General features: G+C 42.7%; 2 protein-coding genes and 1 long non-coding RNA gene across 10 annotated transcripts; 1 reads left to right on the top strand and 2 right to left on the bottom strand.

The window, feature by feature from the left end:
- Positions 1-16,190: 16,190 nt before the first annotated feature.
- On the bottom strand, positions 16,191-22,009 carry si:ch1073-303d10.1 (protein LBH). 3 transcript variants are annotated; one of them, XM_013266908.1, is made up of 4 exons: positions 21,747-22,009; positions 20,419-20,479; positions 19,208-19,455; positions 16,191-16,582 (listed from the first exon to the last, which is right to left on the bottom strand). In XM_013266908.1, the coding sequence occupies exons 1-4, from the start codon at positions 21,770-21,772 to the stop codon at positions 16,465-16,467; spliced, it is 453 nt and encodes a 150-aa protein (XP_013122362.1). In that variant the 5' UTR covers positions 21,773-22,009; the 3' UTR covers positions 16,191-16,464. The 3 variants fall into 3 exon arrangements, with proteins under 3 accessions (XP_013122362.1, XP_005464744.1, XP_019210895.1); XM_005464687.4 differs by having other exon boundaries at positions 20,419-20,474; positions 21,747-21,990; XM_019355350.2 differs by lacking the exon at positions 20,419-20,479 and having other exon boundaries at positions 21,747-21,989.
- Positions 22,010-41,550: 19,541 nt separating this feature from the next.
- Positions 41,551-139,004, top strand: dmpk (DM1 protein kinase). Of its 6 annotated transcripts, none has more exons than XM_019355353.1 (15): positions 41,551-42,262; positions 101,694-101,785; positions 116,510-116,593; positions 118,376-118,471; positions 118,597-118,745; positions 119,006-119,099; positions 120,245-120,442; positions 121,821-122,069; positions 122,303-122,382; positions 123,547-123,643; positions 123,779-123,927; positions 126,152-126,249; positions 128,945-129,006; positions 129,196-129,270; positions 136,925-139,004. In XM_019355353.1, exons 1-15 carry the CDS (start codon positions 42,097-42,099, stop codon positions 137,012-137,014), a joined length of 1,779 nt encoding a protein of 592 aa, XP_019210898.1. In that variant the 5' UTR covers positions 41,551-42,096; the 3' UTR covers positions 137,015-139,004. The 6 variants fall into 6 exon arrangements, 5 of the variants coding, with proteins under 5 accessions (XP_019210898.1, XP_019210897.1, XP_025766746.1 ...); XM_019355352.1 differs by having other exon boundaries at positions 118,355-118,471; XM_025910963.1 differs by lacking the exon at positions 41,551-42,262 and adding an exon at positions 114,665-114,801 and having other exon boundaries at positions 118,355-118,471.
- LOC109199980 (uncharacterized) lies at positions 129,471-130,524 on the bottom strand. The gene is made up of 3 exons (XR_002060214.2): positions 130,326-130,524; positions 130,164-130,253; positions 129,471-130,085 (listed from the first exon to the last, which is right to left on the bottom strand). It is a non-coding gene; the product is annotated as an uncharacterized LOC109199980 (long non-coding RNA).
- Positions 139,005-144,179: the final 5,175 nt, after the last annotated feature.

The raw sequence follows: 144,179 nt of genomic DNA, 5'->3' as shown, positions 1-144,179 counted from the left end.
GTGTTGTTGCTGTGTTTTGGAGGGAAAAGTATTCTGTTCTGTGGTGATGAGCAATAAACCAGGAGTGTTGATCGAGATTTCTCATGTCGTCTGTGTTTACCTCCACATTGGTGACCCCTGACTCAAACATGCTACAGCCCGATGGTGTCACCAGCTCTGCTCTGGATGCATCAGCGGCCACCACCCCTCTGCCTCCTGCTGCGTTTGCTGTGGCGCTTGAGCTGCCGGACTTTTGGCTCCTCGCTCAACCCGCTAGCCACCCGTCGTGTGTTGACTCTCCTCCAGGACCCACCCGCCCAAAGGAAATGCGCTGCCCTTAAGGAGCTGCTTCTTCGGCGCTATGCCCTCTCCGACGCAGAGTGAGCCGAAAAGCTCCTCTCCCTCTCAGGCCTGGGTGGCTGTACGGCTCTGGAACTGATGGAGCACATGCTATCCTTGCTCGGGATAGCATGTTCTCCATCAGTATCCTAACTCAGATTCCTCTTCACCCACATCTTCCTCCGACAGCTGCCGGCGGCCGTGAGAGCCGTCCTCGTCAGCTCTCCGCTTCTGGCAGCGAAGGATTATCGCTCCCTGGCTGAGGAAGCGCATCGCATTCTCCTGGCTACCTGCATTTTCCACGATCGCGACCTAGCTCCAGCCTCCCTGGCGGCACCTTCCACGCTGGCCTGCACCAGAGTCTCCGACCCTTCACTGATGGCAGAGATCGCTGCACAGCTGCACCACGGACAGGACCTCTGTTACTACCATCAGCGTTTTGGCGCCGGAGGGCGCCGCTGCTTGCTGCCTTGTGCTTTTCCGGCCTGGGGACACAGGCCCTGCCAGCGCGCCGTAGCGGCCACGACCGTTAAGGACAAAGAAAAACTGCTCTTCATAGAAGACCCGCGTTCCAGGAGACGTTTCCTGGTCGACTCCGGCTCCCAGAAGAGCCTCCTTCCCCCGACCGGTGCAGACAGTTTAGCAGCAGTCTGCGGGCCGCAGCTTGTCACAGCTAATGGCTCTCCCATCACGACGTTCGGGGAAAGGTTGGTGACTGTTTTCATAGTCGGGAATTCCAGTGGAACTTTGTTGTTTCCGCTGTGCCTATTTTGGGCGCTGATTTTCTTTGTGCCCATGGACTACTGGTCGATGTCGCCAACAGATGCTTAATCGATGCCCTGTCCTTTTCTTCAATACCCTGTTTCATTCAGGCCGTCGAGCCCCTGAATTGGGCTAATTTAGTGATTTAAGGGAATGTTTTTGTCACGGTTCTGGGTCATTTTGACCCAGCATTTTCTGTTTCTGTTTTGGTGTTTTTCTAAATTATGATTTGTTCAGATTTTTGAGTTGTGCTGGTTTGATTTTGTATTAAGGGTTATTCTTGGTTTTGTTCTCTTGATGTTATTTGTTGTTCTGGACTCTAGTTTAAGTCACTGTCTTCTCTGTTTCATGTGTTATATTCTTTCAGTCTATCTCTCAGTGTCAAGTTTGCGTTTTTGTGATTTGTTTCTTATTTCCTGTTTTATTTTAATAGTCCCAGTCCTATGTCAGTGTATTCAGTTTTACCTGCCCCTGTCTCGTTAGCCCTAACCTCTCCCAGCTGTGTCTCCCTCCTGTTTCCCATTCCCTGGGTATATAAGCCCTGTGTTTTCCTTTGCTCTCTGTCGTGTCGTACCCTCAACATGCTGTGTGTTTGTTATGTCTTCCAGTGCCTCTGTTCCGAGTCTTGTTTTGTTTTTTCTTTGCTTTTGTGAGTTTTATTTTATGAGGAAGTTTTGCCAGCAATAAAGCTGCGTTTTGAGTTCCAGTCCCGTTTTGAGAGTCCTGCATTTTGGGTCCTTTTTCCTGCCTGCCTGCCTGCCACACAGCCCACCATGACAGAACGACGTGACCACTACATGGACCCAGCAGAACACGCCCCATCTGATGAACTTAAGGAGGATATAATTTATTCTGTGAATAAGTTATATGACCTGTGGCTGAATCATCCAGAGGAGGAGTTTCAGTGTGCTGTAGCCAACCGGCTACAACGACTGGTTTCATTAACGAGCTTCATTTTCATTCCCCAACTGCTACCGCTTACCTAGGTAGGAAGGATGCGCTGCCTGGCCCACCAGACTTGGAGTTGCCCGGCCCGTCGGAGCTGTCACCGAGGAGGAAGCGACGGCCGCGCCACCAGCGCGTCACCCCACAGCCGGACTTCAGGAGGTCAAAGCAGCCGGCAGTGGTAAGTGAAAAGGACACTTTTTCTGTTTCTTTGGACATTGGGACTATATATTCTGGGGCTAAGTTTTTTGTATTAGCTGCCCAGCCAGAAGCTCAGTCAGCTGCCCAGCCAGAAGCTCAGTCATCAACTCCTCCACCAGCTCCATTTTCATCACAACCACCACTCCAGACCTCAGTTCAGTCTCCTGCAGCTCAGTCGACCTCAGTTCAGTCTCCTGTGTTGCCAGTACCTCAGCCTTTAGCACGGCCTGCACCGCAGCCATTTCGTTTGTTATCAGTTCAGTCCATCGCTCAGCAGCCATTAGCAGTGTCTCCAGTGTCCCCGCTACCTGTAGCTCAGTCTCCAGTGTCTCCACTACTTGTAGCTCAGTCTTCAGTTCTGTCGGCCACTCAGCCATCCATTATCTCTATGCAGGGAGAAAATCTCATTTCCACCCAGGGTGTTTCTCACAACAACTAACCCTAACCCTTCACAAGCGTATGGCACAACATAGAAGAGCCACCTCCACGGGACAAGACTCAGCAGTCCATCTGCATCTTAAGGATAAAGGTCACTCTTTCGAGGATGCCAATGTTCACATTTTGGACAGAGAGGACAGATGGTTTGAAAGAGGAGTAAAAGAGGTCATCTATGTCCACTGTGAGCGACCATCTTTGAATAGAGGCAGTGGTTTACGACACCAACTGTCTGCCATCTATAATCCAGTTTTGAGTTCCCTCCCCAGACGCCTTAATGCCCACTCACATCCTGGGCCATCTGACCTCAGGAATTCACATGACAAGGTGGGGCCAGGTTTCACAGTGAGCTCACCCGAAACCCTGGCTGATTAGGTCCCACACCCGCTTTCACACCTTGGCTCATGTGATTAGAGGATCACCAGGGGGTCCTTTGTCCCTCTTTGGGGGGATACTCCCACTGGGTTTAAATCTGGGACTCTCGGCCATTTGACCTTAGAACTGAAGAAGCTTCTCGGATGAGAGGTGAAACGTCTTCAAGCAACATAAAGAAGTCCAGACGCTTTTCTTTGCAAACTCCTTTGACTACGATGACCTGAATGACTGAGAACCTTCACAGACGTAGCTGAATATGTTTCCAAACCAACTTCATTCTAAGCCAAAGACTAGAAAATATGGTGAAGCATGTCTTTCCTTTGGTTTCACCTGCACAAGTGCCAAGGTAGGTCCCCCCTGCAGAATTGGTTTTCCCTTCGTCGGGAGCACGCGTTGGGCTCTTCAAATCACGGGCATACAGGATCCCACATTCTTGATTTTTAGTTCACAAACACTTCTTGTAATAACTAACTACTCCTGACATTTTGGAGATGTTAGCTCTTTATACAGTAAAGTTACAGTGGGATACAAATAATATCAGGCTGATCCTGCCACAATTTGTTCCCTCAGTTCAAATCACGGACAAACAGTATCCCACAGCTGTTTATGTGTTTAAACCCATTTTGCACAGAGAGGCATTTTTTGAAAAATGTATTGATAGCAATGTTGAATATTATTACACAGGGAAAAAAACAACTACACGTAAAATAATTACATCGTGACGCCTCTGCCTTTCTAAATGGAGGGACAGTAACTGCGTGTTTATAAGTAAGCGTGTAAAACCTGCAGATAGTCAGATTAACAGTATTTTGTCTCTATCTGCCATTCTGCAATTCATCTCATGTAAACAATAACGTGGCGCACAGCATGATGCGAAAAAAGGCACATACCTTTGACGTTGCGTGACGAACTCTGTATTCCTCGTCTACACGTAAACACAAACAAGGAGTTTTAAAAAATCTCCGTTTTCGGTGATTCAAAACGCTGTTTACGTGTGGACGAAAGGTCCAAATGCACAGAAACAGCTGCGTTTTCAAAAATATAACCTTGTAGGTGTGGATGTAGCGTAAAAGAGTTAGTAGTTTATTTTATTATGTGTGCCTATGCCAAGAGGCACACATATTACTATTCCTCGGATTTATTATTATGTGTGCCTATGACAAGAGGCACACATATTACTATTCCTCGGATTTATTATTATGTGTGCCTATGCCAAGAGGCACACATATTACTATTCCTCGGATTTATTATGTGTGCCTATGACAAGAGGCACACATATTACTATTCGTCGGATTTATTATTCTTATTATTATGTGTGCCTATGCCAAGAGGCACACATATTACTATTCGTCGGATTTATTATTATTATTATTATTATTATTATTATTATTCTCCAGTTTCCGCCTGAAATTTTGCAGCGAATCTCGCCCCGCATTTTTGAGACAAGCTTCATATATGTTACCTCATTTTGTGCGGCCGGATCTGGAATGGTGTGCTATGACTTTTGGTCTTTATGAATTTTATAGTTTTTTAAATATTAATATTTTAGTGAAAATTTTCCCGCGCTCCTCTGCCGAACAGTTTTGACATTAGGGTTACATATGTTAGATCATTTTGTGCGGCTGGAGCTGGACTATTATGTCATGACTTTTGGTGTTCATAACTTTTATAGTTTTTTAAATATTAATATTTTAGTGCAAATTTAGGCCAATTCATCTTTTGGCGCCAAATAAACAGACTTCATTTGTGGTGTGTTGGCTCTCTCTAGTGGTATGCCGGGAGTGGTACAGCCTGTCTACCCTTATTTGGATTACCGTAATGATGACAATTTCAACGGTGCGCACAGCGTCGCTGCTTTCAGGAGCCATTGGAATTTTTAAGGTTGCGCAAATCATTCAAAAGTTACGGTAATGCTTGGTGGAAAACTCAATATCCCACAATTCATAGCACGCCTCTACAGAGTGAACAATGGCGGCCACCACTTCGTTTTATATGTCTTTTATTCGTGTTTCTAGGTCACAAAATAAGCTTTTAAGATATTTTCAGGCGAGAATGTAGGTGTGTAAACTTCAAATATCTGCTTGTTTTATCAAGACATCCCATATTTAGCGACAGTGCTCTGACTACGTCGGTCCTGCCTGACAGCTAGCCGGCTACCTAGCTAGCTGCCGCACTTGGCTGCAAATGGATAGCGAGGGGACTCTCTGTCGTTTCACCTCCCCGGTCTCTCGCAAATGCTCGCATAGAATCGGAGTTACAGCTGGATGTGGAAAAAATAACTGAGTTGTTTGGTGGTGGAGCTACAACAGAGGGCAGCTACCCACCGGTGTGTGACAGAAAGGACATGCCGCCAACGAGACATATGAGGCCGGGCAGGCGATTGCTAACGCGGTGGTCAATCATGGATCAGGGAAAGCGAAGGCAGGAGCGTGAGGTGAACTGAATTTCAGGTAAGAAGTTATGAACTGCACTCTATTTGGGTCAGATATAAACCGAGTTTAGGTGTAGTTTATTTAGCAGCAGTTCTCTTATGTGTTGCTGATAGCCGGCTAGCTAGCTAGCGCCGCTAGCATAGTTAGCTCGCGCCGCTAGCAACCCTTCGTGAAAAAGCACCCAGGCTTGGCTTATATTGAGGCGGGTGAAACTCGTGTCAGCACCCGGTCGCTCTCTATTTGGGTCAGATATAAACCGAGTTTTGGTGTAGTTTATTTAGCAGCAGTTCTCTTATGTGTTGCTGATAGCCGGCTAGCTAGCTAGCGCCGCTAGCATAGTTAGCTCGCGCCGCTAGCAACCCTTCGTGAAAAAGCACCCAGGCTTGGCTTATATTGAGGCGGGTGAAACTCGTGTCAGCACCCGGTCGCTCTCTATTTGGGTCAGATATAAACCGAGTTTAGGTGTAATTTATTTTCGTTGACCTTTTACAATCGTAATGCCACGGGAGTTTATATACAGCTGTGTGCGCACTAAGTTACTGACGTTGGACTTTATTTTATTCATTAGGGTTAGTTCATAGAGTTGCCGTGCCGTACAAACGGAATCATCCCACATTCAGAGAAAACATTATGATTTATTCTGTCGTTACGAAGCCTCCCCTGTCATTCTCTCGCGTGTTGAAACGTCAATCATGAAACTGATCAATGATCGGCTGTTCGCTCTTATTTATCGCGCTAAACAACAGCAGCACGTTTAAGCTTGATCAGCTGTTGTTAGAATTCTTTTGATTTTAATTTCTAGTATCAGCTGATGTTTGCTGGAGCATGAAGATGAAATCAGGAGATGTCCTCACTGAATCATCAGAGCTGAACTGGTGATGGAGAAACAGGTTTACACTTTAGGTGACATGAATGAGTTGAAGGGAAGTTATGAGTTGTTTCTGAGAGACAAAGACCAAGCTCCTTTTTTGTGTAGCTGACAGCTGGTAACTGTGCAGGGGCGGATCTAGCAAAGCTTTTAGGGGGGGGGGGGGGGAGCTAGGGCATTAACAGAGAAAGGTGGACACAAAGATATACTTTTCTTTCTTACTCTCATATAAAATATTTAGCTTTTATTAAATAGTTATCTGAATCTCACAACCAAAGTTTGTATAATAATACACAGGATTGGCTGTAGACCATTGTTCATAATTCAGAACACTGTGTAAAAATAACAAAAAACAAAAAGTGAATGCATGTGTGAAAAGTGGTCTATAATGTAATGCTTCAAAGTGTGTTCATGCAAACATTGTCGGGTCTGCCGTGGTACAATGGGACTTCTGCTCATGAACCTGTGTGCACAGCGTCTGCAAATCGGCGCTGTACAAAGTAACTTCATCTTTACACAAAACTGTAAGCTGTCATCTGTGAAGCGTGAGCGGTGTTTGTTTTTACCATAGTTCATGGTGGAGAATGGCTGCTCTTCTGAGTTTTGCTCTCTGTAGCCGTATGAATGGCAAACTACAGTGATTAGCAGCGGCATAGGCACACATAAAATTTCTTCTGAAATTTTCGCTTTCTAGTTATTATTATTATTTTCCTTTTTCCGCCTGAAATTTTGCAGTGTATCTCGACCCGCAGTTTTTGGACAAGCTTCATATATGTTACCTCATTTTGTGCGGCTGGATCTGGAATGGTGTGCTATGACTTTTGGTGTTTATGAATATTATAGTTTTTTAAATATTAATATTTTAGTGAAAATTTTCCCGCGCTCCTCTGCCAAACAGTTTTGACAATAGGGGTACATATGTTACATCATTTTGTGCGGCTGGCGCTGGGCTAGTATGGTGTGACTTTTGGTGTTTATAACTTTTATAGTTTTTGAAATATTTAGATTTTAGTGCAAATTTAGGCCAATTTCTAGGCTCCTGAGAAAGATTCTGCTTTTGGCACCATAGAAACAGACTTCATTTGTGGTGTCTTGGCTCTCTCTAGTGGTATACCGGGAGTAGTACAGCCGAAAAGATTTTATCCTTGTGTTGAAAACTCCATATCCCACAATTCATAGCACGCCTCTACAGAGTGAACAATGGCGGCCACCACTTCGTTTTATATGTCTTTTATTCGTGTTTCTAGGTCACAAAATAAACTTTTAAGATATTTTCAGGCGAGAATGTAGGTGTGTAAACTTCAAATATCTGCTTGTTTTATCAAGACATCCCATATTTAGCGACAGTGCTCTGACGACGTAGGTCCTGCCTGACAGCTAGCCGGCTACCTAGCTAGCTGCCGCACTTGGCTGCAAATGGATAGCGAGGGGACTCTCTCTGTCGTTTCACCTCCCCGGTCTCTCGCAAATGCTCGCACAGAATCGGAGTTACAGCTGGATGTGGAAAAAATAACTGAGTTGTTTGGTGGTGCTATAACGCGGAGCTACAACAGTGGGCAGCTATCCACCGGTGTATGACAGAAAGGACATGCCGCGACCGCCGATCGACCGGTGTTTGCTAACGCGGAGGTCAATCGTGGATCAGGGAAAGCGAAGGCAGGAGCGTGAGGTGAACTGAATTTCAGGTAAGAAGTTATGACCTGCACTCTATTTGGGTCAGATATAAACCGAGTTTAGGTGTAGTTTATTTAGCAGCAGTTCTCTTATGTGTTGCTGATAGCCGGCTAGCTAGCTAGCGCCGCTAGCATAGTTAGCTAGCACCGCTAGCGACCCTTCGTGAAAAAGCACCCAGGCTTGGCTTATATTGAGGCGGGTGAAACTCGTGTCAGCACCCGGTCGCTCGCCGACAGTATGTGTTTTAGCTGGACTTATTTTTCGTTTATATGGACCGATGATTTATTTATTTATTCATTTTAGTAACGGTATAAACAGTGAAAGGTGGTGGATTGGCCAGATGTAAACTTCAAATATCTGCTCGTGTTACCAAGACATCCCATATTAGCTCTGATGTTTTCGGTGCCTGCAAAGAGCTAGACAGGTAGCTAGCTAACCGAGCTGGCTGTCTTTTTGACTCAGGGTCATAGCTGGACTTATTTTTCGTTTTTATGAGCCGATGAGGGTTTTTTTTTAGTAACGGTACAAACAGTGAAAGGCGGTGGATTGTCTAGATGCTGGTCGATGTGGAAAAAATAACTGAGTTGTTTGGTAGTCGCTGACGCGGAGCTACAACCGAGGGCAGCTATCCACCGGTGTGTGTCAGAAAGAACATGCGGGGAACGAGGCGGCGAGGCGACCGCCGATCGACCGGTGGTAGATCGTGGATCAGGGAAACCGAAGGCAGGAGAAGCAGGCGGCTGCCGGTCGGAGCGTGAGGTGAACTGAATTTCAGGTAAGAAGTTATGACCTGCACTCTATTTGGGTCAGATATAAACCGAGTTTATTTTCGTTGTGCTGACTTTTTACAATCAGTTATAATAACTCGTACTGCGTGGTAGCTAGCACGATGGAGTTTATGACAGCCTCCCCTGTCATTCTCTCGCCTGTTCAAACTTCAGTCATGAAACTGATCAATGATCGGCTTTTCTCTCTTGTTTGTTTATCGCGCTAAACAACAGCAGCACGTTTAAGCTTGATCAGCTGTTGTTAGAATTCATTTGATTTAATTTCTAGTATCAGCTGATGTTTGCTGGAGCCACAGCTGTAGAAGCGGCTGGTCGAAACCAGGAGATGACCTTACTGAATCATCACAGCTGAACTGGTGATGGAGAAACAGGTTTACCTTTTTTTTAGGTGACATGAATGAGTTGAAGGGAAGTTATGAACTGTTTCTGAGAGAAATAAACACCAAGCTCCTTTTTTTTATTTAGCTGACAGCTGGTAACTGTGCAGGGGCGGATCTAGCAAAGCTTTTGCCAGGGGGCCAGGTAGGGCATTAACAGAGAAAGGTGGACACAAAGATATACTTTTCTTTCTTACTCTCATACAGGGAGTGCAGAATTATTAGGCAAGTTGTATTTTGAGGAATAATTTTATTATTGAACAACAACCATGTTCTCAATGAACCCAAAAAACACATTAATATCAAAGCTGAATGTTTTCGGAAGTAGTTTTTAGTTTGTGTTTAGTTTTAGCTATTTTAGGGGGATATCTGTGTGTGCAGGTGACTATTACTGTGCATAATTATTAGGTAACTTAACAAAAAACAAATATATACCCATTTCAATTATTTATTTTTACCAGTGAAACCAATATAACATCTCCACATTCACAAATATACATTTCTGACATTCAAAAACAAAACAAAAACAAATCAGCGACCAATATAGCCACCTTTCTTTGCAAGGACACTCAAAAGCCTGCCATCCATGGATTCTGTCAGTGTTTTGATCTGTTCACCATCAACATTGCGTGCAGCAGCAACCACAGCCTCCCAGACACTGTTCAGAGAGGTGTACTGTTTTCCCTCCTTGTAAATCTCACATTTGATGATGGACCACAGGTTCTCAATGGGGTTCAGATCAGGTGAACAAGGAGGCCATGTCATTAGTTTTTCTTCTTTTAAACCCTTTCTTGCCAGCCACGCTGTGGAGTACTTGGACGCGTGTGATGGAGCATTGTCCTGCATGAAAATCATGTTTTTCTTGAAGGATGCAGACTTTTTCCTGTACCACTGCTTGAGGAAGGTGTCTTCCAGAAACTTGCAGTAGGACTGGGAGTTGAGCTTGACTCCATCCTCAACCCGAAAAGGCCCCACAAGCTCACCTTTGATGATACCAGCCCAAACCAGTACTCCACCTCCACCTTGCTGGCGTCTGAGTGGGACTGGAGCTCTCTGCCCTTTACCAATCCAGCCACGGGCCCATCCATCTGGCCCATCAAGACTCACTCTCATTTCATCAGTCCATAAAACCTTAGAAAAATCAGTCTTGAGATATTTCTTGGCCCAGTCTTGACGTTTCAGCTTGTGTGTCTTGTTCAGTGGTGGTCGTCTTTCAGCCTTTCTTACCTTGGCCATGTCTCTGAGTATTGCACACCTTGTGCTTTTGGGCACTCCAGTGATGTTGCAGCTCTGAAATATGGCCAAACTGGTGGCAAGTGGCATCTTGGCAGCTGCACGCTTGACTTTTCTCAGTTCATGGGCAGTTATTTTGCGCCTTGGTTTTTCCACACGCTTCTTGCGACCCTGTTGACTATTTTGAATGAAACGCTTGATTGTTCGATGATCACGCTTCACAAGCTTTGCAATTTTAAGACTGCTGCATCCCTCTGCAAGATATCTCACTATTTTTGACTTTTCTGAGCCTGTCAAGTCCTTCTTTTGACCCATTTTGCCAAAGGAAAGGAGGTTGCCTAATAATTATGCACACCTGATATAGGGTGTTGATGTCATTAGACCACACCCCTTCTCATTACAGAGATGCACATCACCTAATATGCTTAATTGGTAGTAGGCTTTCGAGCCTATACAGCTTGGAGTAAGACAACATGCATGAAGAGGATGATGTGGACAAAATACTGATTTGCCTAATAATTCTGCACTCCCTGTAAACACCAAGCTCCTTTTTTTGTGTAGCTGACAGCTGGTAACTGTGCAGGGGCGGATCTAGCAAAGCTTTGCCAGGGGGCCAGGTAGGGCATTAACAGAGAAAGGTGGACATAAAGATATACTTTTCTTTCTTACTCTCATATAAAATATTTAGCTTTTATTAAATAGTTATCTGAATCTCACAACCAAAGTTTGTATAATAATACACAAGATTGGCTGTAGACCATTGTTCATCATTCAGAACACTGTGTAAAAATAACAAAAAACAAAAAGTGAATGCATGTGTGAAAAGTGGTCTATAATGTAATGCTTCAAAGCGTGTTCATGCAAACATTGTTGGGTCTGCCGTGGTACAATGGGACTTCTGCTCATGAACCTGTGTGCACAGCGTCTGCAAATCGGCGCTGTACGAAGTAACTTCATCTTTACACAAAACTGTAAGCTGTCATCTGTGAAGCGTGAGCGGTGTTTGTTTTTACCATAGTTCATGGTGGAGAATGGCTGCTCTTCTGAGTTTTGCTGTCTGTAGCCGTATGAATGGCAACTACAGTGATTAGCAGCGGCATAGGCACACATAAAATTTCTTCTGAAATTTTCGCTTTCTAGTTACTACCTGTGATTTATTGCAGTGTACTTGTATTTGCTTAATTGTTTACTAAATGTTTAAGGTGTGAAATAAACCGCAATGGAGCAAAAGTTTGTTTCAGCGCTTTCGTCTGCCATGGCTGACGGCCTAGGGGTCAAGGTCCACCGAGCCCCTGCGTACCGCCCCCAGTTTAATGGGATGTGCGAGCGGTTCCACTGGTCACTTAAGGCCACGCTCCAGGCCTCTCTTATAGATGGCAACTGGGTTGACCACCTTCCGTGGGTTTTACTGGGGTTGCGCTGCGTGGCTAAAGAAGACCTCAGGGTTTCTCCGGCTGGGGGGGGAGGAATGTTTGTCTGTAGGTAAACAATTAGTATTGCACACTCAGAAAAATCAAGTTATTCTTAGTACTGTGCATTTGCAATGACTATGTTGTACTAACATAGTTATCTTTCCGTAAGCTTTACATTTTTTGAGGCAACAAGTTTGCATACATTGTTTAAGTTCAGAGAAATAACTGAGAGTAAATAAGTTGCCCTAACTTATTTATCTTAAGTCATTTTTACTTTTACTTTTGTTAAATTTTTTAAAAGCTGTGGGAACTAATTTGATTTTACAGTGGCTCTGAATGAGGGCCTTAGGTTACACACAGCACAGCAGGACACTCGGGAATCTTTCATTGTTTTTCTTGGAACGTAGCTGCCACAAGAAAGCAGGATTTTTAGCACCTGAAGAACAGCTGAAAGTGCAGTTATAGGAGTGCCTAGTGTTGAAAGGGAAAATTTAAAGTGATGTGCAAAACATGGTGAGTGTACAACTGTAAGGAAAACAAATTGCAGTTGCCCTAATTAAGGTAATCTAAATCCATAATAAACCAAAACAATAGGTGTACTTTTTTGTGAGTGACCATAGCTGGACTGGCCATCAGGTATACCGGGCATTTGCCCGGTGGGCCGATGGTGATTTTTCGTTTTTATGGGCCGATGTTTTTTTTTTTTGTTTGTTTGTTTGGTTTTTTTGTCGTTTTTTTCCATAACGGTATAAACACTGAAAGGTGGTGGATTGGCCAGATGCTGAGAGATGTGTAGAGAGGTGGTGGCTATTGCGGAGCTTCCACAGATTCAGTAACATTAGCAAGTGGTGGAGGCCAGCAGATGCAACACGCTGGCAGGCGGATGACGGAAAGGCAGGAGGAGCAGAGACCCGAGGCGGTGAACTGAACTTCAGGTAAGAAGTTATGACCTGCAGTCTATCTGGGTCAGATATAAACCAAGTTTAGGTGGAGTTTATTTTTGTTATGCTGACTTTTTACAGTCAGTTACAATAACTCGTACTGCATACTAGCTAGCATGACGGAGTTTATATACTGCTGGGCGGGTGCTATGATGTTATTGATGTTGAACTTGTTTTATCTTATTTTATTTATAAGGTTAGTCATTAGAGTTTCCAACCATCCCGTAAAAAACGGAATCGTCTCGTATTCAGAGAAAATATTACGTGTTTCGTATTGAGGTGAAAAGAAACAGTTTGTCCCGGACTTCAGCTACAATGAAAAAGACACAAAGCTGAAGCTGCACAGCTGCCTCTTCTTCTCTCAGTCTCTCCCCTCCCTCTCCTGTTTCTACTTCAATCATGAAACTGATCAAAAGCTGATCAGCTGATCGGCTTTTCTCTCTTGTTTGTTTATCGCCCACTTTGCGCCAGAAAGAGGAAACCAGCGGATGTCGCGCTTCTAGTATCAGCTGATGTTTGCTGGAGCCACAGCTGTAAAAGCTGCTGGTCATGATATCGGTTTGGTTTTCTGGTGAGAGGGAAGCATGAAGATGAAACCAGGAGATGTCCTTACTGAATCATCAGAGCTGAACAGGTGATGGAGAAACAGGTTTACCTTTTAGGTGACATGAATGAGTTGAAGGGAAGTTATGAACTGTTTCTGAGAGACAAATAACACCAGGATCCTTTTTTTATGTAGCTGACAGCTGGTAACTGTGCAGGGCGGGTCTAGCAAAGTTTTGCCAGGGCCCAGGTAGGGCATTAACAGGGAAAGGGGGGGACAAGGAAATACTTTTCTTTATTATTCTCATTTAAAATGTCTCACTTTTAACAAATAATTATCTGAATCTTACAACAAACGTTTTCATCTGATGTAAAATGTATAGAAATTCATTATTGTACATAGTAATTTTTTTTTTAGCGTCCCATCACAATTTCTTCAGAAGTAGCTAAGTACTGTATATGATGCCAGTATTTCCCACATTTTCTAGATTCTGTACCAGTACTGTGTGTAAAATGCCATCAAAAAGTCAATTAAGTTTTATTCTTTCTCACCTGTCTTTCTATCTCCTTTCACTTTTTAAAGGTTGCCATGTTAGAAAAAATATTTTGCCCTGCCATGCTGTTTATTGATGTGGCAAATGAATGGTTTATGAAAATATATCTAAATCTGTCATCAGTAATCAGTAATGATCATGTCTCACCTCTAGTCTTCTCTGTCTTAATTTCAGGTTTTCACCATGTGTTGTAGATAGTTCAGGAGGTTAACTCGACCAGGCAGTCTACTTTTGGGTACTGTTTAGAATACCAGAATAGGGAGGATGGTGTAGATTTAAGTTTATTAGACTGATACATATATACCAACAAGAAAGTGTACTTCACTGTGACAACAGCGTTTGTTTTCATTCAAAGGCTTTATGGTTTTTCCTATAATACCTGGTGGGCCGGTCTCTAGTCAAAATGCCCGGGCTGATTTTTTGTCCCAGTCCAGCCCTGTGAGTGACTGACAGACTTTTAATCTTCGACACTAGGCACTGCTGGAAACTTTCTATTTCATCCCTCGATAACGACAAAGAAGAAGTTGACTTTAATTAGCTTACCCTTATTACTGTAAATATAGACAGAGAATATATGTGGTTAGTTATACTGATATGATATGGCTAATGTTATTTAGAGTATTCACCCCAAAAAATACACACTCCATTTTCAACAGTTTAGGTGAGGGGTTGGAGGCGCCGTACTCAGACTATACTATCCACCCCCAGTGAATTATTTCTTTATTTCTAATCATAAAGATTAAACATTCAAATGTGTTCCAATATGTTTAATTGTTTTACTTTATACACAAATTTAAATTAATCTTGTTTCCCCATTCAGGTGATTGCTGCTCTGCATGTCTTGTTTTTAGTTTTACTTCCCTTGTTTTCTCTCCCCTCATTTGAAGTATTTATTTGATGGAGTCAAACCTCATCTGGTTTGGCCATGAAAGGTCATTCATTTGTTTATGAAAGCTATTTCAATCCACCTTTCCCCTACATCTAAAAAAAAAAAGAAAAAGAAAAAGATCATTAAGGCACTGGTAATGGAAGAATAATAGTGAAAACAGCTGGAAATCATCATGAAATATCTGAACCAACCTACTTGGTGGTCAGTGGTTAAGGGTCCTGTCCTTGTTTCACTTGAGAATTTGACAACAAGATACAGGAGTTGGGGTCCATTCAATAAAGCTGTTGTTGCTCAGCAGTACAGTTTCCAGTATATTTGTTTTGTGTACCTTGCTGTTGTAACACAACCACAGAAACAGAGAGAGAGAAAGGGGGAGGTGAAGAGAGGTAAAATGCACAGAAAAGGGACCGAATAAAATGTAGTGGAAAAGAACAGAGAAGCTTCTCTAATAGTCTTTGGGTTCACTTACACAGAGGGTCGATCTTTTTGATTGCACTAAGGTAACTGAGTAGATATAAAAATATTAAACACAATTTCATAACTTAAATTATTTAATCTTGTAGTAAATTAAGTCAGTGGGCTTTGATCAGTGGTTGTTTATCAATGGTCATGACAGTTTGCATATTAATGATCATAAACTGACCTCCCAGCCATTGTTCATTCAGTGGTGCTAGTTTCAGTCATTGTGCAAATGTGCTGTTTATAAGTTTGGAAACCTGCAGTCAGCTGAGACTGAAGAAGTCACCTGGATGATGATGAAACATTTCTCCCACTGAAATCGTCCGGATGAACAGAATCAACTTTTTGGGATTTACTTACCTGGATGATTGAGCATGCATCAAGACACTGTTACACAAGCTGTACACCGACTACTTTACATTGCATCAAAGTCATATCTTCAGTGTTGTCCCATGAAACGATACCAGTTATGCGTGTTCCTTTGCTTCCCTCTAGAGGACAGCTACTATAACAACATGGCAAGTGCAGTAACTTGCTAGGCTCTGTAAATATGAGCGACAGAGTAAAAGTTAAAACTCTAGGATGAGACTAGTGGATATGAACTTGACTTGTTAAACTGTCATTGCACACAGCCAGAAAAGTTGAAGGGGAAATATGTCTGTATCTTTTAGGTAAATGTTTAGCATCTGAAAGTCTTAAAATAGTTTTTCATAAACCTTCAATTTAAATTTGTGAATTTAAAAGGTGGACTTGACTTTATGATTACCATCATTTGTCAGCACAGGATTTAGTCAGTGCACTTCCTGCCATAAATGTCCAGTTTATGGATACATGTAAAAACATTTAAAAACAAAAAACAAAAAACCCCCACCTTTATTGTTATACCGTAATCATCCTTACTGACCTGGCAATGCAAAACAGGAAGGTGCACACAACTACAGAACTATTACAGAAGGAAGCAAATTATTAAAAGAAAAAATCTACATTCAATTATTTTATTTTTTAGTAGCAAAGGACTCGTCGTAACAGCATATACTTTAATAATGAAATTTTGAATTTTGAATTCTGACCAAAATCAGACAATGTATGTGAAAATTTGGCATTTCTTCGCAATCCAAGAAGGATAAAAGTACTGTGGTTATAAAATAATTTTTTATAATTTTCTTAATTTATTTAACAAGGTAGTAAAATATTACTCAACAATAACAGAAATCCATGAAAAACGTTACACACAGTATATTTTAATGCTTGTACTGCTTCAGTTCCTCAGGCATGGTGGGGCAGCATCAGGGGTGGTGGGCGAGGTGGGCGGAGTGAGCCGGATGAGAGACAGTTGAGTCTGGGATGGGCCAATAGAAGACTTCCTGGCAACGGAGCTACGAAATAAAAATTGGAAATGGTTAACTGACTTGATACAGGAACTAAAAATCTTCACATTCATTTCCTCCACATAGCTAAATTCTAACTGTATTTTTTATTCAGGTTTACAAATTTACTTTGTGATCCACCTGTGCCTTAAAGACGTTGCATAGTAAAAAAAATTATATTATAAAAAGACATGCTAAAATCAAAAGTGTCTTTTCCCCTCTGGTCTAACTCACAAAGATGGAACTTAAAGCGGATTACCCATAAGCTGGAGAGGAAATAGAAAACCTTATAGAAAAATATAAAAAAATATAATATATATAAAAATATAGAAAACCTTCATTTAGCCTTGGAAATTAGTTTGTTTGTTTGTTTGTTTTAAAAAAAAGCAGCTCTCCGTAAACCTAGGAAATATTACAATTCATCATTCATTCATTTAACCTTAATTAGTGATGATTTCATTAATTTCTTCACAAATACAATTTTAACCATTAGAGGAAAATATTCATAACCATCCCACAGACCTATAGCTATTTACAGCTAACACTATTTACATTTATTAAGAGTCTTTTTCTCCAATTGATCTTTTTGAGTTAACTTCAATAATTACTTCCTCCAAACCATCAACGTGTCTGTTAGACCCCATTCCTGCTCAAAGAAGTCCTGCTATTAATTAATGCTTCAGTCTTAAATCTGATCAACCTATCTCTAATAATCGGCTATGTACCACAGGCCTTCAAGCTGGCTGTAGTTAAACCTTTACTTAAAAAGCATCTCTAGACCCAGCAGTCTTAGCTAATTATAGGCCAATCTCCAACCTTCCTTTCATATCAAACATCCTTGAAAGAGTAGTTGTCAAACAGCTAACAGATCATCTGCAGAGGAATGGCTTATTTGAAGAGTTTCAGTCAGGTTTCAGAGCTCATCACAGCACAGAAACAGCTTTAGTGAAGGTTACAAATGATCTTCTTATGGCCTCTGACAGTGGACTCATCTCTGTGCTTGTCCTGCTAGACCTCAGTGCAGCGTTCAATACTGTTGATCATAATATCCTATTAGAGCGATTAGAACATGCTGTAGGTATTACAGGTACTGCACTGCAGTGGTTTGTATCATATCTATCTAATAGACTCCAGTTTGTTCATGTAAATGGAGAGTCCTCTTCACCCACTAAGGTCAATTATGGTGTTCCACAGGGTTCGGTGCTAGGACCAATTCTATTTACATTATACATGCTTCCCTTAGGCAGCATCATTAGAAGACATAGCATACATTTTCACTGCTACGCAGGTGACACGCAGCTCTATCTATCCATGAAGCCAGGTAACACACATCAATTAGTTAAACTGCAGGAATGTCTTAAAGACATAAAGACCTGGATGGCCGCTAACTTTCTGCTTCTAAAGTGAGATCAAACTAAAATGATTGTACTTCACCTTAAAAATCTTATAAACAGGGTGTCTAACCAGACTGTGAGGAAAGTTGTTCTTGACCAGGATATGTCCCTAAATATGCATATTAAACAAATATTTGCTTTCTTCCATTTGCGAATTATCTCTTAAATTCTATCCCAGTGATTAAAAAGGGAAGAACAACAACAACATACATTATTATCAGGTTGTGCTAAAAACTGTGAAAAGCCTGTAGTTTTATCCAAAATGTTGCAGCGCAGAGAGAGCCAACACCAAGTGAGAGCACCTCGCTTTTTCAGGGAGCGGTTCTTGTTTGGGGTGGCTGTACGTCAGGAGTTAGAGGCGGTCATCTACTAGTTAGAATGCTAGTGGTTTGATTCCTGGCTGCTCCAATCTGCATGTCAAATATCGTTGGACAAGATACTAACCCCAAGCTGCACTACAGTGCGTCCATTAGAGCAGTGGTTCCCAAAGTGTGGGCGCACAGCCATTGCAAGGGCGGCATGGTATGAACAAAAAAAAGAATGCTTGGACATTGATAGCATAATAGACGGGGCAAAGTGGAAGATGAAGCATCACCAAATATTCTTCCAAACCAACTTCCTTCCAAGCCAAAGACTGGAAAATATGATGAAGGATATCTTGCTTTTGGCTTCACCTGCAACTTTGGCAGAAATTGTTTCCCCTGCGTTGGGAGCACACGCTGGGCTGTCCCCATCATGGACCAACAGATTCCAACAGTTGTTTATGTTTTTAAACCCATTTTGCACTGAGAGGCATTTTTTGAAAAATGTATATTGCATCACTTGATAGCAGTATTGAATATTAGTACATGGTAAGAAAAAAAACAACCACATGCAAAATAATGGCACCATAAAGATGGTTTGTTTTTCTGTTATTTAAAAGAGGTAGTAGTTTATTTTACTCCAACCTGTAATTTGTTGCAGTTTACTTTTATTAGTTTCATTGTTTACAAAAGGTGTGAGGTGTGAAATAAACCGCAGTGGGATTTTCTTGTAAAACAGAGACCTAGCAAAAACTGTTTGGAAACCACTGCAATAGAGAATAAATGTTAGATAGTAAGTACTTATGAAAAAAGTGCTTGGGTTAAAGAGGCAAGTTGTATGAAGCGCCTTGATTTCTCAGGGAGCAGATTCCTCTGCTTCCATGGCTGTTCCCAGGACCCAGACTCAGTGCTGGAAATTATAATTATCTGCTCTTTACCTTTCTTCCTTGTCCTCCTGCTGCTGTCCATCCACAGAGCTCTCTGTCATTTGATCAGCACTTCTGTTGTCATCAAGTTCTTCCTCCACATTGCTGCCCATAGGACATCCCAAAGGCCAGCGCAGTTCCCCACTCTCCTGTTCACTGTGGTCTGTGGGCTCCACAACAATAGAGGGAAGACGCTCCCTCCTATAAACAAAGTCTTCAGGATAATCTGACTCTTCATTCATGTTGGCTTCAGGGAAGATCTGATCAGGGAACAAATTCATAATGCTCTTAGAAAATGTACATTGAAAATAAGTAACTGTAAGGACTGAAAGTCATGTGCTCATAAACAATACAATCTTATTTCAGTAGATGACGTTCTCAGCCTCCTTAGTTTTTTCAGGTACTGGAATAAATGCCAACTGGTTGCAAATTAACAGAATTATTATTATTATTATTATTATTATTATTGTAAAAAGGAATGAAATGAAAACCACAGTGAACTAAGATGCTACTCGGACAAGCTCTGCAGCATCAATTACAAGGCTGATATTCTGACAAGTTGAAATTGTGAAAAAAAAATAAAGAGAGAAACATACCTAAATGACTTTGAAGAAGGTTTCATTACATGTGATAGCAATATCAGTGAACGACTGCTCAACGTGTGTTTCAGTAGGCACAGTGACATAAATGGCTGTAACTGTTAAATGGTTTACTTTTGTTAAACCCACTGAATTAAAATGAAAGTCTGGGCTTTAATCACATCTCATGTGGTGGTGTTAACTGTAAAAACTGTCATTAGATCAGGCCTAAAATGTTCCTCTTTGGCAAAGTATATACTTAGGGCTGGATCAGGTGAGTCCTGAGTCCTGCAATAAGCTGCTGTTTCTTCTTCACTCATGTGTTTATACACCACTCTGCATTTAACCATTAATTATTATTAATCTGCTCTTTTCAACAGGGTGTCCTTTGTCCCATCTTCCTCCCCTCACCCCCAGCCATTTGGGGCAGTTGGCTGCCGCTCCCTGAGCCTGGTTGTCCAGGAGGTTTCTTCTTGTTACGAGGGAGTTTTTCCTTCCCACTGTTGCCAAAGTGCTTGTTTACAGGGGTTCATATGATTGTTGGGATTTTCTCTGCTTTTCTCTTTAGTGTTGAATGTGCCTTAAGGTAACTGTTGTTGTGAATTGGCACTATAAAAATAAAACTGAACTGAATAAAATACCTACCTGATAGGCTCTGCTTCCTCTCCTCTGAACTGGACACTCCTCCATCTGAGATTCAACTTGACTGAGAATGGTGTTCTCACACACACACACACACACACACACACACACAGGGGTGTGATTGCCATTGTTTTGCTTCTTTTAGCAACACACTCTGTATTTGGCTTCTAGTAATCTCCTCAGTTCCCGTTCACTTGATAAAGATTTTGTGTTAGTCATCTGAATGCCATCCTCACATTTTGTGCAGGACACAGCCTCCACAGTGGTGAAACACTCTTCGTGGATAGGGCTCAATCAGGTTACCCTGAACCCTCAGTTAGAGAAAACCTGTTTACTCTTTGTGTTTATACATCACTCTGCATTTAATCATTAGTTATTAATAATCTCTGGTTCTCTTCCATAATGTGTCTGTTTTCCTGTCTTCCTCCCCTCACCCCCAACTGCTTGAGGCACATGACTGCCTCTTCCTGAGCCTGGTTCAGCCAGAGACTTCTTGGTGTTAAATGGTTTTTCCTTCGCACTGTTGCCAAGTCCTTGCCCAAAGGCGGACCAAGCAGGGACTCGTTGGGGTTTTCTTCATAGTATTGTAGGGTCTTTACCTTACAGTATAAAGCACCTTGAGGCAACTTTTTCTGTGGTTTAGCACTCTATAAATAAAACTGAATGGAAATGAATTACTTTCCAGAGTGTGCCTCTCTGAGATATTCTCACATGCGCAGCCTCATTGGATGTGAGACATTCCATCATTTCCTTTATCCTGTCACAAATATTTTTGAAACACTTTGGCGACATAAGGTTCAAAATTTCTAAATCGGATTTGAAAGAATATCTAACTCAAGGTATGAAAATCAAAGATAAGATATGCGTAAATGCGTAAGGATGAAATCTGCATGTCAACTATCAGAGACTTCACACTCTCAAAGTTTAGAGATTTCCAACAGGGTTTTAGGAATGTCCAGCTTAGCTCAAGTTTACAGGAAGCAGTGGACTGAGGAATGACTTACTGGGTTTTTGCAGTAGAGAAAAATGTCAAGTGTTGGTATATGGTATACTGTAGGTATACGGAGGGAGACAGCTTCTCCTGCTGAGTTAATCTGCAGCTAATTACTAAGTACAAGCTTGATTAATGCCTCAACCTCATGGAGGGGGGAAGGGTACAAGAATGTAAAACCAAGAACATTTGTTTTCACTACTACTACTAGTTCAGACAGTAGTCACCACAAGGCATTTTCTATTATCATTAAGGTAAAGACCATAATACACAATTCAAATCCTCAAACCTATAGAAAGTGGGTAGGTGGAAGGTAGAGTAGTTAAATCTTGTAACTTACCTATGTGAGGCAGGAATGCAGCTCATGTCAGGCCCAAAGACTTTGAGCACAAAACTAAAAAGGTATTCCAAGGAAAATGGAAAAACCTAGACTAGTTTCGTTAAAAGTTAGTTACTGGGTGCTATCAGTCACTTTCCTGTCCTTCCTGCTAATCACAGGTTCAGTTTCCTCCTCTGGTTCTCTTCCCTTCATTGTCCAACAGTGTCATGTTTAGTGACGCACGCAGCACTTGGCATACACACTGGTGTGCAAACCTACTTTCCAATCTGACCGGCTCAGTGTCACCTTTAATTACAAACAAAACCTTGATGTAACATGTGCAGCAACACGTGACTTGGCATGTGCTGATTAACAGGTGAGCTGTCCTGGCAGCACACATTCATCCAGTTTGGGAGATTATTTTACATCATAATTAATGCTACAAGCTTTCCTCCATATAGCTTCAAATATGTATTAGTCAGCAGAGTTGTTGATGTCATAGTAATAAAATTCCCAGCTAAGGCTGTGGGAACTACTATTATGAGAACACAATTTAGTTTAAAATCATAAGAACATGTTTCATGTAATTAAACACATGAAACATGTTGGAATTCATTTGAGATAAAGTTTTACTAACACCTTAGTAAATATTAATAAATTATGTTAAGCTCAATCATATCACAGGTGTTTTCAGCACCTGTCCACCCAGGAGGTAGTGCTATTCCATCTGTAACAGTGCTATTGTCTATTTAGTGACTTGCCACAGATTATTATGTGTGCCTATGCCAAGAGGCACACATATTACTATTCGTCGGATTTATTATGTGTGCCTATGCCAAGAGGCACACATATTACTATTCGTCGGATTTATTATTCTTCTTCTTATTATTATTATTCTCCATCTTCCGCCTAAATTTCGGCACGTATCACGCCCCGCAGTTTTGAGAAAAGCTTCATATATGTTATCTCATTTTGTGCGGCTGGATCTGGAATGGTGTGCTATGACTTTTGGTGTTTATGACTATTATAGTTTTTTAAATATTAATATTTTAGTGAAAATCGCTCGCCAACAGTCTGTTTTAGCTGGACTTATTTTTCGTTTATATGGGCCGATGATGCTGGTCAATATGGAAAAATTAACTGAGTTGTTAGATGGTGGAGCTACAACCGAGGGCAGCAGTGTGTGACAGAAAGGACATGCCGCGAACGAGACATAAGAGGCGGCGAGGCGACCGCCGATCGACCGGTGGTTGCTAACAGGCAGGAGCGTGAGTTGAACTGAATTTCAGGTAAGAAGTTATGAACTGCACTCTATTTGGGTCAGATCCCACATTCAGAGAAAATATTACGATTTATTCTGTCTTTATGAAGCCTCCCCTGTCATTCTCTGGCCTGTTGCAACTTCAATCATGAAACTGATCAACGATCGGCTTTTCGCTCTTGTTTATCGCGCTAAACACAGCAGCACGTTTAAGCTTGATCAGCTGTTGTTAGAATTCATTTGCTTTTAATTTCTAGTATCAGCTGATGTTTGCTGGGGCACAGCTGTAGAAGCAGCTGGTCGAAACCAGGAGATGACCTTACTGAATCATCAGAGCTGAACTGGTGATGGAGAAACAGGTTTACCTTTTTTTTAGGTGACATGAATGAGTTGAAGGGAAGTTATGAACTGTTTCTGAGAGAAATAAACACCAAGCTCCTTTTTTTATTTAGCTGACAGCTGGTAACTGTGCAGGGGCGGATCTAGCAAAGCTTTTGCCAGGGGGCCAGGTACGGCATCTTACAACCAAAGTTTGTATAATAATACACAAGATTGGCTGTAGACCATTGTTAATCATTCAGAACACTGTGTAAAAATAACAAAAAACAAAAAGTGAATGCAAAAGTGCATAAATATTTATTTTACGTGGTTGATGTGTGTGGCGGGGCGTGGTCTGCAGTGCCGCTGCAGGGGAAGTGGACCCACCTGAGCGGCATCTGCAATCACGCCTCTCTGGCGTAGTCTGTGCTCTCTCGGCTGTTTTTTTGGTGTGTGTCGGGCTGTGAGTTGAAAAGCTACAGCCGGCTGTGTGGGTACACCAACCATGTGTGAAAAGTGGTCCATAACATAATGCTTCAAAGCGTGTTCATGCAAACATTGTCGGGTCTGCCGTGGTACAATGGGACTTCTGCTCATGAACCTGTGTGCACAGCGTCTGCAAATCGGGGCTGTACAAAGTCACTTCATCTTTACCCAAAACTGTAAGCTGTCATCTGTGAGGCGCGAGCGGTGTTTGTTTTTACCATAGTTCATGGTGGAGAATGGCTGCTCTGCTGAGTTTTGCTCTCTGTAGCCGTATGAATGGCAAACTACACTGATTACCAGCGGCATAGGCACACATAAAATTTCTTCTGAAATTTTCCCTTTCTAGTTCTAATTGAAATCCTCCTGGTACTTAACAGCGTACACTATTTTACTCTGTTTGTGTTGGGGGACCCGATCCTTGGGGTGGACCAATTTTTGATGCAGCGTGTTTTGGGGTTTAAAAGCCACAGAGACCCGGGGTCCGTTCTTCGTACCTCGCTAAGTAAGTTAGCTGGATTTGATTGTTGACGATTTCGCGTGATCTTGGATCGTTCGGTTCTCTGAAGCTCATCCGGGACTTGCTGTCATAGCAACAGATCCGTAAGCGTAAACCTGCTTGGGAGCAGGCTTACTTTATTTAAACAGGATTAGATCGCGGCCACTCAGGTATGTCCGCTTCATTTATACGAAAGCAACAGCGATATTTCTCCACTGTTTTTCCATAAATAAATATTATCAATGTAACTAAAGATAATGCAGTATTTGATTCTTTTATTGATTTCATACAGATACATACAGGTCATTTCCTAAAAAAAGGGAAATGTACTATTAATCATTCTATTTCATGTATTTGATTATTTCAGATGTAATTCATATTTTAGAGTAGTAATAGTAAATTACTTCGTGTAATCAAGATGAGAGACCACGGCTATAAAAGCGATAAATAATAAAAAAAAAAAAATATATATATATATATATATGTATATATATATATATATATATATATATATATATGTATATGTATATCCCAACTTACTGTGCATGCTTCAGTCACCCCTTGCATGGGAACAGGTAGAAGTGATGGAGTGTTATGTGAAACTACACACAAAAAAACCCACAATGTCAATAAATGTCACAGTACAAAAAGCATTTTAATTAAGGCAACAACCAAATATTTTACATTGTACAAATAGAATTATGAGCTCATTTACCAGTTATGAAGGTGCTGCTGCTACTGCACCCCGGCTGCTCGTCTAAGGAAGAGCTGCCCCCAGGGATGCCCTCAACAATGGGTCTGGTGGCATTCGACCCTAGGGCCAGCTCCTCTGCCGGGGTGTGACGAGGGGGTGCAGGACCACCACCTGTCTTTATTTGCTCTGCCCTTTTCTTGGTTGCTGTTATAAACAAACAAACAGATTATTTCAGGGTCTCTTTTCAAGAGACTAAAAGCAATATAAGTGATAAATATTACCATTCTGTAGAATATTCTTATATTTCACTTTTACTTGTTCCCATGTTCTAGTGGGTCCTGTTGTGGCTCTAATGTGAAAGAGGATATAATGTAATATAATATAATAAATTACTTACGAGTTTAATTTGGCAACTTAATTCAGCAACTTTCTGCCAGCCCTCTCTCCTTGCTTTTGCAGCCTTTGCAGTGTTCCCTTGCGTTTTAATTAAACTCTGAAACTCCTGAAATCCCTCAATCAAGAGTTCTTGCTCTGCTGCCGAAAAATACTGAGCGCGCTCCTTCGACGTTTTCGCCGACCAATCAAAGGGTTGCCGATCAATGTTTCTACTATCGATGCGTAGCCCCTTTTAAGCCACCCAGTGATCTCACATTACTTCATCCAGCTATACTAATCGTCAACAACAGGTGTGTTCGGAGAACCGGAATAGCGAGCTCAAAGTTGGCGCGATGATTTGATCTTGGATGTAGTAAGCAAGGTACGAAGAACGGACCCCCAGTGTTTAGAAAAAAATCAATTTTAGCTGTTCCGATACTCCTGACACACAGGATCACTACAGGTTTTGACTTCAGCGGTTGTCCTTCTCTCCTGGATCGGCTAGAGCTTTCTTTTGGTGCCTTATCAGTTTTGACAAATGTCCAGCTGGGATAACGACATTTACTCAGGGCCTTCTTGATGTGCTGTTCTTCTGCTTCCCTGGCTGCTGTGTCTGTGGGGATGATGTTCGCTGTTCAATGTTGTAGCGTCCTGATGACACCCAGTTTGTGCTCCAGTGGATGATGAGAGTCAAACCTTAAATACTGATCTGTCACCTTGACCTTGTAGTACCATATCACCCCATTAGAGCACTTCGCTCTCGCTCTGCAGGCTTACTTGTTGTTCCTAGAGTATTTAAAAGTAGAATGGGAGGCAGAGCCTTCAGTTTTCAGGCCCCTCTTCTGTGGAACCAGCTTCCAGTTTGGATTCGGGAGACAGACACTATCTCTACTTTCAAGATTAGGCTTAAAACTTTCCTTTTTGCTAAAGCATATAGTTAGGGCTGGACCAGGTGACCCTGAATCCTCCCTTAGTTATGCTGCAATAGACGTAGGCTGCCGGGGATTCCCATGATGCATTGAGTTTTTCCCTTCCACTCACCTTTCTCACTCACTATGTGTTAATAGACCTCTCTGCATCGAATCATATCTGTTATTAATCTCTGTCTCTCTTCCACAGCATGTCTTTATCCTGTTTTCCTTCTTCACCCCAACCGGTCGCAGCAGATGGCCGCCCCTCCCTGAGCCTGGTTCTGCCGGAGGTTTCTTCCTGTTAAAAGGGAGTTTTTCCTTCCCACTGTCGCCAAAGTGCTTGCTCATAGGGGGTCATATGATTGTTGGGCTTTTCTCTGTATTTATTATTGTGCTATCTACTGTACAATATAAAGCGCCTTGAGGCGACTTTTGTTGTGATTTGGCGCTATATAAATAAAATTGAATTGAATTGAATTGAATTGAATTGATCCGTATGCGTAGGTTTCCACTACACATCAGCTTTTAGATATCTCCCATTACTGATGGAAATCTCACAGTCTAAGAAGGCTAACCTGCCCCTTTTCATATCCTCCCTGGTGAATTTGATGTGTCGGTCCATCGAGTTAATGTGATCAGTGAAATGTGGAACGTCCTGAGATTTGATTGTCACCCAGGTGTCATCCACATACCTGAACCAATGACTTGGTGGTGTTCCAGGGTAGGATGACAAAGCCCTCTTTTCCACTTCCATGTACAAATTGGCCACAATGGGTGAAACTGGGGAACCCATGGCACACCCATGTTTCTGCCTGTAGAACTGACCCTTGTATGTGAAATAGGTGGAATGAAGACACAGTTCCAAAAGCAAACACACGCTTCCGTGATTGGGATGCAAGTGAAGAAAAATGTAACATCATACGAGACATGGGTTCACCTGCCTCCATAATGACATCTCTCACCTTCTTAACAAAATCCAAGGTGCTCTGGATGTGATGTTCAGAGCTGCCTGCCTACCAGCGGGTTGAGAATCGAAGCCAGAAACTTAGAGATGTTATAGGTGACCGAGTTGATCATACAGACAATCGGTCTTCAAGGTGCATTCTGTTTATGTATCTTTGGTAAACCATACAGACTTGGTGTAGATTCCCCTGGGTATAGCCTGAAGTATAAGGTATGGTCAATAGCATTGTGTTCTAACTGCTTCAGACAATCTTTCACCCTCTTCCTGTAGCCGCTTCCTGGGTCTTGTTTCAGGGGCTCATAACCTGGGTAAAATGTAGAGTACCACCACAGTTTGACCCTGGTGACCCTCTAGTGTTGTTCGAACCTGAGGAAAATTGCCCACAGTTACAACAGCTAGATGTGGGTGAGGGCCTCTTAGAAGTTCAGATGGGCAGAACTCCACATGTGAATTTGCCTTTAGGGAACCAGACAGAGATGGCAAGATGGCGGCGCGCACAGACGCAGGGGCTCTATGCTCTCCACTTAGGTGCCTTTCTTTTTTGTTTCTCCTCTTTTTCTTCTTCTTTTGTTTTCCTTATTGTGAAGCCAAATTTTCCTACAACCATCTGGAATTATGCAAGATCGGATATAACAGCCAGATCCCCATTATCAGTGATTATCAGAGGGTGCACAACATCCCCCCGGAGATAGCGAGAACATCGGGTGCTCCATGGATTGTTATCGGCTCTTCCAAGAAACGCAGTCGGCGGAAGGAACGCAAACAACAGCGGGGATGCCGGTCGGGCCTGCTAGCCAGGCTAAAGAGGCAGCCTTTTAAACCACCGCTCCCGAGCATCTTTCTGACATACGCACGGTCGGTCGTCAACAAAATAGACGAACTGAACCTACTTCTCACCGCACAGCCAATCGTCCGCGACTGCTGTGTCCTGGTCGTCACGGAGACATGGCTACGAGAGGGAATTCCCGATGCCTCCGTGCGGCTAGCGGGCCACACAATGCACCACAGTGACAGAAAGTCTACAGCGGGGAAAAGCTTAGAGGCAATGTCTGTCATGTGCAGACCTTTCTACTTGCCCAGAGAACTGCCTGCAGTGCTAATAACAGCAGTCTACATACCACCAGACGCTAATGCTAGCTCAGCCCTTGCATACCTGCATGACATGATCTCCAAACAGCAACGGACATACCCAGAGGGAGTACACATCATTGCAGGGGATTTCAACAGAGCATGCTTAAGAACTGTGCTGCCTAAATTTGTACAACATGTGAAATGCCCTAAGAGAGGAAATAACATCTTGGATCATGTTTACTCAAATATTAAGCAAGCCTATAGATCTGTTCCCCTCCCCCACCTGAGCATGTCCGACCACCTCTCCATACTCCTTGTCCCGGCATACACACCACTCAGGAAGAGGACAAAGCCCACCATCAGAACCATTAACACCATTTCTGAGGAAGCTCTCGCTCAATTGCAGGACTGTTTTGCTCTCACAGAGTGGAGTGTCTTTGAACAGGATGACCTAGAGACTCGCACAACTGCAGTGCTGGATTACATCAAACACTGCATGGACACTGTCACCACGGAAAAGCGGGTCCGGGTCTACCCCAACTGTAAACCCTGGATGACAAGCAAGGTTCCGGCACTGTTAAAGGCAAGCAACTCTGCATACAAATCTGGGGACCAGGACATGTACAGCAGAGCAAGAGCAGACCTTAAAAAAGACATCAGAGCAGCAAAACTGGACAATTCAAACAAGCTATCAGATCACCTCTCTGATAACAACTCCAGAAAGGTATGGGAGGGCCTGAAACACATCACCAATTACAAAGCCAATGGGACAAATATAGATAATATGGACATCTCATTAGCGGAGGAACTTAACCACTTTTTTGCCCGCTTCGAGAAAACTGCAGTCACCCCCACCATGCACACCACCCTGCCCACAGCGTCCTCTGAGCACAGCCCCCACACATTTAGCCTCCAACAACATCAGGTCCGCAGTGTGTTCAGAGCAGTGAATCAGAGGAAAGCTGCTGGCCCCGACGGAATACCTGGTAGAGTGCTCAAAGCCTGCGCCGACCAGCTGGCTCCTGTGTTCACCAGACTATTCAACCTCTCCCTGACACATGCCACTGTCCCTCACTGCCTGAAATCATCAACAATAGTCCCAGTCCCCAAGTCCACCACCATCAGTAGCCTCAGTGACTACAGACCCATTGCACTGACTCCAGTGGTTGCAAAGTGCTTTGAGAAGCTGGTCCTAAAACACATAAAGAACTGCCTCCCACCCAGCTTTGACCCCCACCAGTTTGCCTACAAGGCAAATAGGTCCACAGAGGATGCAATTTCCACTGCTCTTCACTCCGCTCTGCATCACCTGGAGAATCCTGGGACATCAGTAAGGATGCTCTTCATTGATTTCAGCTCGGCCTTCAATACTATCATCCCAGACATTCTTATAGACAAGCTGGTAAACTTGGACTTCCCCCCCCCTCCACATGTGCATGGATCAAAAACTTCCTCACAGACCGATCACAATCAGTCAAGGTTGGCAACCAGCGATCATCCACCCTGTCACTCAGCACTGGCTCACCACAGGGATGTGTGCTGAGTCCACTATTATACACCATCTACACCAGTGACTGCACCCCTACGCATCCCTGCAACATCATCATCAAATTTGCAGACGACACCACTCTGATGGGGCTCATCACCAACGATGATGACACCGCCTACAGGGATGAGGTCCAGCGACTGTCAGAATGGTGTAACTACAATAACCTCACCCTAAACACCAAGAAAACAAAGGAAGTGGTCATGGACTTCCGCAAAACAAGAACTGATCCCCCTCCCCTATCCATAAAAGGTGACTATGTGGAGAGGGTGTCCTCCTTTAAGTTCCTCGGCACCCACATATCCGAGGACCTATCCTGGTCCACAAACACATCAGCCCTAGTAAAGAAAGCCCAGCAGCGCCTCTATTTCTTGAGGGTTCTGAGATGGAACAGGCTGCAGACTGAACTCCTAGTGTCCTTCTACCGTGCCACTATCGAGAGTGTGCTGGTGCACGCCATCCCTGTGTGGTACGTTGGTTGCACAACAGCTGACAAGAAGAGACTACAGAGGGTCATCAGAACTGCAGAGAAGGTGATCGGCTGTCCACTCCCCTCCCTGGACTTAATTGCCAGCTCAAGATGTCTCTCCAGAGCCAGGGCAATTATAAAGGACCACCTCCATCCTAACCACCACCTCTTCAACATCCTGCCCTCTGGAAAAAGGCTCAGATCCATCAGGTGCAAAACCAACAGACTAAAGAACAGCTTCTTCCCGTGGGCTGTCAGAACTCTTAATGCAAACTAAGAGTGTGTACAGACTTCCCCAACACATCCACTCTGACACTGCTGTTGATCATCTATGTGCAATATCTCAGTCTTTCCATGTTCTGTGCAATATTTTTGGCTCATGTGCAATTATTTTGGTCCCAGTCTGTTTCAATGTTTTCTACACATACACCATGTATATAGTTCCACACACATATGTATACATATACACTGCTTTTTATTCTATTCTATTCTATTTATTATTTATTTTTAATTTTTCAGCCTTATTGTATATTGGTTTCTCTTCTTCTTATTTTAGCACCTTTGTGGTTCAGGTACCCAATTTCGCTGTGCAAGAAACTGCACAATGACAATAAAAAGCTCTAAGTCTCTAAGTCTCTAAAAAACATGACATTATTCTACCTTGAAAAGCTTTGATTGGTAGTATCCAGCCTATCAAAAAAAATTGTTGAGACTGACTCTCCCAAACAGAGACCTAGAGATTCAGAGTCCTACCACTGCACCACCTACTCCAAGTTGTTCCACTCTATTGTGGCATCCACCGGTTGATGTACATCACCTCACAGAGGAGTAGCAGGGAGTTGTAAGAAAAATGCTGTTTGAGGAGTCAGCTGCTTTTGCAAAGGATGCTAATGATATAGGCTGTATTACAAGTCTAGAGCTGTCACTAAATCTTAAAGATGACATCCCTGTGCAAAAAGCCTACAGCTCAGTTCCAAAGCCATTATTCAATGAAGTAAAGGAGTACATCCAGGACCTTTTAGCAAAAGGCTGGATAATCAGGGTCATTGCTGGTTCAGTATTCTTGACCAAGGGAAGGCGTACCACCAGGGATTTATGGCAGAGGGCTCAAGGCATCTCACAGCCTTTGTAACTTCCTGGGGGTTGTATGAGTGGGTCAGAATACCCTTTGGCCTCTTCAATGCGCCTGCAGCCTTTAAGAGGAGTATGGAGGAGATGCTGAATGCATTTAGGGATGAATGTTGCATTCCCTACCTAGATGACATCCTCTGCTATGCCAAAATCTTTGAGGAGCATGTTGAGGGCGTCTGCAAAGTTTTGAAAGCACTTCAGCATCACGGTGTGAAGCTAAGGCCTGAAAAGTGTGAACTTTTTCGCAGACAAGTAAGATATTTGGGTCGCCTTGTATCAGCAGAGGGTGTGCAAATTAACCCAAAGGATCTAGAGGCTGTGCAGTCACTCAGGGCCAAAACACCACAGACCGTTGGTGATGTGAAACAGCTCCTGGGCTTCCTCAGCTATTACCATAGCTATATTCAGGACTTCTCACGTATTGCAAAGCCTGTGTATGAGCTTCTCCAAGCCAAGTTTGACATGTCACGAGCACCATCTCACCAAGGGAAACCAGAAGGCATTCAGCTGTGTTCCAATACTCCTGTGATGTGGACTGGTGAACACCAGGAGGCACTGGAGCGACTCATTGACATGCTCACCCACCCTCCAGTCCTGGCCTACCCAGACTTCCACTTACCTTTCTTGCTACACACAGATGCCTCAGAACAAGGCCTTGGCGCTATACTCTATCAGTAGCAAGATGGTAAGCTAAGGGTTATTGGGTATGGCTCCAGAACGCTGTCTCCAGCCGAGAAAAACTATTGCCTGCACAGTGGGAAATTAGAATTTCTGGTGCTTAAATGGGCGGTGTGTGAAAAGTTTAGAGACTACCTTTATTATGCCCCACACTTCACCATCTACACTGACAACAACCCTCTGACTTACATAATGAGCACTGCTAAGCTTAATGCTGTTGGGCATCGCTGGGTTGGGGAGTTGTCAGATTTCCGATTTGAGATAAAATACAGGCCAGGAAAGGTAAATATAGATGCTGACACTTTGTCCCGCATGCCCCTTGACATTGAGAAGTACGTGACAGCATGTACTGAGGGGCTCTCTCATGAAGTTGTGCAAACCACATGGGGTGGGGCCAAAGCAGCCCAGGAACAGGATGTAGCTTGGGTCGCCATCCTGGCTCTTACTGCTAACACGAACCAAGACCCCCCAACTTCACTTCCAACCATAAGCAGTGAGGAGTTGGTGAAGGCTCAAAGGGAAGACCCAGCAGTGGGAGAAATCATTCGGCTAAAAGAGACAAATGCTGTAATGACAAACGAGATACGACAAACAGTAGGTAAAGCTGCAACGAGATTGCTTCATGAATGGAGCAAATTGTGCCTTGATAATGGACTTTTGTATCGACGTACCACTGAAAGGCAGCAACTTGTCCTCCCAGCAGTTTACAAGGCCAAGGTACTAAAATACCTCCATGACGACGTGGGACACATTGGTACTGACCGAGTACTGGCCCTAGCTAGAGAGAGGTTCTACTGGCCATTTATGAAACAGGAAGTTGAAAACTATGTCACAAAGAAATGTCCCTGCATGAAACAAACAAACAAACAAAAAAAAACGGTTGGACATGCCTGTGCCCCAATGGGTACAATCACTTCAAACTCACCTTTGGATCTTGTATGCATAGATTATCTGCACCTAGAGCCCAGCTGAGGTGGATATGAATATATCCTGGTCGTAGTAGATCATTTTACAAGGTTTGCTCAAGCATACCCAACCAAAAATAAGTCAGGTAAGACAGCAGCTGAGCGCATCTTTGGTGACTTCATCCAGCGTTTTGAATATCCCAGCAGGCTGCATCACGATCAGGGTCGTGAGTTTGAAAACGAGCTCTTTAGGACTTTAAGAGAGAAAGCTGGAATTGGACACTCAAGGACCACACTGTATCACCCCCAATGTAATCCCGCCGAGAGATTTAATCTGACTCTCTTGCAGATGCTTAGGACACTTGGTGACAAAGAAAAGCAATGCTGGAAAGATGGTAAAATGGCCTGTATTTATATAGCGCTTTACTAGTCCCTAGGGACCCCAAAGCGCTTTACATATTGTGAGGAATTGAAGTGTTATTTTTCTGCCATTTTTATTATTTTATTTTATTAATTCTATTTTTATTATTTTGTTATTGCTATTGCATCATAATTATATAACAAGCATTTGCATTGACGCATTTATTAATAGTGATATTGCATTTAGATGTTTAAACACATTGGCACCCAATTTAGCTTTATTACAGGTGCAGTTATAACCACTTTAAACTGTTGAGTTGGATTTATAATCTTAAATGTTTATATGCAGACTGCAGTGTGAAAGAGTAACTCTGTGCCAAAATAAGACAGGAAGTTACATGTTTTTGAAGTTACATGCTTTGCAGGAAGTGAAACCAAAACCAGAGTCTGAGCGAAAGTTATTCTGAGGAGCTAGTCGGCAGGTGAAATGGGGTGCGATTGTGGTTAGCACATAGACATACACGTAATCACACACACACACACACACACACACACACACACACACACACTTAGAGGGATCATTTATAGGGGAGAGTTTAAATTGTTTTGCTTGGGGTTGCTTTTAGACTATATTAGGAGGAGCGAACATATTGGCAACTTTTGAAACTGTTGGAACTTCTGTTATGAAAATGATTATAATCATTTATACATAATTGCATTTTGTGCTTATTAAAGAGCTGTCGCTCCTTGGTCAAGTGAGAGTCAAAAACTTTTGGTTGGCGTTATGATCAGCCAATCTACTGTGAGTTTGACTGGAGCTGTGGAAGGACCGCAACACACGCTTACAAGACATGTATATCAGGTTATTTTTATGATCTTTTCTATTTGTTTACATTCTTTGATTAAGTTTTAAGTAGTACCATTTAAGTAAGACATTTATTCAATATATTACACATCAGTTTCAGTTGTGTATGTGCTGGCCTTTGTCTGGGGAGAAGGTGAGAGGTGAGACAAAGTGCAGCTGCGGTGATGACATAACCACATACATACACATAGTAGTAGGCCGATTTTGTGGTAAAGAGTTCAGATTTAATTCTGCTATAACTGTAAGAGTGCCGGCGGACGCGACCAAGCTGTTTCAGGAAACCGATCTGCTGGTTCCAGCGATAAGCGACAGCGGTGTGGGGGAAAACATCTGCATGGAGGCGAAGACGCGATGTTCTTTTAATTGAGTCTCAAGTTGTCAAATAGAACATTTGTGGTTTTGTGATGACGCAACGAGGGGGCGTCACAAAATATACTCTGATGCATATAAAACTGTAGTTTGATGTTAGGAGGATGAGAGTGTGGGGCTCTCTGCTCACGGAGTCAGCTCATTCTCCCACGCGTGTCTTTTCATTAAAAATCATCGTCTTTACCTTTTGGACCAGGGTGGTTACTTGCATTCCGCCTGTGTTTACTTCCCTATATTTTTTAACCTTAACAATATCCAGTCATTCACCCATTCACACACACATTCACACACTGGTGATGGCAAGCTACATTGTAGCCACAGCCACCCTGGGGCGCACTGACAGAGGCGATCCAGATCACCTTCAGCAAACAGTGCACACTTACAATTGTACGCAGCATGAGTCAACAGGGTATTCCCCTTACTTTCTGTTGTATGGGCATCACCCCCGTCTCCCAATAGACTTGTTGTTTGGCCTGGTTGGGGAGACAAAAACTGTCTCACAAACATTATGCTGAGAAGTGGGCAGAAAAGATGACTGAGGCATACAAGATAGCCAGTGACAATAGTAAACTGTCCAGCGCACGGGGCAAATCCTACTATGACAAAAAACTCAGGGGTGTCGTCTTGCATCCTGGGGACAGGGTACTCGTTAGAAATCTTGGTGAAAGAGGTGGGCCTGGAAAACTCAAGTCATACTGGGAAAAGAGTATCTACGTAGTGAAAGCACAGGTAGCCGACAATCCCGTGTATGTAGTCTACCGAGAAGCAGGAGATAAGGATAAGACTAGAGTGCTTCACCGTAACTTGTTACTACTTGTGAATGACTTGCCAGTTGAGACTCCACAGCACATTCCTGGACCTACACCAAAGAGACAAACAGAATCAAACAACCTGCCAGGGGACAGAGGCAGTAGAAGGCAACAGACTGAAACAAGTGACTCAGACTCTGAAGAGAGTAATGGAACATTCTGGTTGAGGCTTCCTGTAAAAGAAAGAGAGCCCATCAAAGAAAAGACTTACCATAGAATATCTACTGCAGAACAGCCCGACCCAGTCTCCGCTGAAGAAAACAGTCATGCAAAAGTACCTGTCAGGGAAGAAACAACAACAACAACAACAATCTTTATTTATAGAGCACATTTAAAAACCAACGGTATGCCAAAGTGTTTAACATAAAACAAGGAAATAACACAAATATAATCAGGGTCATAAAAATGTAAAGTTATGTTCACAGGAAAATGCCACCAATACACAACGACGATATGACATACACAGCGCAAATAAAAGCATAATAGGAAAATTAATAGGATAAATCTATGCAAACAAGGCCAGCATTAACCGGTAGAAAAAGCAAGATTAAACAAATACGTTTTAAGCCGTGATTTAAAAGATTGAATAGAGTCAGACGCCCGGATGCCAATCAGAAGGTTGTTCCACAACTCTGGTGCAGCCAGGGCAAACGCTCGGTCACCTCTAGACTTCAGCCGAGATCTAGGCTGCACCAACAGTAACTGTGAAGATGATCTTAGAGCCCTAGCAGGAACATATGAGTTTAGGAGTTCCTTAAGATAGCTCGGTGCTGTGTTATTAGTGATTTTAAAAGTAATCAGCAGAATTTTAAATTGGATGCGGTATTTCACAGGCAGCCAGTGCAAATCAGCTAGGACGGGAGTGATGTGGGCAAACTTCCTAGTTTTGGTTAGAATGCGTGCTGCAGCATTTTGGACTGTCTGTAATCTATGAAGAAGGGCAGAGTGGAGACCAAAATAGAGTGAATTGCAATAATCCAGCCTCGAAGTTACAAAGACATGGATGAGCCTTTCCAGGTCTTTATGCGGGATATACTGCCTGGCCTTAGAAATAAGGCGGAGTTGGTAAAAACTGGATCTAACAACAGCAGACACTTGTTTATCAAGTTTAAACAAGCTGTCAAGTAACACACCCAGATTCCTAGCAGTGTCAGAAAAGGAACTAGTGAGAAAACCAAAAGCATCACGAAGTTGGGCACGAAGAACGTTACTGCCAAAGACCACAATTTCAGTTTTCTTATCATTAAGGATAAGAGTATTTGCCAGGAGCCATTGCTTGACCTCGCACATGCACTCTCGAAAACGATTCAAGGACAAAGCTAGGTCATCGCTTAACTCAAAGTAGATCTGAATGTCATCAGCATAACAATGAAAAGCGATGTGATATTTCTCAAAGATAGCACTTAAAGGAAGCATGTACAATGAGAACAGAGTAGGGCCTAACACAGATCCCTGAGGGACACCACAGCAGACAGGTACAGCGGAGGAAGAGCAAGTGCCCAGGTGAACCGAGGAGAGCCGATTGGAGAGGTATGATTTAAACCAATCCAGGGCAACACCCTTGATGCCTACAGTATGCTCAAGTCTCGCTAATAAGATGTTATGATCAACCATGTCGAATGCCGAAGATAAATCCAATAGCACTAGGACCGCGGAGCGTCCATTATCAGCCATTAGTAGAAGGTCATTAAGGACTCGGAGCAGCGCAGTCTCAGTGCTATGATGTGGTTTGAAGGCCGATTGGAATTTATCATTAATGTTATTCTCATCCAGGTACGCCTGGAGTTGAAGCAAAACTATCTTCTCAAGAATTTTGGCCAGGAACGGAGGCTTGGAGATCGGCCTATAGTTCGCATAATCATTATAATCGAGGTTCCTTTTTTTAAGAACAGGTTGAATTATAGCATGTTTAAAGGCTGATGGTACGCAGCCAGAGAGCAAGGAAGAGTTCAATAGCGACAATATACTGGGTCCAATTAAACTGAAACAGTCCTTAACTATACGAGATGGGAGAACATCATATACGGGATTAGTATTGTTCAGTTGTTCAACTAGACGCTTAAGAGTAGGGAGTGAAACGGGTTCAAACTGATGGAAAGTAGACAAACAGTCAGGGATAAACGCAGGGCCTGTCATTAAAGGAAGAGCGGATTTAAGAGATGAAACTTTATCTAAAAAATGATTTAAAAATTGTTCACAAAGAACCGGGGAGCAAGGCAGCGGCATAGTAGGGCAGGGGTTGACCACAGAATTAAAAATTTTAAATAAAATTCGTGGGTTGTGACCTTTGGCTGAGATAATTTTTGAAAGGAAAGCTGCTTTAGCCATTTTGGCAGCAGTTTGAAACTTCAAGCGGCTGACACGTAGGATATCGTAAGATGCCTGGAGTTTATCTTTCCTCCACCTCCTCTCATCACGCCGACAGACACGTCGTAGGGCGCGAACAGAGTCGCTTAACCAACATTGTGAATAAGTTCTGGGGCGCTTCATTTTAATAGGTGCAACAATGTTGAGGATGGAGGAACATGTAGCTAACAGGGTGTTGGCAAAATTCTTAACCATATGAGGGGTAAAACAATCTAACGTAGTAAATGCAGAATTCAGAAAAGAAGCAGAAAAATTCACCACAGTATCAGCATTAACTGTACGCATAGGGCAAAGAAGGGCCTCAGGGTGCAATTCGGTATTACCTAGGTCAACATCAAAGATAACCGGGGAGTGGTCGGAAAGACCAGTATTTCTAATATCCTTAATGCATATATCCACGCCATATGTAAAGACCAAATCAAGGGTATGGCCTTTAACATGGGTTGGTTCATTCACCCACTGAGTAAGATTAAAAGAGTCAGTCAATGCAAGAAAATCTTTGACCAATTGGTCATTCATACAACAGACATGTATATTAAAATCACCAGTAATAATAGCACAGCCATATTTAAAAAGAATGGATCCCAAAAAATCAGCAAATTCAGAAATAAACATCTTGTGGTATTTAGGCGGACGATAGACCACAACACACAGAGTAGACCGAGAGCCAGTCAGCTCCAATAACTGAGCTTCAAAGCTAGGGTAGATGCGGGAGGATAGCAGCCGAGCCTCATGTTTGTTTTTAAAAACCGAGGCTAAGCCGCCACCTCTGCCAGTGAGCCTTGGTGAGCTAAAAAAGGCACAGTCAGGAGGGAGAAGCTCAGAGAAGGGGATGAACTCACCCGGAGAAGTCCACGTCTCCGTCAGAAATAGAACGTCCAGTCCCATGGTGAGGAAAAAGTCGTTTAAAAGAAAAGCCTTATTCGACAGAGACATGACGTTAAATAGAGCCATCCGAGTCCGAGGAACTAGGTCATCAGCGGTGGCACGTCGCAGGATGCTGAGGTTGTTATGTTGGACACCACGACCGAGCGACGTTATCCAGGACCGAACAGGGAGGCACGCCACTGGGAGGGCAGGGTAGGTTTGAAGACCAGCAGGGCAGATCCAACGATGACTCAACAGTTTAGCCACAGGGCGGCTCCTGGGATAGTGGATGAAGCGTGAAAATTCACGGCTAGCAGAAGGATAGTCCGTAGCCATGGCTTTAAGGTAAGCCTTGAAGCGGACGCGAACGCCACTCCTTTTACCCCGTTTCCTGAAGCGTTTCCTGCGCAGAGTGGGAAAAGGTAAGTAGGTCGCACTGGTGAGGGAATCAGGCATTAAGGGGATTGCATCGCCCAGGGTCCCACAAAGGTCCGGTCGTTGGGAATAAGAAAATCGAAGATTCAGGAGCGTGTCTCTGTCATAAGTAATTAGCGTACAGTCACCTAGTGAACATAAAACCAAGGATAAAACAACAAGGAGTGCTACGCCAAGGCGCAGTCGAAGATGGCCTGCCATGCACACCGGCGCCATCTTACATTGGAAGAAAGCTGTATTGGCCGGCCAGTCATCCAAGATCAAGACAGTCTAGGAGACAACTTTCCAGAGGTACTTTCACTACATGACCCAGTCCCATCAGAAAGCGCAGATGATGAACTATCAGTTCCAAATGAGGAAGAACTGTCTGCACGCACCCCTCCACTATGTTCTACTAGCGACATGAGAAGGTCGACTAGGGAGAGGAAACCAAGGCAGATGCTGACATACCAAACACTGGGTGAACCATCGTACCAGCCTCATCCTACAGTTGCAATGCTCTCCTCACCCTATATGCCACCATGGACAGTTCCTTATCATATTCCAACACCCACAGGCTTTACACCTCACCTTCCATATGCTTACACACCTTACATATACACCCCTTTGCTATACTGAATAAGTGTATGTGTCAATGTTTTTGAGAAAAATTGAGGTTTGAATGCCAGGAGCCATTCTTATTTTGTCAGGGAGCGTGTGACACACTGTAATGTGTGGTCACATTATGTGATTTAATTTTTGTATATTGTATAAGCTTTTAGGTGTAGTTTTGTTAAGGAAGGGCCTTAATTTTGTGATTTTTGTTGGAGACCCAACATGTGGTGTGATCCCTAGTTACGCCACAAGGGGGCACTTCCCCCCTAGTGAGATGGTTTAGTGTGACGCTACTGCTCGTCTTCAGATCTGGCGGAAGCGAGAGAGGAAACACACTACCTGTCGTCCGTCTCATGATTTATCTGTTTTCTTTCAGAACCAGACATAATCTGTCAGCCGCCCTCTTGCTTGGGGCGTGTTACATTTTCTTCATTTGGCAACAAAAGGAGAACCCTTCAACCCAAAGAACACCATCCCAATTGTCAAACATGGTGGTGGGAACCTAATGCTTTGGGGGTGTTTTCCAGCCAATGGACCAGGGAACCTAATCACAGTAAATGGGACCATGAAGAGAGCAATACATGAAGATTCTCAATGACAACATCAGGCAGTCTGCAGAGGAACTTGGCCCAGTGGATATTTCAGCACGACAATGACCCAAAACACACAGCAAAAGTAGTGAAGAAATGGTTAGGAGACAAAAACATTAACATTTTGCAGTGGCCCAGCCAGAGTCCTGACTTGAATCCAACTGAGAATCTGTGGAGGGAGCTATAGATCAGGGTGATGGCAAGAAGACCCTCCAACCTGAAAGATTTGGAGCTCATTGCTAAAGACTAGTGGGCAAAAATTCCTGTGGAGACATGCAAAAAGCTGGTCTGTAATTATAGGAAGCGTTTGATTGCTTTAATAGCCAATAAAGGCTTATCTATAGATTACTGTGAAGGGTATGAATAATTCTGGACATAAAACGTTTTGCTCAAATGTCAATAAAAGCTGAGAATTTTTTTTTTTCCCACAATGATGCCTCTTCTACATCGTCTTATTATCTTTTGGGAATTGCCTGTGTCATTTCTGGTCAAAAAAAAAAAAAAACCAAAACCACTTGCTGGTTGAATAAAAGTAACTTTAAGTCAAAATATGCCAGGGGTATGAATAATTATGGGCTTGACTGTCTCTCTCTCTTTCGCTCTCTCACTACGATAGATAGATAGATAGATAGATAGATAGATAGATAGATAGATAGATAGATAGATAGACACACACACATATATAATGTATGTGGTGTTCAGTGTAAGGTGGGTGTGTTTATAAATAAGGAGGAGAAATGGAAGAGAGAGAGAGGAAAAGAGGCAGGTTGTTTGGAATGTCAAAGAATGAAAAGTTGGGGACAAGAAAAAAAATCTTGTTAAAGAGAGTACAGACAGATCACTACAGCTAAGGCAGCCAAGGACAAAAGAGGGATACAAACAGTAGTAACAGATGAACAAACAATTTTAACCCTAACAATACAATTTTTCAAAACCATTGAACTAGATGAGAGGAAACGGCTTCGACTGCATTCCTGAGAGAATGAGTGACAAAAATATCACATGATGAGAACTGAGAAGGATAATAGAGAGGCAAGAAGGGTGGGACAGGAGAAAAAATGAAGAGAACTAAAAAAAGATTTTGGACAGTTGACAAAATAAGAGATTTGCATTTTCAAAACAAAAGCAAAATCTAGAACTGATTCAGGTCAGCAGTTCCTCTTTGCTCTATCACAAGAGGAAGGACAGGGAATAAAAGCAAACAAGGGGTGGTAATAAAAAGAGCTACTAATGCACAAAATGAAAAGAGGAATTGTTTCTGAACAGTTCAGTGCTTTGCTATTACCTTAAACTGTTGCAGTAGGAACTTTGGATTACTTTGAAAAGGGGCAGCTGAAAGACAGCGAGAGGGAGATCCAGACCAAAAAAGGTGTTGAGTCAGAGTTGGAGAAACTGCAGGCTTAACAGACGCACGGCTATGGGAAGAGAAGAAAAAGGAGAGACCCAGACAGACATTCAGGCATCTGACAGACATACAAGCGAGGGAGAGTGTAAGTGACAGTAAACTGAGGGAGGGATAGAGAACATGATGAAAAAGAGGATGTCTGTATGAAAACCTTTGCTCATGTTCTGTGATCAAGCAGAACAGCTAGAAAGGAAAGGCAATTGAGGAGGGCTTTGGAGTAGAATTAGGTCGTGATCTGGAGAAAGTCGACTGTTACTATAGACATAATTTTAAAGAGTCAAACGGGAGAAACTGCAAACTCTGAAGATTTAAAGTGATTTAAAGTTGCTTTAAATCCAAGTCATGGAAATCAGGGCTTCACTACAGCACTAAAACAAACAACCAAGCCCTCACCCCCTGGGAAAAATGTCAGCAGGGCCTGACCTAGGTGCATCTGATCTGGCAGAGGGCTACCGGACCACAGGACCTGTTGGACTCCAGACACTGTTGGATCTACTGGTTGGCGTCTATCAGGAATTCTACTCTTCACCCTTCGCAAGGGAGAAGTATGTCTCTGGTTTTCTCCAGTGGGGTGAGTTCTTGCCTCTTGTTTTAGGTGTGTGTGATTAGGTATTTTATTTTGTATATAAAAGAATGTAATTAGTCAACTCCTCACAATTGCACCTTTATAATATCTCTAAATATTACCCTGCTGGACATTATATGCTACTTGGCAACCATTTTGTTTTGCTCTCAGTCTCTCATTCAGTTGTATTTGTGCTGTTTAAGAGCTACATTTCAGAACAGAAAACCAGAACTTTCCTTTTTATTCAATAATAGATGGACATACAAGTATGACTCACGTCCACTGGTGTAAATATGTGTAAGTTATAGAATCCACATTCTTCCCCTCTTAAACAGTTAAGCTTCATTTGAATATAATTCACTGGTGATATAATCTGTAGTTTAGATGTAGCAGCAGGCTGTGGAATTGAAGTATAAAGAAACTGCCAATGATTTTTACTAGATATGGGATATAAGTATTTACAGAACACGGCTCATGCATGGAGAACCTTCAAACATAGCAGCAAAGTGAGCCATAATCTATGGAATTTTTCATTATCCATGTAAATAAGTTTGATGGAATCATACTTATATACATTATGATTCAATCATACTGGCAAGTGAGTGCCACAAAAACAGCAACTGACCTCAGTTGGGTGAAAGGCCTGGCAGGGGACCTCAAAGGACGAAATACAACATCTGATGAAGTCTACACTTCAGGCAGTCATTGACTTGAAATTAATTTCATCCAAGTATTAAATGCAGTCCTCATGTTTAAAATTGTTTGTTTGTCCAGTTACTTCAGAGCCTCTAAAATTATTGAAAAGCAGCTACAGTGAACCTTGAATTCAAGCTAAAGGTCTATACAAAAGTTGGTTTATTGTGCAAGTATATATGGCTCTATCTATGTGATTTAGCTATTGTGATAAAACAGAGCAAATGTTCTAATATAGACACTAAAATAACCACCAACTGACTGCTGTGGGAAATAAATGTAGGAGAGGCTACAATAAAAAAAAAAAAAATAGATTTTGTCTTTAACAACTTTCTCACCTGCCACTTCAACATGCTCATGTTTATTCCTGGCAGATTTGATTTACATTTTCCAGGGATTGATGCTATGAAAGCACTGGGCAAAACTGCTCTAAAAGTAGCTGTGCAGGTTATGTGCACAGAATGTTAGAAGTAACTGAGGGCTACATGACTGAAGAGGACTAACTGTAACTGTAAATTTTGGGTTGTGACACCCTTTGTAGTTAAAAGCAACAAAGGGTGTCACGAAGACAAACTTCTCTGCTGACTTTTGGTAATCCCTTATGAATTCACTGTCACCCCAAGGATGGTTGAACAGGCAATAGGTCGCCAAGAATACAGTGATTTAATACCAGATATAATGATATAATCCCTAGGAGAGAATCACAGCTTACATATAAAAGCTGCTTTTTGTGTTCATCTTTTGATTTTGTATCCCCGCTTTCTTCCTCATTATTGACAGAATTGATCCATACATGTGACTGGCTATAAGTATACCAACTGTATTTTCCAGTAGGGTGGAGAAGCTATCATCTCTTCAGTGACGTGACATTCCAAATTTAACAAAACATGTGTTCAAGAATGAGGATCTGGTTTCAGGAAACCGCCTGATCAACAATCAAGCAGATTTCTGTTTTTAGCTGGACTTAAGAGTGTGAACGTCACAAGAAATAATCTTGCTTCAGACAGGCGGAAGACTCATGGGCATCACAGCTAAGGGGAAAATATTCAGTTATTTTATGCTGAGATGGTAGAGCATTATCAAGTATCTCTTTCAATAAAACAATTTTAATAGAAAACTAACATAGTTAAGTACAATAACAGTTACTGTAGGCAGGAAGAAGTGTAAAAAAGCACTAAAATATTACAGTAAAAATAACTCCTGCAATTAAATAATTAACTAACAAAAATTTGCAAGTATATTTAGAAATTACTTAAAATATTCAAAGTTACACCACTGACTGTGAGAAAATAGTCCGTTTGAATTTTATGTAATTAAGTAATTAGACAAGAATTAATACAGAATCAGTGTTTTAATTAGCTAAGCACTTCAGCTCTAATTCTACATACACAAATTATAATTTGTAATTTATTTTAGATTTTTTGTTGCACTTTTCTGATTCTACATAACTAAACTGTAAATCAGGCATTCTCACAGCACAGATAATGATCTGATGGATAAATGACTCATTTATTGCTCTCCCTTCTGCTTAGTCTGCTGTACATTAGAGGTGCAAAAATGCAATAGGGGAGATGTCTGTGGAAGAGCAGCACAAAATGCAATTTAACTTGACCTCAGTCACACAGGTCTAGAGACCGGTCAGTATTGTATACACACACACACATTAACAAACCACATCAAACCAAGTTCTACAAAAGGAAAGTGTGTTTTCATAGTCCTCTTGTTCCATCTCTTTTTCTGTCTGGTTTGCTTATGGTGTCTTACCTCCCTACATGGCTACCTAAACAGAAGATGTCATTGATGGGTACCAAGCCAGTGTCAATATTTACAGGAACGAGCAATGACTCCATTACTGCTTTTTCTTTTCTTTTCTCTTTGTTGTATACTCTTAAAATGTTATCTTAACAGCACTGGTCAACAGAAGTTTTAGTAGCAAAAACCATTTTAGTAGCAAATGCAAAATCCAATATAAAAATAAAGACATATTTTGGTGGCACTCTCTATTACAGCTCCAAAAAATAGAAAAAGCTTGGTGTCAACCATGGTGGCCAAGCTGTCATCCCTGTTACAGAACACCTTCCACCCCATGCAGGTCTTTTTGACAACACTGAGCAACTCCTTCAGCGACAGGCTGTGGCAACCAGTGTGTCAAGGAGGGATTTAGGAGCTTGTTCCTTCCAATTGCTTCTTTACAATGACCCACAGCAGTACAATTACTGTATCTTTGTATCTCTCACACACATACACATGATATTCTAATAACATCAGTGTCTGTTATTACTGTAGCGTACTGTCACTTTAATATATTTAACACCTGTTACGTCCCAGTGTAGGGGTACCGGAACGCAACATAAGGGTTAAAAGCAAAGTGACCTGGTTCCCAAAACCATACCCAGAAGCCGATTTACAAGTTAAAGGTGGTTTATTGTGTCTAAACTGAAGCTTAACTCCAGGGAGAACAAACAAAACAAGCTTATTCAAAAATGGAGGTGCTATCTAAACTCTAGGTGAAACAAAAACCAAACAAAAGACAAGTGCTACTCCTAACTGAATAAACAAGAGAAAACAGTACAGACAATAATAAGGCAGTTCACCCCTTCTGCTTCAGCACCTATTTACAAGTGAAAAGTAATCTATTTACAAAGCTCAACAGTCCTTAGGAAGACATGCGCACATAAGTCACAGAGTTTGGAGGCCAAGGACGGGTCTGCTGCTGCTGTCAGTTGCTGTCGCGAGACAACTGCTGGAGAGGGTTTTTCAAAACAGTTACTTGATCAGGAAGCCAATCAGCAGCCGCCAGCTGTCCAATCAGGAATGACCTGTAGACTTTTAAACACAGAACACAGAACAAAAAAACAGCCACCGGGATTCAAATTATGGCCCGGACCGTAACACGCCTTTAACACAAAGTGTGGAAACCAGTGCAGTTAGACACATTCCTCAGGCTAAGGCAGTATGCTGCACAGTTTGGAGCTTGTTGTCAAGTGTATCAACTCTAGTCCAATGGACTGCTTTCAAACATATCCTGTTCAAAACATAATGCGTTTGCATTTATATAGCACTTTCCTAGTCTTAATAATCACTTTGAGTGATTTTAGACCACAAGTCACAAGTTACATCCTTTTCCTTCTGGGTCAATTAAATGTCTTATTCAGTTCGGAGAGAGACATTTTTTCAGAGCCTTGGCGGTTATTAGCCTTGATAGAACTAGGTTATTTATTAGGTCATGTGCAGTGACTGTCCAAGGATCAGTGATGTGGATGACATGAAAATAATCACTGAAAATAACAATCTCATTATATAAAATAAAAAGCATCAAAGCACCACATGACTCTATTTATTACTTTTAGTCTACTAACCCAGAGAATTAGGCTTGTTGTTTTTTAAAATTAAATACATGAGGGTGACTTTTCACACTTTTGTGAAGTAACTTTGCAATAAGGTGTATATCTAAAACTGTTCTTTCTTCATCTAAAAAGTTTACACTGTACGTCTGTGTCACCCATATTCCTCTCTGGACCTGAGAATGAAACAAAAAATAATGGACTGGAAAACTTGCCTCTATTCATAAACGATAGCTGCTATTTTTAGTTGTAAAGACTGAGTCCAAATCTGACAGTTGCTATGCTGAAGAGGAACTCCATTTATGGAAAACAGAACAATGTTATGCTTAACAGCGAGGACACAGAACAGGGAGCAGTATGCATACTCACAGTTTATAAGAGGCATCTGTGTTTTTGGGGAACCAGTTGGCCACATCTAAAAAAGAAAGGAATGCAAATTTCACATTTAGGGATATCTCCATTCACAGATATCTAAAAAGTGTACATACCTGATAGTATTCTGCTTAAGAATATTTGACTTGGGTCCAGCTGGAATGTAATGGAATAGATTGTCAATTATTTAGGAGTTTTCTAGTTCTATTAACTACTCCAAGCCACGTTACAAGCAAACATTCACGCATATTTATGCACCACTTTACTCTATTTACGCAGAGCCTTATCGTGGCACTCAGGTGTGTACCACGCTATGAGTACCATACATGCTAAGAATCAACAAATCAACTCAAGATGCAGATTGTTGAGCTGTGAAAACAAGCCAGAGTATATGCAGGTCACTGTATGCTAGCACAAGGAGAATATGAAAATTTCACACAGAACAGTCTCAGCCAACTTAAACCCAGAGTTGTCTTGCTGTAATAAGACTCCTGAGCCAAACGGCTGACCACATGTCCATCTATAAACTTGTGTTTTTTGTTAGTTTGATTTATAACAGTTAGGTAGGTTTAACTCCATCTTATGCTGTAGAAAGCAATTTGGTGGCATTATTTGTGTCCAGTTGTCCTAGTACTTTGAAAGGTTTTGAAAAGTCAGTGCTGAATTCTATGAATTTTCTTTTCTTTTATGATTTTGGTCTTGAATCACCACATATCATCTCACAAACAGGGACTCCACAAGGGACTGTCCTGGCTCCATTACATTTCACATTGTATATATACAGCAGAATTCAATTACAAATTTGAGACCTACCCCATTCAGAAATACTTGGATGACATTTCCATTGTGGTGTGTGTCTGGAATGGACTGGGGAGCTTGCAAAAACTTTCAGCAACTGAAGTCACAAAAACAACCTCATATCTAAAGCCTCTAAGACGAAGGACATGATAGTAGATTTCTGAAGATTCAGGCCTCCTGCAGTCAAAGTTTGTAGGGTGGGCATAGAGGTGGTAACAAAATATAAATATTTAGGTTTATACCTAGACAACAAACTTGACTGGTCCCTGGATACAGACAAACTATACAAAAAGGGGAAAAATCACCTCTTTTTGTTAAGGAAACTAAGATCACTTGACATCTCTAGTAAACTGCTGCAGGAGTTCTGTCAGCCTGTGGTGACAAGTGTGCTGTTCTATGCCACTTGGAGAGGAAGGATCAGAAAAGGCATGCAAAGAGACTGGACAAACTAGTGAGAAAAGTTGGCTCTGTAATTGGAGTCATACTGGAAACACTGGGGAAGGTGTTGGAGAGATGCAATCTAAATATGTTAGAAGCCATCCTGAATAACTGTAATCACGAATATCTTTATGGAACAAAAACATCCCATCATTACAAGAAGACTCTACTCTCAATAACGTAAAACAGACAGATGCAGAAAATAATTTCCCCCCACATTCATCAGGCTTTTTAACTCAAATAAACATAACAGATGAGCTATGTCAGACATAAATTTCCCATTGGAATCAGTAATTATTGTTATTCAGGTCATTTACAAGAAAAGAAAAGAAAGAAATCCATTCTGGGTTTTTATCAATTAATTAGTTCTCGCCCCACAGTTTTGAGACAAGCTTCATATATGTTATATCATTTTGTGAGGCTGGATCAGGAATGGTGTTCTATGACTTTTGGTGTTTATTACTTCGATAGTTTTTTAAATATTACTATTTTAATACAAGTTTTTGCCCATTGACATGAATGGGAAAGATTTATTTGTGGTGTGTTGGCTCCATCTTTTGGTCCCATTGAAACGGATTTCAAACTTCATTTGTGGTCTGTTGGCTCTCTCTAGTGGTATCCCGGGAGTAGTTGAAAGGGTGTATGCTTGCTGGAAAACTCCACATCCCACAATTTATAGCACGCCTCGGCCGAGTCAAACAACGGCGGCCACCACTTCGTTTTTATATTGCTTTTATTAGTGTTTCTAGGTCACAAAATAAACCTTTAAGATTTTTCCAGGCGAGAATGTAGCTGTGTAAACTTCAAATATCTGCTGGTTTCATCAAGACATCCCATATTAGCAACAGTGCTCTGACGATGTCGGTGCTGCCTGACAGCTAGCCGGCTAGCTACCACAGCTTTGCTGACAAGCGACAGCCGGCCTGGATGACAGTGAGGGTGGCTTACTCTTTCGCAAAGTCGTGGTCGAAGCTGGACTTATTTTTCGTTTATATGGGCCGATGATTTATTTATTCATTTTAGTAACGGTGTAAACAGTGGAAGGTGGTGGATTGTCCAGATGCTGGTCGATGTGAAAAAATAACTCAGTTGGTGTGAGTGGTGGTGGCTAACGCGGAGCTTCAACAGCGGGCAGACGGTGGATGAGGGAAACCGGAGGCATGAGGAGCAGAGACCCGAGGCGGCCACCGGTCCTTGTGTCAGGTGAACTGAATTGCAGGTAAGGAGTTATGACCTGCAGTCTATCTGGGTCAGATATAGACCATGTTTATGTGTAGTTTATTTTCTTTGTGCTGACTTTCTACAATCAGTTAGGTGTGTGTCGGGCTGTGAGTTGAAAAGCTACAGCCGGCTGTGTGGGTACACCAACCATGTGTGAAAAGTGGTCCATAACGTAAGGCTTCAAAGCGTGTTCATGCAAACATTGTCGGGTCTGCCGTGGTACAATGGGACTTCTGCTCATGAACCTCTGTGCACAGCGTCTGCAAATCGGGGCTGTACGAAGTCACCTCATCTTTACACAAAACTGTAAGCTGTCATCTGTGAAGCGCGAGCGGTGTTTGTTTTTACCATAGTTCATGGTGGAGAATGGCTGCTCTGCTGAGTTTTGCTCTCTGTAGCCGTATGAATGGCAAACTACACTGATTAGCAGCGGCATAGGCACACTTAAAATTTCTTCTGAAATTTTCGCTTTCTAGTTACTATTATTATTGTTCATGTAAATGGAGAGTCCTCTTCACAAACTAAGGTCAATTATGGTGTTCCACAGGGTTCGGTGCTAGGACCAATTCTGTTTACATTATACATGCTTCCCTTGGCAGCATCATTAGAAGGCATAACATAAATTTTTACTGCTATGCAGACGACACACAGCTCTATCTATCCATGAAGCCAGGTAACACACACCAATTAGTTAAACTGCAGGAATGTCTTAAAGACATAAAGACCTGGATGGCCGCTAATTTTCTGCTTCTTAATTCAGATCAAACTGAGGTTATTGTACTCGGCCCTGAAAATTTTAGAAATATGGTATCTAACCAGATTCTTACTCTGGATGGCATTACCTTGGCCTCCAGTAATGCCGTGAGGAACCTTGGAGTCATTTTTGACCGGGACATGTCCTTCAATGCACATATTAAACAAATATGTAAGACTCCTTTCTTCCATTTGTGCAACATCTCTAAAATTAGAAATATCCTGTCTCAGAGTGATGCTGAAAAACTAGTTCATGCATTTATTACTTCCAGGCTGGACTACTGTAATTCATTATTATCAGGATGTCCTAAAAACTCTCTGAAAAGCCTTCAGTTAATCCAAAATGCTGCAGCAAGAGTCCTGACAGGGACTAGAAAGAGAGAGCATATTTCTCCTGTTTTTGCTTTCCTTCATTGGCTTCCTGTTAAATCCAGAATTGAATTCAAAATCCTGCTTCTCACATACAACGTCTTAAATAATCAGGCCCCATCTTATCTTAATGACCTTGTAGTGCCATATCACCCTATTACAGCACTTCGCTCTTGCTCTGCAGGCCTACTTGCTGTTCCTAGAGTATTTAAAAGTAGAATGGGAGGCAGAGCCTTCAGTTTTCAGGCCCCTCGTCTGTGGAACCAGCTTCCAGTTTGGATTCGGGAGACACACACTATCTCTACTTTCAAGATTAAGCTTAAAACTTTGCTTTTTGCTAAAGCATATAGTTAGGGCTGGACCAGGTGACCCTGAATCCTCCCTTAGTTATGCTGCAATAGACGTAGGCTGATGGGGATTCCCATGATGCATTGAGTTTTTCCCTTCCAGTCACGTTTCTCACTCACTATGTGTTAATAGACCTCTCTGCATCGAATCATGTCTGTTATTAATCTCTGTCTCTCTTCCACAGCATGTCTTTATCCTGTTTTCCTTCTTTCACCCCAACCGGTCGCAGCAGATGGCCGCCCCTCCCTGAGCCTGGTTCTGCCGGAGGTTTCTTCCTGTTAAAAGGGAGTTTTTCCTTCCCACTGTCGCCAAAGTGCTTGCTCATAGGGGGTCATATGATTGTTGGGTTTTTCTCTGTATTTATTATTGTGTGATCTACTGTACAATATAAAGCACCTTGAGGCGACTGTTGTTGTGACATGTCAAGGCAAGACGAGACATGTCAGCCGTGTGGAACTATTTCAAAGTGAACGAAGACTCGCAAACAAAAGCGGACTGCAAATTGTGCTCAGCGAAATTGTCCAGAGGAGGCTCAAAAGGTAGCGCATTTAACACAAGTAATTTAATCAAGCACCTAAAATCCCAACACGACAACGAGTACAAAGAGTTTACCCACGCTTATTTACCCATGCTTATTAGCACAGAGTAGCATAGCTGATGCTATAGCAGTGGGATGGAAAATAGGTGGGTATTTTGAACATTCCGCCTTAGCCTGCTCCCGCCTCGAGGACGTTCAGGGACAGCTCAACCAGCCAATAAAGAGACTGCAGCAGGACGTACAGATGCACTGGAACAGCACGTATTACATGCTCCAGTCCCTCATTGAGCAAAAGTGAGTGCTGGGGGTGTATGTGTCCGAGCATGAACTCCCTGACTATCTCACCGCTCACCAATGGGCTCTTATGGAGACGACTGTTGCCATCCTCACCCCCTTTGAGGAACTAACTAAAAAAGTGAGCAGCTACGACGCACTAGCCTCTGATGTCATCCCAGCTGTGACTGTGCTAGTGAGACTTCTAAACAGAGAAACAGACGAGGACCACAGCGTCAAGACAATGAAAGCAACCTTACTGGCAGCTGTCAAGAAGCGCTTCAGTGACGTCGAGACCAACCCACTGTACTTCATCTCCACCATACTTTACCCAAGGTAAAGTCTGTGTGCTATAGGTATTCAATGATAAACTACAGTACTAAATGTAAGATTATTTTCCATCTGAAATATTATATATTTGTAACTAAAATACACAAATACAAATGTATGCAATATATATAATATAAAATACATTTCCCTTATTACTACCAGAAAGTCAAATGGCTGGCATTTGTCAATTAGTAAGTACTCGGTATCGGTATCAACGAGTACTGAAATGCAAGTACTCATACTCGTACTCGTTTTCAAAAAAAGTGGTATTGGTGCATCCCTAGCCTAAGGGAAGCATGTATAATGTGAATAGAATTGGTCCTAGCACTGAACCCTGTGGAACACCATAATTGACCTTAGTGGGTGAAGAGGACTCTCCATTTACATGTACAAATTGGAGTCTATTAGATAGATATGATACAAACCACTGCAGTGCAGTACCTGTAATACCTACAGCATGTTCCAATCGCTCTAATAGGATATTATGTTCAACAGTATCGAACGCTGCACTAAGGTCTAGCAGGACAAACACAGAGATGAGTCCACTGTCAGAGGCCATAAGAAGATCATTTGTAATCTTCACTAAAGCTGTTTCTGAGCTGTGATGAGCTCTGAAACCTGACTGAAACTCTTCAAATAAGCCATTCCTCTGCAGATGATCTGTTAGCTGTTTGACAACTACTCTTTCAAGGATGTTTGATATGAAAGGAAGGTTGGAGATTGGCCTATAATTAGCTAAGACTGCTGGGTCTAGAGATGGCTTTTTGAGTAAAGGTTTAACTACAGCCAGCTTGAAGGCCTGTGGTACATAGCCGAATATTAGAGATAGGTTGATCATATTTAAGATTGAAGAATTGATTAATGGCAGGACTTCCACTATACAGCCAAGATTTCACAGCACTGATCTACATATTCCTTTTCCTCTGATTTCCACTCCTTCAGTCAACGCTGTGAGGAGTACTGACGGCTGGTTCAGTCACACTCCCAGGACTACTACTTGACAAAGTTTCATTTTCTGTGTTTTTTACTTAAAAAGGGTCCTGGTGTTATTTGTCTCTCAGAAACAGTTCACAACTTCCCTTCAACTCAATCCATGTCGCCTAAAAGTTAAATCTGTTTCTCCATCACCTGTTCAGTTTTGATGATTCAGTAAGGACATCTCCTGGTTTCATCTTCATGTTTCCCTCTCACCACATATCCAAACCGATATCATGACCAGCAGCTTTTACAGCTGTGGCTCCTGCAAACATCAGCTGATACTAGAAATTAATATTAAATAAATTCTAACAACAGCTGATCACTGTGCTGCTGTTGTTTAGCGTGACATCCCCTGGTTTCCTCTTTTTGGCGCAAAGTGGGCGATAAACAAACGAGAGAAAAGCCGATCAGCTGATCATTGATCAGTTTCATGATTGAAGTAGCAACAGGAGGGGGAGAGAATGAGAGAAGAAGAAGCAGCTGCTGCAGCGTAATGACACGGAATAACTCCAATTTTGTGTCTTTTTCCATTCTAGCTGAAGTACGGGACAAACTGTTTTCCTTTTCACCTCAATACGAAACGCGTAATATTTTCTCTGAATATGGGACGATTCTGTTTTTTACAGGACTGTTGGCAACTCTACTAACTAACCTTGTGAATAAAATAAAGTTCACTATCAGTAGCATCATAGCACCCGCCCAGCATTATAGAAACTCCGTCATGCTAGCTAGTACTGGTACAAGTTATTGTAACTGACTGTAAAAAGTCAGCACAACGAAAATAAACTACACCTAAACTTGGTTTATATCTGACCCAGATAGACTGCAGGTCATAACTTCTTACCTGAAGTTCAGTTCACCTGATACTCGGACCGGCGGCCGCCTCGGGTCTCTCCTCCTGGCTCCCCTTTCCCTCATCTACCCGCTGGCCTCTGTGGAAGCTCCACCATTGCCACCACCAAACAACTGACCTTTTTTTACACATCGGCCAACATCTGGGCAATCCACCTTTCATTGTTTGTACCGTTACAAAAATAAATAACTAAATCATCAGCCCATAAAAACGAAAAATCACCATCAATGGCCAGTCCAGCTATGGTCTTGCCATCAGTTAACCCTGCCCAGGGTTTCGACCCCTGCTCTACGCCAACCAGGAAGCAAAACAAGTATGAATCCCACAGAATACTCTATAATTCTGTCATGGTCTGCAGAAGCAGACTGTGAGGGAGGACCCAAGTGCAGACACAGAAAGAGACAGAAATGAGTTTAAATAAAAGGAGAGCCATTCATTATGGCTGATTAAACATAAAATACAAAATGAGGCAAAACGAGGGAATGTTAGGGTGCCTGGATCATCAACCCAGAATTTTCAGTTTTACATTATTATTGAACTTTGATTTTGTCATTATTTATCATTTCTAGTCTTTTGGTTTCTTTATTAGAGTTCTCTGCCTTCTGGTTTCAGTCTCTGTTTTCAATGGTTGCTCTGTCTCCCCTGTCAGCTGTATCCCCTTGTCAATTCCATGTGTCTGTGTTATGTTTCCTGTTTTACTTTGAAAGTCCGTGTCTCATGTTAATGTGTCTGTGTTTGCTTCCCTTGTCTCGTTAGTCCTGATTTGTCCCAGCTGTGTTTCCCTCTAGTCTCCCATTCCCCGATTGCTCTCTGTGTATTTAAGCCCTGTGTTTTCTTTTGTTTGTGTCACGATCTCCCTCATCCCACACTGCATGCGAGAAACTACAGGGTGGGCCATTTATATGGATACACCGTAATAAAATGGGAATGGTTGGTGATATTAAAGTCCTGTTTGTGGCACATTAGTATATGTGAGGGGGCAAACTCCTCAAGATGGGTGGTGACCATGGTGGCCATTTAGAAGATAGCCATCTTGGATACAACTTTTGTTTTTTCAATATGAAGAGGGCCATGTGACACATCAAACTTATTGGTAATGTCACAAGAAAAGCAATGGTGTGCTTGGTTTCAACGTAACTTTATTCTTTCATGAGTTATTTACAAATTTCTGACCACTTATAAAATGTGTTCAATGTGCTGCCCATTGTGTTGGATTGTCAATGCAACCCTCTTCTCCCACTCTTCACACACTGATAGCAACACCGCAGGAGAAATGCCAGCACAGCCATCCAGTATCCGTAGTTTCAGGTGCTGCACATCTCGTATCTTCACACCATAGACAATTGCCTTCAGATGACCCCAAAGATAAAAGTCTAAGGGGGTCAGATCGGGAGACCTTGGGGGCCATTCAACTGGCCCACGACGACCAATCCACTTTCCAGGAAACTGTTCATCTAGGAATGCTCGGACCTGGCACCCATAATGTGGTGGTGCACCATCTTGCTGGAAAAACTCAGGGAACGTTCCAGCTTCAGTGCATAAAGAGGGAAACACATCATCATGTAGCAATTTAAAATATCCAGTGGCCTTGAAGTTTCCATTGATGAAGAATGGACCCACTATCGTTGTACCCCATATACCACACCAAACCATCACTTTTGTTGTTCCAACAGTCTTGGAGGGATCCATCCAATGTGGGTTAGTGTCAGACCAATAGCGGTGGTTTTGTTTGTTAACTTAACCATTCACATAAAAGTTTGCCTCATCACTGAACAAAATCTTCTGCGTGAACTGAGGGTCCTTTTCCAATTTTGTTTTGCCCATTCTACAAATTCTGTGCGCCAATCTGGGTGATCCTTGTTGAGATGCTGCAGTAGCTGGAGTTTGTAAGGGTGCCATTTGTGAGTAGCTAATATTCGCCGAAGGGATGTTCGACTAATGCCACTCTCCAGTGACATGCGGCGAGTGCTACGCTGTGGGCTCTTGCTGAATGAAGCTAGGACAGCCACTGATGTTTCTTCATTAGTGACAGTTTTCTTGCGTCCACATTTTTGGCAAATCCAACACTGAACCAGTTTCACAAAACTTAGCAAGTTTGCTAACTGTAGCATGGGAGATGGGTGGTCTCGTGAAATGACCCGGTTACTGCGTTCACCAGATATCAACACAATTTCGGTCCGTTCCTCACGTGTTAACCTCTTCGACATGTCAATGGCTGTGAACAAAGAGAAACTTGTAAATAAAGAAAGAAAGAATAAAGTTACGTTGAAACCAAGCACAAAATTGGAGCGTAAGTCTGATAACATCATGGAGAAGCTCACGGCTCTCCAACGGGAGATTGAGTGACCAGTGTTGGACTGTTAGAACAGCTTTGAAATTCATATGAGTTGTTTGCAGTAAAGTTAAAACCACCATCACTTCATGCGGATACCCCTTCGGCGCCAGCTGCGGTCTCAAGGCTGGAGCTGAACAAAACACCCTGATAACGACTGTGTTGAGACTGTTCTTCCCTTTCTATGCAAGGCCACCTGGGTTGGCTGGAAGACTGTTTACTTAGCCTGGCAGGGCGAAGGACACTGTCTCAGCTGAACTCTGGACACATACACACACACGCACACAGACATATATACACATGCAGATGTACACTCATCCCCCCTCCCCCCTCCAAACACCTTCGACGCTTATTCCCTTCCGATGCTGACGGTGGATCAAGGAGACCAGCGCATAGGCTGCAGGCCCGGATGTACTGTCTACATTGGCTGTCTCTCACCCTTTACCCATCCCTGTTGCTTGTCATGTGTTTCTTTGGTGTATTAGAGTTTTTTTCATGTGCTATGTGCAGAGGTGTTTTTTTTCTGTTCTCAAACTGATCTCCCTGTTGGAGCTCAGTCTGGGGGGAGTTATTTTTTTCTCCTTATCTTTCCTCATGTTGTGCTTTTCCATGTTATACCTCTCTGACCTGTCTTCCCCATGTGATGTTTGTGTAATGTATGTATGGTCGGAAGGGTAAGACGGCGCTGGCACGGCTGGCAGCCTTAACCCAATTTCCCTCAGGATGAATAAAGTATAATCAATCAATCAATCAATCAAAATTGTTTTGCTTGTGACATTACCATTTTTATACTCCTGTAAGTTTTGTGCAAGATAGCAAACACAGCTACAGCCAGATTGGCGTCTCAGAATAGGTTGTGTGATTAATTCAAATTAAAGTCAAATATATTTAGCTTGAAACAAAACACAAACAAACAAAAAGGAGAAAATGGCAAAGATGAGAAAAATTGAAGAAGATTTGGAGGAGATCAAGCTGTCGCTTAACTCGTTGTCAACAGACGTCGAAAGAATAGTTAAGCAACAAGGAATGTTAACGACTTTAATGGACCAAATCAAAGAATTAAAAAGCTTGATTAAGGAAAAGGATAAAACAATCCAGCTCTTAGAAAGGAGAGTGGAGGATTTAGAACAGCATGCACGACTGGAGGATGTGATTATTACCGGTTTGGAAACCAAACACAGGAGCTACGCAAGAGTTACTGAGACTGGGAGTGGTGTGAGGTCTGGTGGAGATGAGCCCCCGGTGGAGGAGCAACAAACACTAGAGCGTCAGGTAGTGGAGTTTTTTGCGAGTAAAAAACTTCCCCTGCATAGCAATAACATCGCGGCGTGTTATACCCTCCCCAGAAAGAATGCAAGGGCACCCCCAGCAATAATAGTAAAATTTGTGAATCTAAAACACTAAACTGAGCTACTGAGGCAGTCCACACAACTGAAAGGGAGTGGAGTATATGTGAATGAACATCTCACGAAAAAGAACGCCGATATTGCCAGACAAGCCCGTATCATGCGTAAAGAAAAAAAAAATCCAAGCAACATGGACAAGAAATTGCAAAGTGATGATAAAGCTCAACAGAACATCAGAAGAAGCCAAGGTTGTAATGATCAGGGATCTTCATGATTTGGACAACTACGGGGTATGATTACACTGTTGCGGTCGGACGGCAGAAGGTCTGTTAGTAGGGAAGGGAAAATGGAAAGGTATGAGACAGTCGACTGGAAGAGTATTACTGTGAAGCTGCAGGTGGATATGGAACTGGGATCGACGGTGTCACCATTATGCGCAGAGACGAGATATAGATCTGAGCCGCAGTTATTTATGGATCAGAAAGAACTGTATAGCTATGAGTGGTTTCTCAAAATATGTTGTGAAATACTTGGGTATGTCATAAGGATAACAGACATTTAAAGAATACCCAATCACAATGACTGAAGATTCAGATTACAAATTACATGATTTTGAAAATAATATCGATCCAGAAAGGAATGTGCTTAATGCAATTAATGTTACATGCAAGTATTATACTGAGAATCAATTTAGGGATAATGTTGACTTAGGCAATACAGATCAGGAAACATTGAACAAAATACGCAAAACAAAACTAGAATTAAATGAGATAATTGATAAAAAAAAAAAAAAAAATTCTTAGTACAAAGACTACGCTTACAAAATTATGAACATAGTAATAAATCCGGTCAATTTCTAGCAAACCAGCTAAAAATAAATAAATAAAAAACAACTATATGTGTTGTTCAAGATTCATCTGGGAACACAATATACGAACCGAAACAAATAAACAACATTTTCAGGGATTTCTATAAAAGATTGTATTCACCACAAATAAACCCATCTAAAAAGGAAATTGATCAGTTTTTAGACAACATAACTCTCCCAAAATTATTAGACACTCAAGCAATGGCACTGGATTCGCCACTGACACCAGGTGAACTCCAGGAAGCCCTGATAAGTATGCCCAATAATAAGGCTCCAGGTCCAGACGGCTTTCCTGCAGAATTCTACAAAGAATTCTGGATGATTCTAGCACCAGTTTTTTACAGAACATTGTTGGAAATCAAAGAAAAGGGCAGACTTCCATCAAATATGAATTCTGCAAACATTAATCTCCTGCTAAAACCAGGCAAAGACCCTCTATATCCCTCAAGCTATCGTCCAATATCCCTTATACAGGGAGTGCAGAATTATTAGGCAAATGAGTATTTTGTCCACATCATCCTCTTCATACATGTTGTCTTACTCCAAGCTGTATAGGCTCGAAAGCCTACTACCAATTAAGCATATTAGGTGATGTGCATCTCTGTAATGAGAAGGGGTGTGGTCTAATGACATCAACACCCTATATCAGGTGTGCATAATTATTAGGCAACTTCCTTTCCTTTGGCAAAATGGGTCAAAAGAAGGACTTGACAGGCTCAGAAAAGTCAAAAATAGTGAGATATCTTGCAGAGGGATGCAGCAGTCTTAAAATTGCAAAGCTTCTGAAGCGTGATCATCGAACAATCAAGTGTTTCATTCAAAATAGTCAACAGGGTCGCAAGAAGCGTGTGGAAAAACCAAGGCGCAAAATAACTGCCCATGAACTGAGAAAAATCAAGCGTGCAGCTGCCAAGATGCCACTTGCCACCAGTTTGGCCATATTTCACAGCTGCAACATCACTGGAGTGCCCAAAAGCACAAGGTGTGCAATACTCAGAGACATGGCCAAGGTAAGAAAGGCTGAAAGACGACCACCACTGAACAAGACACACAAGCTGAAACGTCAAGACTGGGCCAAGAAATATCTCAAGACTGATTTTTCTAAGGTTTTATGGACTGATGAAATGAGAGTGAGTCTTGATCGGCCAGATGGATGGGCCCGTGGCTGGATTGGTAAAGGGCAGAGAGCTCCAGTCCGACTCAGACGCCAGCAAGGTGGAGGTGGAGTACTGGTTTGGGCTGGTATCATCAAAGATGAGCTTGTGGGGCCTTTTCGGGTTGAGGATGGAGTCGAGCTCAACTCCCAGTCCTACTGCCAGTTTCTGGAAGACACCTTCTTCAAGCAGTGGTACAGGAAGAAGTCTGCATCCTTCAAGAAAAACATGATTTTCATGCAGGACAATGCTCCATCACACGCGTCCAAGTACTCCACAGCGTGGCTGGCAAGAAAGGGTATAAAAGAAGAAAAACTAATGACATGGCCTCCTTGTTCACCTGATCTGAACCCCATTGAGAACCTGTGGTCCATCATCAAATGTGAGATTTACAAGGAGGGAAAACGGTACACCTCTCTGAACAGTGTCTGGGAGGCTGTGGTTGCTGCTGCACGCAATGTTGATGGTGAACAGATCAAAACACTGACAGAATCCATGGATGGCAGGCTTTTGAGTGTCCTTGCAAAGAAAGGTGGCTATATTGGTCGCTGATTTGTTTTTGTTTTGTTTTTGAATGTCAGAAATGTATATTTGTGAATGTGGAGATGTTATATTGGTTTCACTGGTAAAAATAAATAATTGAAATGGGTATATATTTGTTTTTTGTTAAGTTGCCTAATAATTATGCACAGTAATAGTCACCTGCACACACAGATATCCCCCTAAAATAGCTCAAACTAAAAACAAACTAAAAACTACTTCCAAAAACATTCAGCTTTGATATTAATGAGTTTTTTGGGTTCATTGAGAACATGGTTGTTGGTCAATAATAAAATTATTCCTCAAAAATACAACTTGCCTAATAATTCTGCACTCCCTGTAAATGTAGACCTTAAAATAATCTGCAAAGCTCTCTCGAAGAGACTAGAGAAAATAACCCCCCTCTTAATTCATCCTGACCAAACCGGTTTCATAAAAGGTAGGCACTCATCAACAAATACACGTAGATTACTGAATTTGATAGACTACTCATACAGTAAAAACCTTGAAACTACTTTTCTTTAGATGCAGAAAAAGCGTTTGATTGAGTTAACTGGAAATTTCTATTTGCAACTTTACACAAATTTGGTTTTGGATCTCCTTTCATCAACTGTTTAAAAATATTATATAATTCCCCAACAGCTTGTGTCAGAACAAATGACCAGACATCCTCCAGTTTCTGTCTCCTGAGGGGCACCAGGCAAGGATGCCCACTCTCCGCTTCACTGTTTGCAATTTTTATTGAACCACTAGCAGCAGCAATTAAACAGAATTCAGCAATTAAGGGCATAAAATGCAAGAATGTGGAACATAAAATCAGCCTTTATGCAGATGATGTGTGTACTCTTTCTCCAAAATTCACAAACCAATATCTCTGGGGTGATTGAATTGATAAACTCTTTTGCAAGAATATCAGATTACTCAATTAACTGGTCAAAATCTACAGTCCTTCTGATTAATTGTTCCTTCCATAATTCCTCTTCTACTCCACTGCAGTCGGGAAATATAAATTATTTAGGTATTAATGTTTCTCCCAAACTTGCAGATCTAACTGAATTAAACCATATCCTACTTTTAAAGAAAGTAGAAGGTGATCTGGCTAGGTGGAAATGTCTACCCATATCACTTTATCCGCTATAAAAATGATGGTATTACCAAAAATAAATTATTTATTCTCAATGATCCCAACTAAACCGCCACAAGATTGGTTCAGATCTCTAGATTCATATATGTCCAAATTCCTTTGGAAAAATAAACCCCCACGTATAAGCTTAAAAACACTACAAAAGACCAAGGATAAAGGAGGATTAGAACTACCTAACTTTCAGCACTACTTCTTAGCCAACAGTGTTGGGGAGTAACGGAATACATGTACCGCCGTTACGTATTTAGAATACAAAATATGAGTAACTGTATTCCGTTACAGTTACCGTTTAAAAAGGTGGTATTCAGAATACAGTTACTTTGTTGAAATAAATGGATTACACGGCGGTACTTTCCTGTTTCATATTGTCGCGGGTCAGGATTATTTGGGTTTGTTTGACAGCTATGTTCTGTTGTTCCAGGCGGCAGCGTTACGGTTGCCATGGTTACAGGGTGACGCTCTCTCTCTGCGTGTTTCCTGGGTGAGAGAGCGCTTTTTTGTTGTTGTTGTTGTGCTAAGCTAAAAGGCAGAATGCTACAGGCATGGCCCTAAAGAATGTAGCCTCATGGGCAGTGTAGTCCGTGCTGCAGGGAGAATGGACTACCATACACGTTATGTGTCTGTGAGTGAGGGAGGGAGAGAAAGGAAAAGTCCGAGCTGTCACGGAGCAAAAACGGGAGCTGGAAGCATGTAAATATAATAATAACCACTGCAGCCAAGAAGAGTGCCTGACGAGCCCATTTGTAAGTAAGCTATTAAGACTCAACTGTACACTGTGTTCGTGTTTTCCTCCGGAAAAAATAAGTTCCGTTGGAGCAGCCTTTTAACGCCTCTCTCTGTCTCTGGCAAGCAAAGTTGACCCAGACAACAAAGTAAAGCTATTTTTCGGCTACACGGAACCCACTGTATTAGCCCGAGGTCCCTTTACTACTGTTCGGAGCCGCGGACCTTCAGTAACAGTAATAAATCACAGCAATAGTACATTCACGTAGTTGTAAACAGCATGATAATATATTAAGTAATCCAAAGTATTCAGAATACGTTACTCTCATTGAGTAACGTAACGGAATACGTTACAGAATACATTTTGGGGCATGTATTCAGTATTCTGTAATGGAATACATTTTAAAAGTAACCTTCCCAACACTGTTAGCCAACAGGCTTCAGTTTATCTCAGGATGGCTAAAACATATCCTCTTAGATGAACCTTGGCTAGATGTAGAAAAGGCACTTTGCAATAATCTAGAGCTATCAGATCTACCATTTATCAGCTCAAACATCCAATGACATGAATGCTTCAAAAGCATCAGCATCAGCTCTTCTCTGACAGCATGGTGGGAGTTTCTAGAATTGACGGAGTCTTCATTAATCCCATGCAAACGTACACCTATCTGGAACAACCCTGACATATTACAAAACAATAATATGATAAACTTTCCAGATTGGAGTGGTAAAGGAATCAAATATTTAGAACATATACTAGAAGGAACAGAATTTATTTCATTTGACAGACTAGTTACACAATATGGGATCAACAAGAAAAGTTTTTTAGAATATCAACAAATTAAATCCATAGTAAAGAAGAAATTTAAACCGGGTCAAGTTGAACTACAAACACCAGTGTGGTTCAATTTCTTACTCTTAAAACCCCCAAATTACTATCCAAAATATACAGAATGCTTTCTAAAACAGATGAATCAATATCACTTCCTATTGCAAAATGGGAAGCGGATTTATCAGTTAACTTAGACAAAACTTCTGGTCTCAGATATGCTTAAAAACCTTTTATTTAATTAGAAATCCCAGTCTTCAATTAATTCAATACAAAATACTACATAGAGTGCACTATACAGGTCATCGGATGTTCAAGATGGGCTTTACGTCTACCAACAACTGCTCACACTGCCAAACCAATTCACCGGACAATTATATCCACGCTCTTTGGTTCTGTCCACCAGTTCATAAGTTTTGGCGCGAGATATGTGAAGACTTATCGAAGTGTCTGAAATGTAACATTCCAACTTCCCCTTTAGTGTGTTTGTTGGGCAGCTTAGATAATGTCACTTCAGAAAAGAATATAGCCCATATGGTTTTCACTGCCCTATGCATTGCCAAGAAAACAGTCCTCATGAACTGGAAAAATAAAAATAATCTTAATTCTAACCAATATAGAAATTATCTATTAGATTACATTAGTCTTGATACAGCCTCTGCCACCACATCAGATCAATTGCTCTGGGCTCCTTTGATCAGCTCCATCACCTAGTGGGGGTGGGGGGGGTCATAGTTTGGTCCCACCTTCACTGTTGTGATTGGTGTGGGGGTAGGGACAGGCTTAGGGCGTCGGAGGGTTCCCCAGGAGCATCTTTCTTGGGGGGCTAAATCTGGGGTAGTGGTCATGGCCAATTACGGGCTCTGTTGGCTCTTAGGTGACGGTTTCCTTGTGGCTGCGTGCAGCGGGGCTAGGCGAGGGTCTGTGCTGACGGACGTGGGTTACTGACCTGGTAGCCTGGCTGCCCCTGGGTGGGTCCGGGACGGGCGTGAGGTTCTGGGGGCGCTCCGTCTCTGGGCTGGGGCCCTGGCCGGGCCTCGGGGCTTGGGTCCTGGTTGGTGTGTTGCCGGGGTTGTGGGCGGGTGGGTGTATGGGGGCCCAGCCCTGGTGCAGGGTGCCGCCAGTGCATCGAGCCACCTGGCGGGCTCTTCAACTGGTGGGGGAGGTTGTCACATCTTGCAGGAGCTTTCCTCTCTTCAGGAACTCTCTCTGCAGGAGGGGGAGATACAGGAGAGGTGGAGGAAGATCTCAGCCTGGGCATCTATTGTCTTGTGTAGTCTGGAAGATGAGTGGATGATGGGGTGGGTGCAGTTTTCTCTGTGGTGGGGTTGGGTGGGCTGTCCCGGGCTCTGTGGGGCCGGGCGGTGCTGCTGCACTGGACCCCGGTCCAGATGGGCCTGGGGTCACTTGCCCCTCCCTTCCTTCCCTCCCCATCTCCAGCTGCCTCCCTCTTCCCACTCCACCACAATCACCCACACATGCAGGGCCTTGGGGTAAGGGTGTGTCACCAGGGTGCAGAGGAGGCATCCCCCCCCTCTGTCCACTTCTAACTGCCTGTGCCTTATCCCACAACTTAGACATTCACATTACTCACACTCTCATAACACATACATATAGGATCTTGGGGGCAGGCACGCAACACGGACTCCAAATTACCATCAGGGTGTATACCTCACCCCTGGCGTCGTTGCCCACCTCTCAATTTTAAATACATATAGACATTGAGGGCTATCAGGAGGGGCTATGCGCTTACCTGCTGCTCTCTGGCAGGTAGCTCCATGCCCTCCTGGGTTTTAAATGCACCTTAGAACACACATTCATCAACACTACATACGAGCGGGTGAAGGGAGGTTTGGAGTCTTCCCACACCCCCGTTCTCTGCGGCCTGCTGGAGCGGGGGGGCTCGGAGGAGGAGTTGGCCGTCTGACTGGGGTCTGGAATGTGGGGCCTCCCTGCTGCTGCGGAGTCGGGGGGTCTGCTTCTCCCCACCGCAGGGAAAAGGGTAACACCACCTGGGTCTGGGTGCAGTTTCCCCCTCCAGGGCCTAGGGTATGTTGCGAAATCAGTTTTACCCCGGTTCTTTTTTATTCCTCGGGCCTCCAGAGATGGCACCGGACCCAGTAGTCATTTTTACAAAATCTTTATTCATCTTTATTCATCTTCATTTAAGCATGCACTTCTAGAAGGGAAGACGAGGCCGGTGTTCCTCTGTAACAATCTTCACCCCTTTGTTAGTCACAGCCAGCTTTATAGAGGCGACCCCATCATAAATCCCCCATGGTGTGCTGGAAACTCTGTATGTCTGTGTGTGTATGCACGAGCACGTGAGTGCCTGTGTGTGCGCATACCCGTATGTCTATGTGAGTGCACATGAATGACTGTGCATGTGGATGTGTGAGTGTAACAGTTTAAGCCAGGGCTCTAGAGTGCGACCAATTTGGTCGCAAATGCGACCAAATTTTTCAGTGGTGCGACTAAAAAAAAATATTATTTTTGGGTAACAAAAAAAAAAAAAAAAAAAAAAATCTCTGCAACTCTCTGTGTGGTCAACAACAGACACACATTATGCCCCTATCGTGGACTAAACCAATCAGAGATAGTCAGGGGCGGGACCTCTGTGATTGGCCGTTGAAAGTGCAGGTGGAAGAGAGAGGTGAGTAGCTTGAATAAAGCCATATCAATTCATTAACGGATTACACACAAAGACGTAAACACAGAGCCGACCCGACGCATCAGAATCAGCTTTGTCTTTCTCGGCTTTCTCACCCCACGGCCTGAACACGGACACGCTGTCGGAGCTTAGCGATTCTGATGCGTCGGGTCCGCGCTGTGTTTCCGTCTTTTTTGCGCTAGATTCTGAGCTGCAGGTTTTGTCTCTCCAACCAAAATTCGCCGAGCCAGCAGCAAAAGAAGCAGCAAACTACGCTTCACATTTGATCAATGTCGTCATGAATTCCCTCTGACTTTTGTTGTTTTGCTTCCACCACGATAAAAATCACACTTCATGCACAGCTCTCTCTCTCTCTCTCTCTGTACTTCAAGAACAGTTTCCCGTCTCAAATCTCTGTTTTCTGCATTATTCATTGGCTTATTACCCACCAGTCTACCGTTGTTTACAGCGCTGTCGGCCGCTGTCTTTTTCTTTTCTTTTTCTTTGTTTTCACTTAAATGACCTCGGACAAGAAAGCCTAATTTCTGCTGTTCAATACTGAAGAAATTTAAACTTCTTAAAATTATGCAAAATTGCAGAATATTGCAGAATATTTTTAAGGTTATCTGCTTTAAAACGCCAGACCAGAAAAATCTCCTTCATGTTTTTCTGTGATTTATTCTCAGTTACTTTCACACAAAGGCATCTGCTGTGATGTTCACAATTCTGATGAAGTCTCATGTGTATCAGTACTGATAAATGATCAGAATTATAATATTTCTGACTGTCTGAGGCTAAATTGAATCGAATCAGGACTTTGAGAACTGGAATCGAATGGATTATAGAAATCAGTGATAATACCCAGCCCTAGTGAGCAGCCTAGGCCTGACAGAAGTGGATGTAGCTGTGGGTAATAAGAAAAGATGAAAAGAACTATTGATAACTTTTGTGTTAAGTTAAGGACTGATCCGTCTGAAATTCATAGCCAGCTCTGACACGGTGCCATCAATCTTTGAATGCTGAAAAAACAGCAGTGTATCCAGGAAACACATTATATGCTGCAATAAATGCACTGCCCAAGTGTCCCCTCTCCCCACTGCCTTTCAGCAGCAGGCAGCAGCAAACAGATCATCAGAGGAGGCCAAGATGATGATTAAGTTTAACATTTTCTACAATATTGAAAAAGCAATTTAAGCACAAGTTTGTTAGTTAATAATTTAGAAATGAATATCGTCTGTATGGACTTCCCCCCCAAAGAAAGTGCACATGTAAAACTGCGGTGTTAAGCGATGCGGTTGAAAAATTTGAGTGTGCCTAACTTTTGTGCCGGTACGCCTAAATTTTTAAAGTTAGGCGTACCGGTGCGCCTATGTCAAAAAGTTAGTCTAGAGCCCCGGTTTAAGCACTGTGTGTGTCTCTGGTACGTGACTCCCTAGGGGTCATAAAAAACCCCTCTCTCTTCCAGACCACAATTATCAAGTTACAAATGTTGAGACCCCCACACAGGTATCCTCTGGGGAATTTCCACTCAGCATTAACTCCTCTTTGTCTTACTTTCACAGTTCAACTGGGGAGGGTCTCCTAAGATCTACTCCTAAGTTCATGACACAGTCAGGCCTTTATTTATATCCAGGGCAGTGTCAGTGTCTCTACCATAATTCTACATTCTATCTTAACACATTTCTAAACTCTAAAACAAACTAAACATTCCTACATGTCTAAACTCTAAAATAAGCTAAACATTTCTACAGGTACCTAGACCCGGTTCTTAGAGTACGCTTGGGGAGTGTGATTGTGTGTCCAGTGTCTCTTTATGTCTGTCTCCACGTTGGTTGAGAGTGGAGCAATTGCTCACTCCTTGGTGGCTGCTTATCGGGGCCTAGAGCCTGGGGCTCGCTCTGGCCACTTCGGGGTGGGGTGCCCTCGGCCTCTCGGCCTGGGGCTCGGTCACTCTGGCACAGCTGGCTGCCGGCGGAGCTCCCGGGCACGTCACTGTAACCCCCCTGGCTTCTGCTCCGCAGCTGCTGAGTGACCCCTCATCTGGGGCTCTCCTCAGCTCTTTCTGGGATAGTGGCGCGGCTGCCCCTCTGTTGGTCTTCCTTGGTCTCTTGTGTTCTGGGGGCCTCTGGATGTCTGGAGTTTTGATCTCCTCCATACCTGCGTCATGCCCTGGAGGACGGGGCAGTGGCCCCCCACACCCTCTAGCAGATCATTACATGAAGGAACCTTTTAAAAACAAGCGCGTCCATGCTCACAGGTGTACAGATGGGTGCTCACACACACAATCTACACCCTTTTTGGCTCCTACCTCAAAGCACACTGTGTGCTGTCGATCTTACGTGCTGCACAATAATGTTTAATATTTAGTATTTACCAGAGGTGGGACCAAGTCATTGTTTTGCAAGTCTCAAGTAAGTCTCAAGTCTCTAACCTCAAGTCACAAGTCAAGTCTCAAGTAAAGTCAAGCAAGTCAGAGTCAAGTCGTAAGTCAAGACAGACAACTTTCAAGTCAAGTCCCAAGTCCGAAACTTTGAATTTCAAGTCCTTTCAAGTCTTTTTTTAAAAAAACAATGTTGCAGTTATATGTTAGATGTAAATAATAGACCATGTGTACTTTTTTAAATCTGTATTTATCTCATCACCTGATGAAACAAGTAACTTACAAAATATGCACAAACTAATTCTGAAATTGCACCTTTATAATGTACAGCTCAATTAAACTTTGCTGCAAGAATAGTCTTCCTCTAAATTACAAATTCACAGAATAAACATTCAGTAAAAAATGCAAAAGCAGAACTTCCTGCTGAAACAAAAAGTGCTGAGATTTCCTTATGTACAAAACAATGAACCATCGCAGTAAATTTTGTGCAGTGTGATTAGCTTGTCCTCTCTCTCTCATCTAGTCTCTGTGTGAACAGGTGTGAACATGTGTGTTTGTATGTGTCCATGTGTGAGTGACAGAGGGAAAAAAAACATATATATATATATATATATATATATATATATATATATATATATATATATGAATGAACAATGAACAAGAATGTGCACTTTAAGTTATTTCAGTTAACTATTCTGCATTGCATTTGCAAAAGACCAAATTGGCCAAAAGTCTGTCAGTCATTTGTGCACGATGAGGCCGTAGAATGATGCCACCATAGCTGAAAACTCGCTCCACAGGAGCACTACATGCAGGCACTGCTAAAACTCTGGTGGCCACATGAAACAGAGAAGGAAGAGTCTGCATGTTCATTGCCCAGAACAAGAGGGCGTTCTGTCCATCAGGTAGTGACTTAGCTGTAGAGCTGGACTCTTCCCCACATCCTTCTTCTGCCTCTTACAGTAAGCAGCAAAGAGTCCTCCATCTTCACAGGCCTCTTGGTGTTCCTCACCAGGAGTCACAGGTTGCTCTGACTTTGCAGGATCTGCCGCATCTTGCCGCATCTTCCAAAGCAGCTGCTTTAAGGTACACTGGATCTGAAAAGGGGGCAGTGATCCCATCTTCTGCTCTAGCCATTCGCACACTGATGAAGATTCCAAGAAATCTTTTGTTCAAAGATGCTTGGAGGCTCCTCACCAGACCATTCAGGAAACAGACTTGAGGCTTCAGTTTCTCAAGGTGGTGATTGAGGGACAGCACGGATGGAACAACAGCACTGATCGTGACTATTTTCTCACCTTGTGTCAAATCTGTTGCTTCTCCAAAAGGCTTCAAGATGTCCACCATCTCCTTCAACAGGTTCCACTCTCGTGTTGTGAATAATAACTCCTTGTGCCCAGCCATTTCAAGAACAGCACAGAGTTTTAGATGTTCACATTGGAGAACTGCCTTTACTTGTCTCAGTGTTGAATTCCATCTTGTGATTACAGCAGCAGGGATCCCTTTCTGTTCACCAAATTCAGCTTCAAACACATCTTTGAATGTTGTGCTTGTGTGGAGTAGAGAGCTGAGCTTAGATAACTTTGAAAGTGAAGGAGATGCCACTTTGGTCTCTGACAAACCATCTCTCACCACCAGCTGAAAAAATATAAATAAAAAAATATAAAAATTATTTATTAAAACACTTTTCTCAAAACTCTGCATACAGTTCTAATAAGCAATGTTTAACATCCCTGTTAAGAATAACTGACCTTTGCAAATAAACAACAGCTAATAACATAAGATCAAAGTATTTTATTTGATGTATTGACGTAAATGACAGAAGAAAAAGGCCATGTATAGCAGGACTACTCAATTACACACTAAGGTGGGCCAGATTTTCTAACCAAAAAAAAATTTCCCTGTCTCAGACATGCAAAAGTTAAACACGACCGTACACTAATTGCAAATTAAACACAGTGATTTTGAATTGTGATGTGATGGTAAAATAAATATTTGTCAGTTCAAACTGGGTTAAATCTACGGGGTTAATGATGGGGAGGAGACGGAGAGAAACTCTCTTCCCTGAGTACAGCTACAGAACCCACTTTCTGAAATGGACCGTGCTCACCATTCACCAACAATTCTGAGCTAACAAGTTGCATGTTATTCTTGGATGCGCTTGTAGGACCGGATTTAAAATAGCATGACAAACATATCATACCTGTTAAAGCCAAACAGTATCATCAACGTAGCCCGGAGAACATTTGCTAATAAGATGAAGTTAGCTAAGTCAACTATCTCATCGTAGGAAAAAAAAAAAGCACCACCTACCATTCTTAATGCAACTTCAAATGTCGGACAAAGTTGGAAGTTGTTCCATCTCCGTCTGTGATTCTCTTCTTGCATGTTTTGCATATTGCATTTCGTTTTTTGTTGACTACTTCGTAGTTTATGTACCTTTATGTACATTATGCATAATGTTAAATATAGAGAACACACTAATAGTTTGTTTATAAAATCGAAATGATTAAAACTAGAAGATATAGTGAAATTACAGACATTAATTATTATGTTTAGGGCAAAAAATAAAACACTACCTCTTAAGTTACAAAGTTTATTTGTATTGTGTTCAGAAAATGGGGACAGCAGAATGAAGTTTTATTTTAAACATCAGTTTGCTCGAACCACACAAAGGCAAATGTGTCCAACAGTCATAGGCATAAGAAACTGGAATTCTCTCGATGATCATCTTAAGTGTTGTACAAATGTTTCTCAATTTAAAATCTGCTATAAGAATAAAATGATAAACCAGTATGAAGTTGAAAATAACAGAATTTAATTGTAGAAAAAATTATCCTTTTAGTTTGATATTTAGTGGTATTGCTCATTGTTGAGTATATTGTTCTGTTTGGTTTGTTTTGTTTTGTTATGTGCAGAATATTGTCAGAGTGTAATTTTGGTTGCCTACTTGTATTGTCACAGATAGGGGGCAGGTGTCATAAGAATTTATTCTTCTTCCTGCTCCTTTTCATGCATGGAAACAGTGTTACTTTAATTGTAAGGAAGGTTGTGTATGGGAAATGAATTACTACTGTACCATGTGTGAAACAAAAAAAAAAATAAATAAGTTTGATGTGTCACATGGCCCTCTTCCTATTGAAAAAACAAAAGTTGTATCCAAGATGGCCAACTTCTAAATGGCCACCATGGTCACCACTCATCTTGAGGAGTTTGCCCCCTCACATATACTAATGTGCCACAAACAGGACTTTAATATCACCAACCATTCCCATTTTATTACGGTGTATCCATATAAATGGCCCACCCTGTACAATGAGGAAACATGACCATTGATTGATTTATTGATTAGCATTCAAATATCTCAGTGAATACAGAAAAAAGATTACTACAAAGCAAGAAAGCAGGAGACAAGGCTAATCAAAAGGTATTGGCTGAAGAATATGCTTATTATGCCAACCCTTTTAACAAAAGATCTTTTCTAGCATGCAGCTCATGTACATAGGGCTTGAAGCAAAGAAGAAAACAAAACAAAGCAAACAAACAAAACAAAAAAGACCTTTCCACCTCAGATGAGTAACTACATAAAATTAAATTTCATTAAAATAATCAACGCAAAACAACCAAGAGTTTCAGTATTATTATTTTTGCTCTTTTCATCCTTGATTTATATATTTTTCTATTACTCTATTTTTAAACATGTTTTTAAACAAGGAAAATGAACTACTTTTTAAATCACTGTCATAACTATTCCACAAGTTAACTTCTCTAACAGAAACACATCTCTGCTTTATGTTTGTCCTTATCTTGTGTTTTTTTTTAAAGAAATCTGATCACCTTAACTCATATTGACTCTCTGACTTCAAACAGCTTCCGAGTACTGTGGCAAAGCAAGTTATTTTGTGCTTTATACATTATCTGTGCCATTTTGTATTCAACTAGGTCATAAAATTTTAGGGTATTCAGATTAATAAACAAAATGTTAGTTGGTTCTATATAGTTTGAGTGATTTATAATTCTCATAGCTCTTTTTTGTAACTTTAAAATAGGAAGAGTATTTGTTTTATATGCATTACCACATATCTCTAGACAGTAAGTCATATATGGAAGCAACAGAGAACAATAAAGTGTGTATGATGATTTCTTGTTCAGGACATGCTTTGTTTTGTAGAGAATAGCAATGGTTTTTGACATTTTTGTTTTCACATAGTTTATATGAGACTTCCAGCTCAGCTTATCATCAATTATCACTCCATGAAATTTATTTTCGTATACTCTTTCAATTTCAATTCCATTAACCCTTATTTTAGATACATTTTTCATTTGTTTAGTGCAAAAAATAATAAATTTTGTTTTGTTTATATTTAACGATAACTTATTTATATCAAACCAGTTTTTTAATATATTTAACTCCTTTTCCACTGTAGTCAGAAGCTCTTCTAGATTTTTACCTGAACAATACAGAGTGGTATCATCAGCAAATAATACACATTTTAACAGTTTGGAAACACTACATAAATCATTTATATATAATATGAATAATTAGGTCCCAGCACAGAGCCCTGAGGAACACCGCAAGTTACCTTCAACTTATTAGATTTTATATTATTGATTTCGACATTACACATTACACAAGCTTTACACAATCAGTCACCCACCCATTCACACACACATTCACACACTGGTGATGGCAAGCTACATTGTAGCCACAGCCGCCCTGGGGTGCACTGAGAGGCGAGGCCAATAATGCCAATAATGTGCATCAGCACAACATAGAAGCTCCTGTCAGGCATCATAGTGGCTAAGAGCAGGCATATGGCTCAATACATGAGTGGAGCACAACAACATTTTTACCCTATAAAAGACCAGAGGGGCAAAACATCGCCTACTTGTAGACAGCGCAGTTGCTCGAGACTGTAAGACCAGACAGACCAGACAGACCACCCTGTGATGGCCTGGATTGATTACAAGAAAGCCTATGACTTGATGCCTCACACATAGATTCTAGAATGCCTACAACTGTACAAGATCAACAGGACCCTAAGAGCCTTCATCAGGAACTCAGTGGGGATGTGGCGCACAACACTAGAGGCCAACTCCAAGCCCATAGCACAAGTCACCATCAAGTGCGGGATCTACCAAGGAGATGCTCTGTCCCCACTGCTGTTCTGCATAGGCCTGAACCCCCTCAGTGAGATCATTAACAAGACTGGCTACGGATACCGACTACGAAACAGAGCAGTTGTCAGCCACCTCCTGTACATGGATGACATCAAGCTGTATGCCAAGAGTGAACGAGACATCGATTCACTGATCCACACTACCAGGCTATACAGCAATGACATTGGAATGTCGTTCGGACTGGAGAAGTGTAGTCGGATGGTAACAAAGAGAGGGAAGGTAGTCAGAACTGAGGGGATTGAATTACCAGAAGGCAACATTGCAGACATAGAGGACAGTTACAAGTACCTGGGGATCCCGCAGGCGAATGGGAACCATGAGGAGGCCGCTAGAAAGGCTGCAACCACCAAATACCTGCAGAGGGTCAGGCAAATCCTGAGGAGTCAGCTGAACGGTAAGAACAAGATCCGGGCCATCAACACCTACGCCCTGCCCGTGATCAGGTACCCTGCTGGGGTAATAGGCTGGCCAAAGGAGGAGCTAGAAGCCACTGACATCAAGACAAGAAAGCTCCTTACCATGCATGGAGGGTTTCACCCCAAGTCCAGCACCCTGAGGCTGTACGCTAAGCGGAAGGAAGGGGGCCGGGGACTGGTGAGTGTCAGCACCACAGTCCAGGATGAGACAACGAACATCCAAGAATACATTGGGAAGATGGCCCCAACTGACCGAGTGCTCAGTGAATACCTCAGGCAGCAGAAACCCAAGAAAGAGGAGGGAGACGAGGAACCATCATGGAAGGACAGGCCCCTGCACGGTATGTACCACCGGCAGATAGAGGAGGTGGCTGATATCCAGAAATCCTACCAGTGGCTGGACAAAGCTGGACTGAAAGACAGCACAGAGGCACTAATCACGGCAGCACAAGAACAAGCTCTGAGTACAAGATCGATAGAGGCTGGGGTCTATCACACCAGGCAAGACCCCAGGTGCAGGCTGTGTAAAGATGCCCCTGAGACAATCCAGCACATAACAGCAGGGTGCAAGATTCTAGGAGGCAAGGCATACATGGAACGCCATAACCAAGTGGCCGGCATAGTGTACAGGAACATCTGTGCCGAGTATAACCTGGAAGTCCCAAGGTCAAAATGGGAGATGCCCCCAAGGGTGGTGGAGAATGACCGAGCTAAGATCCTGTGGGACTTCCAGATACAGACGGACAAAATGGTGGTGGCTAACCAACCGGACATAGTGGTGGTAGACAAACAGAAGACGACGGCCGTAGTGATCGATGTAGTGGTTCCGAATGACAGCAACATCAGGAAGAAGGAACACGAGAAGCTGGAGAAATACCAAGGGCTCAGAGAAGAGCTCGAGAGGATGTGGAGGGTGAAGGTAACGGTGGTCCCCGTGGTAATCGGAGCACTAGGTGCGGTGACTCCCAAGCTAGGCGAGTGGCTCCAGCAGATCCCGGGAACAACATCGGACATCTCTGTCCAGAAGAGCACAGTCCTGGGAACAGCTAAGATACTGCGCGGGACCCTCAAGCTGCCAGGCCTCTGGTAGAGGACCCGAGCTTGAAGGATAAACCGCCCGCAGGGGCGAGATGGGTGTTTTTTATATATATATATATAACATCTACAGCCGACATGATCTCCTCAAGATTGGAGTAAGCTACCGCGAGAGCGTGACTAGCAAATTTGTCCGCTTACACAAGATACCGGTGGAAATAGCAAGGAGTCCGGGCTCCCCATGGATTGTTATCCCTTCGGGGTTGAGGCGCAGGCAGCGTCGAGAGAGAAGAAGACGGCGAGGCTGCAGGGCTGGCGCGCTAGCCAGGCTACGGAGGCAGCCACTCAAACCACCGCTCCCCAGCCTATTCATCACAAATGCCAGATCCCTCGCGAACAAGTTGGATGAATTGAGGTTGCAAATAGCAGCGAATAACTTCATCAAAGACTCATGCATCCTTCTTATCACTGAATCCTGGCTACATCAATCCATTCCAGACTCTGCTATTGAGCTAGCAGGCTACACCACACAGTGACATGACCGAACAGTGGACTCCGGTAAGCGCAAAGGAGGGGGGCTCTGTATGTATGTAAACAACAGCTGGTGTACCAACACAGTGATAACAGACCGTCACTGTTCACCGGACATTGAATATCTGACTGTAAAATGCAGGCCCATCTACCTACCTAGGGAGTTCACCGTTGTCATAGTAACAGCTGTTTACATACCACCCGATGCTAATGCTAACTCGGCGATCGCACTCCTGCACACAAACATCAATAATAAACAGAGCATTTACCCTGACGCTGTACATATCGTAGCAGGGGACTTCAATCACGCAGACTTAAAAACAACAATCCCCAAATTTCATCAGCACGTCAAGTGTGCCACTAGGGGTGACAAGATTCTGGACAAAGTTTATTCCAACATCAAAATGGGCTACAGGGCCAGACCTCTGCCACATCTGGGTCAGTCTGACCACTTGTCACTGTTTCTAATCCCTGCATATGCCCCCCTCAAGAAAACTGCTCCTACCATCACAAAGAATATTACCATATGGCCAGAGGGTGCCTCTCAGCAGCTGCAGGACTGTTTTGACAGGACTAACTGGGATATCTTTGAACATCAGGACTTGGAAATATTCACAGACAGTGTTCTCTGCTATATAAAACACTGCATAGACACTGTTACAGCAGTCAAATGTATCCGGGCCTATCCCAACCAAAAGCCCTGGATGACCCGGGAGGTCAGGCAGCTGCTGAAGGAGAGGAACATTGCGTTCAGGTCTGGCAATAGGGATCACTACACCACAGCCCGATCCAACCTGAAGAGAGGCATCAGAGAGGCGAAGGGGGACTATAGGAGGAGGATTGAGGACCATCTGGAGAGTAACACCAGCCGGCAGGTGTGGCAAGGCATCCAGCATCTAACCAACTATAAGATCAATCTCGGAGCTGCGGAGGGTGACCTGGCGTTGGCAGAGGAGCTGAATATCTTCTTCGCTCGCTTTGAGACCATGGCACCGGTGGTATTGGAGACACAGCAGCAACACGCCGCCCACAGCAGCACCACCCTCATCCTGGAAGAGCACGAGGTGAGGCGCATGCTGCAAGCTGTTAACTCAAGGAAGGCGGCGGGTCCTGACAGTGTGCCAGGTAGAATATTGAGGGATTGCGCAGAACAGCTGGCTGGGATCTTCACCAGGATCTTCAACAAATCCCTCGCACAGGCGACTGTCCCTCTCTGCCTGAAGTCCTCCACCATAGTCCCCTTGCCTAAAAAGCCCCACATCACTGGCCTGAATGACTAGAGACCGGTGGCACTCACCCCAGTGGTAATGAAATGCTTGGAGAAGCTGGTCCGCAGACACATCACAGCAGCACTGCCCCGCAGCCTGGACCCACACCAGTTTGCCTACAGAGCAAACAGATCCACGGAAGACGCTGTAGCCACAGCACTCCATGCTGCCATAACACACCTGGAAGAGCACGGGAGCTACGTGCGGATGCTCTTTGTGGATTACTGCTCAGCTTTTAACACCATCCTCCCACACAAACTGGTGGCCATGCTACAAGACCTGGGGCTTCCATACAGCACCTGCATGTGGATCTATAGCTTCCTCTCGGGCCGTAGACAGAGAGTCAGAGTTGGCCATCACACATCCTCAGCCCTGAGTCTCAGCACTGGCTCACCCCAGGGCTGTGTTCTCAGTCCACTGCTCTACTCTCTCTACACACACGACTGCACTCCTCGCCACCACAGCAACATCTTTGTGAAATTCGCAGATGACACCACCGTGGTGGGGCTCATTTCCAAGAGTGACGAGTCTATGTACAGAGATGAGGTGGAGCAGCTGACGTCATGGTGTAAGGCCAATAACCTCCTCCTCAACACTTCAAAAACCAAAGAACTCATAATAGACTTCAGAAGGAAAAAGGCAGAGATCCAACCACTATTCATTAATGGGGACTGCGTAGAGAGGGTGGCAAGCTTCCGCTTCCTGGGAGTCAATATAGAGGAGAACCTTTCCTGGAGTGTGAACACCTCCGAGCTGCTGAAAAAGGCCCAACAGAGACTGTACTTCCTGAGAACTCTCAGGAGGAATAACATCACACAAAGACTGCTGGTGTCCTTCTACAGAGGCACCATCGAGAGTGTACTAATCTATTGCATATGCATTTGGTACACTAGCTGCACAGGAGCCCAGAGGAAAGCACTCCAAGTGATCATTAACACCGCCCAAAAGATCACTGGCTGCCCACTCACCACACTGGAAGTTCTACACAACATCCACTGTCTTAAAAAGGCCCAAAACATCATTAAAGACACCTCACATCCTGGTCACTCCCTGTTTGAACTGTTGCCCTCAGGCAGACGGTACAGGGCAATCAGTGTAAGGACAAATAGACTTAAACACAGCTTTTATCCAACCGCAATAACACATCTGAATACTGCAAAATAATGTCCATCACGCCACTCTTGTGTTAATCTATTCGCTGTCTGAGGCATGTATGTGGGAATGTACGTGAATGTTTACTGATATGTCTTATTAGTATTTTAAGTATTTTGTTTATTTTATTTATTATTTTGTTTATTTTTATTTATTGAAATTTTATTGTTTTATTTATTTTCTGATATTGTTAGGGATGACGCAATGATCGGGGACCTTTCTTAATTTCGTTGTACTGGTGACAATGACAATAAAGTTTCTGATTCTGATTCTGATATATATATTACAGCAGTGAGCTTGAACTCTCAGTCAAAGATTCAAGTTGCAGTTATTTATATTTCCTATCACCTTAAATCTTCACTCAAACACAAGTATCTTTGACAGTGTATATAAAGATGTATTATATATGAGAGACAAATATTGTTCGTCTAATATGTTGGCATTATTACATTTGGCTTAAGGCCCCCAAAGCACTTTACACAACCAGTCATCCACCCATTAACGCACTGGTGATGGCAAACTACATTGTAGCCACAGCCACCCTGGGGCGCACTGACAGAGGCGAGGCTGCCGGAAACTGGCGCCACTGGGCCCTCTGACCACCACCAGTAGGCAACAGGTGAGGTGTCTTGCCCAAGGACACAACGACCGAGACTGTCCAAGCCGGGGCTTGAACCGGCAATCTTCCGATTACAAGGCGAACTCCCAACTCTTGAGCCACGTGCAGCAGTGGCTCAAGAGTTGGCTCAAGAGTTGCCTCAGTCTGTCCTCACTCTGGACACTTGCAGTTGTCACACATGGAAATCAAATGTGTGATAAGCTGCAGGATTCAAACAGAAGTGTAACTTATAAATACATGTTCATACTTTTATTCCACAATCAGAGAGAAAGAAACAGAGAGAGAGTGCAGGACAGACAGACAGGTGACAGTCTCAGGTGTATACACTGCTACAAAACAGCACAAGAGAAGGAGGATTTAGTGTTTGTGTTATTACGAGTGCTAAACAAGAAGAGTTCCCAGATGGTGCAGTGGACACATGTGTGACTCCAGTGATTAAAGCATCTTTCTTTCAGCTTAACGAGTGAACCGTCAGCTCGTTCAAACACACGTTAAAGTCCGTTTGGCTCGACACCACCGAACAGAGGCAGCAATATAACATAGCTAACATTGACAGTGCAGTGAATCCTGCTTGTGCCGTGATATTCAGGACTGCAAACCGATCAGCATTCACTGACTTTCAGCTTGTTGTGTTTGTGGATATATGACTGACTTTAATTATCCATAAAATCATCACATTCTCTGTAAGATAAGGTCGACAATATATATATACATATATATATATTTAGATGTAGAGGCTTTAAAACAAAGTTAACGCTGAAAGTACAAACATCATTAATGTCACATAACTTTGCCGACATGTGGCCAACAGTAATGTTTTAATGTTCTTTGTTATTAAACATTCGCACATAAATAAGTGACATGATATTCAGTACTTACTTTTGACAGTTCACTATTCGGCCGCTCCCTTCTGCCGTATTTTGGGGCAAAATTATCCACACCCACTGCCGCGCTATGAATTGTGGGACATATGGGACCACGAAGCGTGCACCGGACCACGCTTGATATTTGGGGAAATCAACGGCGCATTTGGAGTATGCATTTGAAGTACACTTCGAATTGGGAGAGCCGTCGTTGCGTGGCGGTGACGTAATCGCACTTAAAATGCGTACTTCAAGCGTGCAGACCCTGAATTGGGACACAGCCAATGACTGCAATGTAGAACTGGATCAGCAGCTCCTGTGGAAGACTGTGCTTCTCAGGAAGTACCCACACCCTTTGCTGGGTCTTTTTGAGGACTTGAAGATCTCCACACCGGGCTGTCTGATATGATAAATGATTCCTATGTAGTACTATAGGTATATAGTACTCAAAGTGCTCTATGCCACATTCACCCAATCACACCCATTCAAACAAGCACTTTCTCTAAACTGAATGCTTCCGAACTACATTTACACTCCGATGGATGCATCAGAGAGCATCTGATGCAAGATACTAACTTGGGGTTAGTATCTTGCCCAATCATACTTGACATGCAGAGTGGAGGAGCCAGGGATCAAACCACTAACCTTCTGATCAGTAGGTGACCTGCTCTACCTCCTGAGCTACAACCTCACCCCTTATGGTGAGGGGTGGGGGGGTAGTATTGAGGGATGTTTCTGCTTTTCTGCAGTCTTAAGCAGCTCCAGGTTGTGCTGGAGCTGAACATGAGCTCCTGGAGCACCACTTTGCCATCACACTCTCTTTTATAAAAATAAAAGTAATGTCCATATCCACACTGTAAACTGCGCGACACTTTTGTTTCTCTGACAGATGAACTGAAATCAACTTATCGTAGCAAGAACCGATAAGCTGGATCGATAGGCAGGCAGACTAATGCCTATATAGCGCTTTTTAATATTTTATACTTTTTTATATTCAAGATATTCAGATACAAGCATATTCCCCTTATATGCACATAAAATTGTGCAATAAAATATTTTTAAAAGTTTCTTAAAATTAGGTCATTAGGCGAGCATGGTGTCACAATCCTGGGTCTGTGACTCACCATTTTGAGTTCAATTTGTATTTTTGAGTTTTCTTATGTTAGTTTGCCATAATATTAAGTATTGTTGTATTATTTAGTTAGGGTTTTGTTTCATCCATGTCACTATGATTTATGAGTCTTTTCCTGTCCTCTATATGTTTCTTGTCCTCTGCATTTTACTTTCCAGTGCTTTAGTCTGTTCCTATGTTTCATGTCTACGTTCCATGCTGTCAGGGACCTGGATCTGAGTGACCCAGGGTCCCTGAGCAGTTATGGACTTGTATCATATTATGTGTTTTTGCTGCACTGTGCTGCTGTCCCTGTTGTCCATGCTTGTGTGTATATAGGCAGGTGTGTGTGCTTGTGTGGGTGCGGCTGTGACAGGCACCTTAAGGCCTGGTAGGTGTGGCGCTGCCAGGTGGTTGGCCACACCTGAAGATCATCACACACCCACGGTCTGCCACCACAGACCGTGACAGAATGATCCAGCCAAACATGGACCCAGCGGACTCAATGGAGAGGCTAAGGAAGGAGGTGACAGATAGGATTTACAAACTGTGTGACTGCTACTCGGGCAACCGAACTTGCTGTTCGCTCGCTTTGTGGTAGAGTATCACTTCCTGTTCCTGCTCAAACACAGTGGTGTTTCTGAGTAGCTTTTCTGCTTAGCAATTTAATTTAAATCTTTTGACACATCCCTTTTTCATAGTATAATCTTAACGTGCTTCATCTGAATCACCCTTTCTGTGTACTCACTACCTAATTTATAGCCAAAGTATTCACTCACTGTCTCTTTACTGTTTCGCTAGCTTAGCTCGTAGCCGACTCGTTAGCACCATGGCTACTTCACCTGTCCCTCCTGCACTTTCCTGCTCATTGTGTCAGATGTTTAGTTACTCCTCGGCCTCCTTTAGCAGTAATGATACCTGTAACAAATGTAGCATATTTGCAGCTCTGGAGGCCAGGATTACTGAATTGGAGACTCGGCTTCGCACCCTTCATTCACCCGTAGCTAGCCAGGCCCCTGTAGCTGGTGCAGCCGAAGATAGCGTAGGCCCCGCTAGCTGTTCCCCGGCAGACCCCAAGCAGCTTGGGAAAGAGGGCGGCTGGGTGACGGTGAGGAGGAAGCATAGTCTTAAACTGAAGCCCCAGGTACACCACCAACCTGTTCATGTGTCTAACCGTTTTTCCCCACTCGGCGACACACCCGCCGGGAGTCAAACTCTGGTAATTGGTGATTCTGTTCTCAGACATGTGAAGCTAGAGACACCGGCAACCATAGTCAATTGTCTTCCAGGGGCCAGAGCAGGCGACATTGAAGGAAATTTAAAACTGCTGGCTAAGGGTACACGTAAATTCAGTAAGATCATAATTCACGTCGGCAGTAATGACACCCGGTTACGCCAATCGGAGGTCACTAAAATCAATATTGAATCGGTGTGTAACTTTGCCAAAACAATGTCGGACTCTGTAGTTTTCTCTGGTCCCCTCCCCAATCAGACCAGGAGTGACATGTTTAGCCGCATGTTCTCCTTAAATTGCTGGCTGTCTGAGTGGTGTCCCAGAAACGATGTGGGCTTCATAGATAATTGGCAAACCTTCTGGAGGAAACCTGGTCTTGTTAGGAGAGACGGCATCCATCCCACTTTGGATGGAGCAGCTCTCATTTCTAGAAATATGGACCAATTTATTAAACCCCCCAAAATATGACTATCCAGAGTTGGGACCAGGAAGCAGAGTTGCAGTCTTACACGCCCCTCTGCAGCTTCTCTCCTCCTGCTACCCCCCCAAAAACCCATCTCCATAGAGACTGTGTCAGCTCCCAAACAGACAAAAAACAAACCAAAACCCAGCAATAAACAACTTAAACATAAAAAATCACAAAGAAAGAACAATACAGTATCCACATCTGAACCAAAGAGTAAAACAGTGAAATGTGGATTATTAAATATTAGGTCTCTCTCCTCCAAGTCTCTGTTAGTACATGACTTAATAATTGATCAACAAATTGATTTACTCTGCCTTACAGAAACCTGGTTGCAGCAGGATGAGTATGTTAGTTTAAATGAATCAACACCCCCGAGTCATTCTAACTACCAGAAATCCCGAAGCACAGGCCGAGGGGGCGGTGTGGCAGCAATTTTTCACACCAGTCTATTAATTAACGAAAGACCAAGACAGACTTTTAATTCATTTGAAAGCCTGATGCTTAGCCTCGTCCACCCCAGCTGTAAAACTCAGAAACCAGTCTTACTTCTTATCATCTATCGTCCACCTGGGCCTTACACAGAGTTTCTCTCTGATTTCTCAGACTTTTTATCTGATTTAGTGCTCAGCTCAGATAAAATAATTATTGTGGGTGATTTTAACATCCATGTAGATGCTAAAAATGACAGCCTCAACATGGCATTTAATCTGTTATTAGACTCAATTGGCTTCTCTCAAAATGTAAAAGAACCCACCCACCACTTTAATCACACGCTAGATCTTGTTTTAACATATGATATAGAAACTGAACATTTAACAGTGTTTCCTGAAAACCCACTGCTGTCTGATCATTTCCTGATAACATTTACATTTACAATAATTGATTACACAGCAGTGGAGAGTAGACTTTATCAAAGTAGATGTCTTTCTGAAAGTGCTGTAACTAAGTTTAAGAATATAATCCACCCACTGTTATCATCTTCAATGCCCTGTACCAACATAGAGCAGAGCAGCTATCTGAACGCTACTCCAACAGAGGTCGATTATCTTGTTAATAATTTTACCTCCTCACTACGTACGACTCTGGATACTGTAGCTCCTGTGAAAACTAAGGCCTCAAATCCGAAGTACCTGACTCCGTGGTATAATTCTCAAACACGTAGCCTAAAGCAGATAACTCGTAAGCTGGAGAGGAAATGGCGTGTCACAAATTTAGAGGATCATCATTTAGGCTGGAGAAATAGTTTGCTGCTTTATAAGAAAGCCCTCCGCAAAGCCAGAACATCTTACTATTCGTCACTGATTGAAGAAAATAAGAACAACCCCAGGTTTCTCTTCAGCACTGTAGCCAGGCTGACAAAAAGTCAGAGCTCTACTGAGCCAACAATCCCTTTAACGTTAACTAGTAATGACTTCATGAACTTCTTCACTAATAAAATTTTTATCATTAGAGAAAAAATTACCAATAATCATCCCACAGATGTAATATTATCTACAGCTACTTTTAGTACCATCGATATTAAGTTAAACTCTTTTTCTCCAATTGATCTTTCTGAGTTAACTTCAATAATTACTTCCTTCAAACCATCAACGTGTCTTTTAGACCCCATTCCTACTAAACTGCTCAAAGAAGTCCTGCCATTAATTAATTCTTCGATCTTAAATATGATCAACCTATCTCTAATAATCGGCTATGTACCACAGGCCTTCAAGGTGGCTGTAGTTAAACCTTTACTTAAAAAGCCATCTCTAGACCCAGCAGTCTTAGCTAATTATAGGCCAATCTCCAACCTTCCTTTCATTTCAAAAATCCTTGAAAGAGTAGTTGTCAAACAGCTAACAGATCATCTGCAGAGGAATGGCTTATTTGAAGTGTTTCAGTCAGGTTTCAGAGCTCATCACAGCACAGAAACAGCTTTAATGAAGGTTACAAATGATCTTCTTATGGCCTCTGACAGTGGACTCATCTCTGTGCTTGTCCTGCTAGACCTCAGTGCTGCGTTCGATGCTGTTGACCATAATATCCTATTAGAGCGATTAGAACATGCTATAGGTATTACAGGTACTGCACTGCAGTGGTTTGTATCATATCTATCTAATAGACTCCAATTTGTTCAAGTAAATGGAGAGTCCTCTTCACACACTAAGGTCAATTATGGTGTTCCACAGGGTTCAGTGCTAGGACCAATTCTGTTTACATTATACATGCTTCCCTTAGGCAGCATCATTAGAAGACATAGCATAAATTTTCACTGCTATGCAGATGACACGCAGCTCTATCTATCCATGAAGCCAGGTAACACACACCAATTAGTTAAACTGCAGGAATGTCTTAAAGACATAAAGACCTGGATGGCCGCTAACTTTCTGCTTCTTAATTCAGATAAAACTGAGGTTATTGTACTCGGCCCTGAAAATCTTAGAAATATGGTATCTAAGCAGATTCTTACTCTGGATGGCATTACCTTGGCCTCCAGTAATGCTGTGAGGAACCTTGGAGTCATTTTTGACCAGGACATGTCCTTCAATGCACATATTAAACAAATATGTAAGACTGCTTTCTTCCATTTGCGCAACATCTCTAAAATTAGAAATATCCTGTCTCAGAGTGATGCTGAAAAACTAGTTCATGCATTTATTACTTCCAGGCTGGACTGCTGTAATTCTTTATTATCAGGATGTCCTAAAAACTCGCTGAAAAGCCTTCAGCTGATCCAAAATGCTGCAGCAAGAGTCCTGACAGGGACTAGAAAGAGAGAGCATATTTCTCCTGTTTTGGCTTCCCTTCATTGGCTTCCTGTTAAATCCAGAATTGAATTCAAAATCCTGCTCCTCACATACAAGGTCTTAAATAATCAGGCCCCATCTTATCTTAATGACCTTGTAGTACCATATCACCCCATTAGAGCACTTCGCTCTCGCTCTGCAGGCTTACTTGTTGTTCCTAGAGTATTTAAAAGTAGAATGGGAGGCAGAGCCTTCAGTTTTCAGGCCCCTCTTCTGTGGAACCAGCTTCCAGTTTGGATTTGGGAGACAGACACTATCTCTACTTTCAAGATTAGGCTTAAAACTTTCCTTTTTGCTAAAGCATATAGTTAGGGCTGGACCAGGTGACCCTGAATCCTCCCTTAGTTATGCTGCAATAGACGTAGGCTGCCGGGGATTCCCATGATGCATTGAGTTTTTCCTTTCCAGTCACCTTTCTCACTCACTATGTGTTAATAGACCTCTCTGCATCGAATCATATCTGTTATTAATCTCTGTCTCTCTTCCACAGCATGTCTTTATCCTGTTTTTCTTCTTTCACCCCAACCGGTCGCAGCAGATGGCCCCGCCCCTCCCTGAGCCTGGTTCTGCCAGAGGTTTCTTCTTGTTAAAAGGGAGTTTTTCCTTCCCACTGTCGCCAAAGTGCTTGCTCATAGGGGGTCATATGATTGTTGGGTTTTTCTCTGTATTTATTATTGCGCTATCTACTGTACAATATAAAGCGCCTTGAGGCGACTTTTGTTGTGATTTGGCGCTATATAAATAAAATTGAATTGAATTGAATTGAACCAGTAGCTGGTGTTTCACTCCTGTGGCATTCTTGCCAATCCCTTTCTGCGCCCCACTCATGTATTGGGCTATGTGCCTGTTCATCTTAGCCGATATGAAGACAGGAACTTCCATGTGGTACTGAGACAGGTTATTGGCCGGTACATGGAGGGGTCCCTTGAGGATCAGGACTATCCGGCCTTCGGTTAGCCATTCTGGGTGCCTCTCATTGACTAGCAGCTCGTTCATCTGTGCTGCCAGATGCTCGTGGAGTGCAGTCAGCTTGCCAGTAGGCGTGAACCATGTCGGGGCCTGGTGCTGTCCAACTCTTCATACTGGAGACCCTTTCTTGGATGGCTGTGATGGTTACTGGACCCTGTTCAGGGAGGTTGCTGTAGTCTGCTCTTAGATCCACTAGCCACTGAGCATTGCTGTTATGGATTGTGTTCTTCTCCCACATGCTCTTCCAGTATTACTACATCTCCAGCCTTGGTGGTGCTGTTCTCATATTGTTCCTCTGCCACTGAGAGTATACCTTGGCTGGTTCTGTGGAGCACAGCTGGTTTATTCTCCTGTCTTCTATCTCTCTGGTGTACTTCTTCAAGCGGCTGGCCAAGGCTGTGAGTCTTTGCTTGGCAGTTTCCAAGGCCTTGGGTCTGAGACAGTTTGCTGTAGGCACTTTCTTCATTGTCCTTCTTCACTGTATTTCTGCAACTCGGATAGTTGGCTAACCTCCCTCCATGTTACCTTAATCTTGGCCTCTAGTCTCCTCCATGGAGGGTACTGCTCCTTGTGGCTGTTCAGGTTGTAACCAAGCATCTCACTGATCCATGCTGCCATAGTGTAAATCAGCTGGTTAGTCTCGGTAATGATGCCAGTAGGTATCGCCTGTAGTGCAGCATTCACATCATCTAATAGATCTTCTGAGGGTAGTTCACATAGTCTTGCGAACTAGCTACGGAGGATATAGGTTTCAAGCTTCGCCATGATCCTATCTTTCAGGTTAGATTCAGGTCATTGATAGAGGAGGTGGCTGACATCCAGAAGTCCCACCAGTGGCTGGACTGAAAGATATGACAAAGACACTAATCATGGCAGGACAGGAACAAGCTCTGAGTACAAGATTCATAAAGGCTGGGGTCTATCACACCAGGCCCAGGTGCAGGCTTTGTAAAGACGCCCCTGATACAATCCAGCACTAAACAGCAGAGTGCAAGATGCTAGTGGGCAGGGCATACATGGAATGCCATAACCAAGTAGCTGGCATAGTATACAGAAACATCTGTGCCGAGTATGGCCCGGAAGTCCCGAGGTCAAAATGGGTAAAGCACCCTGGGGTGGTGCAGAATGACCGAGTTAAGATCTTGTGGCACTTCCAGATACAGACGGACAAACTGTTGATGGCTAACCAACCGGACATAGTGGCGGTAGACAAGCAGAGGAAGATGGCTGTAGTGGTTGATGTAGGAACAGCTAAGATACTACGCAGGACCCTCAAGCTCCCTGGCCTCTGGTAGAGGACCCGAGCTTGAAGGATAGACCGCACACAGGGGTGAGAGGGGAATATTTTTTAAATTGTTACATGACGGTCCACGGGTGCAGAAGTGCAACATAAGGGTTAAAAGGAAGGTGACCCAGCCCTGGTCCCCAAAGCCAACCCAGGTTCAGCCCTGAATTTATCTGGATTCGGGGCTGGTGTCCTCCAGGTTTTAGATGTGTCCTTGATCCAACACAGCTGATTTAAATCGCTAAATTACCTGCTCAACATGTATTGAACTTCTCCATGGGTAATGAACTAATCATTAGATTCAGGTGTGTTGACCCACGCTGATATTTAAAACCTGCAGGACACTGGCCCTCGAGGCCTGGAGTTGAAGACCCCTTCTCTACCTTTTTCTACTTTTTCCACTCCTTAATCATCCACTCCACGTACAAATCTATTGAACTGCGTACGTTTTCTGTTAAGCATTCTGAATTTGTTTTTTGCTTGCTATAAATTGGCCTCAAAACAGACTATAGCGGAAGAAAAGGAGGACAAGGCACAAAAGTTAAATATGGCGGCCACTTCCTCACTTTTGGAGCAGCACAGGAAGGCATTGGTGAATGATTTCAAAACATCTTTTAGCCTACTGGAGTCGAAGTTTGACGAAGTCCGATCTGCAATGAAAGATCATGGCCAATGACTCCGATGTTTAGAAACTATTTAAGTCAGTGGGTTAGGGAGCTCCACAATGTTTGTTCCAACCTCAGCAAGTCTAATGCTAAACCTTTGGCTAAATTAACGGACTTAGAAAGAAAGAAGTAGATGTCAAAACTAGAGATGGACCGATCCGATATTACGTATCGGTATCGGTCCGATACTGACCTAAATTACTGGATCGGATATCGGCCAGAAATAAAAAATGTAATCCGATCCATTAAATATCAAAAAAGCACCTCACAAAACTTGCGACATGGCGTAACTCTGCTCATAACCGTAGCACGTCGGAGCAGTGTGCATCACGTGATAGAGCGGCTCTGTGTGTTTGTAGCCTCGCTACCAAACCAGCATTTCATCTCCAAGGAAGTTATCCCAGAGAGAAGTAAAGCAAGTGTGTAAGTTCATCTCTGAATGTTTGTAAAGCATTCCCATGTTAAGCTTAACAACCGATATTTGGAGCGACTGCCTCTTCTCTCTCCCTCACCTTCCTGCCGCTACTTCATGAAACTGCTTAATGATCAGCTGATCGGCTTTTCTGTCGGGAGTCCGTCTCTCTTCTTTGTTTTTGGCCCACTTTGCACCAGAAAGAGGAAACCAGCGGCTGAACAACAGCAGCACGTTTAAGCTTGATAATCTGTTGTTAGAATTTATTTAATATTACTTTCTACACCAGGATCCTTTTCTACCTAGCTGACGGCTGGTAACTGTGCAGGGGTGGATCCAGCAAAGTTTAGCCAGGGGGGCTGATAGGGCATTAACAGGGAAAAGGGGGCACAAAGACATACTTTTCTTTCTTATTCTCATTTAAAATGTCTAGCTTTTAATAAATAATTATCTGAATCTTACACCCAAAGTTTTAATCTGATGTAAAATATATAGAAGTCCATTACTGTATATAGTAACTGTTAAGTCTAATATACCCTAGTAAGCTATAGTACTTTTTCCTTTGGGAAGGTACCATCTGTGCAGTTTGCAATTCTGTTGAAGAAAGATGTTGAATCTATTTAATTATTCTTGAAAAATAATTTATTTCTGTGCATTTTTTTTTCACACTGCATCAAATTAAAGTTGATTACGTCGATTAAGCATCATGAGGTGGAGGGTGGGGGGTGGTTCCCTATTTCTTTTTTTGCTGGAAGTTTGCAACCCTATTAGTTAGGTTGATTAATATTTCTGCTAAGTACTCTTTAAAATACCAGAATAGGAAGGATGGAGCAGGTTTAAGTTTATTAGATTGATCAGTATTGCTGAACTATGAAATATTTTGGGTGCAGTGTATTTTTTACATACAGGTATAACAGAATAGCTTTAGTGTTGTTGTTTATTTAAACTTGAGTATGAACTTATACAAAATGCAGCAAGATATTAAAAAAACAGTTTTATTGATTAAAAAACACAATATCGGATTCATATCGGTATCGGCAGATATTCAAATTTATGATATCGGTATCGGTATCGGACATAAAAAAGTGGTATCGTGCCATCTCTAGTCAAAACCTGCGTATTCTGGGACTTGAAGGCGTTGAAGGTGGACGTCCCACAGAATTCTTTGTGGACCTGCTTAGTGAGGTTTTCAGGAAGGACAGGATCGGCCGGAGATTGCCAGATTTTAGATTACCCTGAAAGCCTGTTTATCTGGTCATTACATTTATCTGGTCATTACGCAGGGCTGAGAGACAGCCCTGTGAGTCGATTGTTCTGATTTTTTCCTACTCTTGGGATATGCAAGGACTTTTGTTCATGTTTCAGCATTACAGATTCATCTTCTTTTCTCTTCTCTCCTACGATTTACAAGCAGGGATGCTATTCATATCTCATTGAAGAGTTTTATCTTTACTCAAATGATTGTTATGGGTGCTAAAATTCTGCAAGCTGGAATGTCAAGGGTTTAAACCATCGTGTAAACAGATGGAAGGTGCTCTCACACATAAAACAGTATAGTGTGGCTGTTGTCACACATATCTGTGGTTCAGATAACTCTCGTCTTATGTCTCGGTGGTAGGGCAGCATTTTCATTCCACTTTTCAGTATAAGGCCAGAGGTGTTTCTATTCCAATTGACCAAAATACTAAACCAAAACATATGGTAATTTATGATACTAGTGGCCGGTTTGTTTTTGTTTCGAGAACACTATAATACAAAAGTAGTGTTAGTCAATATATATGCCCCCAATATTGATAATGTAGTTTTTTCAGTGTTTTTGTTTTCACTGCTTGTGTGTTCTGAGCTCACACTCTCTCATACTTGGTGGAGATCTTAACTGCTGATTGGACCCTATATTAGACCAATCCTCCCCGAATCCCAGGAATATCAATAAGTCTGCCCTTTTCATTCAATCCTTATCTAACTGTGGTGTCTCTGATTTTTGACACTGTTTACACCCTAACAGAACTCTGTACACTTTTTTTTCACAGGTACACCATACTTATTCTAGGATTGATTATTTTCTCAGATAATCGGTTGTCTTCGTGGGTCCAATCCCGTGAATACCAGAGGATAGTAATATCATACCATAAAATGTGTTATCAAAGACTTTTCCTGATGTTCCTCAATCCAGACGACACTGGCATTTTAATTAAACTATACGGAAGATGACAACCTCCTAGAATTCATTTAGGAACAAATAAGCTTGTTTTTCTAAGTGAATACCACAGGCTAAAGTCTAAGGAGCTTGGAAAGAAAAGCATCTGGACTTGTTTAACTTTCTTGCGGACATTTCATCTGAGAAGCTTCTTCAGTTCTAAGAGCAATTGGCGGAGAGTCCCAGATTTTGAGCCCTATGGGAGTGTCCCCAAGAGGGTCATGGACCCCCTATTGATCCTCAACCTAGTCACACGAGCCAAGCTGTGAACATGGGTGTGGGTCACAATCAACCAAGGTTTCGGGTGAACCCACTGTGAAACCTAGCCCCACCCTATCATGTGATTTACTGAGGTCAAAAGGCCCAGGATGTGTGGGCATTAAGGCATCTGGGAAGGGATTTCAAAACTAGATTATAGATGGCAGACAGTTGGTGTTGTAAGCCCCGCCCTCTGTTGAAAGATGGTCGTTCACAGTGGACATAGATGGTTTCTTTCACTCCTCTTTCAAACTATCTGTCTTCTCTGTCCAAAATGTGAACACTGGCATCCTCGCAAGAGTGACCTTTGTCCTTTCGATGCAGTGGACAGCCAAGTCTTGTCCCGTGGAGGTGGCTCTTCTGTGCTGTGCCATGCGTTTATGAAGTGGCTGCTTGGTCTCTCCAATGTTGAGGTTTGAGCATTCCTTGCTACACTGCACAGCATACAGTAAAGTGTAGCAAGGAATGCTCAGACCTCTACGTCAGAGAGACGGTGAGAGAGAGAGAGAGAGGTGAAACATCTTCAAGAAACTTAAAGAAGTTTTTCTTTAGCTCCTTAGACTATGATGACCTGGATGACTGAAAACCTTCACAGACACCACAGGAGAAACTTATAGCCTAATAACTTGGGATACACTGAAAACCTTTCTCAGAGGTCAAATTATTTCCTAAACAGTAAATATTTTTTTTAAAAAAGGCCCGTATATAATCACATGCTTTAGTTAACCAAATTAAAGAAATAGATCTGCTTTACGCTAAGGTAAAAAACCCAGACTTATACAACAAGCGCATGGAATTTCAGACTAAATGTGATCTCCTTTAAACACACTCAATCGTTTGTCAGCTTCTGAAGAGTAAGAGTTTGTTTTATATTCATAGCGACAAATCAGGTAAGACGCTAGCCAACCAGTTCAGGAGCTTTCAGGCAAAAGAACATATCACAAAAGTCAGAATGAACAATGGTAATATCACCTTGGATTTTTCCAAAATTAATGATATTTTTAAGACTTTTTACTCTCAACTTTACACCTCTGAACTCCCACAGGAAAGCACTTTAATGGATAACTTTTTAACGCTTTTGAACATTTGTACACTTTCCTCTGATAGTAAAAATAGATCAGACAAACCCATAATGCAAGAGGAACTGAGCGCAGCTATTTCCTCACTGCAGTCTGGAAAATCCCCTCGACCTGATGGTTTTCCCATAGAATTTTTTAAAGCATTTTCATCATTGCTTTCACCACAATTATGTCTAACCCTCTCCAATTCATGCACGTATGGTAAACTTCTGCCATCATATTACAAGGCAAGTATCACTTTTGTCCCAAGAGGAATGTCCAGTGGAATGTTCGTCCTACAGGCCAATCTCGACATTAAATGTTGATGGTAATATTTTGGTTAAAGTTTTGGCACGCAGGCTGGAAAATAATTTCCCGTCCATTATATCAAAAGATCAAACTGGTTTCATTAAAACCCTTTAAGACCTACCATAGAACCAAGTCCGCCAGAGCTTACTTTATATTTTTACATGCTGTAGTGCCATTTTTGGGAGCATTTCAAGTTGCTATACATCAATACAACTATTATAGCCCATATTTTAACAATATGTATGCATTAAGTCCATAGTAACTACATGAATCTCAAGAAAGTGCAATAAACTACAAAAAAATTGAAAATCGGTTTTGGTTTTTTTGCATATATTTCTACTTGGAGAAATTTGAGAGGCTTATCCCTCAAAACTTTAAATACAAAAAAGTTGCAAAAAATAGTTTACAACAACAGGAAATTTATTTTGAGTGTCTTCATAGTTTTATTTTTGAGATACACCAATTTTTATATACTGCAGGAAAAACGAAAAAAAAATCCTATGATGCAAATTTGCAAAGAAAACAGCATGGGCATCAAAGTAAACTATTTCCACAGTGCAATTTGAGTTCTAAGCATCCCAGAAACTATTCAGAAAAGCACAAAGTCAAACATGACTTATAAAAACACCAATATAGGCTTTGAGGCCTACAAGTAAAAAAAACTAAATTTTCCGCAGAAATGACGTCACTTCCGGTTTCAGGCAGGAAATGGCGGACATGCGATCATTCGCGCTGACATCTGTTTCAATGTGGGAAGTGTTACGAAAAGCTGATCGGATCGGCAAAACGTGTTTCTGGAATATTATGTTTTTGTTCCTGCAAGCGCTTTTCATGCAATTTTTGCAAAGCTATATGTGGAAGGAAACTGTGACCTAGGACAAGCTGATGGCATAAGATCTAAGTACAACTCCTCCGGTTTCATATGCAAAAAAAATGATTGCGCTAGCTTACGCGGTTCCGGTTCTACAGGGATTTAAAAATAGTTACACAAAACGGAGCGTGCCCGCTCTGACCGGCTTTAAAGGGTTAAGATTCTTGACTCCTATTTCGATATCTGTTGTCTATTAGATACAGTGGCTTGCAAAAGTATTCGGCACCCTTGAACTTTTCCACATTTTGTCACATTACAGCCACAAACATGAATCAATTATATTGGAATTCCATGTGAAAGACCAGTACAAAGTGGTGTACACGTGAGAAGTGGAACGAAAATCATACATGATTCCAAACATTTTTTACAAATAAATAACTGAAAAGTGGGGTGTGCGTAATTATTCAGCCCCCTGAGTCAATACTTTGTAGAACCACCTTTTGCTGCAATTACAGCTGCCAGTCTTTTAGGGTATGTCTCTACCAGCTTTGCACATCTAAAGACTGAAACCCTCGCCCATTCTTCTTTGCAAAACAGCTCCAGCTAAATCAGATTAGATGGACAGCGTTTGTGAACAGCAGTTTTCAGATCTTGCCACAGATTCTCAATTGGATTTAGATCTGGGCCATTCTAACACATGGATATGCTTTGTTTTAAACCATTCCATTGTTGCCCTGGCTTTATGTTTAGGGTCGTTGTCCTGCTGGAAGGTGAACCTCCGCCCCAGTCTCAAGTCTTTTGCAGACTCCAAGAGGTTTTCTTCCAAGATTGCCCTGTGTTGGCTCCATCCATCTTCCCATCAACTCTGACCAGCTTCCCTGTCCCTGCTGAAGACAAGCATCCCCAGAGCATGATGCTGCCACCACCATATTTAACAGTGGGGATGGTGTGTTTAGAGTGATGTGCAGTGTTAGTTTTCCGCCACACATAGCGTTTTGCATTTGGGCCAAAAAGTTCCATTTTGGTCTCATCTGACCAGAGCACCTTCTTCCACATGTTTGCTGTGTCCCCCACATGGCTTGTAGCAAACTGCAAACAGGACTTCTTATGGTTTTCTGTTAACAATGGCTTTCTTCTTGCCACTCTTCCATAAAGGCCAACTTTGTGCAGTGCATGACTAATAGTAGTCCTATGGACAGATTCCCCCACCTGAGCTGTAGATCTCTGCAGCTCGTCCAGAGTCACCATGGGCCTCTTGGCTGCATTTCTGATCAGCGCTCTCCTTGTTCGGCCTGTGAGTTTAGGTGGACGGCCTTGTCTTGGTAGGTTTACAGTTGTGCCATACTCCTTCCATTTCTGAATGATGGCTTGAACAGTGCTCCGTGGGATGTTCAAGGCTTGGGAAATCTTTTTGTAGCCTAAGCCTGCTTTAAATTTCTCAATAACTTTATCCCTGACCTGTCTCAATAACTTTGTCCCTGACCTGTCAGAGTTGGCAACACCCAGTGTTGCCAACTCTGAGGAGTTGGCAACACTGGGTGTTCGCTCGCTCTGTGGTATAGTATCACTTCCTGTTCCTGCTCAAACACAGTGGTGTTTCTGAGTAGCTTTTCTGCTTAGCAATTTAATTTAAATCTTTTGATACATCCCTTTTTCATAGTATAATCTTAACGTGCTTCATCTGAATCACCCTTTCTGTGTACTCACTACCTAATTTATAGCCAAAGTATTCACTCACTGTCTCTTTACTGTTTCGCTAGCTTAGCTCGTAGCCGACTCGTTAGCACCATGGCTACTTCACCTGTCCCTCCTGCACTTTCCTGCTCATTGTGTCAGATGTTTAGTTACTCCTCGGCCTCCTTTAGCAGTAATGATACCTGTAATAAATGTAGCATATTTGCAGCTCTGGAGGCCAGGATTACTGAATTGGAGACTCGGCTTCGCACCCTTCATTCACCCGTAGCTAGCCAGGCCCCTGTAGCTGGTGCAGCCGAAGATAGCGTAGGCCCCGCTAGCTGTTCCCCGGCAGACCCCAAGCAGCTGGGGAAAGAGGGCGGCTGGGTGACGGTGAGGAGGAAGCATAGTCTTAAACTGAAGCCCCAGGTACACCACCAACCTGTTCATGTGTCTAACCGTTTTTCCCCACTCGGCGACACACCCGCCGGGGGTCAAACTCTGGTAATTGGTGATTCTGTTCTCAGACATGTGAAGCTAGAGACACCGGCAACCATAGTCAATTGTCTTCCAGGGGCCAGAGCAGGCGACATTGAAGGAAATTTAAAACTGCTGGCTAAGGGTAAACGTAAATACAGTAAGATCATAATTCACGTCGGCAGTAATGACACCCGGTTACGCCAATCGGAGGTCACTAAAATCAATATTGAATCGGTGTGTAACTTTGCAAAAACAATGTCGGACTCTGTAGTTTTCTCTGGTCCCCTCCCCAATCAGACCAGGAGTGACATGTTTAGCCGCATGTTCTCCTTAAATTGCTGGCTGTCTGAGTGGTGTCCCAGAAACGATGTGGGCTTCATAGATAATTGGCAAACCTTCTGGAGGAAACCTGGTCTTGTTAGGAGAGACGGCATCCATCCCACTTTGGATGGAGCAGCTCTCATTTCTAGAAATATGGACAAATTCATTAAACCCCCCAAAATATGACTATCCAGAGTTGGGACCAGGAAGCAGAGTTGCAGTCTTACACGCCTCTCTGCAGCTTCTCTCCTCCTGCTACCCCCCCAAAAACCCATCTCCATTGAGACTGTGTCAGCTCCCAAAAAGACAAAAAACAAACTAAAAACCAGCAATAAACAACTTAAACAAAAAAAATCACAAAGAAAGAACAATACAGTATCCACATCTGAACCAAAGAGTAAAACAGTGAAATGTGGATTATTAAATATTAGGTCTCTCTCCTCCAAGTCTCTGTTAGTACATGACTTAATAATTGATCAACAAATCGATTTACTCTGCCTTACAGAAACCTGGTTGCAGCAGGATGAGTATGTTAGTTTAAATGAATCAACACCCCCGAGTCATTCTAACTACCAGAAATCCCGAAGCACAGGCCGAGGGGGCGGTGTGGCAGCAATTTTTCACACCAGCCTATTAATTAACGAAAGACCAAGACAGACTTTTAATTCATTTGAAAGCCTGATGCTTAGCCTCGTCCACCCCAGCTGTAAAACTCAGAAACCAGTCTTACTTCTTATCATCTATCGTCCACCTGGGCCTTACACAGAGTTTCTCTCTGATTTCTCAGACTTTTTATCTGATTTAGTGCTCAGCTCAGATAAAATAATTATTGTGGGTGATTTTAACATCCATGTAGATGCTAAAAATGACAGCCTCAACATCGCATTTAATCTGTTATTAGACTCAATTGGCTTCTCTCAAAATGTAAAAGAACCCACCCACCACTTTAATCACACTCTAGATCTTGTTTTAACATATGGCATAGAAACTGAATATTTAACAGTGTTTCCTGAAAACCCTCTGCTGTCTGATCATTTCCTGATAACATTTACATTTACAATAATTGATTACACAGCAGTGGAGAGTAGACTTTATCAAAGTAGATGTCTTTCTGAAAGTGCTGTAACTAAGTTTAAGAATATAATCCACCCACTGTTATCATCTTCAATGCCCTGTACCAACATAGAGCAGAGCAGCTATCTGAACGCTACTCCAACAGAGGTCGATTATCTTGTTAATAATTTTACCTCCTCACTACGTACGACTCTGGATACTGTAGCTCCTGTGAAAACTAAGGCCTCAAATCCAAAGTCCCTGACTCCGTGGTATAATTCTCAAACACGTAGCCTAAAGCAGATAACTCGTAAGCTGGAGAGGAAATGGCGTGTCACAAATTTAGAGGATCATCATTTAGCCTGGAGAAATAGTTTGCTGCTTTATAAGAAAGCCCTCCGCAAAGCCAGAACATCTTACTATTCGTCACTGATTGAAGAAAATAAGAACAACCCCAGGTTTCTCTTCAGCACTGTAGCCAGGCTGACAAAAAGTCAGAGCTCTACTGAGCCAACCATCCCTTTAACGTTAACTAGTAATGACTTCATGAACTTCTTCACAAATAAAATTTTTATCATTAGAGAAAAAATTACCAATAATCATCCCACAGATGTAATATTATCTACAGCTACTCTTAGTACCATCAATGTTAAGTTAGACTCTTTTTCTCCAATTGATCTTTCTGAGTTAACTTCAATAATTAATTCCTCCAAACCATCAACGTGTCTTTTAGACCCCATTCCTACAAAACTGCTCAAAGAAGTCCTGCCATTAATTAATTCTTCGATCTTAAATATGATCAACCTATCTCTAATAATCGGCTATGTACCACAGGCCTTCAAGGTGGCTGTAGTTAAACCTTTACTTAAAAAGCCATCTCTAGACCCAGCTGTCTTAGCTAATTATAGGCCAATCTCCAACCTTCCTTTCATATCAAAAATCCTTGAAAGAGTAGTTGTCAAACAGCTAACTGATCATCTGCAGAGGAATGGCTTATTTGAAGCGTTTCAGTCAGGTTTCAGAGCTCATCACAGCACAGAAACAGCTTTAGTGAAGGTTACAAATGATCTTCTTATGGCCTCTGACAGTGGACTCATCTCTGTGCTTGTCCTGCTAGACCTCAGTGCTGCGTTCGATACTGTTGACCATAATATCCTATTAGAGCGATTAGAACATGCTGTAGGTATTACAGGTACTGCACTGCAGTGGTTTGTATCATATCTATCTAATAGACTCCAGTTTGTACATGTAAATGGAGAGTCCTCTTCAGACACTAAGGTCAATTATGGTGTTCCACAGGGTTCAGTGCTAGGACCAATTCTATTTACATTATACATGCTTCCCCTAGGCAACATCATTAGAAGACATAGCATAAATTTTCACTGCTATGCAGATGACACGCAGCTCTATCTATCCATGAAGCCAGGTAACACACACCAATTAGTTAAACTGCAGGAATGTCTTAAAGACATAAAGACCTGGATGGCCGCTAACTTTCTGCTTCTTAATTCAGATAAAACTGAGGTTATTGTACTCGGCCCTGAAAATCTTAGAAATATGGTATCTAAGCAGATTCTTACTCTGGATGGCATTACCTTGGCCTCCAGTAACACTGTGAGAAACCTTGGAGTCATTTTTGACCAGGACATGTCCTTCAATGCACATATTAAACAAATATGTAAGACTGCTTTCTTCCATTTGCGCAACATCTCTAAAATTAGAAATATCCTGTCTCAGAGTGATGCTGAAAAACTAGTTCATGCATTTATTACTTCCAGGCTGGACTACTGTAATTCACTATTATCAGGAAGTCCTAAAAACTCGCTGAGAAGCCTTCAGCTAATCCAAAATGCTGCAGCAAGAGTACTGACAGGGACTAGAAAGAGAGAGCATATTTCTCCTGTTTTGGCTTCCCTTCATTGGCTTCCTGTTAAATCCAGAATTGAATTCAAAATCCTGCTCCTCACATACAAGGTCTTAAATAATCAGGCCCCATCTTATCTTAATGACCTTGTAGTACCATATCACCCTATTAGAGCACTTCGCTCTTGCACTGCAGGCCTACTTGTTGTTCCTAGAGTATTTAAAAGTAGAATGGGAGGCAGAGCCTTCAGTTTTCAGGCCCCTCTTCTGTGGAACCAACTTCCAGTTTGGATTCGGGAGACAGACACTATCTCTACTTTCAAGATTAGGCTTAAAACTTTCCTTTTTGCTAAAGCATATAGTTAGGGCTGGACCAGGTGACCCTGAATCCTCCCTTAGTTATGCTGCAATAGACGTAGGCTGCCGGGGATTCCCATGATGCATTGAGTTTTTCCCTTCCAGTCACCTTTCTCACTCACTATGTGCTAATAGACCTCTCTGCATCGAATCATATCTGTTATTAATCTCTGTCTCTCTTCCACAGCATGTCTTTCATCCTGTTTTCCTTCTTTCACCCCAACCGGTCGCAGCAGATGGCCGCCCCTCCCTGAGCCTGGTTCTGCCGGAGGTTTCTTCCTGTTAAAAGGGAGTTTTTCCTTCCCACTGTCGCCAAAGTGCTTGCTCATAGGGGGTCATATGATTGTTGGGTTTTTCTCTGTATTTATTATTGTGCTATCTACTGTACAATATAAAGCGCCTTGAGGCGACTTTTGTTGTGATTTGGCGCTATATAAATAAAATTGAATTGAATTGAATTGAATTCTTTGGACTTCATGGTGTTGTTGCTCCCAATATTCTCTTAGACAACCTCTGAGGCCGTCACAGAGTAGCTGTATTTGTACTGACATTGGATTACACACAGGTGCACTCTATTTAGTCATTAGCACTCATCAGGCAATGTCTATGGGCAATTGACTGCACTCAGACCAAAGGGGGCTGAATAATTATGCACACCACACTTTTCAGTTATTTATTTGTAAAAAATATTTGGAATCATGTATGATTTTCATTCCACTTCTCACGTGTACACCACTTTGCATTGGTTCACGTAGAATTCCAATAAAATTGATTCATGTTTGTGGCTGTAATGTGACAAAATGTGGAAAAGTTCACAAGCCACTTTTGCAAGCCACTGTATATTATACACCCATTCTGGTCAGAATCCTGATTGCATTCTTTGCTTAGATGGGAAGAAGGCATTCATTCAGGTTGCTGCCAATATTTATTCCCAAATCCTTTTTATAACTGAATCTTTAGATTCAATTATATCATCGTAAATGTGGATATGGTAAACGCCCTCAGTTGAATAAAGCTCTTCATCAAAAGTTTTGGACTAATGGAGGCCTGGCAATGCCTAATTTCCAGTATTACTATTGGGCAGCAAATACGTGCTTATATCTTGGATCTATTTCCAAAACAAAGATAATTGCCCTTCCTGGGTGTCCATGGAGTTGAACTTGGCTACAGACTCATCTATTCTTGCCATGATTGGATTTTCACCCACCCTACCCCCAAAACAAAAGCAACTGATAATCCAGTTGTCTGGCACACGGTGAGGGTGTGGACTCAGATGAGGAGGCATTTTGGCTTAAAAAAATTAAACATCTTAAAATATGTATCTCCCACTGTGATAAACCATGGCAGACCCGGAGACATTTTCAAGCTTTTCAGCATGCTTTATTGAGGCACACGGTTGCTGAATACACACATGAATGGTTGCAGCGTCCCAGTTGCCAGCCGACACATCCACAACACAACAACTCAGACTGTGCAAAGCCTTTCTCACCTACAGCAGCATTGCAGACCACGCCCCGCCACATACCCCCATTGCCCGACAGGCTGGCGAGCCATCCGGCTGAACCTACTGCCCCCCTGCCCAGACCGTTGGTGCTCCCGGGCCCTGATGAGGGACAAGGATGTGACCACTCTGGCGGTTGCCCACACATCCAGCGGCGCCCGTGACAATGTGGATCCGGGGGGATGCCCTGCGTATCCATCGGCAGCCCTGGAACTGGTCCAGGGGCCAAGCAGTGACAGCGCAGTAGATGTGGAAGTGAGCCGGGGCTCACCAACAGCTGGTCCACCTCCTCCGCCACCAGCAGGCACGCCTCCTGTACACTGGCAGGCGCGGACCCTTGGGCACCTCCAGCAACAGCGTGGCAGGTTCCTCCCACGTTCTCCGTGAGCTGACCTCCGGCTCAGGCTGAGCAGGTGAGTGAGCTGGTGGCAGGCCCAGGAGATGCTCCGCAGCCCTCTTCCGGTGAGCAGGAACGGGCACAGATCCCTGCCGGGCATAAGCCGCTACCACTTGATGAGTGGGGATGGGTGCTGCGGCAGGCTACATCCTGGCTGGTCGCATCCTGGGCCTGACATGGTCGCCGGAACAGCCTGGACCTCCTCCACGCCAACGCTGTCGTGGAATGCCGGTGAGAGTGAGAGTGCCAGATTTTTCATCCCCTGTAGATGCTGCTGGGTCCAGTCTCACAGCTCTTCCGTGCTGGCCATTTTGGCCACCATTCAGGCCAGCTCCTCCCCTTGCCGGCCAGATTGTGAGTCTGCCGTGCCCCCCATCCTGGGTTTTGGCACCACTTTGATAAAACATGGCAGACCCAAAGACATTTTCAAGCTTTTCAACATGCTTTATTGAGGCACACGGTTGCTAATAACACACATGAATGGCTGCAGCATCCCAGTTGCCAGGCGACACATCCACAACACAACAACTCAGACTGTGCAAAGTCTTTTAAGTTGGCGAGCCGTGATAGCAGATGCCACGCAGGTGCATCCATCTCACCTGCAGCAGCATTGCAGACCATGCCCCACCACACCCATATACACATTTTTTTCAGATATCTGCAGATCAGACATTTTCTCCAATCTCAGACACCAAATTTTCCAATAGCACCAGCTGCAATGTCAGGGATTTGCTCCTTAATGTAGTTCCAACTTGTAAAGGGTTAATTTCTCTTATATATATGACAACCTGGTAAGTATGAAAGGTTCCTTGATAAATAGGATTAAAACGGCCTGGGAACAAGATCTAAATCAGTCATTGTCTGTGGATACTTGGGATTTAATATCCAAGTTAGGAAATTTTACATCCTTCTGTGTCTGCCACTGTCTTTTACAATTTAAGGTTGTGAATAGTTTCCACATGTCCAAAGTCAAATTATCTTTTATATTTCCGAATGTGGACCCCTCTTGTGATAAATGTGAGGCTTCCCTTATCCATATGTTCTGGACATGTCCTAATCTCAAAAAATTCTGGAGAGACACATTTCAAACTTTGGCACTAATTCTTGGATACCATATGGGTCCTAATCCATTAGCTGCACTTTTTGGCACCACTGGAGAGACTGATGGACAGTTGATCTTGTCACAGTGTCGCAGACTGTCATTTGCTTCCCTTGTGGCTAGGCATGCAACCCTGCTAAGATGGAGTAGCTCAATGGCTGAGGGACCTTATGTGTTATTTAAGCCTCGAAATGATCCATTATTCAATTAGTAATACCAGCAGGAAATTTTACAAGGTGTTGGGGCAATTCCTGAAATATTTTTCCAGCCTTCAGGTTGAAAACCCCACTTCTAGCACTACTCAGTGAATCCTCTGTTTTTGTTGCTGTTGTTGTTTTGTTCTGTTTTTTTGAGGTGTTTTTTGTTGTGTTTTGTTTTTAAAAAAAACCTGGCTCAAGGAACAGGGCTATTGTGTGGGATGGGTAAGGGGTAAGGGGTAAAGGCAATTAAAAGATATGAGAATGTGTTGTTAAGCTGTATTTTATTACATCAGCTTAAGCAATAATTGTGTAACCTACTTACTTATTGTATAACAGTTGTGTGTATCTCTTTTTTGTTGTTGTTTCAATCTAATAAATATATCTTTAAGAAAAAAAATGTATTTAGAGCACACTAATGAATTGTCCCCCACTGATAAATTACTGCAAAATTGTTAAATTAGGAAAAAAGGATATTTTTAAAATAATGCCACTGCATTACCATTTTTAGGTCCATTATTTCAAAGAACACTGAAATAATAAAGTAAAATAATTGAAGTTTGCAAATCATTGTCTCTTCTCTCCTTTCTCACAGCTGAGCCTCTGGTAAAGGAGGTTAAGAAAACCCGCATCAAAAGAGAAGACTTTCACATCTTGAAGGTGATTGGCCGGGGCACATTCAGCGAGGTGAGTGAGAATTGTACCTACTATTTTATATAAGTAGAATTTTTAGGTATTGACTTAAATTCTACATTTAAGAATATGAATTATTTAGCTGCCCTTTTATGTGGAATGGGGTTTTACTGAAAGGAACTGGACCTGTCTGCAATGATACTACTTGCACTCCACATAGTTTCTTCTTAATCATTTCTACTTGATCTTTTAATATCAATGTCAAGCCCACCAAAATGGGTAGAACTCTGTCACGGCGGGGTATGCCAGTGAGTTTGTGAAAAGGACCAAAAAGCAGACACTAGAGAGGTGAACTGAAGTTGAAACCAAGAGCGAGCCATTTATTATGGCTGGTGGACATGAACATAAAACACTAAACTGAAACCTAAAATGGGAAAACTAAAAAACTACTGTATTTTCAGACCATAAGGGAAAAAAACAGTTGGATAAGTCAAACTTTCCTCAGCTCATTCTTCTTGCTTCCTCCACTTCCGTACCATTGATTCATTAATGTTGAATTCTCTCGCAGCTGCTCTATTCCCATGTTGTTGCAGTATATTAATGACTAACCTCGTATTGTGGATGGATTATCTCAGTTGTTCTCCTGACTGACGTTTAGTCCATTCACAACAACCTGCTATGCAATTGCATTTGTCCCTAACCATCAGGAACCCTCACGGTAACTTTTATTGAGTGGAAAAAAGTTACCGTTCATCCTCCAGCTTCACTATGTTTGTTATACTAACATAGCTGTGTAGCTAGTGATCACATAGCACATCATTATATACCAGCTAGCCCAACTTCAGTAACCCTACAAAAGTCACTGCTGTTTAGTTTTTTTTTTGTCTTCAGTTTTGTTGGAAGTGTTAGCAGAGCTGTGCGTTTTAATTTTTCAGAAATCTCTCAGTCAGAACATGCTATATCATGTTTAGGTGGAAACTAGCAAGGTAACTTCCTGCTAACTTCTAACTCCGTTAAATTTAATACATTCTGTTTCCGTGGATGCCTGGATGAGATGAAAGAATTTAGACAGTTTTTAACTGTCAGTGATGCCGCAGTGTTCATTTGACTCCGGGACCTGAAGTGGATGGAGTTTAGGACCCAGATTACTCCGCGAGGCTCCTAACTACAGTAGCCGTAATGCTCCGACAATCCATCAAGCAGTGCAGCTTCGTAGCTTACCAAAGTCATACTAAAACATTTTTGACAGATTTTTGAGTGCCGTGTACCACATAAAATCGGTTCGAGGTCAGTAAGCACAACCAGAATTCATACATAAGATTACCCGATTGTAAGGTGCACTGTTCATTTTTGAGAAAATTAAAGGATTTTAAGTTTGCCTTATAGTGCAGAAAATATGGTATGAAAACTGTGACATGGCTGAGGTAACTATGAAAACTATAAATCAGCTATGACAACTGTGATAACTATGATGACTATGATAACTAAGGTTACTATGACAAGACATGAAGGGAATCTCTCTCTGATCTCCAGGGTTTTCTGCACAGAACAAACAGGTTAAGTAACTTACAGGCTGAAGGCAGACCACAACAACAAACAAGAGAGCAAGATTCACTAACTATTTCAATGATCCAGTGTAGACTGAAAGCAACTTAAATAATAGCAGGAAAAGACATCCATCCATTTTCTTCCACTTATCCAGGACCGGGTCGCGGGGGCAACAGTCCAAGCAGAGAAGCCCAGACCTCCCTCTCCCCAGCCACCTCTTCCAGCTTGTCTGGAGGAACACCAAGGCACTCCCTGGCCAGCCGAGAGATATAATCTCTCCAGCGTGTCCTGGGTCTGCCCCGGGGCCTCTTCCTGGTGGGACATGCCCTGAAAATCTCACCCAGCAGGCGCCCAGGAGGCATCCTTGTCAGATGCCCGAACCACCTCAACTGGCACCTTTCGATGTGGAGGAGCAGTGGCTCTACTCTGTGCCCCTCCCGAATGGCTGAACTTCTCACCCTATCTCTAAGGGAGAGGCCAGCCACCCTTCGGAGGAAGCCCATTTCCGCTGCTTGTATTCGCGATCTCATTCTTTCAGTCACTACCCACAGCTCGTGACCATAGGTGAGGGTAGGGGCATAGATCGACCGGTAAATTGAGAGCTTCGCTTTTACACTCAGCTCTCTTTTCACCACAAAAGACCGTTACAGCGGCCACAGTGATGCGGACGCTGTACCGGATCCGTCTGTCGATCTCCCGTTCCCTTCTCCCATCACTCGTGAACAGGACCCCGAGATATTTAAACTCCTCCAGTTGGGGCAAAAATTTGTCCCTGACGCGGAGTGGGCACTCCACCCTTTTCCGGCTGAGGGACCATGGTCTCAGATTTGGAGACGCTGATTCTAATTCCCACCGCTTCACACTCAGCTGCGAACCGTTCCAAGGCGAGCTGGAGGCCATCACCCGATGACGGCAACAGAACCACATCATGTGGAAAAAGCAGAGATGAGATCTTGAGACCACCGAAGTGAAAGCCTTCCGCCACTTTGCTACGCCTAGAAATTCTGTCCATAAAAATTATGAACAGAATCGGTGACAAAGGGCAGCCCTGGTGGAGCCCATCACCCACCGGGAACGAGTCCGACTTATTGCCGGCTATGCGGACCAAGCTCTTGCAACGGTTGTATAAGGACTGAATGGCCCGTAGCAATGGGCCAGACACCCCATACTCCCGGAGCACCCCCCACAGGACCCCATGTGCCCTCAAGTATCTTCGAGAGGATAAAGAGCTGATCCAGTGTTCCACCAGAACGAAATCCGCATTGTTACTCCTGTATCCGAGGTTCAACTAACGGACGGACTCTCCTCTCCAGCACCCTGGTATAGACTTTCCCAGGGAGGCTGAGGAGTGTGAGTCCCCTGTAGTTGGAACACACCCTCCGGTCCCCTTTCTTAAAGATGGGGACCACCACCCCGGTCTGCCAGTCCAGGGGTACTGCCCCTGGTCTCCACGCAACATTGTAGAGATGTGTCAACCAAGACAGCCCTACAACATCGAGAGCCTTCAGTGCGGACCTTGTCCACCCCAGGGGCTCTGCTACCAAGCAGTTGTTTAACTGCCCCCAGAGATTTGGCCGGTTATCCCCTTCGTGCCCAGACTCTGCTTCCGCCATGGAAGACGTGCCAGTGGGATTGAGGAGGTCCTCGAAGTATTCCTTCCACTGCCCGACAATTTTCTCAGTCAAACTCAGCACCACTCCACCTGCACTATACACAGTGCAGGTAGAACACCGCTTTTCCCTCCTGAGTCACCTGACGGTTTGCCAGAATCTTTTCGAGGCAGTCCGAAAGTCTTTTTCCATGGCCTTTCGGAACACCTCCCACACCCGAGTTTTTGCTTCAGCCACCGCCCGCGCCGGATTCCGCTTGGCCTGTCGGTACCTTTCAGCTGCCTTCGGAGTCCCACAGGCTAACCAAGCCCAGTAGGACTCTTTCATGACAGTCACCAACTACCTAGCGGCCACAGCTCAGTGCAGCGGCTGCGGCAATGGAGGTGCTGAATATGGTCCATTTGGACTTAATGTCCCCAGTTTCCCTTGGAATGCTGTTGAAGCTCTGCCGGAGGTGTGAGTTGAAGATCTCGCGGACCGGGGCCTCTGCTAGACGTTCCCAGCACACCTTCACTGTACGTTTAGGCACGCCAGGTCTGTCCAGTGTCCTCCCTTGCCACCTGTTCCAGTTCACCACCAGGTGGTGATTAGTTGACAGTTCAGCCCCTCTCTTTACCCGAGTGTCCAAAACATATGGCCTCAGGTCTGGTGATACGATTACAAAATCGATCACCGACCTGTGGCCTAGAGTGTCCTGGTGCCACATGCACTTATGGACACTCTTATGTTCGAACATGGTGTTCGTTATGGCCAAACTGTGGTTTGTACAGAAGTCCATAAACAAAACACCACTCGTGTTCAGATCCGGGAGATTGTTCCTCCCAATCACGCCCTTCCACGTCTCGCTGTCATTGTCCACATGAGCACTGAAGTCTCCCAGTAGGACAACAGAGTCCCCAGGAGGAGCACCCTCCAGTGCCCCACCCTGGGACTCCAAGAAGGCTGGGTACTCTGAACTGCCGCTCGGTGCATAAGGACAGATGACGGTCAGGACCCTTTCCCTGACCCGAAGGCAAAGGGAACAAATCCTCTCGTCCACTGGGAGAAACCCCAACATACCAGCAGCAAGCCGAGGGGATACCAAGATAACCACCCCAGCCTGCCGCCTCTCACCAGGGGCAACTCCAGACTGAGACAGAGTCCAGCCCCTCTCCAGGAGACTGGTTCCAGAGCCCAAGCCAGGACTTCCGCTCCTGGCTGCCGCCCAGCTCAAATTGCACCCAACCCCTACGGTGCCTCCTGTGGGTGGTGGGCCTGGAGGAAGAAAAGACATAATTGCAAACAGGTGATTTCATTATTTCCAGGTGTGAATTGACTGAACCGAACAGGTTTAAGCTAGAAGCAATGGAAGAAATTGAGGATTCTTATAGCAGTGATCAAGTCATGAGTTGTGCATGTATTTGATCCACAATAGCTGGGATAGTTGGGAGACTCAGGTGAACTGGTTGAAAGAGGCAAAGCACACAAGGTTAATAGGAGCCTCTGAGACGATGTCCAAAGCAATTACATGAAACTGAAAAATGTGGTTTATCAGGAGCTGGGTAGCTTCTAAGGCTAAAGGTAACTCAGACAGAGTGCCAATAGTTGACCATTTCTTTGAAGAAATGGTCAATTACAGTCAGATTGACTGATAAAGGTGGAAATCCATTGACAAAGTCCAAGGCAATGTGGGACCAAGGGCGACTGAGGTAAGGAGGCAGTTTTGGCAAGCTGACAAGAGGAGAAATGGAAAGGGAGGACTTATTTTGAGGACATACAGAGCAAGCAAAGAAGTTCTCACACATCCTCTACCATGGATGACCACCAAAACAGGCACTGCAAGAGGGCACATTTTTTTTCCAAGACGGCATGCGAATTAGGTTGTGTGGGTCTAATATATTATGTGAGGACTAACTTTCAAAAGGACTCAGAGATGACTAAGCATTCCGGTACAAGGACACAGCTCATGCCTCTGAACATTCTGAACCACAGACCAGATTGATGTTTCAGGAACCAAATCTGTAAGTGATGGTTAAGTTGAATCTGGTAAAGAATAGTGCCCACTTTGCCTGATGAGTGTTAAAACGCTTGGCAGTCTTCAAGATAAGATCTTAAAATTTGTTGTCCACTCTACATATTTTAAGCTCTTCCGGCCAGTTCCTTGAGGGGAAGTTTGATGGCCAGTAGTTCTCCAACATCATAATTCCGTTCAGCTGGGGAGAGAGGGCAAGATAAAAAGCAAGATAAAAAGCACAAGGATGCATTTCACTTTCATTTTTTTTTTTTTTTTTTTGTGATAACACTGTTCCTACCTACCGCAGAATCCAAAGTGTCCATTGGCTCTAGTTGGATGCGGACAGGAGCTGAAGCAAAGAGCTTTTTACGGAGTTGAAAGTTCCACTGAAAGCGATCTTAGGAGAAGCCAGGTTAGTGAGAGAAAAGGCTATTTTACTTTAGTCACAGATGAAACAGTGGTAGAAAATGGCAAACTCCAAAAAGTATTGAAGCTTTGTTCTCTGTGGGGCCAATAAACCACTGCTTCCACCTTCACTGGAAGAGCCTTTACCTGCCGTTTTTCCATGATAAACCCAAGGAATAACACCGAATCAATACGGAATTAACAATTCTCTCCTTTGACATAAAGGGCTTTTTCCAGTACATTAGAGAACTTGATAGAAATGAAGCTTAAAGTCTTCAGAAATGGACTGAGAATATCAACCAGATTAAAAAAAGACAAAGCAGTTCGGGAAGTCTCTGAGAACCATTATTAACATTAACATTAATCATTAAATAAGACGCTGGAAAACCACAGACATCAGAGACCAAGAGGCATTGCCAGAGATTCAAAGGGTCACAGTTCATTATTGAAGGCAGTTTCCACTCATCCCTCTCCGTGATACGCACCAAGTGGTGCACATTTTGGAGATGTAGCTTAGAGAAAACCATGGCCCCCTGCAGAAGTTTGAATGCAGAAAAAAGTAGTTGTGATGGATATTCTTAACTGCAATTTTTTTAAACCTCAAAGAGTCTTGTCTTTTTTCACCACAAAGAAGAAATCCACACAAAGAGGTGGTTGAGGATTAACAACTGACACCCAGCTATGAGCGAGTCTTTGATGTATTTCACCATGGCCTCGTGTTCAGGTAGTCTGGGGAGATTAAAAAAAAAATGGTGACAGTTTAATACTTTTCACTCTTACTGGCTGCAGTGAGTCTGTTTTTCACTGCAGAACTTTTCAAAACTTGTTTGCTGGCTTGGTACTGCCAATCTCAAGTGATGTTCAACGTTTATTTAAGTGAGGCAACAGCAGAAAACCCAATCTCACAGAGATAGGGTGTGGCAAAGGGAAGCAGAATGCCCACAGCTCTCTGTCCTATGAGTGGATTCTCCCTCTCCACACCAAGCCAGCAAAGCAACAAGGCCTCACACAGGAACCCTGACATAATAAAGCAAACAGCCTTGATTGCTATCTATATTGTTCACCTGTAAGACAAAGTTTGTCCTTCACTACATCAAGAAGTTGTTCCTTACTTGAAATATCACATAGGCACCTTGCAACTATGTCATTGGACAGAGGGATGGCCCTTAATTTTGCACTGTTTGTCTCATCAAGCACCACCACCAACCCTCCCATTAGTAGGTCACTTGCTCTATCACCTGACCTACAGTCACCCCGTTGTTGACAGCTAAAGCTGCATGGAGTATGAGGTCCTCTGCTATCATGTGTCCATTTCAACGACCATCTACAGATGTGACACCACTAAATGCACAGATTACTAACATAACTGAGGTGACTTTCTTTGTTCTACCATAAAAGTGATTCTGGTGTTAAGCATTAGTTCTGTATGACTTTTATGTTATTTGGGAAGTATTTCTGCCAGCTAACTTATGCCCCACCTATCATGACTCTGCCACACACTTTGAGAATCACTGGACAAAACTATGTTTAGTCCAGTCTCCTCAGCGATCAGCTGACTGTGACAGGAAGATGGCGCCTTTGCTCGGCTTGACTTCTACCTGCCTGCGTTGTATTGTATTTTATGCTATTATATTAGCCCTGACGTTTAATATATGGAGCTATGCTGCTGTGATTTACGACCGTTCTTCCTTGCTCCACATCAAAGAGTCAATGGAATGTCTTTATGATGATTGGGACAGTTATAGAAAAACTTTCCCCCGACCATTTGTGTGCTCTTCCACCTCACCGGATTACTTCTTGCTACCTACGAAATGTGCCCTAAGCAATTCCAAGAAGAAATCAAGGACAAGAGGCTGCAGGGCCGGCATCCAGGTACACATTAGATGAGCCTACAGATCAGAGATTCCCTGACTCGTCTGAATGCGTCCCTAGTTTCTGCTGCCAGTTACCCTTCCGGATTTGGTTGGAAACACATTCTCACAGCCACTACAGCATGGATCCTGCCAGTCTGATGCTCTGGATTTTGCCGATTACCTCTCCACCGCTGTGTCCTCGCAGCCTGCATCGCAAAACCGGTGTTTGGTCCCGCCGGTTCTGTGGCGCTGCTGGAGACCACGCGTGCGGACACGGTGTTTGCTGCCAGTTCCACTCCGACAAGCTGATGGGAAACCTGCGCTGCCAGGATTCAGTCAGATTGCGCTCTTGAACGCCCGCTGGATTTTCTGTTTCTCACTGAAACATGGCAGAGTGATGGTGAGTTTATTCACCTAAACAAACTGCTTCCTGCAGGCTGTTCCTACTTGGGCACCCCCTGTTTAGGTCGCCGTGGTGGAGGACTTGCTGTCGTCTTTAAGGACAGTTTCACTTGCAGAGGTATGCAAACTGAAAACTATTCTTCGTTTGAGTCGCAAACAATTAAGGGGGCTCTACAAACATCTTTTATTGTGTTTTAGTCTATCGCCCTCCTGGCCCTGCTACTGTGTTCTTAAAGGATTTTATGGACTTCTTATTCCATTATGTTTGACAATTCTCTACTCCTTACCGGAAATGATGTAAATACACTTATTCAGTCCTTTAATAGGGAATGCACATCCATTTTGGACCAAGTGGCACCTATTAAAACAAGCTCGGCCTTACAAAAGAAGACATGCCCTTGGATAAATGAGTCTATCTTAAACTCAAGGAGAATATGCCCCAAAACGGAACAACTATGGAAGAAAACCAAACTTGAAGTACACAGGCTCCATCTTCGAGATCTCATGCTCTCCTTAAATGATACGGTGAACACTGTTAGATCAGAGTATTTTTCTAGACTCATACCAAAAAACAAGAGAAATCCCAAGTTTCTTTTTGACAAAATCAGTGCTATGTTATACCCAGATGTGGTAACTTTAGATGTACACTCTAAAGTAGATAGTAATAAACTCCTCCGATTTTTTGTTGATAAGATTAAAGAAATCAATGCAAAAATCTCCCCAAAGCTTTCTTGTTCTCCAAGTGAGGCACTCCCTTTGCACTCCTGGTCAACTTTTAAAACTGTAACATATGATGAAATAGCAGCATTGGTTGGAAAAATGAAGCCATCCTCAAGCCCCTCAGATATTATCCCCACTAAGCTTTTCATCAATGCTTTTGACACCATTGGTCCTTGGGTTGTGAACCTTTTTAATGTTTCTCTTCAGACCTGGGTGTTCCCCAGCTTTTTTAAAACATGCCATTGTGGAACCAAGGCTCAAAAAACCCAACCTGGATCCAACACTACTTCAACATTTAAGACCTATCTCCAAACTCTCATTTATGTCAAAACTCTTTGAGAAGGCAGTTGCTGTCCACCTTACAGCATACTTGGAGAAATACAACATCTATGACCATTTTCAATCTGGGTTCCGTAAATTGCATTCCACTGAGACAGCACTACTGAAAGTCACTAATGATATTATGATGTCAGCAGACTCCAGAGAATACACAGTCCTAGTCTTGTTAGACCTTACCTCAGCCTTTAATACAGTCAATCATACTATCCTGATAAACAGACTGAGAGACCTGGTTGGGATGTCTGGCTCCGTTCTAGACTGGTTTTCATCTTATATATCTAAAATGAGTTTTAGTGTGTCTGCAAACCAGATCATGTCGGAATCTACAGAGTTGTTGTGTGGAGTTCCTCAGGGCTCTGTACTGGCTGTACAGCTATATTTTTCATTTAAGACTGCTGAAGCTCATAAGCTCTGCAATCTGATTGACTGTTTAACCAACATTAAACAATGGTTGAACAATAATTGCTTACAGCTAGTAGTAAGAACCGATAGTGAACAGATAGTAAGAACCTGCTTTTTTCACTTGAGGAACATTTCAAAACTTAGATCCATCGTGTCTACAAGCGTTCTCGAGATGATAATACATGCTTTTGTCTCTACAAGACTCGACTACTGCAACAGTCTGTTTACTTGTCTAAACAAGAAAGGGCTAGCTTGTCTACAGGTTGTCCAAAACTCTGCAGCGAGGCTACTGACCCGCTCGAAAAAGGCAGCTCATATGACCCCTGTGTTAAAGTCGCTGCACTGGCTACCAATCAGATTTAGGTTCCATTTTTAAATTCTGGTTTTAACTTTTAGAGCACTACAGGGACACCCATCATCAAACCAAAACCTTTTAGTGGTCCCCCACACTCATTTTAAAACTTGAGGGGACCGATCTTTCCAAGCTGTTGCACCCAGACTGCGGAATGCACTTCCCCTATTTTTACAGTGTTTGGACTCGGTGGAGACCTTCAAAAAGCTTTTAATTAGACCAGGGTTTTTATGATGTATTTATGACTGTACTGTGTTTTTACCTTATAAAGCACTTTGTGACACATGTCTGTGAAAGGTGCTATATAAATAAACTTTACTTACTTACCTTCTTGTTACTGGAAAGGAATAGTGAAACTGGTTGTGGTTTAGGGAGAAAAAATGAGGAGTATAATTAATTATTTTGCCTATGATAAATCAAGAAAATTTTGTAAGGCTGCTAAAGATCTAGAAAGGTCTTTAGCAGCCATTTCCCCCTTCAATTCATCATACAAATCATGTAAACAGGCACCTTGGGGAGCCCTTCTCTTTCACCCTGCTTCTCCAGCCAAAATTCAGAAGCCAAAGGAATAATCAGTAACACTCCTCCTACCTTGCCAGAAGTAAGGTAGGATCCATGCTCTAGGATCCCCCAGTGTGGAACTTGAAGACATTGAACTTGGAAACACAGTCATCAAAAGAAAGCTCAGCAATAGTTTTTGGGACTGCCCGTGCCCATTTTGGAGCTCATTCCCACATTAACTCCACGAGAAAGGCTATTTTTGAATGGTGAAATGAATATGTTTTATTTTTGTTCACGTTTTTTTGTGAGTGAGAGTCAGACAATCTCCACTTTTCCCACTCACCCAAAAAGATTTTAGGTGTAGGCAGAGGCTTTTCTTCCAAGCTGTTCGACCAGCTTAGGTTGAGACTGGGTTAAAGCCAGAGGTGGGTTAACAGATGAGTCAGACAGTGGGCCAGAAGATTTTATCATACCTTTAAGTCTGGCTAGCTGCTTGTTGACTGTGCCCTATTCTCTATGGATATGGTGTAATATTTGCTTGTGTCTTCCAAATTGGATTTTGATAAGGTTTCCGAAAGAGACTCAGGTGCAGGCCAGGGTATTCCTTTAAGCGAAGAACAGTGCGTTTATTTACAGTGAACACACCAAGTGGCTATATACAATGTGCAGGGGAAAGGGCTCCGTGTCGCCAGGGTCCGGGGGAAACAGGGTTAGGGGAAAAGGTGCTCCACACTTTCTGTACAAAAGCTCCTCCTCCTCCTCAGTTACTCCTCTCAGAATCCGGTTCCAAAAACGATCGAAACACAAAAGGTCAGATTAGCGGGATAATAACAAAGGGCTTTCAAGATACAGGTTGGCAGATACACAAGTTTGACTGACGCTGATAGCTCAACGATCCAGTGAAGACTAGCGCAGACTCGCCATCTTAAGTAGTGCAGTAATCAGCTGGGATCAGCGGCCGGTGCGGTGATGAGAGCAGGTGTGTGGGCCAGCAGCGGGAGCCCGCAATGAGCGTCGCCACAGCGAGAGAGAGCGAGAGGGGGAGAGAGCAAAAAACCACAAACATATTACCTAATAGAGGGTCGACCAGCGAGGCACAGGGACCATGACAGATTTATTGGAGGGAGATGCACAGGATCCACTGAGTAAATTAGTTGGCTGGATCATTTTATCAATGCCACCAAAACAGAAGGAACTAAAACTATCAGAAAGTCCAACAAGTTTATTTACACCACAAAGTTCCCCAATCATAGACATTGATTTCTAGTCAGTAAAGTCCGGGATCCAACAGAACAGGTAATTCCACAGAATCTCCCACAGAAAGCAAGACCTCTCTCTCCAGCCTCCAGGGTATTCTGCACAGAAGAACAAATCGATGGTAGAACATAACAACAAGCAAGAGAGCTAGGCAGCGAACCACTACCACTAACTGTGGTTCCAACAAAGACTAAAGGCAATCCATATTGACTAGTCATCTGACCCAGGATTTGAGTATGCCTGGACCTGTTAGTTATTTCTGTAAAGAGGTACAAGTTAATTTGTTATTTCCTGAGTGTATTATTTCCTTATGCTTTTGAGTTTGCCTAGTTCTCAGTTTCTTGTTTAGTCGGTTCCCTTTCATGTCTAGCCTGTCTGTCTCTGTCTAGTCTCCATGTCTCACTGTCTCTATCTCTGTCTCTCTCTCTCGGTCTCCCTCTCTCTGTACCTCGCTACCTCTTCCTCAGTCATGTCTCTGTGTTTGTTTATCTGTTCCTTGAGTCTAGTTGTATATCTCAGTGTGTTTATGTTTCCTGTTTTATTTTGACAGTCCCTAGTCTCATGTGCGTCATGTTCATTTACTTCCCCTGTCTCATCAGTTAGATTATGTTCATCTGTGTTCCCCAGGTGTGTCCTCTGCCTTGATTTCCTTTTGTGTATATATTGTCGGCCCAGGCATTTTGACTACCACCAGGTATTACAGGAAAGGCCATAAAGCCTTTGAATGAACACAAATGGTGTTGTGACAGCGATGTACACTGTCTTGTTGGTTGGTATATATGTATGATTTCTATACATTTTACATCAGATGGAAACTTTGGTTGTAAGATTCAGATAATTATTTATTAAAAGCTAGACATTTTAAATGAGAATAAGAAAGAAAAGTATTTCCTTGTGCCCCCCTTTCCCTGTTAATGCCCTACCTGGCCCCCTGGCATAACTTTGCTAGACCCGCCCCTGCACAGTTACCAGCTGTCAGCTACACAGAAAAGGATCCTGGTGTTATTTGTCTCTCAGAAACAGTTCATAACTTCCCTTCAACTCATTAATGTCGCCTAAAAGGTAAACCTGTTTCTCCATCACCTGTTCAGCTCTGATGATTCAGTAAGGACATCTCCTGGTTTCATCTTCACATTTCCCTCTCATCACATACCCAAACCGATATCAAGACCAGCAGCTTTTATGGCTGTGGCTCCAGCAAACATCAGCTGATACTAGAAAGTAATATTAAATCAGTTCTAACAACAGCTTCTCAAGCATAAACCTGCTGCTGTTGTTTAGTGCGACATCCACTGGTTTCCTCTTTCTGGCGCAAAGTGGGCGATAAACGAACAAGAGAGAAACGCCGATCAGCTGATCATTGATCAGTTTCATGATTGAAGTAGCAACAGGAGAGGGAGGGAGAGAGAATGAGAGAAGAAGAGGCAGCTGTGCAGCGTAAAGACACAGAATAACTCCAGCTTTGAGTCTTTTTTCACCCTAGCTGAAGTACGGGACAAGTCGCATTCCTTTTCACCTCAATACCATTTTCTTCTATTTGTCTGTGATAAGATTGTTTTCAGAGCCATTGCCCAAGCAAGGGGGAGGGCACATCCAACCTCCTCGGCCGTAATTGGTCCAGCAAACAAAAAATTACCATCAGCCCACCAGGCAAATGCCCAGTATGCCCAAAGGCCAGTCCAGCTGTGGTTAGTGGTCTGCACTTTGTTTCTGCAATTCCAGCAATAAAGCTGCTTTGAGTTGTGTTCTCCTTAACTTTTCCTGCCACACACAGCTGTAGACAGAGTTTTAATTCATTTGAAAGCCTTTTATTATTATTATTGTAAAGTATTACTTTGTTGTATTAAAGTATTTTATTATTATTTTATTTGTTGTTACCTATCATCCACCTGGGCTTTTCTATTTTACTTCTCAGACTTTCTTATCTGATTTAGTGCTCAGCTAAGAGAAAATAATTATTGTTGGTGATTTAAACATCAGTGGAGATACTGAAAATGGCAGCATCAAGATGGCCTTTAATTGATTATTAGGCTCAATTGCCTTTGCTCAAAACAGAATAGAACTAACCCACCACTTTAATCACACTCTGGATCTTGTTCTTAAACTATGTTTAAGGATATAATTCTGCCACCTACTTCTTAATTGCCATGCGCCAACACAGTGCATTGCAGCAATATCTTTGTACAACATCTCTAAAATTAGAAGCATCCTGTCTCAGATTTATGCTGAGGAACTAGGTCATGCATTTTTTTACTTGTAGGCTGAACAATTGTAATGTTTTACATGCATGGAGAGTACTGACAGGTACTAGAAAGAAAGCATATCTTGCTAATCTTGGCTTTTCTTCATGTGCTCCCTGTTAAATCCAGAATCAAATTTAAAAACCTTTTCCACACATACAAAGTGTTGAATAATCAGACCCCATCTTATCTTAAAGACCTCATACTACCATATCACCCCAAATGAGCACTAATTCTCAGGAAGCTGGATTACTTGGAGTTCCCTTGGGGATAAATAAAGTCTCTATAATTCTGATCCTGTTCCTAGGATATTTAAAAGCAGAATTGCAAACAGAGCTTTTAGCTTTCAAGCCCCTCTTCTGTGGAACCATCTTGGATTTGGGAGACAAATGCCCTCTCTACTTTTAAGATTAGGCTTAAGATGTTCCTTTTTGACAAAGCATATAGTAAGGGCTAGATTAGGTCACCCTGAATCCTCCCTTGATTAATGATACAATAGGCTTAGGCTACTGGGGGCATTCCATGATGCACTGTGAATTCTTCATTCATCTCGTTTTACTCACTATGTGTTTATACAACACTCTGCAGGTAGTTATTATTAATCATCAGGCTCTCTTTCACATTGGTTTTTGTCGTGTCTTACTCCCCTCACCTCCAACTGGTTGCAGCAGATGACTACCCCTCCTTGAGTCTGGCTTCCTTCCCACTGTTGCCAAAGTGCTTGCCCGTAGGGGGTCATCGGATTGTTGGGGTTTTCTCTGTTTTCTCTGTATAATTGTAGGGTCTTTACCTTAGAGTATAAAACGCTTTGAGGCAACACTGTTGTTGTGATTTGACACTATATAAATAGAATTCAGTTGAACAAACTGAATTGTAAAAGAGCAACCAAAAGAACAAAAAAAAGTTCCCCAAAGCAATGCTTTGAGCTATTATACTGAGAGGTATTTTGATGTTTGGCAGGTGAATGAGTGTTTGTCAAAACATTTAAATATTCCAATAAGCAATGTTTCATTTGTACATAATTCAATACAGAACATGACCATCTCTCACTGTTAGAATGTTTTAGACAAATCACCAATTATGACAGTCTTCTCGTTTTGTGCATGCAATCGTTTAAGTGGTTATTGTGCTGCTTTTGGTCTTGTCACTACCACAGGTCGCAGTGGCAAAGATGCGAAACACACAACAAGTGTATGCTCTGAAGATTATGAATAAGTGGGACATGCTGAGGCGAGGAGAGGTACACAAGCACATGTAACCTCACATTCACAACACTAAGAATAGGTTTATGACAACATACAGTGGCTTGCAAAAGAATTTGGCCCCCTTGAACTTTTCCACATTTTGTCCCATTACAGCCACAAACATGAATCAATTTTATTGGAATTCCATGTGAAAGACCAATACAAAGTGGTGTACACGTGAGAAGTGGAACGAAAATCATACATGATTCCAAACATTTTTTACAAATAAATGACTGCAAAGTGTGGTGTGCGTAATTATTCAGGCCCCTTTGGTCTGAGTGCAGTCAGTTGCCAATAGACATTACCTGATGAGTGCTAATGACTAAATAGAGTGCACCTGTGTGTAATCCAATGTCAGTACAAATACAGCTGCTCTGTGACGGCCTCAGAGGTTGTCTAAGAGAATATTGGGAGCAACAACACCATGAAGTCCAAAGAACACACCAGACAGGTCAGGGATAAAGTTATTGAGAAATTTAAAGCAGGCTTAGGCTACAAAAAGATTTCCCAAGCCTTGAACATCCTACGGAGCACTGTTCAAGCCATCATTCAGAAATGGAAGGAGTATGGCAGAACTGTAAACCTACCAAGACAAGGCCGTCCACCTAAACTCACAGGCCGAACAAGGAGAGCGCTGATCAGAAATGCAGCCAAGAGGCCCATGGTGACTCTGGACGAGCTGCAGAGATCTACAGCTCAGGTGGGGGAATCTGTCCATAGGACTACTATTAGTCGTGCACTGCACAAAGTTGGCCTTTATGGAAGAGTGGTAAGAAGAAAGCCATTGTTAACAGAAAACCATAAGAAGTCCTGTTTGCAGTTTGTCACAAGCCATGTGGGGGACACAGCAAACATGTGGAAGAAGGTGCTCTGGTCAGATGAGACCAAAATGGAACTTTTTGGCCCAAATGCAAAACGCTATGTGTGGCGGAAAACTAACACTGCACATCACTCTGAACACACCATCCCCACTGTCAAATACGATGGTGGCAGCATCATGCTCTGGGGGTGCTTCTCTTCAGCAGGGACAGGGAAGCTGGTCAGAGTTGATGGGAAGATGGATGGAGCCAAATACAGGGCAATCTTGGAAGAAAACCTCTTGGAGTCTGCAAAAGACTTGAGACTGGGGCGGAGGTTCACTTTCCAGCAGGACAACGACCCTAAACATAAAGCCAGGGCAACAATGGAATGGTTTAAAACAAAACATATCCATGTGTTAGAATGGCCCAGTCAAAATCCAGATCTAAATCCAATCGAGAATCTGTGGCAAGATCTGAAAACTGCTGTTCACAAACACTGTCCATCTAATCTGACTGAGCTGGAGCTGTTTTGCAAAGAAGACTGGGCAAGAATTTCAGTCTCTAGATGTGCAAAGCTGGTAGAGACATACCCTAAAAGACTGGCAGTTGTAATTGCAGCAAAAGGTGGTTCTACAAAGTATTGACTCAGGGGGCTGAATAATTACGCACACCCCACTTTTCAGTTATTTACTTGTAAAAAATGTTTGGAATCATGTATGATTTTCGTTCCACTTCTCACGTGTACACCACTTTGTATTGGTCTTTCACGTGGAATTCCAATAAAATTGATTCATGTTTGTGGCTGTAATGGGACAAAATGTGGGAAAGTTCAAGGGGGTCGAATACTTTTGCAAGCCACTGTAATGGGGACTCAAACTTTAAATCCTTTGGCCTTTGTTATTGTTAATTCAGCATTATATTTTTCTGCCTGCTGCTTTTCATTTGTCTGGCATCGAGTTCTCTTCATGCTTTACACAGACAGCATGTTACCAAGAAGAGAGGGAAGTTTTGTTAAGGGGTGACAGACGCTGGATCACAGAGTTGCACTATGCCTTTCAAGATGATAACTACCTGGTATGTTTATACATGGTCAATCAGATAAATGTGTTTTACAAATGTGTCGTCTACATTTTAGCATTTTATATTTAACTTGAATCCCATTACTAATTTTCACAACCTTCCAATCCTTTCTCACTCAGTACCTGGTGATGGATTATTATGTAGGTGGAGACCTGCTGACTCTCCTCAGTAAATTTGGGGATCGGATCCCTGAGGACATGGCTCAGTTCTACTTGGCAGAGATGGTTATGGCCATTGACTCTGTCCATAGACTGGGTTATGTGCACAGGTAGACTGCTTATTGATTTTTTTTTTTTTTTTTTTTACTTTTTTTCTCTTTTTTTAGGGCTACAGTCATACAGAGTTTGCAGAGAAACCTTATCTAAAATATATGTATCAGAGATATGAGGTTCAAATATTAATATTTGCTCTCTCCTAAAACTGACTAACATAAAGAAACTATAATCATTTGATCATAATGACTTTTTTTGTTAATGAAATCTGACATTTAAAGGTTGAATAACCCTATTTACCTGTTTTCTTACACAGAGACATCAAACCTGACAACATCCTGTTGACAGCTGATGGGCATATCAGACTGGGAGACTTTGGTTCCTGTCTGAGGCTACTTGATGATGGGATGGTGAGAGTTCATTGTGCGCAAGTAACAATGGACAGACAGACAGCCATTAGTTTTCACAAAAAAAGATGTGCATAAAAAGCAACACTGTCTCCTAAAAGTAGTGCTCTCATACATTCTCAGTTACATTGTTAAACTAACTCATAGCAACAGTCTAGCTTTACAGTAAAGATTACAATATGTCATGGAATACCTGGAGAGAGGAAGATCTGCACATCCCTTGAATACAGTCCACAGGGCTGGACTGGGATAAAAAATCGGCCCGGGCATTTTGACTAGAGACCGGCCCACCAGGTACTATAGGAAAAGCCATGAAGCCTTTGAATGAACACAAATGGTGTTGTGATAGTGATGTACACTGTCTTGTCGGTATATATGTATGTTTTCTATACATTTTACATTATGACCACTCTGGCTATAAGATTCAGATAATTATGTTTTCAAAGCTAGACATTTTAAATGAGAATAAGAAAGAAAAGTATTTCTTTGTGGCCCCCAATCCCTGTTAATGCCCTACCTGGCCCCCCTGGCAAAACTTTGCTAGACCCAGCAAACATCAGCTGATACTAGAAAGTAATATCAAACCAATTCTAAAAACAGCTTATCAAGCTTAAACCTGCTGCTGTTGTTTAGCGTGACATCCACTGGTTTCCTCTTTCTGGCGCAAAGTGGGCGATAAACAAAGAAGTAAGAAAAGCTGATCAGCTGATCATTGATCAGTTTCACAATTGAAGTAGCAACAGGGGAGGGAGGGAGAGAGAATGAGAGAAGAAGAGGCAGCTGTGCAGCGTAAAGACAGAATAACTCCAGCTTTGAGTCTTTTTTCACTCTAGCTGAAGTACGGGACAAGTCGCATTCCTTTTCACCTCAATACCATTTTCTTCTATTTGTCTGTGACAAGACTGCTTTCAGAGGGAGGGCGCATCCTACCTCCTCGGCTGTAATTTTAAAACAACAACAACAACCCCATAAAAACAAAAAAAAAATCAGTTTACTTGTCATGGAGCTTGCTTATTTGTTTATTTTTAAGACAGGACTAAAAAAACACAGTGATGATTTTGCTACATTCAAGTACTTCCTTGAAGCAGGTCATGGCTTTTAGTTAGTTACTTTTTTTTTTTTTTTAATCTATTTTCTTTTCTTTGCAGGTTCACTCGTCTTTAGCAGTCGGGACTCCAGACTATTTGTCTCCAGAGATCTTAAGAGCAGTTGAGGGAGGTGGAGGTTATGGTCCTGAGTGTGACTGGTGGGCTCTGGGTATTTGTGCTTATGAGATGTTGCTGGGGACCACACCTTTCTATGCAGAGTCTATTTCTGAAACATATGCCAAGATCATTCACTTTCAGGTACATACAAGTAGCTTTAATGTCATATAAATGCCAAAATTAAAATTTGGAGTATAATAAAATTTCTGCACACATTTTAATAGCGATGACAGATTTTCATTCACTTCTGCAGCAAGTATTTTTAATGATCCGTCTGCGTGCTGGTAAAACAAACAAAATAACAAAATGCAATTTCAGCAATTATTATGGACCAAATGGGCCTTAATCACTTTATCTACACCAAAAAGATTAGGTATTTAAAGAAGACAGTATCTGAGTATAATTCTCCCAGCTGAAACAAAATTGTACCTAATTATTTCCAAATGTTTAAATCTATGTTTATTCATTTGTTTATACAATCTAGTGTGTATAGCATAATGGCACCAGTTTAATATCTATGATGCAGTGTAAACAGAAATAAGCACTGCTAGTCTGGATTGTCTGTTTGTTTCAGTTTTGTTTTTCATATGTCAGTGGAGAAACTTAAAGTAAATTTTTTTTCAAGGGTTATAGTACCATGAGATATAGGTGGTTTAAAAACCTTTGGTTGACTTATCAAGTTCATAATAACCTTCATGTGATTTCTGATAAAGGAATGAGGTCATAGTTGTTCTAAGCTTCATAAACACAATTATTTACAATGTTTCATGTTAAATGTATATTAACTGGCATTTACATAATAGTTTCTATTCAAACTGACCACCTTAGTCTATTCAAGCAATGCTTTTTCTGTCAAGCAAAGGCAATTTGAAGTTTACTGGCACTTTGACAGAGGGACTGGATAAGTGTGGAATTGAGCACAGGTGGGCTTTAAATTAAATCTAAAACACAATCTGCAAAAGTTTAATAAATATGGATACTTTCTGAAGTAACTGCATATAAATATAATAAGTGTATAGCTATAGGTTCTGTATACTTTTATATTTGTGTAAAAGTTTGTCATAAGATGGAAGACGAGAAGTGAGGACCCAAATGCAGAACTGAGGAGGCAAACTGGGTTCAACTTAAGTCAAACAGTTTATTGAATAGCTGCTGAAATCCAAAAAGCCCAAAGGAAGAAATGTCCCCTCTTGGAAACGCCAGCAATAGTCCTCTGGCGTGAGGCCCAAGCGGTCTACTACTGCCCAGCGGACATCCACTAACCTGCTCCTGGCTGCTGCAGGCAGACTAAGAGCCTCTGCCTGGGCTCCCCTGACACCACACCCTGAACCCAGTGCAGCTGAGCCACAAACCACACTCTGCCACATAAACAAACCAACAATTTATGGAATGCTCGGAAAAACAAGGCCAGGATCATAAGAGCTTTTAACAGCATCAAAGCACTCAAAATAATGTTGCTAGAAAAAAACAACAAAGTTAACAACTTTCTTCAATTGTTACTTTTTTTGATAACCCTTAGGAGTATTTTGAGTTTCCTTCTTCTGGCCCTGAGATTTCAAAGGAGGCTCGTTCCTTCATCAATGAACTGATCTGTGACAGGGAAGTCCGTCTTGGAAGGGAAGGCTCCAGTGAATTTAGGAATCATCAGTTTTTCAGTGGACTGGACTGGAGTTCCCTGCATAAACTCCCTGCACCTTTCCTGCCTGAAGTCTCTAATCCAACTGACACATCAAACTTTGACATCCTCGATGACTGTCTTAGTGAAATGGTAACTTAAAAGAATTTTCATTTAGTATTTGTGTGTGCCATACACCAGCATAAGTCTGATATAAACATATTTGGTAAACTTTCATAGCCAGCATATAACATTAATAAATAAACCAGCCTAATCCTATAAAGCTGCTGGTATGGTCTACATGGAAAATGTGTGTAACTTCTGACAAAATAAGAGCAGTTGGTGGTTGTTTGTATGAAAAATTTGAAATCTGTTATGTTTTGCAGGAGACACTATCTGATGTAATGGACAGAGCTCCAATAGGAGTACACTTGGCTTTTGTTGGATACTCTTACACTGCTACCAGGTGAACTCAAGTTTAACTTATGTAGTTCAGCTAACTTACCATAACTACCTTTCACATCAAACTTCTTCCACTTATCTGGGGCTGGGTCGCAGGGGCAGCAGCCTAAGCAGAGAAGCCCAGACCTCCCTCTCCCCGACCAACTCCTCTACGGAAAAACCAAGGAGTTCCCAGGCCAGTCGAGAGATGTAATCTCTCCAGTGTGTCCTGGGTCTGCTCCCGGCCTCCTCCCAGAAGACCTCACCCAGGAGGCATTTTAATCAAATGCCCAAACCACCTGAACTGGCTTCTTTCCATGTGAAGCTGTAGCTCCTCTACTCTGAGCCCCTCCCAGTTGGCTGAACTCCTCACCCTATCTTTAAAAGAGAGCGTCAAAGCGAAGCTCTCTATTTACCGGTTGATCTATGTCCTTACCCTTATCCCCTCAGGCTTCTTAAGTTCTAAAGCCAAAGGTTTGAAAGAGCTGTGAAAAACCACAGTAGGGGTCTGTCCCCTTTGGATGTGGTGGTCAACCCACTCTTAATCGTGTTAATCAAGGTGTGAAAAACAACACAGAGCTAATGCACCAGGTGTTTCTGGAAAAAAAGCAACAATGACAACAACAAACGAAAAAGAAACCGTGAGACCGTGTCCAATCCTAACATGTGACCTGTTGAGGTCACCTGTAGCAAGGTGTGAGTGGGGTTGAAAGACTTCATTATAGGCAGTTGACAGCTGGTGTCATAAGCCACCAACAATTGTTGAAATAAGCCACCACCTTAGTTTAACAATTGTTGAACTATTTTACTCTTTAGGTGTCATTCACAAATACCTCATACCTATCAGTGGCTGTAGCTCAGGTAGTAGAGTGGGTCTACGTCTTAGGTACTAGGTTCTTAGGTCTACCTCTTAGGTACTATCCTTAAGAGGTAGCAAAGTGGTTTACTTTACACTTCCTCCATGTGTGTGTTCGCCATAAGCAGAGCTAAGATGGTGGCGTGTTTGCTAGGATTCTAGGTGGGTGAGTTTGTATTGCTAAGTTTGGCTCTGAAAGGGTGCCTCCTTTGGGGATCTTCAGAAGTCCATAGGTCCCTATATACAGGATGTAGTATCCCCATGGCAAAGTTGTTGTAGGGAATAAATTACTTTTCTTATAATATACTACTTTATTGTGTCTACATTTTATAGTCAGACAGGTGCTGTTGACCGCAGTCAAGATATCATGATGCAGATAAACCACACCCAGCTTAGGGAATGTGAGAATCTGTATGGACTCGGAAAACTGGTAAGTCTATCTCACTCTAGAAACTGCATATACCTCAGAGCTTCCATTCAAAAGACACCTATGATCATGTAATTATCATAGTCAGCAGATTTTCCTTTTTATCCCACTGATGATCTGCATGTGCTTTAAATTCAGAGTCAGCTATGGAAAGTTACAGACAATCTACCAGACAATCTGCCTCCACTGTTTGAGCTTCCACTTACTTTAGACCGAGATGCTGCTGCATCCACCCACACCACCACAGTGGAGGAGGCGATATCAGGACTTGATGAAGACTTGAAGAGGTATCAGCTAATATAATCTCTTCTGCAGTCCATCTACATAATCTGAATATAATTCCTATCTCTTCTCAGTTTACAGTAGGCTTTATTTATTGCACTTCATCGGATGTTAAATCTTAGGATTTTTCAGAAAAATTTAATATGGAAATGGTTTGGTTGGGTCCCTGAAGGACTATTTCAATATGAATAAGCTGCAGTATATTTTGCATTTCCTTTTTGAGGTCAAAAGGCCATTAACACCGTGGACATCTGGCTAATTGTTATTAATGCATGTTAATTCATATGCTGAGATATTACATACGGACAATGATGACTATGAAATGTGGTAACAAAATCAATCCAGCACTATTTACCACCACTGGACTTCTGAAATCTGTTCTGAAATGCATATCGACTGTGACATGTAGCACCTGACTACTTGTATTAGAGTATTAGTATTTATTCCTTCATTAGGCCTTAAATAACTTCCATGAGCTGTAAAGCAGATCAAGTAGGTTTACTTGAACTCTAAGTTGATCAGCCCTGGGATTGGCAACTCTGAGTTTTCCAGTTCCAGAACAGCTGATCAGGAAAGAATCATGCAGGTTGAAATGAGAATCTCAGCAATTGAAGAAAATGTAAATAAGCTCCCGACTAAGGTAAAATAAATAAATAAATAAATAAAACAAAACTGAAAGAGAAGATAACAAAAAGACATTCAGAAGAAAAAAATCGTAGTGTGCTATATTGCAAAATTCTTATTGTTTTCTCAGTTATACTGTTAATGATAAAGTGAGCAAGTGAGTAAAATTATACTTGCATAGCACCTTTCAAGACAAAGATCACAAAATGCTTCACAAGGAAATGCCATACATAAAAAAAAAAACTTTATTAAATGCAAGTATAAAAAGATTAGTTTTGAGTTATTTTTTGAAAGCGACAACTTAGTCCAAAGATCTGAAGCTCAGAGGAAGAGAGGTCACTGTCTATAGTTTTCAGCCTCATATGGTGTTTGCTGTTTGTCATTGACAAACTCCAGTGAGATCTGGACGCCACCACCTGATGAACCCAACAGAATCACCTCTTATCTGCTCAGAATTGGTGACAAAGGGCAGCCCTGGCAGAGTCCAACACTCATAGGGAATGATCCTGACTTACTGCCTGCAATACAAACCAAGCTCTCGCTACAGGGACTGAATAACAACTGGCCACACACCCAATACCCGCAAAGCACTCCCCGCAGGATATCCCAAGGGATTGGTATAATGTCCACAAAAGACATGTAGACTGGTTGGCCAAACTCCCATGAATAACCTTGAGAGTATAAAGAGCTGGTCCAGTATTCCACAGAGAGTATGAAAATTGCATTGTTCCTCCTCAATTTGGGGTTTGACTAATGGAGAGACTGTTCTTTCCAGTATCCTGGCATAGACTTTCCCAAGGAGGCTGAGCAGTGTGATCCTGTATAGTTGGAGCACACCTTCCTGTCCCTCTCCTAAAACAGGGGAACCACTCCAGTCTGCTTGTCCAGAGGCACTGTCCCAGACCTCCATGCAATGTTGTGGAGATGTGTCAGACTGTCCTACAACATGAAAAGTCTCCAGGAGCCTCTCTGTCACTTCGCAGTTGCTTAACCACATAGTGACCTAAACCCCAGTGACGGGCAAGTCGTCCCCCTTCTCCCCAGGCTCTGCTTCCATAGGTTCTCAGTTATCAAGGTCATGGTTTTCTAAGGAGCTTGGAAAGAAAGCAACTAGACTTGTTTAATTTTCTTGAAGACATTTCACCTCTCATCCGAGAAGCTTCTTAAGTTCTAAAATCAAATGGTGGAGAGTCCCAGGTATTTAATCCCCAGTCGGTGTTATCCTTTAAGAGGGTCATATTAATCATATGACTCATCACATAAGCCAAGGTGTGATAAAAGCCGTGGGTCATTGTCAGCAGAGGCTTTGGGTGAAACCATTGTGAGAGCTTGCCTCACCCTAATATGTACCCATTGAGGTCACCTGATGCAAGCTGTGAGTGGGGATTGAAGCGCCAGAGAAGGCATAAACTGAATTGTAGGTAGCGTTGTCAAGTACAGACATGTTTTAAAGGTTCGTTAAATAGTATGAGGTATTTTTTACAATGCTAAACTTTACGGTTTTGACTGCAGATCAACTTTGAAACCCTAACTATGATGCAACTGCAACATATTAAAATTCATTTTTAGAATTAGACACTGAACAGAGCTTGCTTTATCCTACAGACGATTTCATGAAGCAGAGATGCGATATTGTGAGCTGGAGAAAGAAATGGATAGATTAAGGGAAGAAATGCAGGAATGGAGAATCCCCAAGAAGACAGGCAAGTGAGCAACACTCATCCTTCACCACATCATCATCTTCTTTGTCATCAACATCAGTCCATACAGTCTACCTCTGTTTAAGTACAGTCAATATCGTTCTGACACGGTGAAGATCTTTGTCGACTTTTATCTATCAGTCAACCAATATTTATGTGACCATTTATAAAAGCAGGGAAATAGACAGAAGTCTAGTCCATGTTAAGATAAAGATGTATTTTAAATTTAGTCCAGTTAATCCAAGTATTTTAGTAAGACACATGGAACTATATACAGTATCTCACAAAAATGAGTTCACCCCTCAAATTTTTGTAAATATTTTGTTATATGTTCTCATGGGACAACATTGAAGATATGACACTTTGATACAATGTAAAGTAGTCAGTGTACAGTTTGTATAACAGTGTAAATTTGCTGTCCCCTCTAAATAACACGACAGAGAGCCATTAATGTCTAAACTACTGGCAACAAAAGTGAGTACACCCGTAAGTGAAAATGTCTAAACTGTGCCCAAAGTGTCTATATCTTGTGTGGCCACCATTATTTTCCAACACTGCCTTAACCCTGTGGCCATAGAGCCCACTAGAGCTTCACAGGGTGCCACTCCTCTTCCACTCCTCCATGATGACATCATGGAGCTGGTGGATGTTGGAGACCTTTTGCTCCTCCACCTTCAATTTGAGGATCCCCCACAGATGCTCAATAGGGTTAAAGTCTGGAGACATGCTTGCCCAGTCACGTACCTTTATCCTCAGTTTGTTTGGGGCGATCGTGGCTCAAAGAGTTGGCAGTTTGCCTTGTAACTAGAAGGTTGCCGGTTCGAGCCCCGGCTCGGACAGTCTCGGTCGTTGTGTCCTTGGGCAAGACACTTCACCTACCGCCTACTGGTGATGGCCAGAGGGGCCAATGGCGCGATGTGGCAGCCTCACTTCTGTTAGTCTGCCCCAGGGCAGCTGTGGCTACAACTGTAGTTTGCCTCCACCAGTGTGTGAATGAATAGTGGAATTGTAAGTGCTTTGAGGGCCCCGAAAAGCGCTACATAAACGCAATCCATTATTATTATCAAGACACTGGTCTTTTTGGAGGTGTGTTTGGATTGTTATCATGTTGGAATACTGTCCTGTGGCCCGGAGTCTGAAGGGTGGGGTTCATGCTCTGCTTCAGTATGCCACAGTACATGGTGGCATGTACTGATGTATTAATGGCATGGTTACCTCCATTAATTGTAGCTCCGCAGTTCCAGCAGCACCCATGCAGCTGTAGACAAGACACACTTGTCTTTGTATTCCTCACCTGGTTGCTGCCACACATCCTTGACACCATCTGAGATAAGTTTATCTTGGTCTCATCAGACCACAGGTGATCCATGTCCTTAGTCTGCTTGTCTTCAGAAAACTGTTTGTGGGCTTTCTTGTGCATTATCCTTAGAAGAGGCATCCTTTTGGGATGACAGGCATGTGATGTGCGGCGTATGGTCTGAGCGCTGAAAGGCTGACCCTCCAAGCCTTCAACCTCTGCAGCAATGCTGGCAGAAATCATACATCTATTTTTAAAAGATAACCTCTGGATATGAGACTGAGCATGTGCACTGAGTTTCTTTGGTCGACCATGGCGAGGTTTGTTCTGAGTGGAACCTCTCCTGTTTAACTGCTATATGGTCTTGGCCACCGTGCTGCAGTTCAGTTTCAGGGTGTTGGTAACCTTCTTATAGCCTAGGCCATCTTTATATAGAGTATCAGTCCTTTTTTCAGATCCTCAGAGAATTCTTTGTCATGATGTGCCATGTTAAACTTCCAGTATGACCAGTATGAGAGAGTGTGAGAGCAACAACACCAAATTCAACACACCTGTTCATCATTCAAACCCGAGACCTTTGTAAAACTAACGAGTAACATGACACCAGGAAGGAAAAATGGCTAATTGGGCACAGTTTGGACATTTTCACTTAGGGGTGTACTCACTTTTGTTGCCAGCGGTTTAGACATTAATGGTGTGCTGAGTTATTTAGGGGGACAGCAAATTTACACTGTTATACAATCTGCAGACTGACTACTTTACATTGTATCAAAGTGCCAAATCTTCAATGTTGTCCCATGAAAAGACATAACAAAATATTTACAAAAATGTGAGCGGTGTACTCACTTTTGTGAGATACTGTATAACTCACTGTATTGTCCTGAAAAATATATGTGGGCTTGAATGAGTTCCAGACGACACTGATCTACTATGAATAAACAAAGTGCTGTACAATCCCAGCCATGTCTGTTTATATTGCTGGCCTCAGTCAGAACATGGTGATGAAAAAGCCATTCTAAAAATACCCCTGGTATGCAGAAAATTGGATGTTAATACAGTGTCATGAGGTTTTTAAAGATCAGTGATACTGCTGGACTGATGGATAAATGTGGTGCAAAAGCATGTACACATAAAGCATGTGCCTTGCTTAATTTGGGACTATTAAAAAAGTGAATAGCCAATTTGACTTCACAGCTTTCACCCACCTGCTTTCTTTCTCTATTTACACGAATTGTTCTTCTTTCTGTTCATCTCATATACATACTGTTTTTTAATCGGTTCTCTCTCTTCTTTGTGTTACTACAAATATGGATGGCAAACAGTGCACACAAACAGCCAAATGCCTGCAACAGTGCACACACATCATAAACTCTGACATTCCTCTCTCTCATCCAATGACAGAGTTGAGTAGCTGCCCATCATCTCTTGCTCTGCCTGCCCACTGTGTGGAAGCAACAAGGGATGTAAGCCTATCTTTAATCCACTTTCATATTGTCTTTCTCTGCCTGACATGAGAAACAAAGCACTTTTTAAAAACAAGCATGTATCTGTCTGATTCTCCAATGCATTTGATAAACTATTAGTGGTTGTCGCAGTTAGCTTCACCCATAGTCTCTGTGTACATTCACTACTGAAACTTGCATTTGTTACAGAGAGGGAAAGCGCCTCCAGCCTGCCATTACCCACTGGTGATTCCTCTCCACCGCCACCTGCTCCTGTTCCACAGGGTACAGACATAATACTATACAAAATATTGTATCAGTTACAGTTAGTATTCTACATTAGAATGTCTGAGTAAAAAGAGTAAAAACAGATCGGGAACATCAATCAAATGAATCTGTGTCTCCCATTTAACTTCCACATTGGTTGAGTAGAATAGATTTTTGCTCAACAGATATGTAAGTTGCCAGTCTCCTTGAAGTAACTTTGTGTGACCCGTGGTAGGTACCTATTTAAAATAGGACAGAGCCGTAGGCGCACAGTCAGTTAAAAAGAATTTAATTTTTAATACAAAATAAAAGTAACAATGTAACAGCGGCACTTAAAAACAATTAAAAGCTTTACCTTATTTAAAAACGATAAAACTGTATGATTGCCCGTGAGACAGGACAAGCGCTGCGGGGAACCATTAAAAACAAATCAACATAACACAGGTTAAAAAGGGACGGCAACTGACACACGACCCCAAATGGGCAAAACACTATAGAGAAAAACAAAAGCTTCAGTGCCGTCTTCACTCAGGCCCACCGCTGTGCATGCAGAAGCGGTGAGGAAAAAAAAAAAGGATTTGTTCTCCCTGCAGCGCCTTCACCGTTCGCGACAATATATCTATACACATTTAAGAAAAGGGTTAAAAATACTAAAAGAATCAATATTGGTAGTGCCTACTGATACAGAAAAAAATAAAACAAAAACAAAACAATCGACAGCCGCAGCAGTCGGGCCGTCGACTTACACCAGGTTAAAACAAATTAAAACACTGATGTGTCGGGTCCTTTGCCCGCAACCAGAAATCCACCTGGCAAAGCAGCAGCTCGGTACTCTGTGAATAAAAGGCAGGAGATCACTTATGCTGGACAATAAAACACAGGAATATTCCTCAACTTAATTGTTTTGTTACCTGTCCACAAGTTCGTATCACACCCAAATAACTGTGGGTCAGTGGCGATGAAGTCCACTGTACTGTTCTCACGGGAGCAATGTTTCCCACCTACAAGGGTGCACATAACTATAAACCTCTGCCAACAGCCAGAGCTCAAATGGTACATTTTTGTGTGCCTACCGTTCTAATAGAAGTTTAGGGGAGGACCCATATCAGACTTTCATAGACAGAAGTTAACACCAACTTGCCCAACTTGGACCACACACTTGCAGCTTCAGGTTTGCTGAGGAATACCTAATTGCCCACACCTGCGCTTATGAAAGGAGCACAGACCAGCTCCGCCCACCAGGGGCGGTTCCAAGTCTCCAGGTCTCACCTGTCACATTCGGGAAAGACTCTGTCCTTGTTTGGCTAACATTATTTTGCAGGTTTCAATTATGGGATGTTCCACAATATGTCAAAGCTTCAACACGTCTTCAGTGAAATGTTTTTATTTGATACTTCATTTCATATACAAGACACCGTACAAAACATAAAAAAATATTGTTGTGCTTTGTTCTGAGGGGCTGATATCTTTTTGGGTCTTGGGTTGATTTTGAATGTACTATTTATTTATACTGAAAATACCATCACCTCTACTCTCAAACAGTTTCAGATCTTGGTGTAGTGGATTACAAAAATCACTTGAGGTTTTGCAAGTCAGTATATAGTTTCTACAGATTTGTCAGCAATGTCACTGTCATTAAATTTATTTATATATTGAGTTCATTTATATAGCGTAAAACCACAACAATTGCCTCAAGGCACTTTTTATTGTAAGGTAAAGATCCTACAATAATACAGACAAAAGTCAAAGGAGTTTGCAAAGAAAAGCGTCTGGACTTCTTTAAGTTGCTTGAAGACGTTTCACCTCTCATCCGAGAAGCTTCTTCAGTTCTAAGGTCAAATGGCCGAGAGTCCCAGATTTAAACCCAGTGGGAGTATCCCCCCAAAGAGGGACAAAGGACCCCCTGGTGATCCTCTAATCACATGCGCCAAGGTGTGAAAGCGGGTGTGGGACCTAATCAGCCAGGGTTTCGGGTGAGCTCATTGTGAAACCTGGCCCCACCTTGTCATGTGAATTCCTGAGGTCAGATGGCCCAGGATGTGAGTGGGCGTTAAGGCGTCTGGGGAGGGAACTCAAAACTGGATTATAGATGGCAGACAGTTGGTGTCGTAAACCACCGCCTCTGTTCAAAGATGGTCGCTCACAGTGGACATAGATGGCCTCTTTCACTCCTCTTTCAAACCATCTGTCCTCTCTGTCCAAAATGTGAACATTGGCATCCTCGAAAGAGTGACCTTTATCCTTAAGATGCAGATGGACTGCTGAGTCTTGTCCTGTGGAGGTGGCTCTTCTATGTTGTGCCATGCGCTTGTGAAGTGGCTGTTTGGTCTCGCCAATGTAGAGGTCTGGGCATTCCTCGCTGCACTGTACAGCATACACCACGTTGTTAAGTCTGTGAAGTTGAGTCTCTACATTGGCGAGACCAAACAGCCACTTCACAAGCGCATGGCACAACATAGAAGAGCCACCTCCACACCTCTACATATCATATGACCCCCTATAAGGAAGTGCTTTGGGAACAGTGGAAAGAAAACCTCCCTTTGAGCAGGAAGAAGACTCAGGGAGGGGCGACCATCTGCCCTGACCAGTTAGTTAGGTGTGAAGGGAGGAGAGCCAGAGATTAATAATAACCAATGATTAAATGCAGAGTGGTGTATAAACACATAGTGAGTGAAGAAGAAACACTCTTCTTCATGCATCATGGGAAGCCCCTAGCAGCCTCGACCTAATACAGTGTTAATCCAGCCGTAACGATTTGCTTTGTGTGCATTGTCAAAAAGGAAAATTTTAAGCCTAATCAAAAAAGTAGAGTGGGGGTCTGTCCCCCAAATCCAGACTCAGAGCTGGTTCCACAGAGGGGCCTGCAAGCTGAAGGCCCCCCTCCCATTGTAGTTTCTTTTTTTTTTTTTTTTAAACCTGTCCTGTCCAGCAGTAGTGGCAAGCAGAATTATGTTCTGAATACTTTGTTGTGCTAACCATATTTGCTTTCCCAAGGGAAGCACCATAGAGTCTCTGTAGTCTAATGTTTTTGTTTTATTGGTTTATTTTACTATTCATATGACTGTCTTGTAGATGTTATGCAGGACGAGACAGGGTTAAAGGCCAGACTAGTGAAAGATAGTGAAGATGTAAAATTATTAACAAGGTAATCGACTGTGGGAGTAGAGTTCAGGTAGCTGCTCTGCACTGGCACATGGTAACAGGACTGATTCCTACTCTCCCAGAGCATTTTATTCCTCATTCACACAAGCACATTCTTCTATGCTTAAGTGCATTTTATCTACCAATTACACACATTCATACTCCAATGGATGCATGGGAGAACAACTTAGGGTTAGTATCTTGCCCAAGGATATTCAGGAATGTGGAGTGGTACAGCCAGGGTCTTAACCACCAACCTTGCATCAGTATATGACCTGCTTTACCTCCTGGGCTACAGCTTTACCTCCTGAGCTACAGCCACATGGCGTTAAAGATAATAACATTGGATGATTTTTTAAAAAAAACTTAGTTACAGCACTTTCAGAAAGACATCTACTGTGATAAAATCTATTCCCCACTGCGGCATAAACCATTATTGTAAATGTAAGTAATATTGACAAATGATCTGACAAAAACATTTTGAATCAACTGAACGCTTTTCAGGGAGTTTTTAGGACATGCTGCTAATAACTAATTACAGTAATCCAGTCTAGAAGTAATAAATCTATGAATTCGTTTTTTTTTCTCAGCAAACGTTGCCCATTGGGGAAAAATGATTAGAAAAAGAACAGGTTGGCGATATACCGAGGTCTTCTGTTTAGGACTACGCTTCCTCCTCACGTCACCCAGCCATCCTGTTTTCCCAGGAGCTTGGGACAATCCGCTGGAGGAGTGCTAACAGTGCCTATGCTAGCTTTGGGCACGCCAACAGGGGACTGGCTAGCTATGGGTTTTTCAGGGGTGTGGAGTTGGGCCTTCGATTCAGTGATCAATCAAGTATCATTACTACTATAGGATGCACAGAAGTAATAAAAACATCTGAAACCCTGCGTAAGAAAGGGCATGAGGGATAGGTGAAAAGGTCATGGTGCTAGTGAGTCGGCTACAAGCTAAGCTAAGGTAGTGAGTCCCTAGAGACCCAGTGTGAATTCAATAAAGGTACTGGATTACAATCCTTGATATTATTGTGTGGATATATACTTAGTGTGAATATAATTAGTGGGTGGTTCAAGACAAAGTGTGCTTTGGATAAGGTACATGATGATTAGACTATGAAATAAGACGCGTTTTTAATTAAACGTTAATGAAACGTGTTTGTAAATGCGCCTACTTTGCAAAAGAATGCATTTTATTTCACTATACTTACTAGGATGTATAATGATGAATATGAGTTCACTGCACGGTTTACATCCAACTCCAACTGACCTGGTGGTGAGTTGGATCAGGTGGTGGGGGAGGACGCTGGACAGACCCGGTGCACCTAAACGTGTAGTGAGGGTGTGCTGGGAACGTCTAGCAGAGGCCCCAGTCCGTGAGATCTTCAACGCACACCTCCGGCAGAGCTTCAACAGCATTCCGAGGGAGACTGGGGACATTGAGTCCGAATGGACCATGTTCAGCGTCTCCATTGCCGAAGCTGCTGCAGTGAGCTGCGGCCGCAAGGTGGTTGGTGCCTGCCGTGGTGGTAACCCCCGAATCAAATGGTGGACACCAGAGGTGAAGGGAGCCACCAGGCTGAAGAAGGAGTCCTATCGGGCTTGGTTAGCCTGTGGGACTCCGGAAGCAGCCGACAGGTATCGACAGGCCAAGCGGAATGCGGCTCGGGCAGTGGCTGAAGCAAAAACTCGGGTGTGGGAGGAGTTCGGAGAGGCCATGGAAAAAGACTTTCGGACTGCCTCGAAGAGATTCTGGCAAACCGTCAGGCGTCTCAGGAGGGGAAAGCGGTGCTCTACCTGCACTGTGTATAGTGCTGGCGGAGCGCTGCTGACGTCGACTGAGAAAATTGTCAGGCGGTGGAAGGAATACTTCGAGGACCTCCTTAATCCCACTGACACGTCTTCCGAGGAGGAAGCAGAGTCTGGGGATGAGGGGAATGACCCGCCAATTTCCGGGGGCGAGGTCACTGAGGCAGTTAAACAACTCCTTGGTAGCAGAGCCCCTGGTGTTGATGAGGTCCGCCCCGAGTTCCTGAAGGCTCTGGACGTTGTAGGGCTGTCCTGGTTGACACGCCTCTACAATGTTGCGTGGAGATCAGGGGCAGTACCCCTGGACTGGCAGACCGGGGTGGTGGTCCCCATCTTTAAGAAGGGAGACCGGAGGGTGTGTTCCAACTACAGGGGGATCACACTCCTCAGCCTCCCTGGGAAAGTCTATGCCAGGGTGCTGGAAAGGAGAGTTCGTCCGCTAGTCGAACCTCGGATACAGGAGGAACAATGCGGTTTTTGTCCTGGTCGCGGAACACTGGACCAGCTCTTTATCCTCTCAAGGATACTCGAGGGGTGCATGGGAGTTTGCCCAACCAGTCTACATGTGTTTTGTGGACTTGGAGAAGGCATTCGACCGTGTCCCTCGGGGTGTCCTGTGGGAGGTGTTGCGGGAGTATGGGGTGTCTGGCCCATTGCTACGGGCCATTCGATCCCTATACAACCGTTGCAAGAGTTTGGTTCGCATTGCCGGCAATAAGTCGGACTCGTTCCCGGTGGGTGATGGGCTCCGCCAGGGCTGCCCTTTGTCACCGGTTTTGTTCATAATTTTTATGGACAGGATTTCTAGGTGCAGCCAAGTGGCGGAGGGCTTTTGCTTCGGTGGCCTCAGAATCTCATCTCTGCTTTTTGCGGATGATGTGGTCCTGTTGGCTTCATCAGGTGAGGGCCTCCAGCTCGCACTGGAACGGTTCGCAGCCGAGTGTGAAGCAGCGGGAATGAGGATCAGCACCTCCAAATCTGAGGCCATGGTTCTCAGCCGGAAAAGGGTGGAGTGCCCACTCCGGGTCGGGGATGAGTTCCTGCCCCAAGTGGAGGAGTTAAAGTATCTCGGGGTCTTGTTCGCGAGTGATGGGAGAAGGGAGCCGGAGATCGACAGACGGATTGGTGCTGCGGCTGCAGTGATGCGGACGCTGCACCGGTCCGTCGTGGTGAAGAGGGAGCTGAGTGTAAAAGCGAAGCTCTCAATTTACCGGTCGATCTACGTCCCTACCCTCACCTATGGCCACGAGCTGTGGGTAGTGACCGAAAGAACGAGATCGCAGATACAAGCGGCAGAAATGAGCTTCCTCCGAAGGGTGGCTGGCCTCTCCCTTAGAGATAGGGTGAGAAGTTCGGCCATCCGGGAGGGGCTCAGAGTAGAGCCGCTGCTCCTCCACATCGAAAGGAGCCAGTTGAGGTGGTTCGGGCATCTGACAAGGATGCCTCCTGGGCGCCTCCTGGGTGAGGTGTTCCGGGCATGTCCCACCGGGAGGAGGCCCCAGGGCAGACCCAGGACACACTGGAGAGATTATATCTCTCGGCTGGCCTGGGAACGCCTTGGTGTTCCCCCGGATAAGCTGGAGGAGGTGGCTGGGGAGAGGGAGGTCTGGGCTTCTCTGCTTAGGCTGCTGCCCCCGCGACCCGGCCTCGGATAAAGCGGATGAAGATGGATGGATGGATGGATGCACGGTTTACTGGATTTCTATTAAAATTATGGGAGGCTGTGACTCATGAGGTAGACTGGTTTGTCCAGTTGTGTTGATGTTTTAATCCAGTCTCCTTGTCAAATATCCTTGGGTTAGATATTGAATCCTAAATTGACACTGATCTTTAGTTTGCAAGTTTAAAGAGTTTATATTAAAAAGGGGGGGGGGACACTGAAAATCTACTTGGCCACCTGCTGAAAAAAACAACAGCCAAACAACAGCACAACAGGGAAACCACAGCAACACCAGGTACTTAGAAAGTATGACAATTTTATTAACTGCTGACATGTATTCAAACAGTTTTCGTCCTATTGATCTTACCAAGTCAGCTTCAATAATTACTTCATCCAAAGCATCAATGTCTATTAGACCACACTCATAAAAGATTATTCGAAGACTGTCATCATCAAATGTGGAATGGAAACATCAACTGTGATTCATTTGTAGAGGAATGGCGTGTTTGAATTAATTCATCCAGGAAGTAGATTTGTATCATAGGACATTAGTGAATGTTACGATCTTCTTATGAAAGGGTTTAATCTCTGTGTTGGTTATGTTGAACCTCAGAGCAGTATTTCATAATGTTGATGATAACATTTTATTACAGACATTATAATATACCACTAGTAAAAAGGGGATTATTTATTTATTTAAATGTTATTTATTGATATATTCAAGCTTGTGTGGGTAAACATGCTTCCCTTAGACAACATACATTTATCTATGAAGCCACATGACACAAATCAGTTAGTTTCATTTTTGTAGACTGATTTTTTTCTCTGATTCTCTGATTTCTCTGTAATATGTTATATGTATTGCAGGTTCTTTACCTCGCAATATAAAAAGGCACTGACTGACCATTATGCTGTTGGTGCTGTATAAATAGAATCAGAGCAGTTTTGGGTTTAGTCTTCCCCAAGAATACTTTACCTCTAATGGCCAAATTCAACATGATGTACAATTCAGTTTAATGAATGATTAAAGAAAAAAATTTTGTAATGTTCTTTCTTTGTCCTACAGATTCGTCTGCCACAAGTAAAGAGTGAATCATACCTTCTGGTGTGTGCAGAAGGGGGGAAGCTCCAAATATGGAGGAGACACTTATCCTAAGCTCTCTGAAGATGTCACCACTAGAACAGGAGAAGAGAACTGAGCCTCTGCTTTTTGCTCACTCCATGCCCGAGCCCCTCACAGCTTTCCAAACTTCCACCTGAAAAGAAAAAGCAGGTTAAACACTGTTAATATCAACTGTCATCAAAGTGTTGCAGGAGATTCAGATGAATATTTTGATATGAAGAGAAAAGCAGTTGCTGGAAGCTAATGAGGAAGAAATGATGAAGACATCTTCTGACCTGCCCTGCCTGCTTACCAGCCTGAAAGTCATAGAAGAAATATACTGATTTCAGAACGCACTGAATTTACTTTGTTGTGTGAACACTGAAAGGGAAACGAGCTGGATAAATTGCTCCCTAACACACTACCTTTACGCATTTCAAACCATATTGCTACAATTTTTTTGTATTATCTATCAACACAGTTTGTACTTGTGTTCCATAACAATGGTTTGCTGTGTGACTTTAGAACTGAAATTGTTGACCACAATATCTCTTTGGCACCTCCATGACTCTTACAGTATGACCAGTGTGCTACAAGCAAAACAGTTCAGCCAGCCAAGTGAAATGAATCATGTGAGGGAAATAATATTTGGTCTCATGCTGAATTTGTGACTTTGCTCAATTACAACAAAAAATGAACAGTTTTTAATATTTATAGTAGTTTTGTTTATGGAAGAGAAACAGAATACCAACCAAATATCCAGAAAAATCCAACCCAGCCACAGTCCTGAGTCCCACAAATTAGGCTTTTGCCCATGTGGGACATAGATTACAATCAGTCAGTTCCACACAGCTGGAGCTTGTTGTTAAATGTTTACATCATATTCTATAAATCATGTTTGTGGTGACTTTCCTGTGAGGACCACATATCTGAAAGAAAATCTGTTCTTCATGGCCTCAGAAACATAGGCCTACATCTTGAGTTGTTGAAAAAGTATATTAAAATATTTATTTAAACAAATCAACTTAATAAGAAAGAATTGTTCAGTCAGTGACATAGTTAATATCCACAGGGGGGTTCAAATGTTAATGAAAAATTAAGGTTGATAACAAGAGACGAACATACGAGAGAGACTACAATTTGCTGTGAGACTGAAATAACTGTACTATAGACATAAGTGACGTTCTATATATTGTGTTCTATATACTATATATATCAACCTACTGAAGATGGGTCTTGGATGGTTTTTCCAGCATGACAATGACCCAAAACATACCACCACCACCACAACAAAGGAGTTTTTAAAGAGAAAGTACAAAGTTATGGAGGGGCCTAGGCAGTCTTTAGACCTCAATCCTATAGAAAATCTGTGTAGGGAGCTGAAGTTTCAAGTTTCAAAGCAGCAGCTAAAAAAGAATTTTGAGTTTCTATAAAGAGGATTGGGACAAATTCTTCCTGAGATTTATGCAGATCTGTGCTTGTCAACAAGGGTTTCCCCACCATCTACCATGTTTTTTTTCTTTGGGATTAAGTAGTTATTTATTAATTTCAACCCCCTTAACCCTAACCCCAATACCGTAACATTTATATCATATGATCTTTAAGGAATTTTTGTTGATATTCTGTCTCTTCCTTCAAAGGAAACTATCATAAAAATTCGAGGCTACTCATTTTTTTTGGTAAATCTTACAATTTCAGCAGGGTATCAGATAACTTTTTCAACAACAATATATACACGATAGGTTTTCCTCCTCTTAGGATAGTGAGCAGGGCAGTGGAGCTGAACTTTGTGAACTAGTTCGCAGGCTCTTTTTGATTTTAGTTGACCAACTCAGGTACCAAACACCATTTATATGTTCTACCTAAAAATCTATACAGAGTTAATTTCTAGGCTCTGATATCTTTGCTTCCCACAAGAAAATAACCTTGTAAAAGGAATGGGATTGACAACACTACATTATCTGAATGGGAGTGAGAATGAGAAATCTACTACTAAAAATTTAAGGACTAGCAGCAGAAATTAAAGTTATACATGTCATACCAATTTTGGAGTCCCAAAATGTTTGTGTCTTGGCGGTGAATGAACAAACAATAAATACTGCTAAAAACTACAGAGACAAATTACATAGATTGATAAAAGAGTTTGCTTTAAAGTGACTACAATCACATTAAACACGGTAATCAATCAATTTTATTTATATAGCAATTTTACTGACAACAACTGTTGACCCAAGGTCTTTAGCTTTCACACACTGGAGATCGCGTCGATCTGACGAAATCCCTTGGAGGAGTTCGTCAAAGAAAGGTGCCTGAAAAGAGGGGAAAATAGCGCCAAAATTACACATTCATTTTAAAATGGCTGACTTCCTGTTGAATTTGGGATATTGCTCCAAGAGACTTTTTTGTACATCTTCATATCTTCCATAAGCTTACTAGGTTTCAGGCTCATAGACGAAACGCAGAGCAGGGGCTGATGTTTTGAAACTTTGTAGGGGGCGCTGTGGAGCCAATTTGCAAGATTCCATAAAAATGATCACATAACAAAAAAGCCTTCATCACATTGGAGGTGTGCGCCAAATTTCAAGAGTTTTTAAACTTTCCAAGCCCCTCAAAAGCCACTTCGTTGTTCATGGTGAACCACGTTGCCAGCAGGGTGCGCCGTTCAGTTTAAAGTCACAATTTTCGCACTGAAGCATCATGAGGGACTGATGGTAATATTCACCGCTTTTGAGGTGGCCACGATAAACCTGTGAAAATCAGTACAACAAAATGAAAGACATGACATTTCCTGTTGCCACTAGGTAGCGCTCTGCGTATTCCTGACAATGGGCACATCAATCTGTTCAGGGCGGGTCTGACATCATGCCTGTAAAGTCTGGTTCTGATCAGACTGGATTTCATTGAGTTATACTAATTTGTTTCTTCATGGCGAGACATCAAAGTTCGCCATGCTGCAGGGCTCACACCCTTTCGCGAAAACTCACACTTTTCACTGTAACCCAAGACCAACTCCTTAAGGCTTTCCTGGAGAAATTTGATGCTGCAGATGTCACCCATCATAATACTGTACCCCAAAGTGTAAAACATGACATTTTCTGCTCCCACAAGGTGGCGCTGTCCCTGGTGTCAAATATGGCAGTTGAAATCTGTTCAGGGCTGGAGCCTTATCATATGTGTGCTCTTTGGTCCACGTCGGACCATGTATGACAGAATGAGAGGCAATAAGATTTTCATGGCGAGTCATCGAAATTCGCAGTGGCGCCACCGCCTCACGAAAACTCAAAAGCTCCGCAATTTAACATAGCCCAGGTGTGTAGTTGACACTGACCAAAGATGAAGCTTATATGACCAAATCCCAAGGAGGAGTTCGCAAAAGTTCGAGGCATGGAAATGGCAAAATTAGAGCCAAAATGTGACCTTCAATCCAAAATGGCGGACTTCCTGTTGGGTTTGCGTCAATGGGCCCAGAGACTTTTTTGTTCGCCTTGGCATGATACACATGTGTGCCAAATTTCATACATGTAGCTCAAAAGATGTGTTCGTAGGGCTGCATTTAACAAGGCATAGGTGGCACTCTAGAGCCATTTCCCAGTGCTGATATGTAAAACCATTAAAATACAAAATTTTTCACCAGACCTGGCATGTGTGCAAAATTTCATGAGTTTTTGAGCATGTTTAGGCCCTCAAAAAGGCCCTTGTTTTGCCTGAATAATAATAATAATAATAATAATAATAATAATAATAATTAAAGCTGCAAGCAGCGATATAAGGGCCCTCGCACCCCGGCACGTCGAGCCACGCCCAACACCTACAACCAGCACTTCCGATCTGATGTCACATTAATGGAATTCATGCATTTAACCACCAGCTTAAATTTCATCTCATTCAATCATGATTATAGTCGTCCCACTAGGTGGCGCTCTAACCATTACTGACAAATGGCATAACAAACATTTCCGAGCTTGAGTCTCATCATAACTGCGACCTTTGGGAGAGATTGGACATTGTGTTTTTGAGTGATAGCAGATTACTGCTTTTTGGCGAGTGATTGAAACTCCACGTGCCGCCATGACCACCCCGTTTCCCTGAACGTAAAAAGCTTCGCAATTTAACATCACAAAGGTCTTTAGATTCCACACACAGGAGATCGCGGCAATGTGATAAAATCCCTTGGAGGAGTTCGTCAAAGAACGATGCTTGAAAAGAGGGGAAAATGTCGCCAAAATTACACATTAATTTTAAAATGGCTGACTTACTGTAGGATTTGGGATATTGCTCCAAGAGACTTTTTTGTACATCTTGATATCTTCCATAAGCTTACCAGGTTTCAGACTCATACATAAAACACAGAGCAGGGGCTGTTGTTTTGAAATATTGTAGGGGGCGCTGTGGAGCCATTTTGGGCTATTCAATGAAAATGGTCACATAACAAGAAAGCCCTCATCACATTGGAGGTGTGCGCCAAATTTCAAGACTTCTTAAACTTTCCAAGCCCCTCAAAATCCGCTTCATCTTTCATGTTGAACTGCGTTGCCACCAGGGTGCGCCGTTCAGTTTAAAGTCACAATTTTCTCACTGAAGCATCACGAGGGACTGATCGTGATATTCACCGCTTCTGAGGTGGCCACAACGTACCTGTGAAAATCAGTAAAACAAAATGTAAGACATGACATTTCCCGTTGCCACTAGGTGGCGCTCTACGTATTCCTGACAATGGGCACATCAATCTGTTCAGGGCGGGTCTGACATCATCCCTGTAAAGTCTGGTACTGATCAGACTGGATTTCATTGAGTTATACTAATTTGTTTCTTCATGGCGAGACATCAATGTTCGCCATGCTGCAGGGCTCACACCCTCTGACGAAAAGTCATAGTTTTCACTGTAACCCAAGACCAACTCCTTAAGGCTTTCCTGGAGAAATTTGAGGCTGCAGATGTCACCCATAACAATACTGTACACCAAAGTGTAAAACATGACATTTCCTGTTGCCACTAGGTGGCGCTGTCCCTGGTATCAAATATGGCAGTTGAAATCTGTTCAGGGCTGGAGCCTTATCATATGTGTGCTCTTTGGTGCAGGGTGGAACATGTATGACAGAATGAGAGGCAATAAGATTTTCATGGCGAGTCATCGAAATTCGCCATGGCACCACGGCCTCACAGTATCGCGAAAACTGAAAAGCTCCGCAATTTAACATGGCCCAGGTGTGTAGTTGAAACTGACCAAAGATGAAGGTTATGCGACCAAATCCCAAGGAGGAGTTCGAAAAAGTTCGAGGCATGGAAATGGCAAAATTTGAGCCAAAATGTCACGTTCACTTCCAAATGGCGGACTTCCTGTTGGGTTTAGGACATGGCCATAATAGACTTTTTTGTGCGTATCCTCACGTTAGATATGGGTGCCAACTTTCATACATGTAGGTCATACCCATCTCGGGGGCTCGCGTTTTTCATTTTTCTAGGTGGCGCTACTGAGCCAATTTTCCCTGGACATGTCTACGGACATTAAAATACGTAAATTTTCACCAGACCTGACGCATGTGCAAAATTTCATGAGTTTTTGAGCATTTTTAGGCCCTCAAAAGGCCAATTCATTTGCCATAATAATAATAATAATAATAATTAAAGCTGCAAGCAGCGATATGAGGGCCCTCGCACCCCCGGCGCGTCGAGCCAAGCCCAACACCTAAAACCAGCGCTTCCGATCTGATGTCACATTGATGGAATTCATGCATTTAACCACCAGCTAAAATTTCATCTCATTCAACCATTATTATAGTCGTCCCACTAGGTGGCGCTCTAACCATTACTGACAAATGGCATAACAAACATTTCCGAGCTCGAGTCTCATCACGCCTGCGACCTTTGGGAGAGATTGGACATTGTGTTTTTGAGCGACAGCAGGTTACTGCTTTTTGGCGAGTGATTGAAACTCCACGTGCCGCCATGACCACCCCGTTTCCCTGAACGTAAAAAGCTTCGCAATTTAACATCACAAAGGTCTTTAGATTCCACACACAGGAGATCGCGTAAATCTAATGAAATCCCTTGGAGGAGTTCGTCAAAGTATGAGGCCTGAAAAGACGGGAAAATGTCGCCAAATTTACACATTAATTTTAAAATGGCTGACTTCCTGTTGGATTTGGGATATTGCTCCAAGAGACTTTTTTGTACATCTTGATATCTCCAATAAGCTTGCCAGGTTTCAAACTCATACATAAAACACAGAGCAGGGGCTGTTGTTTTGAAATTTTGTAGGGGGCGCTGTGGAGCCATTTTGCGCTGTTCAAGGAAAATGAACATATAAAAAGAAATCCCTCATCACATTAGAGGTGTGCGCCAAATTTCAAGACTTTTTAAACTTTTCAAGCCCCTCAAAAGCCACTTCATCTTTCATGGTGAACTGCGTTGCCACCAGGGTGCGCCGTTCAGTTTATAGTCACAATTTTCTCACTGAAGCATCAAGAGGGACTGATGGTGATATTCACCGCTTTTGAGGTGGCCACGATGAACCTGTGAAAATCAGTACAACAAAATGAAAGACATGACATTTCCTGGTGCCACTAGGTGGCGCTCTACGTATTCCTGACAATGGGCATATCAATCTGTTCAGGGCGGGTCTGACATCATCCCTGTAAAATCTGGTACTGATCAGATTGGATTTCATTGAGTTACACTAATTTGTTTCTTCATGGCGAGACCTCAATGTTCGCCATGCTGCTGGGGTCACACCCTTCAGCGAAAACTCACAGTTTTCTCTGTAACCCAAGACCAACTCCTTAAGGCTTTCCTGGAGAAATTTGAGGCTGCAGATGTCACCCATTACAATACTGTACCCCAAAGTGTAAAACATGACATTTCCTGTTCCCACTAGGTGGCGCTGTCCCTGATGTCAAATATGGCAGTTGAAATATGTTCAGGGGTGGAGCCTTATCATATGTGTCCACTTTGGTCAAGGTCGGACAATGTATGACAGAACGAGAGGCAATAAGATTTTCATGGCGAGTCATCGAAATTCGCCGTGGCGCCACGGCCTCACCGTATCCCGAAAACTCAAAAGCTCCGCAATTTAACATGGCCCAGGTGTGTAGTTGACACTGACCAAATATGAAGCTTGTACGATGAAATTCCAATGAGGAGTTCGCAAAAGTTCGAGGCATGGAAATGGCAAAATTAGAGCCAAAATGTCACCTTCACTTCCAAATGGCGGACTTCCTGT

This window comes from Oreochromis niloticus, linkage group LG10 (genome assembly GCF_001858045.2).
Source record: "Oreochromis niloticus isolate F11D_XX linkage group LG10, O_niloticus_UMD_NMBU, whole genome shotgun sequence".
NCBI lineage: Eukaryota > Metazoa > Chordata > Actinopteri > Cichliformes > Cichlidae > Oreochromis > Oreochromis niloticus.
The sequence above is the reverse complement of the archived record's forward strand: the minus strand, read 5'-3'. Positions and strand labels throughout refer to the sequence as shown.

Excerpts from the sequence above, each read along its gene's own strand:
- si:ch1073-303d10.1 (XM_013266908.1), bottom strand. The coding sequence starts at position 21,772 with ATGAGCTGCATTCCTGCCTCACATAG. Across the intron at positions 19,456-20,418 it reads GAGGAAGCAGAGCCTATCAG|ATCTTCCCTGAAGCCAACAT; the intron begins GTAGGTATTTTA and ends TTCCCTGATCAG. Across the intron at positions 16,583-19,207 it reads CAGGAGGACAAGGAAGAAAG|CTCCGTTGCCAGGAAGTCTT; the intron begins GTAAAGAGCAGA and ends TTTATTTCGTAG.
- dmpk (XM_019355352.1), top strand. The coding sequence starts at position 42,097 with ATGTCAGCAGGGCCTGACCTAGGTGCATCTGATCTGGCAGAGGGCTAC. Across the intron at positions 42,263-101,693 it reads CTCTGGTTTTCTCCAGTGGG|CTGAGCCTCTGGTAAAGGAG; the intron begins GTGAGTTCTTGC and ends CCTTTCTCACAG. Across the intron at positions 119,100-120,244 it reads GGCTACTTGATGATGGGATG|GTTCACTCGTCTTTAGCAGT; the intron begins GTGAGAGTTCAT and ends TTTTCTTTGCAG.